The sequence below is a fragment of the Aotus nancymaae genome, unplaced genomic scaffold, assembly GCF_030222135.1.
Source record: "Aotus nancymaae isolate 86718 unplaced genomic scaffold, 86718_ANA_hifiasm-v0.15.2.pri h1tg000072l, whole genome shotgun sequence".
NCBI classification, from domain to species: Eukaryota; Metazoa; Chordata; class Mammalia; order Primates; family Aotidae; genus Aotus; species Aotus nancymaae.
The window spans coordinates 12,620,140-12,741,887 of NW_026988487.1; the positions used below are offsets into that span (position 1 = coordinate 12,620,140).

Below are 121,748 nucleotides of genomic sequence, written 5' to 3' on the forward strand. Positions count from 1 at the left end.
ACATCGGTTGGGCCAGGCGCGCTCCCGGCTCCAGCCCCGACCGCCCCACGCGCTCTCCCTCCCGTCCCCGGCGCAGGCGCAGGCGCAGGCACAGGCACCCGCGTCGCCGCCGCCGCCGCCGCCGCCGCCGCCCGCCGGTCCTTCCCTTCGGCGGCGGTGGGGGAAGGAGGAGTCATCCAGTTTAACCCTGGGCTCCCCGAACTCTCTTTAATTTGCTAAATTTGCAGCTTGCTAATTCTTCCTCCTTTCTCTTTCCTTCCTTCTTCTGGCTCACTCTCTGCCCCGATAGCAAGGTCTGGTTTATATTCAATGCAAATTGGAGCGAACCCTACCCTTCACCTCTCTCCCGCCACCCCCCTATCCTTCTACACTGCTTTCCATCGAACTCTGCAAATTTTGCAATAGGGGGAGGGATTTTTAAAATTGCCTTTGCAAAGTTCGGCTGTCTGGGTTGGCGAGTGGGGGAGGGAGGGAATGGGGAGTAGGCCACGCCCCCATCGTCCTTTGCAAATAAAAATCTTGGGGGGGGAGGAGCAGGAAGTGGCGGTGCGAGGGCTGCTGCACAGTGAGCAGAGCCGCGGTCCGGACGGCAGCGTGTTCCCCGAGCTCTCCGCCTCCCCCCGCCCGCCAGCCGAGGCAGCTTGAACCCAGCTCGCGGCCCCAGCAGCAGCGCCGAGAGCAGACCCAGTAGCAGCGCCATGGCCGGGTGGAATGCCTACATCGACAACCTCATGGCGGACGGGACCTGTCAGGACGCGGCCATCGTGGGCTACAAGGACTCGCCCTCCGTCTGGGCCGCCGTCCCTGGGAAAACCTTCGTCAACATCACGGTACTGAGGCCTGCGCGGTCCAAGGCACTGGTCGGGCTTGGACCCTAAGGGAGGGACTTGGATGGGGGCGGCCGCGGTGTACGGCGCGCAGCGAGAGGCCCTGACTAGGTGCTTGCCCTGGAAGCGACGCGAATGGCGGCTGCACGTGAGCGGGTCTCTCGGTTGCCCCTAAGTCCTACGCCCCAGGCGGCGGCGCCCATCCCGCCGGGTACCCTGCTTTCCGCGACGGGGCGTTACATCCGGGGCACAGGGCGGGGAGGGGCGCGGCGCCCGGTGCGGCGGCCCACTTCCGCCTCTCCCAGGGTGGGGCGGGCACGCGCCTCAATTTTAACTGGGGATTGGGATCTAGAGAGGCTCCGGGGACCCTCGGCCCCCCAGTTCCTCTTCCGGCCGCCCGCTCGCGCCTCTACCATTGTTCCCCCTGTTGCGGGAGGGAGCCCCAGGCGCGTGGTGTTGGTCCCCTGCCCATCCTCTGTGGGCTCGCAGCCCCTCCCAGCTCCGTTAGAGAGGGCGAGGCCACCACACGCCCCCCCAGCTCAGCACGTTGGACTCAACATTCCTGCGAGGCCAATCCCGGAAGTCCCCTCGCCCTCTCTTCCCGCCATCCGGCGGGGCCTGGAGCAGGGGAACTTTGTGAGAAGTTGTGAGACTGCATAAGCGAAAGAATATGGCTTGACTACCGCTGCTCCCACCACCATCTCCCCTGTCCACACTGCCCGGAAGTGGGGAGGGGGAGCGGAAGTTCAAAAGGGGGGAAGGGGGTTTCCGGGCGGGAGGGGACCGGATGTGGGGGCTTGGGGTGAAAGGGGGAGGGGGAGAAAGGTTCCTGGGGTACCTAGACCCGAGAGGTGGCCTGCTGGGTCTGGCCTCTATCCACCTTTAAAAGTTTTCCAACTTTCCCGGAAAGTCCCCAGGGGTCTGCTTCCTCATCTCAGAGCAGAGATACCTGGAGCTAAACTCTAGGTTACTTGGAGACCCAGGCGTCCGGGCCCTAACAGCGCCTGCAGAACCTTTGACCAAATAAGGGCAAAGTTGCTTCTCTTGCCTTGCCCGCCCCCCTCCCCTCCCCTCTCAGCTTCTGCTTTTCCTGAAGGAGAGTTCTGAGCATCCAAAGGCTCCTCACTTTTCTCACTGACTTTTGGCCCCTTTTATTTCCTGGATTTACTTTCCCTATTAACACCGAGATCTAAATCTCGGTATGTCATCCTTTCCTCCCTGGTCCCATGTTCCAGGTTTGAGAATCATGATGTTTTTCTGGACTAATGTCCCACAGTCCTAAGAGTTTCTCCCATTTCATTGATGTGTACTGAGCACATAACCTACACTTCTCCTGGGGTAGGGGGGATTCTCACTCTCAGAAGTGGAAGACAGATGGGTCTTTGGAGAACAAGGTGGGAATCTTAGTGCACTGACTAACCTGATGAGTGCTTGGTTCCTCTTCCAGCCAGCTGAGGTTGGTGTCCTGGTTGGCAAAGACCGGTCAAGTTTTTACGTGAATGGGCTGACGCTTGGGGGCCAGAAATGTTCGGTTATCCGGGACTCACTGCTGCAGGATGGGGAATTTAGCATGGATCTTCGTACCAAGAGCACCGGTGGAGCCCCCACCTTCAATGTCACTGTCACCAAGACTGACAAGAGTGAGTTCCTGAGTCTTACCCTTCCTGTACTTCAAAGATCTCTAATGTACTGCCTTCCGGTAATCGTTAGGGTGCTTTTTTGTGTGATTCCCCAATATGACGGGAGTCAGACGAGTGTTCTGCTCCCTGTCTGCTGGATGCTGGAACATGGGATAGTCCCTCCAGTACTGTCTCAGTTCCTCATGTAATTCGACGTTGTTGAACTGCCATTACCTCTTAAATTCCTTCCTGCTTTGAGCTCAGATTAGAAACTGTTTTCTAGGAGTATATGTAGATTGTTGGGGTCCTAAGTCATCATTTGGCTCATATCTTGATCTCTTTTGTTAGAACCTGGAGGTGGCATGCCCATCCACAGCCATTTCTAGGCTGAACCATCTATCAGCCTTTGACCCCTAAATTTTAGTTTGTTCCTTTCCAGCATTTAAGCTTGATTTTCCCCTTTTGAAAAGCCTTATTGTTTCAGGGTGACTGACAGCCTGCCTGTGTGTGTGTGGTGTGTGTGTGTGTGTGGTGGGGGGGTGGTTTGGGAGAGATGAGGTTGGGTTACAGCCCCCAGGGCTGGACAGCTGCTGAACAGCTGGCAGGGGGTGGAATTGTGACACCTGGGTCCCAGCCTCCTTTCTCTTTCCTCCTCCTCCAGCGCTAGTCCTGCTGATGGGCAAAGAAGGTGTCCACGGTGGTTTGATCAACAAGAAATGTTATGAAATGGCCTCCCACCTTCGACGTGCCCAGTACTGACCTCGTCTGTCCCTTCCCCTTCACTGCTCCCCACAGCTTTGCACCCTTTTCCTCCCCATACACACATACACCATTTTATTTTTTGGGCCATTACCCCACACCCCTTATTGCTGCCAAAACCACATGGGCTGGGGGCCAGGGCTGGATGGACAGACACCTCCCCCTACCCATACCCCTCCTGTGTGTGGTTGGAAAACTTTTTTGTTTTTTGGGTTTTTTTTTTTTCTGAATAAAAAAGATTCTACTAACAAGGTGCTGTGTGATTTGAGCTTGGGTGTCAGAATGGGAAAGGCACTGTGACTTGCCTCCTTTAAAAGTGGCTTGGGAGCAGGAAGGTTGAAGCACTACAAGCTACAGCGATTTAAGCTTCTGGCCAGGTGGCCCTGCCCCTCCACAGTGGCATTTCCAGGCCTAAGTCCTCAGTGTGCTCTTCGAATTGGTGGATAATGGAATAGGGCCATCTGGATCAGAGAATGGGTCCAGGCCTGCAGGCAAGGCAGGGCCAGTTGAGTCATCCTTGTGGGTGGGGCTCCCCTTCTGAGTCATAGCAAATTCGTGCTGGGGCTGTCCCCATGACGATAGGTTAGTGTCTCCCAGCATTCCCTTGCTCCTTAAGGCTAAAGGATGATTACCCCAAAGAGTTAAGTTCACTGGTGTGAGAATGATCTCACCCTTCCTTAGTCCACAAAAACAATTTTATTAACCCAAGAAGTGAAGACCCAGTCCCTTTGCTTGTCCCAGACCACCCGAAGGCCCCTCAAAAGGATAGGTCTGGGTAAGGGAGAAGCTTGGGATGGAAATGTCACCTATCCCTCAACTTTGAAGACTGGAGGGAAGAAAATGTCTGTGCAAATAGGTCACCACTGTGTGTGGTGGGGAGGACGGTTACTAGACCAGGATAACAGGTGAAGAGGAGGGAGGAGAGGATGGGGGATCTGTTGAAGGCCCAGGAAAAACAAGGGGAGCTGGGGCTAAGGAACCAAAGGAACTGGGAAGAGAGGGGCTGGAACCCAGAAGTGGGGTCCTTTCTGAGGCAGGGTGGTCCCTTGGCTCCGCTTCTTCATCACCCTCCTCTTGCCCCTGAGTTTCTTCCTCTTGCTCTTCATCCCCAGGACCCCGATGAACAGGCTGCTTGCAGATGGGGCAGGTCTTCCGGGTCTGAGTGAGCCAGGGGTCGACGCAGCGGCTGTGGTAGGCTGCAGAGAGGAACAAAGTGAAACGCCTAGAGGCTGCCAGTGGCATAGGGGCATGTGCAGACAGTGAGGGCCTCACCATGAGCACAAGGGAGTATCCGCAGCTTGTCCCCATCCTCATATTCGTCCAGGCATATGGCACAGACATCATACTGGTCTCCTGGGACAGGAAGAAAGAAATCAAGTCCTTCACTGAGCCATCATGAACCAGGGCCCTTAATTCATTAAGGCTTTTAAAGCCTTGCAAAAATTTTCCCTTGCCTACAAAGCCAGTGAAAAAGCTGACAGGTGGACAGGATAAGGTCAGGGCAGAACATGGAAGGATTTGGGGCTAGAAGGGACAAACTAAGACAAGCAGAGGTAAGAAGGGAAGTGGGTTTTTGGGGAGGTGTGAGGGTGGAGAGAGGGAGTGAAAGGAACGGAAATGGGCAGGGCTTCTGCCATAGCCTTATATGGGCACTGGAGGCCCCAGGGCCTAAAGCCCCAGCCCCTTGGTACCTGTTTCTTCCTTTCTAACAGAATCCTCCCCATTTCTCCCATTTTTCTGCTCTCTCTACATCCCTTATAAGCAAAGTCTGTCCCTCTATTGTTTCCTCCAATTATTTCACTTAATCATCTTTGCTTGCCATCTCTTCTATTCCATCTCCTCTCCCATCTTCATTGTGAGTAAAAAGAGAAGAAAAGATGGCATCTCAAGCTGAAACCTTCTCACTGCGATCTGTCTTTTTATTATTTTGAGACAGGGACTCCCTCTGTCACCCGGGCTGGAGCACAGTAGGGCAATCTCAGCTCCCTGCAACGTCCACCTTCCTGGTTCAAATGATTCTCCTGTCTCAGCCTCTCAAGTAGCTGGGACTACAAGCATATACCACACCCAGCCAATTTTTGTGTTTTTTATAGAGACATGGGTATTGCCATGTTGCACAGGCTGGCCTGGAACTCCTGGGGTCAAGGGATTCACCCACCTCAACCTCCTAAAGTGCTGGGATTTTTTTGTTTCATCATGTTGCCCAGGCTGGTCTCAAACTCCTGGGCCGAAGCGATCTGCCCACCTCAGCCTCCCAAAGTGCTGGGATTACAGGCACTTAGGATTATGTGAGCCACTGTGCCCGGCCACTGCTATCTTTGTACACCCTATCTTCTGGGCTCAAAGTCCTTCAGAACCAGGTAAACGGTGGGAAAAGCCCTTTTCTCCCCTAAGCCCCTCACCCTTCTGATAGTCATGTGTAGGAATCTGTTTCAGTTGCTCTTTGGTAAGTCGATTCCGCTGGAGCCGTTTCCGGTGCTGGATACAACGAACTATCTGGGGGAAGGGGGAGTGGATAGACAAGGCTTAGGAACAAAACTAGACAATCTAGGACAAACCATTCCCACCTCCCAACTCCAAATCCAGTCTGGCCTCATAGGCCTCAGTGCTTCCCATTGTGTTCCCTTAGCTACTCACCATTACTGCTCCCATGGCCAAAACCAGCAGTCCCACAATCCCTGTGAAAGGGATGAGATAATAGCCCAAGGGGAAGGTATTGTCTGGAACCAGAAGCACACGAGCCCTGGGGAAAGGATGACCAGTCTTAGCAGGGCGAGAAAGGCAAAGGGAGGAAAAAAAAGGGACAAAGTAGCTGGCTCTGTACAAAGCCCATGGGTGGGGAAGGGAATGGGAAGAAAGAAGCAGGGAAGGAAGGACAGGAGGCTGAATGGTTGAGGCAGTGAGGAGGTTCCATGCAGGTTGGCATGGAACTGCTTGCTGAAGGAAGAATGGGAAGGAGGCACATGTCCTACCCCTTCTCGTAGACAAAGAGGGCACGCAGGTACTCGGAGCTTCTCTCCCCAATAAATACAGATGGGATCCAGATCTGCTGCTGGATTTCCTCTGCAGGGATCAAAGTATTACTTCTGGGGACTCAAGCTTCTACTCAATCCTTTGGGAACCCCAGCATCTGGCACTTTGACCCTGCCCCACCTAAAGTATTGGCTTCTTTTCCTGAACCCTTCAGCCTTCCCACAATCTCTGTGTCCTACTGAAAGCCCAGCTGTCTAGATTCCCTCAGCCTTACCACTATTCCACACCATGTTCAGGAGTTCATTGGAATTCACATTGTGTACTACAGCGGCACCATATCCAGCCTTCTGGGCATTTAGGACCTAGGGAGACAAGGCAGAGGACAAGGAGCCATCATGGGCCTTAGCTGTCTCCATTCCTGGTGCCTTTTGTACCCTCAGCTGCCCAGCTCCCACTCCACATTCAGCAACCTTGAGATCAAAGTTGCAGTCGTATCTTCGAAGCAGCGCAATAAAGACTGACCCATTGACCGGGGCTGGGGGTGGTGGGGCAATGGGGCTGCAGGCATTGTCTGGGTGAGCCTCCACAAGGAATCCCTAAGGGATTGAAGCAAACAACAGTTAGATTTCTCCTCCCTAGGTTCTATAGCGCCTACACACCAAACACACCAGCCCCACGTGCTGCACATCCTCTATCCTCCCTTCCGTCTCCTTCCTGGGGGCTAAGCATCCCACCCGTACAATCTTCTCTTAGCCTCCTGAAAAGGCGATGACATAACAACATCCCCTCACCACTCCCATCGTCCTTCTCGCTGTCCAGATGGGCTCATCTGTATACTGCAAACTAATGCAATTATTTTGTCTTCTAATATTTCGATTGTAATTCAATTCTCTAACCACCCATGTCACTTTCTCTCAAGTTGTTTCACAGTCCCCTCTCCAGCACATATTCATACAGAACACACTCCTCCCTTCAATTTTCTTTTTTCTTTTTTTAGATGGCGTTTTGCTCTTGTTGTCCAGGCTAGAGTGCAATGGTGTGATCTTGGCTCACCGCAACTTCCACCTCCTGGGTTCAAGCAATTCTCCTGCCTCAGCCTCTGGAGTAGCTGGGATTACAGGCATGTGCCACCACGCCCGGCTGATTTTGTATTTTTAGTAGAGACAGGGTTTCTCCATGTTGGTCAGGCTGGTCTCGAACTCCTAACCTTAAGTGATCTGCCTGCCTCGGCCTCCCAAAGTGCTGGGATTACAGGTGTGAGCCACCGCACTCGGTTTTGTGTGTGTGTGTATGTGTGTGAGAGAGAGAGACGGAGTCTCGTTCCATCGCCCAGGCTGGGGTGCAGGTGCACTCACTGCAACCACAACCTCCCAGATTCAAGTGATTTTCCTGCCCCAGCCTCTCGAGTAGCTGAGACTACAGGCACATGCCACCACGCCTAGCTAACTTTTGTATTTTGAGTAGAGACAGGGTTTCACCATGTTGGCCAGGCTGGTCTTGAACTGGGATTACAGACATGAGCCACCAAGCCCAGCCTCTTCAATTTTCTAATTAACCATCTCACAAACAACTCGACTGCTATCTATGGCCCAACTGAGTTCTTGCTATGTGGCAGTCTTTGGGATGAAGTATTACAAAAATTGCTTATCGAATTTAATCTTCACAGTAACCCTAGGAAAACTTCCATTATCCCATTTTACAGCAAACCAAATTAAGGCTCAAAGAGAAATTAACTTGCCCAAGATCATACAACCAATAACAAGCTCCTGAGACTCTCCATATAAGAACCTACTGGTCCTGCCTTTGTCTACTTTCAGTCTCTCTGACAAGCTCGGAGTTCCGGGGGTAGAAACTTTGTCTTCTCCCTCTAGAGTCTGGATTTCACACTAGACGTGCTCAGTTCCTAACTTGACTTTCCTACCTCCAGTTTCACCCAGGACAAACCTCCCCAACCCCAGCCCAGGATGGAAGATTTGCTAAATATGAAGGAAAAAAAAAAAAAGAAAATCACCTGGAGTCCCTCCTGGCTCAAGGTAGCCCCAAATAGAGCTGGGAGGTCTGCAAAGTCCATGCTGGCATTATGGTCCGAGGTCTGCGGATAAAAAAGGCCATGTTCCCCCTCACCCTGCAAACCGTCCCTTCAGCGCCCTTTCCCCATCCGTCCCTCGGACTCACCGCTCGAATGAGCCCCCGGATGGGAGCCGCTCCCCACAGCACAGCGGCCACAAGCACAGGAAGCGGGAAGGTTGCAGGGTGCATGGCAGCGGGAGGAGAGAGGCCAAGGAGGCCGCGCGTCCTGAGCAGAAGCGGAGTTCTGCGCCCTCCCTGCCCCTCCTTTAAGATCCCAGGGGTCCAATCACCCCCAGGTCGCACTTCCCAGCTACATGGGGGCGCCGGGGAAAGAACCCCGACTCAAAGAATGAGATATCCAACCAGTTTAGTGGAGCTGGGTAGGAGGCACTAAATGTATCCTTTTCTGGTAAGGGAATAAGACTGGGAAACGGGACGGAGGCTAACACAGCTGACAGAAAAACTTCGGGAAGGGTTGGGGAGCTCAAGAAGGTGGGACTTCCGGCTAGGTGGGCCGGGTTCCCAGCCTCTGGAAAAGGGCTTCCGGTAGAGAAAGTCCAGCCGCTTCCAGCATTGGACGCTTGAGATGAAGGACTTCCGGTCCTAAAAAGCCGGTTAAAAAAGGTTAGCGATGGAGGGAGTGCCTGTGGAGATGGAAGAAGCACCGGTGGCCCAGAAGACGACCTAATCGTTTCCTTGTAAAGATTCCCGGAAACCTGGAGCCGCCTAGTTTACAAACCTCTCCTCCCTCTGGTCGCCGCTGCTCCAAATCTCGCGAGAGTGCTCACCACCTCCCCCGTCCCCTCGTAGCTGACTGCTTGTTGAGTCTACCGCGAGAGCTCTTCTATTCTGTCGCGCCGTACTCACTCGATCTCGCGAGACCTTCAAACAAACTCTTCTGTTTTCCCGCGATTCCAATTCGGTGAAAACTATGCCTTTCCTCTGGCTTCCTAAATCAGCCACACCCCTCCCCGCACGCATCCCTCAAACTCCTCCTTCAGCACCGCCTTACTCCCGGTCGCCTTTGCGCTGCGCGCCTGCGCACGCGCCCGCTTCCAGCGGGTGACTGACCTGAGAGCTGGAGGGGCGTGCGCGCGCCCTCCCCCTGTTGCGCGCGCGGTGTCACCTTGGGCGCGAGCGAGGTCGCGCGCACACGGGACCCGGAGCCGAGGGCCACTGAGTGGCGATGGCGGCGACGGCGAGTCCCGCTGCCGGCGGGATGGACGGGAAGCCCCGTACCTCCCCTAAGTCCGTCAAGTTCCTGTTTGGGGGCCTGGCCGGGTAAGCTCAGGCCCCAGGGATGGGAAAAGAGGACGAAGGGATGGGCGCAAGGAACCGGGCCCGGTTCATCTCTGGGTCTCTTGCAGTGAACTGTGCCGGCACGGGATCAGAGCAATCTCCAGCGTATTGCGAGTTCCCTGTTGGGCTGCCAGGGGCCCGTTGCAGGGCCCCTTCTGGACTGCATGCAGGGTCGTTGCACAACCCCCGCAGGGCTCCCTGAGTTTTCCAGCGCATTGCTAAGCTCTGCCGTGCTACCTGGGGTTCCAGGCCATTAAATGGCTCCTGCAGGACTACCTTGAGTCCTAAGTCTTGGATGGCCCCCTCCTCCGCTCCCTGTGTCGGACTGTGTGCAATCCCAGGCCACTGTTTGACTGTCATGAAGCTGCTTGGAGCAGTTTCATTGCATGGCCCTTAAGGACAACTAGACTTTTCAGACCCGTTGCACTTGGTGTACATTAGACTCTCATACACTGCTCATCAGCATCCTGATTCTTGAATCGTGTGGCAGGCCCTGATCTTTGTAACCTTTTGCTGTCAGGCTCCAGTGGGCATTGGTAGATCTGAAACACCTGGCCCTTCACCTCTGTCTTTCCCCAGGATGGGAGCCACAGTTTTTGTCCAGCCCCTGGACCTGGTGAAGAATCGGATGCAGCTGAGCGGTGAAGGGGCCAAGACTCGAGAGTACAAAACCAGCTTCCATGCCCTCACCAGCATCCTGAAGGCAGAAGGCCTGAGGGGCATTTACACCGGGTAATGGGGCCTCAGGATGGGAAGTAGGCTATGGGTTGGCAGCTCCAGATCTTGGCCTGATGTGCTGACCCCTCTGCTCCTCAGGCTGTCAGCTGGCCTGCTGCGCCAGGCCACCTACACCACCACCCGCCTTGGCATCTATACTGTGCTGTTTGAGCGCTTGACTGGGGCTGATGGTACACCTCCTGGCTTTCTGCTGAAGGCTCTGATTGGTATGACTGCAGGTGCCACTGGTGCCTTTGTGGGAACACCAGCCGAAGTGGCTCTTATCCGCATGACTGCCGATGGCCGGTGAGTTCCAAGTCTGAGCCTAACCCCAGCCCCATTCCCTGGAGTCTAGAGTGAAAGGATCAGTATTTTATGCTAGATCTAGAGGAGAGCATTTACCTGTTCTGGCCTTCCTTTCTTTGCTCCTGTGGGCTATCCTGATCTTGACCTCTTCCTGCCTTCTCACCAGTCTTCCAGCTGACCAGCGCCGTGGCTATAAAAATGTGTTTAATGCCCTGATTCGAATCACCCGGGAAGAGGGAGTCCCCACACTGTGGCGGGTGAGTGAAAGGGCTAGAGACTTGGGGGATGTGAGGTCAGGTTTTAGTGATTTCTGACTCTTCCCCTGCTCCCCTACCTCCAGGGTTGCATCCCTACCATGGCTCGGGCCGTTGTCGTCAATGCTGCCCAGCTCGCCTCCTATTCTCAGTCCAAGCAGTTCTTACTGGACTCAGGTGAGACCCAGAGCTGGGCCCTTAGCTCCCAACCTGGCCTGAGCCACCTCTGAGCTGACTGCCACCCCTGCTTCACCTCCCCCAGGCTACTTCTCTGACAACATCTTGTGCCACTTCTGCGCCAGCATGATCAGTGGTCTTGTCACCACTGCTGCCTCCATGCCTGTGGACATTGCCAAGACCCGGTGAGTGTGCAGGCCTGAGTCTGGAGATGGGTGGGAGGGTTTCCTTTCGGTCTCTCATGCCCTTGTCTCCTCCCCTTCAGGATCCAGAACATGCGGATGATTGATGGGAAGCCAGAATACAAGAATGGGCTGGTGAGGAAGCTATTCTGGGGGACAGGGAGGGGGTGTCAGATGCCCTGGGAAAGCTGCGAAGGCAGCTGGGTAAGGGGAATGGGGCCCTAGAGTCCAGGTCCTAGCCCCAGCACCCTGCCTGTCTGTGTGTCTAGGATGTACTATTCAAGGTTGTCCGCTACGAGGGCTTCTTCAGCCTGTGGAAGGGCTTCACACCATACTATGCCCGCCTGGGCCCCCACACCGTCCTCACCTTCATCTTCTTGGAGCAGATGAACAAGGCCTACAAGCGTCTCTTCCTCAGTGGCTGAAGCGGCAAGGGGCACCCACTCATCTGTTGCGCCTACAGCCACTGCGCCCTGGGGACCTGGGCTCTGCTGCCCTGGACCCCTGTATTTATTTCCCCTCCACAGTGTGGTTTTTTTCTTCTGTGGTAAAGGACTTGGTCTATTCTACCCCCTGCTCTAGCTTGCCCTGCTCGTCCTGATCCTGTGACTTCTCTGTCCCTGGCTATTCTTGCGGGGAGCTGGAAAACTTCTTCAGGATTTCTGTCCTCCCCTTGGATGTTAGTTTCAGGGCATACAGGACAGCAGAAAGATCCTCCTTCTCAGTGGAGAAATCAAGGCAGAGCTGAGGGGACAGGGAAGAGCAGAAGCTATCAGGATGGCGAAAGGGGCTACAGGGGGAGATGTGGCCCTTCCTCCCCTTCATTGAGGACTTAATAAATTGGATTGATGACACCAGCCCCAAATCTGGAGAGTCTGAGGGGTGACTAGGAGAGGGGAGGAGACTGGACAAAGAAGCTGGTGCCCCTGGAGAATAGGAACTGGAGGTTTTTTTTTTTTAAATGACTCGGTTCCAATGAAGGAACTGGAGTTTTTAAGAAAAATTAAAGAAAAAGCACCTGCAGGTTTTGTGCAGGTGCTGTGTAAATCTGTCGTGCTACAGCAGCTGACAGGGCCAGGAAAACTCAAATCCCAGGCCCGGTGTGTTGCCTCTAGCCACTTGCCCAAGAATGCCACAGATGCACAGATCATCTCACATAATCCTCAGGAAAAGCCCCTGGGTCTAATGACTGCTTCTGCAGCCTAAAGAGGGAGGAAATAAAGAGACTCTGAGAGAAGTCTCAGAGAGGAGACCATTGCGGGCTGGAGCCAGTAGGGGTGGAGGGCCAGGGCTTATGAGGGTGGGAACTGGAAGCTTGAGGAAAGGGGGATACTGGCCAGAGACCAGATCCGGGTCCTTGGGTGGGGAGAGTGAGAACCTTATCCGTTTCTTTAGAAGCTAGAGATGTGTGGTTCCCAGGCCCAGCCCTCAAAGAGCCTTAAAACCTCTTGGGGGCATAAAAGAGCTTGGGAAGGTCAAATTGAGGAGTGCTGGCCAGGCCAGGGGACAGGCAGGCAGCAGGTGGGAGCTGTCCCTTTGGCAGAGCCTCATCAGCAGAAGAGGTGGAGCTCAGCATCCTGGCTCTCCTGTTGCTGCTTCTGTGTACACTATGTCCTGGGCCTTGGTGGCTATTGTGAGACACCTGAAGCCTAGACCTTGTACTTAAGGAGTTCCTGATCCAGAAGACAAGATTATGCAGGAGCAGATTGGGAAACGGAGTGTAGCAATAGTGGTGCAGGGTAACCAGGAGCACCTGCCCTCACCTGGGAGAAGTGACTCACACATTGAGTGGTTAGACTGGCTGGGGATGGGGCAAGGACAGCACACCTGGCTGGACTGAGGGTAAAGGCTTAGAGTAAAACACTCGGGGAGCAGGTGATCTATAGGTTTGTGATATTTGGAGCACAGGCTGTGTGGTATCTGCCTTCAGAGATGGCGCTGGGCTGTCAGGTTGTGTCAGCGCGTGGCGCTCTCTGACTGCCAAGCTCAGGAGTTGGTCCTCTACCTGGGAAGAGATGCAGTCAGACTTCACATCCTTCCAGGACCATTGGAGAGGGATGGGGGTCTCCATGGTCCCATTCTCTGGGCCCCCAAGCCCTGGATTGGGCTGGAGACAAGGCAAGAGAGGAAGCCACACCAATGTGTTTAGGGAATGCAGGATCTCTGAGAAGAGAAATAGGGTTCCATTTGCCTGTGTCCCAGCCTGAGAGTAGGAAACCCAAGACCGTTCAGTCACACCAAGATGGTGCATGCTGCAGGGTCCACCCCTTGCTGTCCTGCTGACCTGGGCAGTGAGGAGAGCCGCACTTCTGAGGCTGCAGGTGCAAGCAGGAACTCACTTTTGCTCCAGTATTGCAGGCTACTGGCAGATAGGTCTCAGCAGTTGCTACTAAACTTCAGGGAGACAAATTTTGAGCTGGATCTGATGCCTGGGGTGGCCTGGTGGGTGACCACCCCTGGAGGAGAGAAGAAGGCAGCCCAGGTAGGGGAAGTGTAGGCTATAACTGGAAGTCTATTTAATGAGTAGTTGTGACCAGGGTAGGGGCAGTTGGGACCTTGTGAATTCTCATGACAGGTGTCCCAGACATTTCACCAAAAGAAACCAAGTTGTTTTGAGACAGGGTCTCACTCTGTCACCCAGGCTGGAGTACAGTGACAAAATCACAGCTCACTGCAGCCTCCATCTCCCAGGCTCAGGTGATCCTCCCACTTCAGTCTCCCAGGTACCTGGGACCTCAGGTGCAAGCCGCCAGACCTGGCTAATGTTTCGTATTTTTTATAGAGGTGGGATTTTGCCATGTTGCCAAGCCTGGTCTTGAACTCCTGGGCTCAAGCAATCCACCCGTCTCTGCCTGCCAGAGTGCTGGAATTACAGGTGTGAGCCCCTGCACCCAGCCAGAAACTAAGTTTTTGTTTTGTTTTGTTTTGTTTTGAGACAGAATCTCACTCTGTTGCTCAGGCTGGAGTCCAGTGGTGCGATCTCTGCTCACTGCAACCTTCACCTTCCAGGTTCAAGCGATTCTCCTGCCCCAGCCTCCCGAGTAGCTGGGATCACAGGCATGCACCACCACACCCAGCTAATTTTTGTGTTTTTAGTAGAGAGAGGGTTTTACCATATTTGCCAGACTGGTCTCCAACTACTGACCTCAGGTGATTCACCTGCTTTGGATTCCCAAAGTACTGGGATTACAGGCATGTGAGCCACCACACCTGTTTTGTTTTATATATAACATTTTGTTATATATATATATATGTTTTGTTATACATATATTTATTATTTTGTTTTATTTTTTGTTTTTTTGAGATGGAGTCTTGCTCTGTCACCAGGCTGGAGTGGAGTGGCACCATCTTGGTTCACCACAACCTCCGACACCCTGGTTCAAGTGATTCTTCTGCCTCAACCTCCCAAATAGCTGGGATTACAGGCACACGCCACTACACCCAGCTAATTTTTGTATTTTTAGTAGAGACGGGGTTTCACCATATTGACCAGGATGTTCTCCATCTCCTGACCTCGTGATCGGCCCACCTTGGCCTCCCAAAGTGCTGGGATTACAGATGTAAGCCATCATTTCTGACTCTAAAATTATTTTTTATTATACAGATAATATACAATAATGGTAGAAAACTAGAAAATGCTAAACAGGGAAAAAGAAAATATTTGTAACATCCAGACACAATCAGTGCTCACATCCTGATAAACCACTTTCCAGATCTGTGCATAGATGCCCCATGCAGCATAGGGAGCTTTGTTCTGTGACCCACCCAACTCCATGTCACTATCCCTCCTGCTTTACTAGGACTGAATTTGTGTACCTGTGGTGTGAAGAGAGGGCTTCTGATACAGGAAAAGGAATTAAGACCTCCCCATGACCCCATGTTTCTTACTCACCCAACCCCAGCCAGATCCCAATAGGAGAGCCCATAGGAGCCTCTCCCAAGGTCCCCAAACTTCCCACCCTCAGAGGCTGTGACCAGAGTACCTAATGCTCACTGTGCCCAGCAGGTCCTGACCACGACCCTGACTCAGAGCTGAGGGCCTTCTTCCTGCCACTAGAGGCCCCATTCGCCCATTAGGCCGTACCCACAGGAAGAGGCTGGAGCGGAAAGTGGGGAGCGCTCCTTGAAGGAAGAGCAGCCAGGCCCGGGGCACTGTCACTTGCCTTCCTCTCTGCAGCTCCAGATGTGTGGTTTGCGTGGCTGTGGTCAGAGCAACACCCTCGCTGGAGTCCAGGGCCTGTGGTTTCACATGCCCAACCCAGGTCAGCAGCAGGATGAGGACCACACAGGCCAAGAACAGCCAGAGGAGACCCAAGACATAGAAGCCCAGTGGGAGGAGGCAGCAAAAGTCGGGGTGGAGAAAAGGGTCATTTCTAGAGCTGTCAAAATGCCCTTGGGCCACCCCACGGACCTTTGGTTGCTTCTCAAATTCAGGGATGTTTTTTTTGGTGGATTCTAAGAGTGAGATGGGTTTTGTGGTAGTTAAGAATATGATGGTTTTTGGGGTGGTCAGTGTTGTGGATTTTGGAGTGGTCAGGCTTGAGATGCGCTCTGGGGTGATCAGGATTGTGGCAGGCTCTAGGGTGTTCAGGCTTGTGGCAGGCCCTAGGGTGGTCGGGCTTGTGGCGGGCCCTGGGGTGGTCGGGCTTGAGGCGGGCCCTGGGGTGGTCGGGCTTGAGGCGGGCCCTGGGGTGGCCGGGCTTGAGGCGGGCCCTGGGGTGGCCGGGCTTGAGGCGGGCCCTGGGGTGGTCGGGCTTGTGGTGGGCTCTGGGGTGGTCGGGCTTGTGGTGGGCTCTGGGGTGGTCGGGCTTGAGGTGGGCTCTGGGGTGGTTGTACTTGTGGTGGGTTCAGTAATGGATTTTGGAGTTTTGGAGAATGTGGTGAAATCTAGGGTCCATCTAGGTGGGAATGTAGTCTGCTTCTTAGTGGATTCTTGGGTTGGATGCAAGGAGGTCATCTGACTGTCTAGAGAAGCAGTAGACCATGAGTAGAATAGACCCCTGTGGGTTGTATGGGCTTTGGTGGGGAACTTGACCACAGTCCTTGTGGCACGCACCTTATCATTCTCAGTGTCCTCTTCCGTGTAGTCATCATATAGGTCTTCGTCATCTCCATCACCAAGGGTGGGGCATTCCTTCCCTGGGTATCTGTAGATGGAAATCTTATCTGAATTGTCACACTGCACACTGGTCACGTTGGAGGTCATGGCCTTGACGTCCATACCTTGCTTCCATACGTAGACATTTTCAGCATTGTCCTGAAGCCAGCGACGAAAATAGAGGATCTCACAGTTACATAACCAGGGGTTCCCATGGAGAAAGGCAAAAGGCAGGAGGTGGTCCCCAAAAAAGCCCTTTGGTATTGTGCGCAGCAAGTTCTCTTGAAGGAGAAGGGTGTCGAGATTCTCCAGCCCATTCAGGAGCCCAGGGGGCAGCTCAGTCAAGTTGTTGTTAGCCAGACTGAGTTTCTCCAGCTTGGGTGTGGGCATCAGGAGCCCTGCGGGCAGAGTCTTCAGCTCATTGCCTTTCAGGTAGAGCTCTTGGAGGTGGCCAAGACCACGGAAGGCACTAGGAGATAGCGAGGTCAGCTGGTTGAAGGAGACATCCAGGATAGTGAGAGCAGGCAATGCCTGTCCTAGGAAGGGCAGGCTTTGCAATTTATTGTGGGATAGATCTAGGGTCCCCAGCAATGGCAGCGTCCCATCAACCTGGAGCTTGGTCAGCTCACACTGATCTAGGTACAGCTGAGTGAGGTGAGTGAAAGGCACCAGGGATGCCATGGAGAAGCTATACAAGAGGTTCTCACTCAAGTGGAGGATGGTTGCGTCTCTCGGCAGGTCTGAAGGCAGCACTCTCAGATTCCTCTTGTCACAGTTCACTTCTAGGTGGCTGGCCACTTTGGACACCTCACAGGTGGGGTGGGGGTGTAAGGGGCTTGGCAGCAAGAGCAGCAAGAGGAGGAGAGGCATGGGGACCTGTGGGCAAGGGGGCCTTGAGTGGACCCCTCCAGCCCCTGGAAGCATTCCCCCAGGTCCCAGGTCCCTTCCCCCTGCAGCTTTGCTTCCTGAAACAGCTTCCACACCTCCCATCCTCCCCACTCCCCTCTCCCACCCTTGCCAGCAGAGCCTAAACTACTAGCTCCACCCCAGACCCTTCTCCTGCCCCAGCTCCAACCCCGGCTTACAGGCAGGCAGAAAGACCTCCGAAGGCACACAGAGCGTCTTCTAGGGTGTCACTCGACTCAGTCCTTCTCTCTTCTAGCCCCTCAGAAGACTAAGCCAGTGTCAAGGAAGGGGATAGGGGTGAGGAAGAAATGCAGACCTGATAGGGCTTCCAGTGACCTGGAATTCCTCAGACACAAGCCCTTATCACCTCACTCCACAGCTTTCCCCCAAGCCCTCTTTGTGGTTCTCTCTTCCGCTTTCCTTTTACACAGGGGAGATGGGGGTGGACTCCTCCAAACACAGCCTTCCACCATCTTTTAAAAACCTCTCCAGGGCCAGGCACAGTGGCTCACACCTGTAATCCCAGCACTTTGGGAGGCCAAAGTGGGCAGATCACAAGGTCAGGAGTTCGAGACCACCCTGACCAACATGGAGAAACCCCGTATCTACTAAAAATACAAAATTAGCTGGGCGTGGTGGCGCATGCCTGTAATCCCAGCTACTCGGGAGTCTGAGGCAGAAAAATCGCTTGAACCTGGGAGATGGAGGTTGCAGTGAGCTGAGATGGCACCGTTGCACTCCAGCCTGGGCTGGAGCAAAACTTCATCTCAAAAGAAAACAAAAACAAAAACCTCTCCAGATGCCACCTTCTCTTCCTCTTCACAGTTGCATTCTGAGAGTTGCCTACTTTTAATTCTCTCCCACCTCACTCCTCTCTGCCTTCTCACCCCAGTTTACGCTGCTTTCTTCCCATTGTTACTCCATTGACTTGGTTCTTACCAAAGTCTTTAATGTCCTCTCTTCTCTACAACCACTGTGATCTTTTTTTAAATTTTTTTTTAAGATGGAGTTTCACTCTTGTTACCCAGGCTGGAGCACAATGGTGCGATCTCGGCTCACCGCAACCTCCGCCTCCTGGGTTCAAGCAATTCTCCTGCTCAGCCTCCCGAGTAGCTGGCACTACAGGTGTGTGCCAGTATGCCCAGCTAAGTTTTGTATTTTTAGTAGAGATGGGGTTTCATCATGTTGACCAGGATGGTCTCAATCTCTTGACCTCGTGATCCACCCGCCTCAGCCTCCCAAAGTGCTGGGATTATAGGTATGATCCACCGTGCCCGGCCTTTTTTTTTTTTTTTTTTTTTTTTTTTAATTGAGATGGAGTCTTGCTCTGTTGCCCAGGCTGGAGTGCAGTGATGTGATCTTGGCTCACTGCAACTTCCACCTCCTGAGTTCAAGTGATTCTCCTGCCTCAGCCTCCTGAGTAGCTGGAACCTGCCACCATGCCTGGCTAATTTTTTTTGTATTTTTAGTAGAGACAGAGTTTCAACATGTTGGCCAGGCTGGTCTCAAACTCCTGAGCTCAGGTGATCCTCCCACCTCGACCTCCCAAAGTGCTGGGATTACAGGGGTGAGCCACTGCGCCTGGGCTTCTCCACTGTAATCTTACTTGATTTCGCAGCCTGCATACTCATGGCCCCTTGCCCCTTGGGATTCTCCCTTTGGCCTTTGTGACACATAATTTTTGTGACCCTATAATTTTCTTGGTTTTCTTCTTACCAGTTTGGTCGGGCCTTCATAGATTCCCCTGCCCCTGGAGTTTGTGCTTATGCTCTCTTCTTTCCTTTTTTTTTTTTTTTGAGACTGAGTCTGTCGCCCAGGCTGGAGTGCAGTGGCACAATCTCAGCTTACTGCAACCTCTGCCTCCTGGGTTTAAGTGATTCTCCTGCCTCAGCCTCCCGAGTAGATGGGATTACAAGTGTGCACCACTGCATCCGGTTAATTTTTGCATTTTTAGTAGAGATGGGCTTACACCATCTCTACTAAAGGCTCTCTTCTTCTTCTTTTTTTTTTTTTCCCCTTGGAGTCTTTCTCTGTCGCCCAGGCTGGAGTGCAATGGTGCAGTCTTGGCTCACTGAAACCTCCACTTCCCGGGTTCAAGCGATTCTCCTGCCTCATTCTCCCAAGTAGCTGGAATTATAGGCTTATGCCACCATGCCCAGCTAATTTTGTATTTTTAGTCAAGACGGGGTTTCACCACATTGGCCAGGCTGGTCTTGAACTCCTGACATCGTGATCCGCTTGCCTCGGCCTCCCAAAGTGCTGGGATTACAGGCGTGAGTCAGTGAGTCATCTTGCCTAGCCTTCTTCTTTTTTTTTTTTTGAGACGGAGTTTTCCTCTTTTTTTTTTTTTTGAGACGGAGTTTCGCTCTTGTTACCCAGGCTGGAGTGCAATGGCGCGATCTCGGCTCACCGCAACCTCCGCTTCCTGGGTTCAGGCAATTCTCCTGCCTCAGCCTCCTGAGTAGCTGGGATTACAGGCACGCACCACCGTGCCCAGCTAATTTTTTGTATGTTTAGTAGAGACGGGGTTTCACCATGTTGACCAGGATAGTCTCGATCTCTTGACCTCGTGATCCACCCACCTCGGCCTCCCAAAGTGCTGGGATTACAGGCGTGAGCCACCACGCCTGGCCGGAGTTTTCCTCTTGTTGCTCAGGCTGGAGTGCAGTGGAGCAATACCAGCTCACTGCAACGTCCACCTTCCAGGTTCAACTGATTCTATATTTTAGTAGAGATGGGTTTTGCCATGTTGACCAGGCTGGTCTACAACTCCTGACCTCAGGTGATCCACCTGCCTTGGCCTCCCAAAGTGCTGGGATTACAGGCATGAGTCACTGTGCCTGGCCTTCTCTTCTTTTCTTATGCTATGCAACCACCTGAGATTATCCTCATCTATTCCCTTGCCTTCAACCACAACCTACAACCTAATGACTCTCAACTCTGTGTCTCTAGTCCAGAGCCTTCACCTGAGACCCAAACACATATGTCCAGCTGCCTTCTGGATGTCCCTACTTGGATGTCCCGCAGACACCAAAACAGTATGTTCAAAACTGAACTCATGATCTCTCCCCAAATGGCTTTTCCTCCTGTGTCGCTCAACCTAGCGAATGGCACCATCACCCACTCATTTACCTAACCAATCAGTACAAACAAAATCCCTAATAGTCATCTCTAACATCTCCCCTCTTTCATCCCCATCACCAAGTCCTGCTGATTTTATCTTCAGTCTCTCTCAAAGCTACTCAAATTTGCACCATCCTACCATCATTCCTAGTCCAGGGCACCACCACCTCCTCCTCCTCCTCCTCCTCCCTTCTCCACCTCCTCTTTCTTCTCTTCTTCTCCTTCCTTCTCGTTCTCCTTTTCCTTCTCTTCTTCTTTCTTCTTTTTTCTTCTTCTTCCTTTTTGAGACAAGGCCTTGTTTTGTCTCCCAGGCTGGAGTGCAGTGATGCAATCCTGGGTCACTGCAATGACAAACTCTTGGATCCAAGGATCCTCCCACTTCAGCCTCCCACGGAGTTGTGACTACAGGCATACATCACCATACCCAGCTGATTCTTAAATTTTTTTCTAGAGACAGAGTCTCATTTTGTTGCCTAGGCTGGTCTCAAACTCCTGGGCTCAAGTGATCCTCCCACCTGGGCCTCCCAAAGTGTTGGGAGTACAGGTGTGAGCCACCATGCCTCGCCCAGGGCATCATCTTCTCGCTACTGCATCCCTGCAACAGCATCCTCACTAGTCTCCCAACTTTCTGATTCCCCTTCTTTTTATTCTCCACTGGAGTGGTCTTTCAGAACTGCACATCTGCTCATATCCTTCCACTCCTTGAAATTCACCAATGGGCTGGGCACAGTGGCTCATGCCTGTAATCCTAGCCATTTGGGAGGCCCAGGTGGGTGGATCACCTTAGGTCAGGAGTTCGAGACCAGCTTGGCCAACATGGCAAAACCCCATCTTTACTAAATATACAAAAAGTGAGCGGGGCATGGTGACAGGTAGCTATAATCCCAGTCACTGGGAGGCTGAAGCAGGAGAATCACTTGAACCCCAGGGGCGTTGGTTGCAGTGAGGTGAGAGAGTTCCACCTCACTCCAGCCTTGGTGAAAGAGTGAAATTCTGTCTTGAAAGAAAGGAAGGAAGGCAAGGGGAGGGGAGGGGAGGGGGGTAGGGGGAGGGGAGGGAAGAGAAGGGATCACTAGTGGCTCCTTATAGATCTCAGGAGGAAAGAAAGCAAGAGAGAAAAGGAAGGAAGGAAGAAAATAAATTAATTCACCAATGGCTCCTTCTAGATCTGAGGAGGAAGTCTAAAGTCCCCAGCATGGCCTGGAGGGTCCTGGGAGATCTCACCTTTGCCTGCCTGTCCAGCCCCATCTTTTACCACTCTACCCTTACTCTTGATCATTCTCTCCTGTGCCTGAACTTTTTCTTCAACCCTTATCCCCTTCTGCCTAACTCTTACTTATTTGGTAAGTTCCAGCTCAGATTTTTTCCTCTGGAAAGCCTTTTCTGATTTCTCGAGACCAGGTTAAATGTCTATTACAGAAAGTCAGAAACCATGCCATGTCTGTTGGTCCACTGCCCCTTTTAATTTATTTATTTATTTATTTATTTATTATTTATTTTTTGAGATGGAGTCTTGCTCTTGTTGCCCAGGCTGGAGTGCAATGGCATTATCTTGGCTCACTGCAACCTCTACCTCCTAGGTTCAAGTGATTCTCCTGCCTCAGTCTCCTGAGTAGCTGGGATTACAGGCGCATGCCACCATACCCAGCTAATTATTGCATTTTTAGTAGAGACGGCATTTCACTATGTTGGCCAGGCTGGTCTGGAACTCCTGACCTCAGGTGATCTACCTGCCTCAGCCTCCCAAAGTGTTGGGATTACAGGCATAAGCCACCGTGCCCAGCTGGTCCACTACCCCTTCTATGATGAGAATGTGCCCCTGCACTGTTCTGCAGAAGGGGTACCATGCAGCCATCTGAGCCTGCCCTGATCTGCTTCTAGCTGATGACTGGACAAGGGATAGACACTTAAGCCAGATGCAGTTAATCTATAGATTTGCCATTTAAATAATTTGCCAGCTGCGAGGTTATTGGAAAATGTCGAGAAAACAATGCAGTATATAGAAAGTGAGGTGGAAGGTTGCCTAGAGAGAAGCTATGAAATTGAGTAAGGACCCCGAGCCCTGAGGCTGTTATTTTTTTGTTTTTTATTTTTTTGACACTCACTTAGGCTGGAGTGCAGTGGCACGGTCTCAGCTCACTGCAACCTGTTCAAGCGATTCTTCTGCCTCAGCCTCCCAAGTAGCTGGGATTATAAGTGCGTGCCACTAAGCCCAGATAATTTTTGTGTTTTTAGTAGAGACAGGGTTTTGTCATGTTGGCCAGGCTCATCTTGAACTCCTGGCCTCAAGTGATCCGCCCACCTTGGCCTCCCAAAGTGCTGGGATGACAGATGTGAGCCACTGTGCCCAGCCTGCTGTTGATTTTTGACAGCATTTTACTCTATCAGAATGTTTAGTTGTAAGCAACACAAAATGGTATGCCTAATTTAGGCTGCAAAGGAATTTATTAAAAATGCATTCGTGGAGCACATTTTCTCAGGACCTCCTGGGACTGTGTCAAAAACTTCCCAGTGAGGCCTGAACAATCAGACATGGAGCTATGCAGCCAGGAACAGCACCCAGAACCAGGCTGCAGAACCAGTCTGGTGAGCAAAATTCTGCTCCTGCTGCAAGACCAGGTTACAGAAGCATGTAGAGCTCAAGCTGCTGAGTCAGAAACAGTGTTATCACAACGGCACCTGCTGCAGACAAAATCCTACCCCATCCCTATTCCTTTGTGATACTGGCTCCTAATTCAAAGTCTGGGCCAGGTGTGGTGGCTCACACCTGTAATCCCAGCACTTTGGGAAGCTGAGGCAGGTGGATCACCCGAAGTCAGGAGTTTGAGACCCACCTGGCCAACATGGTGAAACCCTGTCTCTACTAACAATAACAATTAGCTGGGTGTGGTGGTGCACACCTGTAATCCCAGCTATTTGGGAGGCTAAGTCAGGAGAATCGCTTGAACCTGGGAGACGGAGGTTGTAATGAGCAGAGATCACGCCATTGCACTCCAGCCTGAGTGACAGAGTGAGACTCTGCCTCAAAAAAACAAAACAAAACAAAGTCTGGGTGAGTCTGATTGGGTATTCGCCTGTGGCCCAGCCGCAAGGGAATCTGGGAAAGCAAGCATCTGGCATTTTCAGCTAGGAAAGCTGAAGCATATTCTGTTTCTTCAAAGATTCTGATTTTCCAAACATAGATTCACATGCTTTGGCACCTACTAATGTGAACCTATGTTTTACTTTTAATGTCCTGAATTTTTTTTTTTTTTTTTTTTTTTTTTTTTGAGTCTTCTGGCTCTGTTGCCCAGGCTCTGCCTCCTGGGCTCAAGCAATCCTCCCACCTCAGCCTCCCAAGAAGCTAGGACTATAGGCTCATGCCATCATGCCTGGCTAATTTTTGTACTTTTTTATAGAGACGGGGTTTAGCTATGGCTGGTTGTGAACTTTGAGTTCAAGCCATCTGCCTGCCTCAGCCTCCCAAAGTGTTAAGATTACAGGTGTGAGCTGTCATGTCAGGCCCTGAATTATATTAATACATTTTCAAATTTTGTATATTTGAGTCCTTGGAATTAACCCTACTTGGTCAATATAATTCTGAGTTGATTTGCTCACTTTTTTTTTTTTTTTTGAGATAGAGTTTTGCTCTTGTTGCCCAGGCTGGAGTGCAGTGGCATGATCTCGGCTCACTGCAATCTTCACCTTCCAGGTTCAAGTAGTTTTTTTTTTGAGACAGAGTCTTGCTTTGTCGCCAGGCGCCAGGCTGGAGTACAGTGGCGCAATCTCGGATCACTGCAATCTCCACCTCCTTGGTTCAAGCAATTCTCCTGCCTCAGCCTCCCTAGTTCAAGTGGTTCTTCTACATCACCCTCCTGAGTAGCTGGGACTACAGGCATGTGCCACCATGCCCAGCTAATTTTTGTATTTTTAGTAGAGATAGGTTTCACCATGTTGGCCAGGATGGTTTTGATCTCTTGACGTTGTGATCCACCCGCCTTGGCCTCCCAAAGTGCTGGTATTACAGGCATGAGCCACTGTGCCTGCCTGCTTACATTTTATTTAGAACTTTTGCATCTGGCTGGGTACAGTGGCTCACGCCTATAATCCCAGCACTTTGGGAGGCCAAGGCAGGTGGATCACTTGAGGTTGGGAGTTCGAGACCAGCCTCACCAACGAGGAAAAGCCCCATCTCTACTAAAAGTACAAAAATTAGCCAGGTGTGGTGGCTCATGCCTGTAATCCCAGCTGCTCGGGAGGCTCTTCAGGAGAATTGCTTGAATTTGGAAGGCCAAGATTGCAGTGAGCCGAGATCACACTATTGTACTCCAGTCTGCGCAACAAGAGTGAAACTCAATCTCAAAAAAAAAATGAACTTTTGCATTTAAGTTAGAAAATAGGAGTGGCTTGTAGATTTCTTTTGGGGATCTTTGTTTGTTTGTCTGTTTTTTTCGTTTTATGATCAGGGTTATGCTAGCCTTGTAAAATAAATTGGAAAACTATATTCTCTGGAACAATTATAGATCATGGGATTTTCTGTTCTATGTAGATTGGTGAAATTCATCTATAAACCTATCTGGATGTGGTGCCATTTTGGAGATAGCTTTTTGTGTTTTTTGTTGGTTTGGTTTGGTTTGATTTGAGACAGGGTCTCACTTTGTCACCCAGGCTGGAGTACAGTGGTGCCATCATGGCTCACTGCAGCCTCAACCTCCCAGGCTCAAGTGGCCTTCCCACCTCAGCCTCCTGAATAGCTGGGACCACAGGTGTGTGCCACCATGTCCAGCTATTTTTTAAATATTTTGTAGAGATAGGGTCTCACTATGTTACCTAGGCTGGTTTCAAACTCCTGAGCTCGAGCAGTCCTCCTGTCTCCACCTCCCAGGCGCTCCAAGGCTGAGGTAGGAGTATTGCTTGAGCCTGGGAGGTCGAGGATGAAATGAGCCATGATTGCACCACTGCAGTCGAACCTGGGTGACAGAATGAGACCCTGTCTCTAAATTAAATAAATAAATAAATAAATTCCTTAATATTCTTCCTGTTATTGAAACCACCTTTGCAAAATTACAACTGAGACAGTGAAAGAGATCTACTCTAACCAACTCCATCTTTCTTTGAACCTTTAAGCTGTGCTTGTTCCTTCCTGGGCGTAGCCTGAACTAACTTTGAGAGGAACTTAGTTTATAGTTTACAGTTTGCTTGTTTATTTACTGCTTCTTGCGGAGCAGGGCTAACTCATAGGCAGTGTGCCTAGAGTCAGCCTATTTATTTATTTTTTTGAGACACAGTCTTACTCTTGTCCCTCAGGCGGAGTGCAGTGGTGTGATCTCGGCTCACTGCAACCTCCGCCTCCCAGTTTCAAGGGATTCTCCTGCCTCAGCCTTCAGAGTAGCTGAGGTTACAAGCATCCACCACCACGTCTGGCTAATTTTTTTGTATTTTTAGTAGAGATGGGGTTTCACCATGTTGGTCAGGCTGGTCTGGAACTTCTGACCTCAGGTGATCCCCTCACCTCAAAAAAAAAAGAAAAGAAAGAAAGAAATGATGGTTCAGGAGTCATGTAGCTGGAGGCTACAAGATTCCGACCCTCCCTACACTCCTCCTAAGATCAGTGCTTGAGATATTGTGCAGACCCTGCACTTGATGGATCAGCTGGCACCACCCAGATCAATAAACTGGCTCATCTGATCCTGTGGTCCCCACCCAGGAACTGACTGAGGGCAAGAAGACAGCTTGAACTTCTCATATTTTAATCTCTGACCTGATCAATTAGTACTCTCGGCTCACTGGCTGCCCCCCATCACCCACCAAGTTGTTATTTATTTTATTTTTTGAGGTAGAGTCTCACTCTGTCATCCAGGCTGGAGTGCAGTGGCACCATCTCATCACACTGCGACCTCTGCCTCCCGGGTTCAATCGATTCTCCTGTCTCAGCCTCCTGAGTAGCTGGGACCACAGGCACCCGCCACCAAGCCCAGCTAATTTTTGAATTTTTGTAGAGACGGGGTTTCACCATGTTGGCTAGGCTGGTGTTGAACTGGCCTCAGGTGATCCGCCTTCCTTGGCCTCCCAAAGTGCTGGAATTACAGGTATGAGCCACTGTGCCTGGCCCCTAATCCAGTTCTCTAGTATAGTTATTTTCTTTTCTTCTCTCTCTCTCTCTTTCTCTTTCTCTCTTTCTTTCTTCTTTTTCTTTTTTTTTTTTTAACTTTTAAAATTTTTTTACAGAGTCTCACTCTGTTACCAGTGGCATGATCGTGGCTCACTGCAACCTCCACCTCCCAGGCTCAAATGATCCTCCCACCTTGGCCTTCCTAGTATCTGGGACTATAGGCTTGTGCCAATATGCCAAGCTAATTTTTTCTTTCTTTTTTTTTTTTTTCCTGAGACAGAGTTTTGCTCTTGTTACCCAGGCTGGAGTGCAATGGCGTGATCTCGGCTCACCGCAACCTCCGCCTCCTGGGTTCAGGCAATTCTCCTGCCTCAGCCTCCTGAGTAGCTGGGATTACAGGCACACGCCACCATGCCCAGCTAATTTTTTTTTTGTATTTTTAGTAGAGACAGGGTTTCACCATGTTGACCAGGATGGTCTTGATCTCTTGACCTCGTGATCCACCCGCCTCGGCCTCCCAAAGTGCTGGGATTACAGGCGTGAGCCACCGCGCCCGGCTTGTTTTTGTTTTTTATAGAGATGAAGTTTGCCATGTTGCACAAGCTGATCTTGAACTCCTGACCTCAAGTGATCCACGTGCCTCCGTCTCCCAAAGTGCTGGGATTACAGGTGAGTGAGCCTATGTGCCTGTAGCTTGTCTCTAAAGAATTTGTGTAGAAGACATTAGTTGGAGGTCTATAAAAAATCCATTTAACTTTTACTTCTTTTTTTCTTTTGAGAAACTACTCTTACCTCATCCTTAGAATTTTTGGTGTCATTGACTCTCTCTCAGCTGTGAGAGTGGACCTAAGCCACTCAACAGACTCCCACTTCTTTGACACAGTTTAAGGACCCATCAAGTACCCTGACATAAGTTGATTAGGGTGTTCATGGTCATAGTGATTGGCCCAGGGATAGAAATGGGAAGTTAGTTGGTCCTTTCTTTATTATTATTATTATTATTTTGAGATGGAGTTTCGCTCCTGTTGCTCAGGCTAGAGTGCAGTGGCACAATCTTGGCTCACTACAACCTCTGCCTCCCAGGTTCAAGCGATTCTCCTGCCTCAGCCTTCCAAGTGGCTGGGACTACAGGTGTGTACCACCATGCCCAAATAATTTTTGCCTTTTTTTAGTAGAGATGGAATTTCACCATGTTGGCCAGGATGGTCTCGATCTGTTGACCTCGTGATCCGCCCACCTAGACCTCCCAAAGTGCTGGGATTATAAGCATGAGCCACTGCACCTGGCCAAACATTACATTTTTAAGACATATTCATATTGATGTACCCATAGCTATGGTTCATTCATTCTCAATGCTGTATTGTATTCAATGAGTAAAAGGCATTTTTCCTTTCTGCTGTTTATGATCATTGCTTTGTTTCCACTTTTTTCCCCCATTATAAATAATAGCTGGGCATGGTGGCTCACACTTGCAATCCCAGCACTTTGGGAGGCTGAGGCAGAAGGATTGCCTGAGTTCAGAGGTTCAAGACTAGCCTGGGCAACATAGTGAGACCTCATCTCAGCTAAAAATGAAAACAAAAATAAATCAGCCAGGTATGATGACAGGTGCCTTTGGTCCCACCTACTTGGTGGGAGGCTGAGGTGGGAGGATCATTTGATCCCCGGAGGTTGAGGGTGCAGTGAGCCATGATCACACCACAGCATTCCCATCTGGGTGACAGAACAAGACCCTGTGTCAAAAAAAAGAAAAGAAAGTTTATTAAAAAATCCTGTTATGAAAAGTCTTCCACATGTATCCTAGGGCACACCTGCAAGAATTTCTTTAGGACAATGGATGCCCATGTCCACCCCTGGCCCCCAGACAGGTAAATCAGAAATTGAGTGTGGGAAGCCAGGTGCAGTGGCTCATGCCTATAATCCCAGCACTTAAGCAGGCCAAGGCAGGCAGATCAGTTGAGGCCAGGAGTTCAAGACCAGACTGGCCAACATGGTGAAACTCTGTCTCTACTAAAAATACAAAGATTAGCTGGGTGTGGTCATGGGCGCCTGTAATCCCAGCTACTGGGAGGCTGAAGTGGGAGGATCACTTGAGCCGGGGAGGTGGAGGTTGCAGTGAGCTGAGATTGCACCACTGCACTCCAGCTTAGGCGACAGAGCAAGACCCTGCCTCAAAATAAATAAATAAACAAATATAAATAAATATGAATTGATAAAGTAAAATAAGAAATTGGGGGGGAGGGTAAGTCCCAAACATTAGCATTTTTGTTAAGATTTTATTTTTATATAATTTAAGACAGAAAAAAAATACAAGAATAGTACAAAGAACTGCATGCCCTTTTCCCAGATTCACCATGTGTTAACATTTAGTCTCATTTGCTTGATCATTCTGTCTCTTAAGTTTTTTTTTTTGGAACCATTTGAGAATAAGTTGGAGACATTATGTTTCTTCACCACTAAATATTTCAGTATGTGTTTCCTAAAACAGACATTTCCTTATATACTACAGTACCGTTGTTGATTTTAGGAAATTTAATATTGATACAATACTAATAATATCCAGTCCACAGTCCATATTCCCATTTGGCCAATTGTCCTAAAATGTTCTTTATAGTTATTATTATTATTATTTCCTGTCCAGGATCCAATCCAGGACCATATCACTTTAATTTGCTTTAGTTCCTTAACCTGTCTTTCTTTTTCATAAGTTTGACATTTTTGAAAATTATAGTCCAGTAATTATGTGGCATTTCCCTCAATTTATCAGACATTTTCACAAGACTGTGTTGGATTATGTTTTTCTGGCAGGAATATTACACAAGTGATGTTGTATCTCTCTTGGTGCATCATATCAGGAAACACATTATATCAATTTCACCCTTACTGGGCATGTTAACTTTGATCCCTTGGTTAAGGCGGAATCCATCATATTTCCCCACTGTGGAGATTCAGTTTTTTACTTTGTAACTAAAAAGCACTTTTGTGGAGAGATACTTTGATACTATGTAAATACCCTGTTCCTTCTCAAACTCTGGCCTATAACCTGCAGCATCCACTGATGATTCTTGTGGGAATTAATTACTCTCATGATGGTTGGAAAATGGACTAATTTTCCTTTTTTTAAAAAAAGTGATTTAGCCGACTAAACCATGGCACACTGTCTTTGGCACACCCTGTTCTTTGAAAAGCAGCAAAAAATAAAAATTAAAAACATAGGCTAGGCTCAGTGGCTCACGCTTGTAATCCCAGCACTTTGGGAGGCTGAGGCTTGAGGCCAGGAGTTCATGACAAGTCTGGGCAACATGGCAAAATCTCGTCTCTACAAAAAAAGTATTAAAAAGAAATTAGCCTGATGTGGTGATGTATGCCTGTAATCCCAGCTATTCAGGAGGCTGAGACACAAGAATCCCTTGAACCTGGGAGGCAGAGGTTGCAGTGAGCAGAGATTGCATATTTGCACTCCAGCCTGGATGATAGAGCAAGATTCTGTCTAAATAAGTAAATAAAAATACAAAAATTAAGCCTGGCGTGGTGGCTCACGCCTGTAATCCTAGCACTTTGGGAGGCAGAGGAGGGTGGATCACCTGAGGTCAGGAGTTTGAGACCAGCCTGGCCAACAAAGGGGGTGAAAACCTGTCTCTACTAAAAATCCAAAGATTAGCCGGGCATGGTGGCACATACCTGTAGTCCCACGTACTCCCGAGGCTGAGGCAGGAGAATCACTTGAACCCAAGAGGCAGAGAGTGCAGTGAGCTGAGATTGTGCAACTGCACTCCAGCCTGGATGACAAAGCAAGACTCTGTCTTATCTCAAAAATAAAAATAAAAAATAAATAAAAATAAAAATAGTGATTTAAAGGCCAGCAGCAATGGCTAATGCCTATAATCCCAGCACTTTGGGAGGCTGAGGTGGGAGGATTGCTTGAGTCCAGGAGTTTAAGATCAGCCTGGGCAACACAGTGAGACTCCAGCTCTACAAAAAATTTTAAAATTAGCTGGGTGTAATGGTGTGGACCTGTAGTCCCAGCTATTCGGGAGGCTGAAGTGGGAGAATTGCTTCAGCCTGGGAGGTCAAGGCTGCAGTGAGCTGTAAGGGCGGCACTGCAGCCTTGGCAACACTGTGAAACCCTGTCTCAAAAATTAATAAATAGGCCGGGCGCGGTGGCTCACGCCTGTAATCCCAGCACTTTGGGAGGCCGAGGCGAGTGGATCACGAGGTCAGGAGATCAAGACCATCCTGGCCAACATGGTGAAACCTCGTCTCTACTAAAAAAATACAAAAATTAGCTGGGCATGGTGGCGCGCACCTGTAGTCCCAGCTACTGGGGTGGCTGAGGCAGGAGAATTGCTTGAACCCTGGAGGCGGAGATTGCAGTGAGCCAAGGTCGTGCCACTGCACTCCAGCCTGGCGCCTGAGCAAGACTGTCGAAAAAAAAAATTAATAAATAAATGAATAAATACATGCATAAATAAATAAGTGATTTAAGTTTATTCCTTTTTCTTTGTAACCAAAAGAGTCTATCTAAAACAAAACAAAAGTTAGAATCAGAAGTGGGGTTCTGTGGAATTGATCCTGAGTCCGATAAGGCTCCTGAACAGTTGAAATAGAATGTTTCTATCCAAGGTTGGCATCACTAATTAATCTGTCACCAGGGGTATCTTGGACTTTAAACATAGGTCCTGTCAGCAGGGATTTGGTTGATTGGTGACTCCAGCTTTCTGGATCAATTCCAGGAGAGAAATTGTACTTTGAGCTTTCTAGACTGGATTAGTTACTGTATTATAAATTCCTAGGGCACCTTGCCAAAGCTGTTCTGCTGCTTTGTTTTAATATCTGTCTGTCCTTCTGGATGGCAATCTTGGGAACAGCAGGCACTCAGAAGCATAGCCCATGTTCTAAGAGGCAGAAGCTGCTGCTCCATGGTTTGGGAGAGGATAGAAAACATTAAATAAAGAAACTCCTTGGACTTTTCTCTATGTCTCATGTCTCACTTTTATAAGCTTTCTCTGATGTCTTTTTTTTTCTTTCTTTTTTTTTTTTTTTGAGTTGGAGTCTTGCTCTATCGCCCAGATTGAAGTCCAGTGGCTCAATCTCAGCTCATGGTAACCTCCGTCTTTTGGGTTCAAGCAATTCTCATGCCTTAGCCTCCCAAGTAGCTGGGATTACAGGTGTGCGCCACCACACCCAGCTAATTTTTGTATATTTTTAGTAGAGATGGGTTTTTACTATGTTGGCCAGGCTGGTCTGGAACTCCTGACTTCAAGTGATCTGCCCGCCTCTGCCTCCTAAAGTGCTGGGATTACAGTCATGAACCACTGTGCCCAACCTAAAAAATCTTTTAACATTAAAATCAATATTTTTTTTTTAATTGTAGAGATCAGGGTCTCACTACATTCCAGACTGGTCTAGAACTCATGAGTTCAAGCAATTCTCCAGCCTTGGCCTCCCAAAATGCTGGGATTATAGATGTGAGCCACCTAGCCCAGATTCCACTTTCTTTTTAAAAACAGACTTCCATTTACTTTTAGTATTTTTTTTTTTTTTTTGAGACAGAGTTTCGCTCCTGTTGCCCAGGCTGGAGTGCAATGGTATAATCTCAGCTCACTGAAACCTCTGCCTCCTGGGTTCAAGTGATTCTCCTGCCTCAGCCTCCCAAGTAGCTGGGACTACAGGAATATACCACCATGCCTGGCTAATTTTTTGTATTTAGGAGAGACAGAGTTTCACCATGTTGGCCAGGCTGGTCTCGAACTCCTGACCTCAGGTGATCCACTTTCCTCAGCCTCCCAAAGTACTGGGATTACAGGTGTAAGCCACTGCACCTGGCCTACTTTTAGTATTAATAGTATAAATAAGTTTTGGTAGTAAGAATATTAAAAGTCAAACCAAGCCGGGCGCAGTGGCTCACGCCTGTAATCCCAGCACTTTGGGAGGCCAAGACGGGTGGATCACGAGGTCAGGAGATCGAGACCATCCTGGTCAACATGGTGAAACCCCGTCTCTACTAAAAATACAAAAAATTAGCTGGGCATGGTGGCGCGTGCCTGTAATCCCAGCTACTCAGGAGACTGAGGCAGGAGAATTGCCTGAACCCAGGAGGCGGAGGTTGCGGTGAGCCGAGATCACGCCATTGCACTCCAGCCTGGGTAACGCCTTCTCAAAAAGAAAAAAAAAAAAAAAGTCAAACCAGCCATGGTGGTGTGAGGCTGTAGTTGATGCTACTCAGGAGGCCAAGGCTGGAGGATCATTTGATCTCAGGAGTTTGAGACCAGCCTGGGCAACATAGCATAGCGAGCCCTGTCTTGATGAAAAAGTTAAAAAATTAGCCAAGTGTGTGCCTGTGATCCCAGCTATTCAGGAGGCTGAGGCAGGATGATCGTTGAGCCCAGGAGGTCGAGGCTGCAAGGAGCCAAGATTGCACCACTGTGCTCCAACCTGGGTGACAGGTATAGTTACTTTTTTTTTAGACGAAGTCTCGCTCTGTCCCCAGACTGGTGTGCAGTGGTGTGATCTCAGTTCACTGAAACCTCTGCCTCCCAGGTTTAAGTGATTCTCCTGCCTCAGCCTCCCAAGTAGCTAGGACTACAGTTTGAGATGGAGTTTCACTCTGTCGCCCAGGCTGGAGTGCAGTACCGCGATCTCGGCTCACTGCAACCTCCGCCACCCAGGTTTAAGCAGTTCTCCTGCCTTAGCCTCCTGAGTAGCTGGGACTACAGGCGCCCACCACCATGCCCGGCTAATTTTATATTTTTAGTAGATATCAGGCTTCACCTTGTTGGCCAGGCTGGTCTCGAACTTCTGACTTCAGGTGATCTACCCACCTTGGCCTTGGCTTGGCTTCATTTTATATTTGAATATATATATACATATATATATATTTGGAGACAGAGTCTCACTCTGTCACCCAGGCTAGAGTGCAGTGGTACAATCTCAGCTCACTGCAACCTCCACCTCCTTGGTTCAAGTGATTCTCCTGCCTCAGCCTCCAGAATATCTGGAATTACAGACAGGTACTACCACGTCCAGCTCATCTTTTAGATTTTTAGTAGAGATGGGGTTTTGCTATGTTAGTCAGGCTGGTCTTGAACTCCTGACCTCAAGTGATCCACCCACCTCGGCCTCTCAAAGTGCTGGGATTACAGGCATGAGCCACTGCACTCAGCCTTAGATTCAAACATTCGATCCACCTAGTGGAAGCAAAGAAATGAGGGTTTGGTTGTTATTCTGGTGATGAGTTTTCCAACTGTCCCAACAGCATTGATTTGATTAGCTTTATTTTCTATATTAATGTAATGTTTTATTTCCATTGTATAGTCGAGTCTCATATATTGGAACAAATACTATTTTATCCATTGATATAAATAGGTAGTTTTCAGAAAAAAAAAAAAAGAAAAGAAATACATATGGATGACTAGTACATCTGCTCTAAAAAAAAAAAATGCCTAACCACTCTAATCAAGACATGTAAATCAAAATAAGGAGATAGCAGGCCAGGCGCAGTGACTCACGCCTGTAATCCTTGCACTTTGGGAGGCTGAGGCAGGTGGATCACTTGTGGCCAGGAGTTTGAGACCAGCCTGACCAACATGATGAAACCCCATCTCTACTAAAAATACAAAAAAATTAGCTGGACGTGGTAGCCCGAGCCTGTAATCCCAGCTACTCAAAAGGCTGAGGCAGGAGTATCATTTGAACTGGGGAGGCGGATGTTGCAGTGAGCCAAGTTTGCACCATTGCACTCCAGCCTGGGCAACAAGAGCACAAGAGCGAAACACTGTCACACACACACACACAAATATTAAAAAGATAGGAGTTTTCATCTATCATTTAGCAAAAATTAAAGTTTGTAGGCTGGGCCATGTGGCTCACAGCTGTAATCCCAGCACTTTGGGAGGCTGAGGCGGGTGGATCACCTGAGGTTGGGAGTTTGAGATCAGCCTGACCAACATGGAGAAACCTCATCTCTCCTAAAAATACAAAATTAGCCAGGAGTGGTGGCGCATGCCTGTAATCCCAGATACTTGGGAGACTGAGGCAGTAGAATCGCTTGAACCTGGGAGACGGAGGTTGTGGTGCGCTGAGCTCACGACATTACACTCCAGCCTGGGCAACAAGTGAAACTCTGAAAAAAAAAAAATACATGTGCCATGCTTGAGTCCAGAAGTTCAAGACCAGCCTGGGCAACAAAGTAAGACCCCATCTCTACACAAAGTGAAAAAATTAGCTGGGCGTGGTGGCATGCAAGTGTAATCTCAGCACGTTGTGTTGTGTGTGTGTGTGTGTGTGTGTGTGTTTGAGACGGAGTCTTGCTCTGTTGCCCAGGCTGGAGTGCAGTGGTGTGATCTCAGTTTACTGCAACCTCCGCCTCCCAGGTTTAAGCGATTCTCCTGCCTCAGCCTCCTGAGTAGCTGGGACTACAGGGACGTGCCACCACGCCCAGGTAATTTTTGTATTTTTAGTAGAGACTGGGTTTCACCATGTTGGTCAGGCTAGTCTCGAACTCCTGAGCTCATGATCCACAAGCCTCGGCCTCCCAAAGTGCTGGGGTTACAGGTATAAGCCACCCCACCCTCCCTGAAAATCCTCATATATTAAGCCAAGAAAAGGGGGATTTATTGGAAAGAGGCTGAGATACCTCATTCAATCAAAGGATGTATGGGCAGCCAGCCTATAGCAGCTCAGCTGGGCCTCAGGTATTCCTGGGATGGGGCTGGAATGCTAAGGCTCATTCTTCTCTCTACTTGTCTGTGTCTCAGCTGCATTCTCTCTCACTCCATGTAAAAGACGAGGAATGAACTTGGCAGCCTCATGCATCTAAGTTTCATAGCTTGTGGCAGCAGAGACAGAATGCCTTCCTGAGTTCCTGTTTGAAAACATTCCCAGGAAAGGGACTTTCTTTGGCCTGGCTTGGGTCAGGTGTCCTCCTGAGACCAGTCCATTCTGGCCAGGGGTGGGTTTTCTCCATTCCAGGCAGATCCTCTGGGCTCACAGTATTGGAGGACAGTTCTCAGAAGAAAGGAGGGTGCTGGAAGATAAAACACATATGACTTCATGTATTTCCCTCATACAGGCTCGAGTCTGTCATCCCAGCATTTTGGGAGGCCAAGGCAGGTGGATCACTTGAGGTCAGGAGTTTGAGACCAACCTGGCCAACATGGTGAAACCCTGTCTCTACTAAAAATACCAAAAACCTGAGTGTGGTGGTGCATCCCTGTAGTCCCAGCTACTTGGGAGGCTGAGGCAGGAGAATTGCTTGAACCTGGAGGCAGAGGTTGCAGTGAGCCAAGATTGCACCACTGCACCCCAGCCTGGGCAACAGAGTGAGACTGACTCCGTCTTAAAAGAAAAAAAAAGAAATCCGGGTCTACTACACCTCCCTGCTTTGGTTCAGCCAAGCCTAATTCTGTTCACAAATCAAGAGTGGGTCTTTGTATGGAATGGAGAGGGGGCCCTCCTCAGGCCAGGCTGGGGATATTTGCACTGTGAGGGCACTGGAGGCAGAGAAGCTGAGGCCTGGCAGCCTGGCTGCTGGGGCAGCTGCAGCTGTTCTACGCTGCTAGCCAGAAGCCAGTAGGCGAAGGGAGTGGCTTCCTGTTGAGCTGAGTTCTTTGGGTCTAACTCAGAAGTCAAACATCCTGGGGTGTGTGTGTGTGTGTGTGTGTGTGTGTGTGTGTGTGTGCAGGGGAAATTGTCAGGCAGCCCACTCAGGTTCTGGGGAAAATACAGCCCTGGCTAGCAGGCCTGTGCCTGACTCTACTAACTCGGCAGGAAGTCTCAGCCCCCCAGGCAGTCCTCAGTGTGAGCAAACCAAACCCAGACAAAGACAGTGGCTGAGCGCTGCTCCTAGCACTGGTGGGAGTGCACTGCTGTGACATGGGAAGTGGCAAGAGCCCCTTACAGAAACTCCCGCAGCATGAGGAGCAAGGCAGCAGGTGGATGCCCATGGGATCTGCTGGTCACTCCCAGATTGCAGCTCCAGCCCTGGTGCTCTCCGGTGAGTGCAGACCATGCCTGGGGCCCATGGCCCATGCTTCCATATATGGGTGCAGCCATCCAGGGATGACGATTTCTACTCACTCTAACCCCCCACCCACAAACACCTCAGCTATGCAGATTGTCGGTTCAAATGTAGTTTTGCCCACTATTTCATTTTATTATTGATTTATTTTTTAATTATTATTATTTTGAGATGGAGTCTTGCTCTGTGGCCCAGGCTGGAATGCAGTGTCACAATCTTGGCTCACTGCAACCTCCACCTCCCGGGTTCAAGTGATTCTCCTGCCTCAGCCTCCCAAGTAGCTGGGATTACAGTCATGCACCACCATGCCTGGCTAATTTTTGTGTTTTTATTTATTTATTTATTTTAAGACAGGGTTTCAGCATATTGGCCAGGCTGGTCTCAAACTCCTGACCTCAGGTTATTCACCTGCCTCAGCCTCCCAAAGTGCTGGGATTACAGGTGTGAGCCACCACACCTGGCTAATTTTTGTATTTTCAATAGAGACCATGTCGGCCAGGCTGGTCTCAAACTCCTGATCTCAAGTGATCCACCCACCTCAGCCTCCGAAAGTGCTGGGATTATAGGCTTCAGCCACTGTACCCAGCCCACTGTTGCATTTTCTTTCTTTTCTTTTCTTTTTTTTTTTTTAAAGACGGGGTTTCACCATGTAGGTCAGGCTGGTCTTGAACTCCCGACCTCAGGTGATCCACCCACCTTGGCCTCCAAAGTGCTTGGATTACAGGTGTGAGCCACCACACCCGGCCTCCACTGTTGCATTTTCTATGTTGTGGGTGTGTGTGTGATGTATTGTTTATACATGATGTAGTCATGGTGCTTGAGTTGAGGATTTAGCCTATCATTTGGAGAATGGATGGAAATCACACCTGGGTGGGACTATTTAGAACAGAGGACACTGGACTCTGAGCTGAGACTGTTTTTTTGAAGGGCCCCTGCCATAATCACTGTTTTTTAAATCCCCTCATTTATCCTTTGAGTTACAAACAATCCAATTATATTCTATTTTAACATGTACAATGAAGTTATTATTGACTATAGTTACTCTGCTGTGCTATCAAACGGTAGGTCTTATTCTATTTTTTTTGGTACCCATTAACTATCCCCCCTACCACCCTACCCCCCACTACCCTTCCCAGCTTCTGGTAACCATTCTTCCACACTGTGTGTCCATGAAGTCAACCATTTTGATTTTTAGCTTCCACAAATAAGTGAGAACATGCTTTGATTGTCTTTCTGTGCCTGGCTTATTTCACTTAATATAATGATCTCCAGTTCCATTCATGTTGTTCCAAATGACAGGATCTTATCTTTTTTTTTTTTTTTTGAAACACAGTCTCGCTCTGTCACCAGGCTGGAGTGCAGTGGCATGATCTTGGCTCACTGCAACCTCTGCCTTCTGGGTTCAAGCAATTCTCCTGCCTCGGCCTCCCAGATAGCTGAGATTACAGGCATGCACCACCGTGCCAAGCTAATTTTTGTATTTTTAGTAGAGATGGGGTTTCACCATGTTGGCCAAGATGGTCTCGAACTCCTGACCTTGTGATACACCTGCCTCAGTGTCCCAAAGTGCTGGATTACATGCTGAGCCACCGTGCCCAGCCAGATCTCATTCTTTTTTATGGCTAAATAGTACACCATTGTGTATATGTACCACATTTTCTTTATTCATTCACCTGTTTTTCTGTTGTGTTTTTGATGGAATTTTGACTCCTGTTTACCAGGCTAGGGTGCAGTGGCGTGATCTTGGCTTACCATTTATATGTTTTTTCAAATTTTATTTATTTATTAACAGATGGGATCTCACTATATTGCCCAGGCTGGTCTTGAACTCCCAGCTTCAAGCGATCCTCCTGCCTTGGCCTCCCAAAGTGCTGGCATTATAGGCCTGAGGCACTGCACCCTGCCTGTCCATTCATCTGTTGATGAACACTTAGGTTGCTTCCAAATCTTAGCGATTGTAGTGCTGCTAGTTCTCAGCTAGTTCTAGTGCTGCAACAAACAGAGGAGTGCAGATATCTCTTCAATATACTGATTTCCCTTCTTTTTTTTTTCTTTTTTTGAGATAGAGTTTCACTCTCGTTGCCCAGGCTGGAATGCAATGGAGCTATCTCAGCTCACTGCAACCTCAACCTCTCAGGTTCAAGCAATTCTCTTGCCTCAGCCTCCCAAGTAGCTGGGATTACAGGCATGTGCCACCACACCTGGCTAATTTTGTATAGATAGGTTTTCACCATGTTGGCCAGGCTGGTCTTGAACTCCTGACTTCAGGTGATCTACCTGCCTCAGCCTCCCAAAGTGCTGGGATTACAGGCATGAGCCACTGTGGCCAGCCTGATTTCCCTTCTTTTGGGGCATGTACCCAGCAGTAGGATTGCTGGATCCTTGGTAGCTCAATTTTTAGTTTTTTTGAGGAACCTCCAGCCCGTTCTCCATAGTGGCTGTGTTAATTTACATTTCTACCAACAGTGTGTGAGCTTCACTTTTCTCCACATCCTCACAAGCATTTATTGCCTGTCTTTTGGATATAAGCCATTTTAACTAGGATGAGATGATATCTATCTCGTAGTTTTGATTTGCATTTCTCTGGTGACCAATGGTGCTGAGCACATTTTCTTATGCCTGTTTGCCATTTGTATGTCTTCTTTTGAGAAATGTCTATTCAAATCTTCTGCCCTCTTTTTGATCAGATTATTAGATTTTTTTCCTCATAATCACTTTCAGAAGCAAGATTTCAAGTTTCAATCCTGCTAGAGAGTATAGAGTGAATTTATATCAATTGTATTGATTTATCTATATCTCTTCTTCTTTTTTTTTTGAGACTGAGTCTTGCTCTGTCACCAAGCTGGAGTATAGCAGCAGGATCTCTCCTCACTTCAACCTCTGCCTCTGGGGTTCAAGCATTCTCCTGCCTCAGCCTTCTGAGTAGCTGGGACTACAGGCACACACCACCACGCCCCACTAATTTTTGTATTTTTAGTAGAGACGGGGTTTCACCATGTTGGCCAGGATGGTCCTGATCTCTTGACCTCATGATCCACCCGCCTTGGCCTCCCAAAGTGCTGGGATTACAGGTGTGAGCCACCATGCCCAGCCTGATTTATCTATATTTCACATATTTGTATATATTTCAGTTCTGGCAGTGAAAATGGGATCATGATGGGCCGTTTTGGGAGCTAAACATTTAGGAAGTGGGCTGGGTTGGGAGAGGGTGAAAGGCACTGGACATGTGGTGTCGTAGGGCCTGCCACACCCACCATCCATCCTAAACAGGACAGTCTGAGGCCAGCCTCATAACCTTTTCTCCGTGTATGCACCCCAAGCTTTCCTAGCATCGGGCAGTAGCAACCAGAGCAAAAGTGCATTGGCTGCCTCTGCAGAGAGAAGTCAAGAAGTTGGTCTGGGGCCAAGACCATGGTGAAAAGACACACAAGCGATGAGAAAACAGAAACTACACAGTAGAAAGGGGACAGGCCGGGCCGGGCGTGGTAGCTCATGCCTATAATCCCAGCACTTTGGGAGGCCGAGGTGGGCGGATCACGAGGTTAGGAGTTCTAGACCAGCCTGGCCAACATGGAGAAACCCCATCTCTACTAAATATACAAAAATCAGCCGGGTGTGTTAGTGGGCACCTGTAGTCCCAGCTACTCAGGAGGCTGAGGCAGGAGAATCATTTGAACCCGGGAGGCAGAGGTTGCAGTGAGTTGAGATCATGCCACTGCATTCCAGCCTGGCGACAGAGCGAGACTCTGTCTCAAAATAAATAAATAAATAAATAAAATTTAAAAATTAGCTGGGTGTGGTGGCAGGTGCCTGTAGTCTCAGCAAGACTCCATCTGAAAAAAAAAAAGAAAGAAAGGGGACACGCAAAGTAGAGGGAATGGGCAGTGCTGAGAAGGCGAGAGGAGCACAGAGCAGACAGAGCAGCAGAGACAGAGAGATGGCAGGGCAGGCCCTAGAGCTGCCTTGGCCTCTGACTCTGGTCCAGCGAGTTGTAGTCCATGTGCGAAACTGCAGGAATCCTAGGGGAAACTTCATTTTTGTGTGTGTGTTTTGAGATGGAGTCTCGCTCTGTCACCCAGGCTGGAGTGCAGTGCAGAGCTTATAGCTTGCAGTGAATAGCAAGAACAAAGTACTCAGACAGTTCCAGCTGAGCGAGGCTGGGGTAGCTCTTCCGAGAGAGTCCGCCCCAGCATCCGTCCACCAAGTATTTATTGAAAGGGCTTGTATTAACTACAAACAAACATCCACTAGATGGTCATTTGAGACAGATTACTGAGTAACATCCATTTGCCTGATAGCATTAGGCACCAGACCTTGCGGGTTGGCATCAAGCCTAAGGAAAAAGGACAGAATGCCGTTGGCAATCAGGACAAGTTTTAAAAATTATTCAAGCTTGAGCAAGTGTTAAATGAAACTGTTAAGACTTCGAGCATTCTGATGAAAAAAGGCATGATCAACTTGAGCTCAAGAAAATGCAGGAAAGTCTGCAAGTCACATTTGTGGCTGTACCAGAGCTTCAGCTCAAGCTTTTCCTTCTGACAAGGGACCAGGTAACCTAGAATGAGAGCAAATGTGGACGATATAAAGATGGTGATGACAGGCACAGAGGAGCTCTTGCGCTGTAAGAAACAAAGCTGGTAGAGATGCATTAGTAATGCCCTTCACATGTGCAATATCTAAATGAGTAATGCCATACACTGCATAAGCAGAATCCCTACGTTTATGTCTTGGTGAGGAAAAGTTTGTAAAGCCAATATTAGGGCACCTAACTCCACCTGTTGTGTAGTTTTAAAATGTTCCTGGATTTTGTATTGCCAGTTTTGCATAGCATCTTGCCACACTGTAGCTGCTCTTCCTTGTTTTTTTTGAACATTTTAAAGACAGTAGTGGCATGAAACAAAAGCTTAGAGACAACAATAGACACAAATTTAACAGGCACAGTTTGTAAAAAGTTTAGAAGCTTAGAGGCTGGTAAATAGAAGCTGATATTACCAATAGAGTCAGCCATTGCTACTTGCCAATCAAGATTACAAGCTAAGAGTATGAAACTCTTCCTTGCATAACGGTAGGAAAAGAACAGCATGGTCATATTCTGACAACTGGACGCAACGTCGGCACCCCTTTATGAGAAGAGAAGCTATTAAATTTGTGGTCTTTTGTATATGTTTAGAAGGATTCTGAGACAGTACATAACACATAAAATACAGAAATGGCAAAGATAAAGCCTACCTGTTAAACTAAGGCATGGAAGGGCTGAAAATTTTAAGCAATTTTTACCATATTTCCTGGCCTTAGAAAGTCAATAAAATGTAACTGCAAGTCGCCAGGATAATAAACCTGCGTTGAGCTAGCTTAACTGTGTAAAAGAAAAAAGAAAAAAAAATCCAAAAAACTTTAAAAAATGTCCTTAGGTGCTGGCCATTCTCCTGCATTAGCCTTTAGCTGGAATGTTTTAGAAATGAGCTTGGGAAAGCAAGGCTGTGGCCAATTTCTTCCCATCTACTCCGGGCTCCTTAGGCAGCCTTTTATTTTAACAGCCTGCCACCTGTGGCTGCCCTTACCCTGAGAGGAAGGAAGGAAGACTACATGTGGCAGCAAGAGGCCAGAAAATGACCAGGTGGGAAAGCACGTGTATATAAGCGTGGAGACTGGCGGCAAGAGGGTAACAGGCTGTGAGAAGGCTACTCCCCTCATCCTCCAGACCACCTACGCTCAGGTAAGGTACTAAAAACATACTGGGCTTTTTATTATTTTTACTACCCCCAAGCAGAGAGGCTCAGGGGAGGAGCAGACATGCAGCACAGGGTCTGCTTCGAAATTTCCCAGCCACGGTGTTTCTAAAGGTTTTATAAAAAAGTGAAACAAGCATTCCTTACCACTGCATCTATCTTCTGAAGACGACAGCAGCTGGCAGGGCTCGTCCACTTCAGCCTAGTTAGCATTTAACATATGGCTACAGGAGAGCGCCCTCATTAGCAGGCTTTTCCCCCGGAGCTCTGTACTCTAGGCTGCTCCACACCCCTCTGCCCACCCTAGGCTAATAAGGTCAGGGTGCACATGGACTGTTTCTTAGCCCTTTTCCTAAGGGCCAGGGAAGACAAGGAATTGCTTGGCAGCTGAGACATGCGGGGGTGGCAGGGATGAGCAGAAGTAGTAGCGGCAGCACAGCAAGCGGCAGGCCACTTTCTGGGCACAGTTACTAAGGCAGGTGACCATGGTGAGGAGGATTCTTAGGACCAGGCTGGAGCTGCCTGCAGCCATCCAGGGACTTGATCTGTACCTCTTGGCCTCCCCTCCTTCACAAACCCAGAAAGGGGCAACTTGCCCAGACTGCCAGTGACTAAATGGGCACTCCATGGCATCTTAGCAACTCAGGCCTCTGTGAGCAGCAAGAAATCCAGAGCTTTCTGGTAGAAAACCCAGGAGGCAGCATGCAACTTTCCCTTATGCTCCAGGGAAAGGCCGATGCTGGAAGTAAGAGGTGAGAACTTGCATATTAGGGAGACGGTTGTAATCGGCCACTTTCCTTCCTCCTGGAGACACCCCTCCAGCAGGGAAGTTTGTGGAGACGTGGCCACTCGATCATATAGACGTTCGCTGACGGTGGGGAGGGGGGTCTTATCCAAGAACCGTTCCTTGGGCAGTCTCCAATCTCCTGAAGCGGGATGGGAGGCCCTGTTGCCTGAATAGGGCCAATGAATGTAGGTCCTTTTAAGGGTGGAAGAAAAGGGTCTAGTTCATCCTCTTCCTCACTAGAAAAAAATCTCTTCCTTAGTCCCCGTAGAAGGGAATGAAGGAGGGAGAGGGGTCTCCTTGTTATTCTGGTTCCTGCTTTTCCTTCTCCTTTAAATCTCCTGAATTCCCTCCAGGTGGAGAAGATGGGTGGTCTGATTCACTGCAACGTGGAGGATAAAGAGCATACAAGGCAGAGCGTACCAGTGCCCAGGTGGTCAAAATGGTAACATTAGTAAAATGACCTTGCCCATATTCTCTTTTCAGGCAGGGACCTGCCTGCTCCCATAACTCTAAATCTAAGGTTTCTTGATGAGGAAACCAAGGGCATTCCTGCCGAATTAAGAGCATAAGCTCGTGTAGAGCTCCAGGCTCTACAGTGCACTGGACAGCCTTAAGTCGCTGTTGCACTGTTTTAAAAAATACTTTCTGCTCTTTGGTCATTTCTTGACCCATGATAACCTAGCCCCTGATATCTTATGTGTGTGTCCCATCCTCCTGATGGGAGGAATCCCTTACCGGGATTCTCAAAAAATTGATGAGCTTTTCACCTTAATGCGTAAATTCTAGGCGATCACATTGGGGGCACCAGTTGCAGAGCTTATAGCTTGCAGTGAATGCAGAGAATGAAGTACAGTTCCAACCGAGCGGGGCTAGAGGGTAGCTCTTCTGAGAGTCCGCCCCAGCATCCGTCCACCAAGTATTTATTGAAAGGGCTTGTATGAACTACAGACATTCACTAGAAGGCCATTTGAGGTGGGTTACTGAGGCACCTGTGACTTTGTACACACTCAAACCGCATTCTCAGGAGGCTGTTTTCAGTGTTTATTACACCACACACTCTACTTCCTGTCCTGTTTTCAGGGTCAAGGAGCTTCATTCCCATGTACAAATAACATACCACTGCATCAGTATTTTTCCATACTCCGACCTCAAATGTCACGTACATAAGCTCGAATATTTTGCCATGTGCCTCCCCCTCGCAGCCGCACATGCAGTGGCTGATCTCTGCTCACTGCAACCTCCATCTCCTGGGTTCCAGTGATTCTCCTGCTTCAGCCACCCGAGTAGCTGGGATTACAGGCACCCGCCACCACACCCAGCTAATTTTGTGTTTTTAGTAGAGATGGTGTTTCACCATGTTGGCCAGGCTGGCCTCAAACTCCTGACCTCAGGTGATCCACCTGCCTTGGCCTCCCAAAGTGCTGGGGTTACAGGCATGAGCCATCACACCTGGCCAGAAAGTTCATTTTTTTGAGATAGGGTCTCACTTGTTACCCAGGCTGGAGTGTAGTGGTTTGATCATAGCTCACTGTACCCTTGATCTCTTAGGCTCAAGCAATCCTCCCACCTCTGCCTCCCAAGTAGCTGGGACTACAGGCATGCACCACCACACCTGGATAACTTTTTTTTGTTTATTTTTGTAGAGATGGGGATCTCACTGTGTTGCCCAGGCTGGTCTTGAACTCCTGGGCTCAAGTGATCCTCCAGCCTTGGCCTCCCAAAGAGTTAGGATTACAAGAATGAGCCACTGTGCCTGGCTGAAACCTTGCTTTTCTTTCTTTTTCTTTTTTTTTTTTTTTGAGATGGAGTCTAGCTCTGTCACTCAGGCTGAAGTGTAATGGCGCAATCTCAGCTCACTGCAACCTCCACCTCCTGGGTTCAAGGGGTTCTTCTGCCTCAGCCTCCCGAGTAGCTGGTATTACAGGCATCCGCCACCACACCCAGCTAATTGTTGTATTTTTAGTAGAGACGGGGTTTCACCATGTTGTCCAGGCTGGTCTCAAACTCTTGACCTCAGGTGACCCACTCACCTCGGCCTCCCAAAGTGCTGGGATTACAGGCATGAGACACCGTGCCTGGCCTGAAACCTTGCTTTTCTGACAGATTTGATTCACCCTACCTATAGTTTCCATAGTACCTTTTTTTTTTTAAAAAAAAAATGCTTTTCACAGTCTAGTGCCACTGGCTGTTGATAGGTCTCTGTCATTAGATGGTAACTTCTTGAAGCTTGTTTTATTCATCTCAATAACCATAGCACCTGGCCCTGTAAGGGGAAACTTTGTTAAGTGTCCATTAATGTTTGAATATTTGCATTTATCACAACTCTTGTCCCAAGCCCTGATCCAGCAGCTCTGGAATAAGCAGCAGCACAGATTTGAGAGTTAGTCCATGTGGCCGGGCATGGTGGCTCACGCCTCTAATCCCAGCACTTTAGGAGGCCAAGGTGGGTGGATCACGAAGTCAGGACATTGAGACCATCCTGGTTAACATGGTGAAATCCTGCCTCTACTAAAAATAAAAAAAATTAGATGGGCATGGTGGCAGGCACCTGTAGTCCTAGCTACTTGAGAGGCTGAGGCAGGAGAATCACTTGAACCTGGGAGGTGGAGGTTGCAGTGAGCTGGGATTGTGCCTCTGCACTCCAGCCGGAGCAACAGAATGAGACTTATTCTCAGGGAAGAGAAAAAAAAAAAAAAAGCTAGTCCATGTACCAGCCACATGCAAAGAGGTGAGTTGGGTCAAAGAAACCCAGAAAGGGAGTCTGGAAGGAAAATCTGGGGTGATAAGGCAACAGTGGAAAGAGAGGCTTCACGCATGTGTGGGAAATGGACAAGGAGCCCCATGGACACTCAGGTCTTTGGTGTGTCCTTGCTGGTAACATGGAGGCGATTATGACATACCTCATAGGTGGGGAAAGGAGACCCAAAAGTGATGATGTGAAAGTGTTTTGTGAAGTGTAAAATAAACACAGGTGTATGTGGTCAGTAGAGTTGATTGATACATCTCATGCGTTATTGCCAGTCTCCTTATGTGACCCTGGACCTTGACCTTAGAGTCCTTTTTCATGTATTCAGGACAGTGATCACTGCTTTGCTGGACTGCTGTGAGGAAGTGAGGTGTACGGCAGAAAATGTGCTTAGGCCAGCCCCTCCTACCTCATGAGGAACACCTGGATAGTTTTCTAAAAATTTTCTAAAAATACAGATTTCTATCACCCTATTCCCAAAATCAGAATTCTCTGGGAATGGAGCCAGCCTAGGAATCTGCATTTAAAACAAGCACTCCTCCAGGTGATTAGAATGGTTCAAGAAGGTGACTTTAAGAAACTGAGGCCAGGTGAGGTGGCTTATGCTTGTAATCCCAGTACTTTGGGAGGCCGAGGCGGACTGATCATTTGGTGGGGAGTTGGAGACCAGCCTGACCAACATAGTGAAACCCCATTTCTACTAAAAAATACAAAAAACAGGTTGGGCGTGGTGGCAGACGCCTGTAATTCCAGCTACTTGGGAGGCTGAGGCAGAAGAATCGCTGGAACCTAGGAGGCGGAGTTTGCAGTGAGCAGAGATTGCGCCATTGCATTCCAGGCCAGGCAACAGTGCGAGACTCCCTCTCAAAAACAAAACAAAAAAAAATAGGCCAGGTGCAGTGGCTCATGCCTGCAATCCTAACCCTTTGGAAAGCTGAGGCAGGAGGATTGCTCTAGCCCAGGAGTTCGAGAGGCTGCAGTGAGCTATGATGGTGCCACTGCACTCCAGTCTGGATGATAGAGAGAGATCCTGTTCCCCCCCACCCCCATAAAAGGAACATCGAAAGGATCAGTTAAGATGTTATCAGGTGTGTGTGTGTTTAGGAGAGTAGGATGGGGAAGACGGTACTATCATCTCTGACCACAAGGGGGCAGCAGGGAGAGACAAGGAGAAACAGAAGTCTGGCTGGTGCTCACGTCCAAAGGGGCTGGGAAGGGCAAACCTGGCGATCAGGTTGTGGAAGGAGGTGGGCCCTATATTATCACATGATCTCCTTTGTCAGGTGGAATCTCTGTTACCGCAGGGCTGATCTCCTGTGACCACCTGTCTATCAGGTTTTTATGGAGACTGGTTTTTGCCACTCAGTCGGCAGGAAAGGCATTAGTGTGAGCTTGGCCTGGCTGTGGGTGGCGATAGTGTGTGTTCCACGTGGGTGGGAATGGGAGGCAAGGGGTATGTCACATCCCCAGATGTGTTCATTAGGCAGGGTCACCTACACAGGGCAGCTTACTCAAAGGACACCAGTGCCTGTTGAAAGCAGCGTCCCTTGCCCCTTGCTACTAGGGTTGTGGTTGTAGGTACCTCTCAGGAGAGGCTTACTTCTGCAGCTGGGGAGCTGGCCAAAGACCAGGCAAAGGATGCTGGGCTGGGCCTGGCCCGGCTGTTGGTGTGGGGGGTGGGGACCGGGGCTGGAAATACAGGATGGGGCAGCTGCCTCTGGAAGGAGCCAAAATGTCCCCAGCTGTAGCAGGGGTGAGTAGAGGATTAGGCAACAGTCCCCTAATACAGCCCGGAACTAACACCCTCCTCCCCCTCACACAGGCACCCTGGCCTGCCTCCTCCAAGCCTTCCAGAGCTCAGAATAACCCTGAGAACCAGGCAGCAGGATGGCAGGGCCTCTGCTTGGGGTCCTGCTCCTCTTGGGGCTTCTCGGTATGGACTGTGGCCGGGGGAGGCAATTGGACACATACAGATACTGACATAAAGGGACTGGGAAGGCAAAGACAGAGACCAAGATGGAGACTGAGACACAATATTTGGTCCCCAGGCACAGTATAATTGGTTTAGGAGACAGATACCGATAATACACAGCTGCAGAGACCTGTGAGGACCCAGAGGAGGCAGAGAGGAGAGGTGCTCCAGCCTCTTCATTGCCAATGACCTTTTCTTCTTGACCCCATCACAGGCAGGGGTGTGGGGAAGAACGAGGAGCTGCGTCTTTATCACCATCTCTTCGACAACTATGACCCAGGAAGCCGGCCAGCACGGGGGCCTGAGGATACTGTCACCATCAGCCTCAAGGTCACCCTGACGAATCTCATCTCACTGGTAAGATATCCCCACCCTCGCTTCAAGCCTAAAATTCCACTTCTGGCCCCAGCCGCTGAGCTGTCCTAAAGCTCACATCTGGCCCTGAAATCTCACTTCAATCATCCCCATCTCCCATCTGCAGAATGAAAAAGAGGAGACTCTCACCACCAGCGTCTGGATTGGAATCGTGAGTCAAATCTGGGGGGAAGTGTGAGGTCTTGTCCAGGGGACCCCTTTTCTTCCGATCCCTCCAGGCAGCGCCAGCTGGGAGATGCAGGGCACACGTCCTTCCGTCCCCCAACTCCTTAGGATTGGCAGGATTACCGACTCAACTACAGCAAGGATGACTTTGGGGGCATAGAAACCCTGAGAGTCCCTTCAGAACTCGTATGGCTGCCAGAGATTGTGCTGGAGAACAAGTGAGGAGCGGGCCAGACGCCAGGCTGGAGGGAAGCCGGCCTGGGGTGCGGGCTGGACTTGGCTGGGGAAGGGGATACTCCGAGGGGATGCGGATCTGTGCAAAAAGCTGTTTCGCCGAGCCCACAGTATTGACGGCCAGTTCGGCGTGGCCTACGACTCCAATGTGCTGATCTACGAGGGCGGCTCCGTGACGTGGTTGCCTCCGGCCATCTACCGCAGCGTCTGCGCCGTGGAGGTCACCTACTTCCCCTTCGACTGGCAGAACTGCTCACTCATTTTCCGGTGGGAAGAGTTACTCCGAGGCTCGGAAGATCATGGGAGGGACATGTGGGGGCGGGGCCAGCCGGGAAGCGCCGCCCTTGGGGCGGGGCCTCATGCTGGAGGTGGAGCCAGGCATCAGCAGCGGGAGGGACGCTCCAGCGAGGCCCGAGGTCCAGGTGGGAACAGGGGTGCGCGGGCTGGGCCTGGGTGAAGGGGTGGAGCCTCGCGGCCCTGCAAGATCACAGCTTCCAAGGCTGGGCCTGGGGCCAGGGCCCAGGTCAGAGCTTGTGGGGTGGGCGCTCGGCCTTGGCTCCACAGCTCCCAGACGTACAATGCCAAAGAGGTGGAGTTAACCTTTGCTGTAGATGACGATGGTGAGACCATCAACAAGATCGACATCGACACTGAGGCCTATACTGGTGAATCCCCGGCCTGCTCAGAAAAACCTGCTTCTAGACAGGGTCCAGAGAGGGGACTTCCAGAGTGGGGTTGCCCCTGACCAACAACACTGGAGGATGGCTTCCGCAACCGGGTTTAGCTTGCCCCTGTCCTGAAATCATTTTTATTATTTACTTATTTATTTATTTTTAAAGACGTAGTTTCGCTCTTGTTGCCCAGGCTGGAGTGTAGTGGCATGATCTCAGCTCACTGAAACCTCCGCTTCCCAGGTTCAAGCGACTCTCCAACCTCAGCCTCCCGAGTAGCTGAGATTATAGCTGCATGCCACCATGCCCAGCTAATTTTTGTATTTTTAGTAGAGATGGGGTTCGAACTCCTGACCTCAGGAGACCCACCACCTCGGCTTCCCAAAGTGCTGGGATTACAGGCGTGAAACACCGGGCCTGGCCTCTGAAATCATTTTCCACAGTTACTCTAGTCCTGCCTTCTCGCTTTCTATACCCTCACCGACAATGCCCCTTTCCGCCCGAATTGCCCCCATCCTGACGGCCCATGACCCTGGTGCAGACAGCCGCAGCCGCCGCCTCGGCCCGCTGTCGGCTTTGCGGGCACCCGGCTCCGGCTGATCGCGACCCCGTCCCACAGAAAACGGTGAGTGGGCCATCGACTTCTGCCCGGGGGTGATCCGCCGCCACGACGTTGACGCCACCGACGGCCCAGGGGAGACTGACGTCATCTACTCGCTTATCATCCGACGGAAGCCGCTCTTCTACGTCATTAACATCATCGTGCCCTGCGTGCTCATCTCGGGCCTGGTGCTGCTTGCCTACTTCCTGCCTGCGCAGGGTAAGCAGTAGCCCCGAACTCACACCCAAACCCGGGCTAGCTCCCGGAGGCGGGGCCCGCTCTCACTGGCGATCCCTCCAGCCGGCGGCCAGAAATGCACGGTTTCCATCAATGTCCTGCTTGCCCAGACCGTCTTCTTGTTCCTCATTGCCCAGAAAATCCCAGAGACTTCTCTGAGCGTGCCGCTGCTGGGCAGGTGAGGGCTGAGCGGGTCCGGGTGGTGCCCCACTCAGGGGCGTGGCCAGTCTGAAGGGCGGGGCCGAGGGCCGGCTGGGTGGGGCGTGGCAAAACCCTGAGACCCCAGGAGAAGCTCTGGCTGTCTCGCCCCTCCTGAGCTTTATTTGGACGCGGGATGGGGCTGGGGCTGGGACTGGGATGGATTCTCTGGTTCGCCGTCCTCCGCACTGCTGCTGGCCATCACCTGGAGGTCTCCTGAGTATCTCTGTAGGGAGATGGTCCGGCTTAGTGCCTTCCCAGCCCCGCCGCCTCTGGCCCCCCAACTCACCCTGCATCCCGAGCGCACCGGTTCCCTGGGGATTCCGAGGCCCAGCTGCTGTTGCCACCGTCGCAGGAATGAGGCGGACCCCTCCAGACCTCGTCCACATGGGCATAACCATGCTCCCTGGATGAGGTGCCGTGTGTTGGCGCCCACTGCAGCCCCAGCTTGCCGAGCCCCCTGCCCAGCGGTCTGGGCTACTTGGGCCAGTGCTGCACTCGGATCCCCGACGTCTAGGGCTGAGCCCGCGCTGCTGTCGCCGCCTTCTAGTCGCCGCGCCTCCTGCTGCAGCCACAGGGCTGAGATCTGCATTGGGGGCCCAGAGGTTAGCGGGAAGGCAGAGGTCCTTGCTGCGGCTGCCCGATCGCTGCGATCCTCAGTCCCCCAGACCCCACCTCTAACAAGGTGGCGCCGAAGCTGACGAGGCTGGCCGCGGCTTCTCTTAACACCAGCCCCAGGGTGGGCTTCGGGGCAGGTGATATCTCCTGTAACTTTGGCTCCCGTGGCTCCAGGGACTTCAGCGCTCTGAACCTCTGCTCCAGATACTCATGGGCTGCGGCCACGGAGAGTTCCAGGGAAGACAGAAGCGGGGGCTGGAGGGCCACCTGGAGGAGGAACAGGGCAGTGGAGTCGCAGGGCAGGGATCACGGGGGCTAGCGGGAGAACTACCCATTGGTTTTCGAGGTGCCGCCCTCGGCGGGTGTAGCCTTATCTCGGTGGAGCTGTGGAAGTGGTAGACCCACATGAGGGTGTCCAGGGAGCTGGGGGTCCCCTTCGTGGCCACCGCAGGTGGTAGGAAGGGAGAAGGTCTGGTCGTCGCGTCTGTAGTTGCTGAGGGGGCGCAACTGGAGGGCATAACCACCTCGTGGGGGGAGAAGTGTTTGTGAGGTCAGAGGGCGTGTGGCGCCTTCCGTAGCTGGGAGGGGGAATGGTGACATCACTCATTCCGGTCTCCTCAGGTTCCTTATTTTCGTCATGGTTGTTGCCACACTCATTGTCATGAATTGCGTCATCGTGCTCAACGTGTCCCTGAGGACGCCCACCACCCACGCCATGTCTATGCGTCTGCGCCATGTAAGCGTGGGGGTGGGGTGTGGCCTGGGGTGTGGGCGGGCTTAGCCTCGCCCCCTTAGCCCCGCCCCCCGCCCCAGGTTCTACTGGAGCTGCTGCCGCACCTGCTGGGGTCCCCGCCGCCGCCGCCCTCCGAGGCCCCCCGGGATGCCTCGCCCCCAAGGCGGGCATCGTCGGTTGGCTTATTGCTCCGCGCAGAGGAGCTGATACTGAAAAAGCCGCGGAGCGAGCTTGTGTTTGAGGGACAGAGGCACCGGCACGGGACCTGGACAGGTAAGCACAGTGGCCTGGCGGGCCGCGGGGGGCGCCTGCCGCAGAGGAGTCTCCTAACGGCCCACCCTGGTGTTTTCCCTGCCAGCTGCCTTCTGCCAGAACCTGGGCGCCGCCGCCCCCGAGGTCCGCTGCTGTGTGGATGCTGTGAACTTCGTGGCTGAGAGCACGAGACACCAAGAGGCCACCAGTGAGGTGGGACGGGAGCCAGAGGCCGGTGGTGCACGGCGGATCTCTCGTGCCTCTGGCTCCTGCAGCTCCCTCTTTACTGTGCTGACCCTTCCCCAGGAAGTGTCCGACTGGGTGCGCATGGGGAATGCCCTTGACAACATCTGCTTCTGGGCCGCTCTGGTGCTCTTCAGCGTGGGCTCCAGCCTCATCTTCCTCGGAGCCTACTTCAACCAAGTGCCTGATCTCCCCTACCCGCCGTGTATCCAGCCTTAGCGCACACTGACTTCAACTTCCCACCTAACTCTAGCAGGAAATTAATTTTGAAAAAAATCAATTTCAAAATCACCACAGCATTATGATCCCTTCCCACTGCTGCTGTGTGTCCATTCCTTGGCATGTGTAGATCTGGCTCCAGTCCAGGGGTTGGCAAGAGAGAGTAACGGTTCATGCAGGCTCTCGGGTTCCAGTCTTCACTGCTCTTCATTCAGCCTTGCTGACCTCCCAGCCTTTCTCAGGGGCAGCCCCTACGGACGTTGGAGGCTGCCAGCTTTTGCGCTATCTTTGTTCAGCTCAGCCAAACAGGAGACCCCTTTGCAGGACTTGCACACAGGGAGGCTGGAGCCGGGCAACCCTCTCCTTCCTGGCCCAGCCCAGCTCTGCTGGCGCGTGGGAACCAAACACCCTCAGTGCTGGTGGCCCTTAGGCTCACAGGTTTAGGGCGGAGGCTGCCCTGGCCCTCCCGCAGTCAGTCATTTTTTCTAGGTTTTCTTGGCCCAGCACTGCTCGTGCTACCCCCTTGAGACAGACTCACTAATGGCAGATCTCGGCCCACCCTGTCCCTTTCTTCCCCACCCTGGAGGCTCTCTGCCTAGCATCCAGGACGGTGAGAGAAAGCAAAAATGGGGCCTGAATGGTGGGAGCTGGTTGAATTGTCTTTATTAACAAACAGGATATCCAAGGCCACTACATTGAGGAGGGGTGGGGGGGGAGGGGGGGGAGGGAGGAGGAGGGTTACTTGCTGCTCACACTATATACAGATGCAAGCAAGGGGCATGGAGAGTGAGGGCTCCCTGCTCCCTCCCTCCACCAGGGAAGGGCATGGGCTAGAAGAGATGAGGGTTAGGAGGGGGGAACATTTTGGCTGGCAGGGTCCCCCCTCCATTCCCTGGAGTCTGGGGGGAGGGGAATCATTAAAGTGCTTTCAGAAAATGAAGAAATGGTCCCTGCCCCTGGAGTGGCTGGTGACCCCCAAAAAAATCTAGGGCCCAGTGACCCCCCCCAGGGTCTGGTACATTCAAGGGGGGAGCCGGCTCCCCTGACGTGCAAATAAAGGGGTCCAGGGCCCTGCCCAGTCAGCAGCAGTGGGGTAAGGGGTTCAAGCCCCAAGCACTCTCCTCTTAAATGGAGAAAAGGGGGGAGGGGCCGGGCCCACTCAATTCCTGGTAAGGGGTAGCTGTGTCTCTCCCCAGAAGATGGGGACAGGCACAGTTTTGGGACGAGGACATGTTGGGGAAGAGGATGGTCACGTGATTACAAAGCATCAGGGATCAGAGGTCACGTTCCCAGCAGGCTCCAGTGAATCAAACCAGTAAAAGCAAAAGCCCAGGGAGAGGAAAGAGGAGCGGCCCAGGAAGCCTGGCTGCAGGGGGAGCTGGGTCCAGTGTTGCACAGCCCCAGCCTAGGGCCCCATCACCAGTTCATGATGCAGTTACGGTTCAGAGTCATGAAGTAAACTTGGCTGCTGCCCCCAGAGCGGACTGAGGCAAAAAACACCTGGTGGGGGCAGGAGGAGAAGTCACCAAGTGTTGGGGGTCCCAACTGGGAGAGGGGAAGAAGGGGGGGCAGAAGAGGTGAGAGGGAGAGAGGCTGCAGATAAGAGTGCCCTCTCCTGGAGGAACGGGTCAGATGTTATGGGGCAGGATGCACCACCCACCCCCTGGGCGCCAGCTGTAAAGTCCTCAGGAGCTGCAGAGAGCCCAGGACTGTGGGAGGGAGTGATTGCTCTCCTCCAAGCTCCCAGAGAGGTCTGCTTGCAGGAAGATACCACCACCATCCTCTCCCCCAGAACTCTGCCCAGGGGCCAAAGGGCTTTCAGAGGGAAAGGGCCTCTCACCTTGTCATTCCGCTCACACAGGAACTTAAGCCTCTGGGCTCGTTTGTGCATGAAGACCCCGTCCAGGTGCCCTGTCTCCACAGAGCGGATCTCAATGGCTTTCTCACCCCAGCCCATTATCTGGTTGGAGCAGATGTAGGCTGTGGGGAACACAAGTGAGGGGTTGAGCAGGGACCACTCCAGGGGCATGTGGCTCAGGGGCAGGGCTCACTCACCCACAGAGGTGGGCATCTCTCCCCACTGCAGCACCACATCCTTGATGATCCGCCCGTATGTGTTGACGTAGACACCCTCGTCCTCGTAGCACAGCAGCATCTCCATGCCGTCGGTGTTGGGGAGGAAGATGATGGCATGGGGTGTGATCTGACTCTGGATCTGGGGAGGAGGAGGTGGGCTGGAGTCTCATGGCTGGCGCCTGGACTGGGCCATCCCACTCCCTAGCAGCCCCGCCAAGCTCACATGCACAGGGATGTAGATGTCATAGCTGTTCCCCGAGTCGACATCCACGGCATGGAAGCCAGCACTGGAGCCGTAGATGACCTTGAGCCGCTGCCCCTCCTCCACTGTCAGGTCGACCAGCAGAGGGCGGTGAGGGAGGTCGGCAAAGGACTGCGGGCAATCGGAGGAGAGGAGGGCTCAGGGGCACAGGGAGAGGCACTGGGACTGGGGATGGGGTTGGGGGCTGAGGCTGGGATTACCTTGAAGGCCATGAATTTGTGGTAGGGTTTAGGGGCCCAGGCATACACCTCCACGGAGCTCTTGAGGGCGATGACCAGGAACTTAATCCGCTCATATTTCACTGGGGGCAGGAGAAAAAAAGAGATGCTAAGACTTCTCTTCTTGGGCCTGGGGCACCTCCCTGTGTCTGTCACTAGATTGCCCCACCCAGGCCCCAAGTCCCTGGCTGCCAGGTTTTCTCAGCCATTTGACCCAGGCCCATTTCTCTATCTTTATGACAAGTGTTCGCTGGCCACTCTGTTGTGGCATCCTCACCAACACGGTAGTGGCCGCAGCCCTCCATGTCCCCCACAGTGGTCCAGCCCTGCTTCTTCTCCACTTCTGGGTCGTTGTGCAGAATCTTGTTCCGGAGCCAGGACAGGTAATACACCCGCAGTTTGTTCCTTTTCCCTGAGGGACGGACGGACATACACACATCCCCATTCTCAGCTGAGGCCCGGCTGCCACCGCCCCACCCTCCTCTGTCTGCATACCACAAGGGGTGAGGAAGTGTGGCCCCACCTTCCAGCACCTGGACCAAGGCTGCCCTCCTCCCAGGCAGAAGAAGGTGACAGTGCCAAGGAGCTCAGCCCCTCCTCCCTCCCCCACTGGCCAGCCCTGTACCTGAGATGGTGATGAGCAGGTTGAGCCCCTCCAGCACATCCATTTGCTGGAAGCGTCGCCGCCCAATGAGTCCGTACACCTTGCCCTGTCCGCTTCGGTCCAGCAACATCAGCCCATTCTCCGTGCCCACCAGCAGGTTGACCCCTGCAATAGGAGCCCTTGGCAGGTCAGAGGCTTGGCCAGGCCCTCATCTAACCAGGAGCATGGAAGCCACGCCAGACCCCTCTTAGCTACCCTTGGCCTGGCTTACCCCAAAGGGCTGCACAGAGAATCTCGGAGTTGAATCGCTTCTTGTACTTCCGGATCTCAGGGGTCTCACTGTGGGCCCGGGTGTTGGTGGGATTCACGTTGACCACAGAACCCTTCCTCACGTCGTACTGCAGCTGGTCAAGCCGAGTGCCCTCTCCACCCACTAGGGCTGCCAGAAGGAGGAGGCGGAAGGAGGAGCTGCAGCTTCTCACCCTAGCTCTTTTTCCCTCCATCCCCTCTATCAGGTCTTGGCACCTCGTAATACGCATAAAAGAGAGAGAATGGGAAGATGGGGAGGTGCATAGGAGGGGGGGATAGAGCATGGGCCTTGGAGTCAAAAGCCCTGTCTCAGGTCCCAGTTCTATCCCTCATTAACTTTGAGCCTTTGCCCAGGTCCCTTGGCTATTCTAGGCATTTCCTCTCCTGTGGAGGGGTCACAAAAGCCTTTCCTTGCCTCTGTGTCTGGGCAGGAGCTAGGGCTCAAGGGAGAGGTCCTGTGCCTATGCTTTATGAGGCTGTGTCTCAAGACCACCTCTGCTCCCCCCACGTGGCCCCTGGACCCCATTCTCACCTGTGACGGGGATGGTGTCCCCACTGCCTCCAGGCTGGTAGATCCCAAGATCCACAAACATTGTGAATGAGCTCTTGCCAGGTGCCTTTACCAGCCCACGAGACTGGTACTGTGGTGGGGGGGGCAGCAGTCAGGCAAACAAGTGAAGTCCAGCTTTGGCCCTGCCCCTGCTGCTGTTCCCAGGCCCCAGCTCCCCAACTGGCACCCCGGCTGGCCAGTTCCCAGTGCTCCACCCCATCCTCCCCGAGACCCGGATCTCCTGCCCACCACCAGGGGTCTTCTCTCCGACGGACCTGCTTCAAGCCCACTTACATCAGTGCTCCCATCCTTCGAGGGTGGGCTTTGGCCTTTGCTGTTCTCGGTGGGGGAGTGGCTGGGCTGGACCACATCAGGCAGGTTTGTGTACCCGTTGCTGTCAGCATGCAGGAGGCTCCGCTCCTCTTCAGGGGTCTACAGGACAGAGAGCAGGGTTGGCACGGGGCTGAGGATGACACACAGGTACAGGGCAGGGGAGCGGAGGCTCACTCACACGCTGGACCACCATGGTGCCACCCCCGTACGGGGGCTGGGTCCCGGTGATCTCCTCGACGTCGTGGACCACCATGGTGCTGATGCTGTCTGTATCCCCATCGCTGCTGTGAGAAAAGAAGGTGGGGCTTCTCTAGGTCCTGCCCACCATGGAAGTGCCAAAGGCAGCAGATGGCAGCCAGAGCCCAGGCTTTTTCTCTATTCAAAACAGCCTGCTCCACTGTGAGGTGCTTCCCTGCAGGGCACGCAGGGCAGGCTAGCACAGGGGCAGATAGGCACCTGAAGAGGCCACCCCACAACACACATGACAGTGGGAGAGAGAAGGAACCTGCACCCTCAGCCCACTCTCTAGAAAAGGGAGTCACTCTCCCTCAGACGTGCCCCAAAGTCCCACCTCTCCCTGCACCACTTCCCGCCCTCCCTGTGGCTTGGAGCAGGAGGGCCCCATGTCTGATGCCGTACCGGCCCCCAGGGGTGTCTCTGCTCCCCTCTGATGGCTCGCCTTCGCCCTCCTCCTCATCCTCCTCGCTGCTCTCCACCTCCTCGCTGGATGATGAGTAGTCCATGGCTTTCTTGGGAGGCCGAGGGGCCTCGTCCAGGGTCCGTTCTTTCAGCAACACAAAGTCCTGCAGGGAGGAGCCACATGAGGGGCAGGGAGAAGGTGGGCCTGGGTGGAGGTAGACAAAGGGTGCTAGGAGACCCTTGCAGGGCCATAGGAGGGGCTCCCACAAGCAGGCCCATCTCACTAACCTCACCAATCGCTCGCTTATAGCTCTGGGAGGGGCCACAAGGGAAGAAGGGCAGCCAGGAGAAAGGTTAGGAGAGAGGTTAGAAAAGGTTAGTACCGTGAGAAGCACCAGGCCCTCCATCCCCACAGCCCTTCTCAGTAGGTCAGTGGAGACGCCACCCCTGACGCCATCCTGCTGCTAAGCCCCAAAGCGGGATGAGGCAGGCCATGCCTGCACCAGGTGACTCACTGCGGGTCGGCCTGGCCGAGAGCGGTGGTCATCAGGCTTGGCTTTATTCCCAGGGGAGAGCACTGGGGAGCTGTCCAGTTTGGAGGAGGCTGGACACAGCAGGGTGGAAGAAGAAAGGTCATGAATACCTGGACAAGGGATGGCCTCAAGCCCACACCTGGGCTAACCCCTCGGCCCTGAGCCCCAGAACTCAGCCCCAAGTTCCATACCCACCCAGGTCCTCCCTGTCCCTGTGGGTGTCCCAGTCCAAAGCCACCACAGGCAGAGTCCATCCTGATAAGACTCCAGGCCCAGGGCAGGCTGCCTGGCCCTGGCTAACGTACCTCCCACACGGTTCCGCTCCAGTGAGCCAGCCTGGGGGAGGTGCCCGTGAGAGGCTGGGAGGACGCTGTCTGAGCGTTCCCAGCCAGGGTCGCTCCTCCTGAGGTCAGGGTTACTGTTGGGGGAGCAGAGTCAGGGTCAGGGAGGCAGGGTGCTCCCCTCTCTGGGGTGCTGAGCTGCACTGCAGAGGGAGCCATCACCAGGGTAGCAGGTGGCAGAAGTGAGAGGTGGGAGTGAGTCGGGGGACAACTCCATTACCTAGAGGCGTTGGGCGGGCCAGGGGGCTGAGCAGGGGGCCCTGGAGGCTTGGGGGTGCCCCGCTCTGCCCGCCTTTGCAGATAGATTTGCCAGGCGGAGTTGCTGCGAGGTCTGTGAAGGGAGCACAGGGGCGACGAGGGGGCGGAGGGGGCTGAGGTGATGGGGCTGGGGCTTGCCCACCCCTAGGCGGTTAGGCTGGTAAAGTCCCTGTGCCCCCTACTCCCTAGGCTGCCCTCAGATCTCACCCAGGCGCTGCCTTACCCAGGCATTACCTGGCACGGACTGCCTGGGCTGGCCGGGAGCCTCCAGCCCCACTGGTGTTAAGGGCAGTGGCGATAGATGAGGTCCTCTGAGGCACCTGTGGAGAGAAGGCCGAGTGCTGCGAGCTGGCGCTGCAACGGGCACTTCAGACATTCAAGCCTCACCTCTGGAAGGTGTGCTTCCCCGCTCTTATGGGTGAGAAAACTGACGCTCAGGGACGCTAACGAGTACATCCAAGGTGATGAAGCTGGGAGATGGTGGAGCTGCGGTTCTGACTTGGAATCATCTGCTCCTTAGTGCTTCCTACACACCCCAGGTGTTTCTCTATTCCCACACTCCCCACAGGGATCGATGCCACACAGCCACGTGCCTCCTCTGTTGCGTGGCTGACTCCCGCAGGGTGGCGCCTAAGCGTCCTCTCCCTCCCCACCCTGTACTCCTCCTCTGTGTGGCCTACCCCACTCCCCTCCTCCTTTCCTGACCAGTCCTCTGCTTTGCCCTGGTCCCACAGGGCTGTCCTTACCTTGGGTGGGGTCTCATTATCTGGGCGGACCCAGGCTGGGGGGTTCGGGCTGGGGCCAGGTCCTTCAGAGGTGGGGTCTGAATTCTGGCGGATGACAGCTCCTCGGGCACTGGGTGTGGCAGTGGGTGCGGGGATGGCAGGGTCGGGGTCATGGGAGGCTGGGAAGGCAGCCAGGTTTCGGGTGGGCTGGTCCTGCAGGGACTGGGATCGGGGTACAGGTGCTGCATATGGCTTCAGTGGGACCCGGTGTGCCACCAGGCTCTGCAGGGAGAGACCAGGGAGGGTGGGCTGCCTGCTCCAGGGCACGTCCCCACCTGCAAATTGGAGTCTAGGTGGGAAGGGACTTTAGTTATCCCTTCCTCCATTGAAGGACAGGGGGTTCCTAGAGCCTGAGGACAGCTACGTCAGGACAAACACAGGCAGCAAGAAGCAAGTAAGTGTCTCTGCCCACACATCCTGTGCTCTGTAGTCCTGGCTCAGAGTTGAGCGGGTGTGGGTACCTGTGCTCTGAGCACAGCTCCCTGTGTCTGCGTTAAGACAGGCGCGGAGACTCACCTTGTGTGGTCCCTCCTGGGGCTCCACTGGCCTCTGCATAGGAGGAGTCTGGGAAAGGGGTCCTGGGGGTCCCGGGGAGGCCTGGGGGATCGGGGGCTCAGGCCCTGTGCTGCTTGGCTTGCTCTTGGCCAAGGGAGAGTTCTGCTGCTTGTTCATCCTCGTTCTTTCTTCTACCTGTGATGTGAAGGGATGTCAAGCAGGCCAGCTCTTGCCTCCCTGTTCTGAAAATGTAGGGTCCCACCTGCCCTAACCACTCCCACCCCATGCTCTGTGCTGTGTGCTCTTTTCCCTTGCTCGGTGCCTGCTACTGTAAACAACCACTTCTTGTGGCTCTCCAGGCCTCAGGCGGTGGGCCTGCAGTCTCAGGAGGCAAAGAGGCAGTGAGTACCTCTCGGGCCCAGGCTGGTTTGTCAGTGGGATTCATGGCCCGACCATATTGGTACAGGGGCTTCCTGTCCCCGGGCAGGATCTGCTGCTGCTGTTTCTGAAGCTGCTGCTGCTGCTGCTGCTGCTGCAGGGATTTGAGGTAGGCATGCTCCTGCTGCAGCTGCCTCTGCAGACGCTCTGACTGCCGCTGCTCCTCAAGCTGCTTCCTCTTGTATTCCTGGGCCCAAGGGTAGGGAGAGAGGGCTCAGGAGGGTGTGGCCCTGGGAGTTAGAGCAGGCATGCCCTCTCTTTTCTCCAACTGCCTAGAGAGGAGATGTTTTCCCTTGATGTCTTGGGTGAATCCCTTCCCTTGAAGTGTTCCCATCCCGTTCCAGCAAAGAAGCTCTGAAAAGCATCTTCCCAGAGGACGCTGAGGGACCCGTTACCAGCAGCAGGGCCTGTTCCTGGAGCAGCTGTTGCTGAAGGATCTCGAGCTGTCGCTGCTCCTCCTCTAGCCTGTGACGAATATATTCCTGGGGGGCGGGGCGTGGGGTGGGGGGCAGAGGGCAGGGAAGGAGGAAGAGGCAGAGGAGGGCAGCAGCAGCCAGTTGGAGGAAGAGGAAGGAACGGGGGGAGGATGAGGAGGTGCAGGGGAAGAGTAAGAGAGAGGTAGGGGAGGGGATGGGATGAGCCCCAAGGGGGCCATGCGGCACAGATGGGGAAGAAGAGGGCACAGGGAATGAGGGGGGATGAGGGAAGGGCCGGGAAGAGTCAGGGTTGGGGTAAAGAGATGGGAATGAGGCACGGAGACAGGAGGAGGGAGGGGGCCAGGGTTGGGGTTGAAGGGTGGGAGAAAACAGAGAGAAAGAGTGAAGCTAGAAAAGATAGGAGGAATCTGGGGGTGGGGGAGAGAAGGGGAAGGGCACGGGGAGCAGGGGCGGCAGGCAGCAGGAGCGGGAGGGCAAGGGTGCGAGTGCGGCGCTGTACCTGCTCGCGCTCCGCCTGCCGCCGCTCCTCCTCCCGCCGCAGAACCTGCATGTCCTCTAGCCGCCGCTGCTCCTTCTCCTGCAGCTTCCGCTGCTCCCGCTCCCGCCGCTGTTGCTGTGGGGAGAGCGAGGTGGGCTTAAGGACCATACCGCACACCGAGGCAGCACTGCCTCTCCATGGACAAGGACGGGAGCTCTTCTTGCTCACCAGGGTGGGTGGTGAGAGAGACCGGTTGTTTCTGCAAATATACCCAAAGGCCCACAGGGCTGGGCTCGGGAAACAGCCGGTAGCTGTGATGGGAGAGGCTGTGAAACTCATGCTACCTGTGGAGTGGGCTTAGCTGGACAACACCTTCCTCTACCCACATCCCCACCAAACAACAAACAAAACCGGGAGTCAAAACAAGCCTCCCCAATACTCCTAGCCTAAAATCCACCTTTGCCTGGAAGTTCAGAGAGTGGGTCGTAATGATAGCCTTTGGCCACAAGAGGGCACCAGATGCCCGTGCACAAAAAGCACAGAAATGAGGGACCTGGCCCACTCCTTGACAAGTGCGGATGCCCAGGGGGTACTGTACTTTCATTTCTGATCACAAAGTCTACCAACAACAACAACAACAACAAAAGCATAAGCCCTAAGGGGCCCTCACACTTGAGCGAACGTTTGCCTATTTATGCAATGAAGTTGCTGGCCTTCTTGTCCCCCAGGCTGGAGTGTAATGGCACGATCTTAGCTCACTGCAACCTCTGCCTCCCAAGATCAAGCGATTCTCCTGCCTTAGCCTCCCAAGTAGCTGGCATTACAGGCACCTGCCACCACACCCAGCTAATTTTTGTATATATATATATATTTTTTGAGACAGAGTTTCACTCTTGTTACCCAGGCTGGAGTGCAATGGCGCGATCTCAGCTCACCGCAACCTCCACCTCCTGGGTTCAGGCAATTCTCCTGCCTCAGCCTCCTGAGTAGCTGGGATTACAGGCACGCGCACCATGCCCAGCTAATTTTTTTTGTATTTTTAATAGAGATGGGGTTTCACCATGTTGGCCAGGCTGGTATCAAACTCCTGACCTCAGGTGATCTGCCCACCTCAGCCTCCCAAAGTGCTGGGATTATAGGCGTGAGCCACTGCGCCTGGCCTATATTTTAAAAACTGCAGAAGGCTCTTTTGTAGCAGGTTTTTTTTTGCAAATTATCTTTTGCTCAACAATGAGAGGGCCTTCTTTGGGGGTAGCAGGTAGACAGTGTGGAAACTGTGGGTTATTGCCTACTATTTAGACACATTTTTTTGTTAATTCTAGCTCATCATGAACTTTGAAATCATGTAATTTTTTCAACAGAAATGCCATTCATTTAAGGCATTAAGGCATTTTGAAACCTGTTCTCCCTGAGGCCCTAATGGACCCCGGGGCAGGTCAGCAGGAGGCCATGCCAGGCCTGGGCCGGGTTTTTCTTAAAAAGCCCACCTCGGCCAGGCGCGGTGGCTCACACCTGTAATCCCAGCACTTTGGGAGGCCGAGGCGGGTGGATCACGAGGTCATGAGATCAAGACCATCCTGGTCAACATGGTGAAACCCCGTCTCTACTAAAAATACAAAAAAATTAGCTGGGCATGGTGGCGTGTGCCTGTAGCCCCAGCTACTCAGGAGGCTGAGGCAGGAGAATTGCCTGAACCCAGGAGGCGGAGGTTGCGGTGAGCCGAGAAAAAAAAAAGAAAGAAAAACAAAGCCCACCTCCTCGACACGGCGCCGCTCCTCCTTCTGCTCCTCTATGCGCCGCTGCCGTTGGTGCAGCAGGTGTTTGATGTGTGCCTCGGGGTCTCGCTGTTGCTGCTGCTGCAGCTGCTGCTGCTGTTTTAAAGCCTCCGAGTTGCTCTTATTTTCCTGCTGGAGCCGGAGAAATTCCCGACGTAGAGTCGACTCCCCAGGCACGTTCATGATGGAGCTGGGCAGGGGTGGTACAAAGCAGCACTGGGGTCAGAACCCTGCTCGTTCCCACTCTCAACCCCATGGACCTGCCTGAGTGGGTGCTTTAACTGGATCAAAGCCTCTGCCTCTGTCCACTTCCAGGTGGCCAGGAGATTTACCGTCCCCTTCTGCACGTCTTCAGCCCTGTCCTCTTTTACTATGACTGCTGCACCCCACCTTCACCCCTGAATTGCTCTCTTCCCAGCTCTTGCTCAGTCATTTGTTCCATTTCTTAGCACTTGGAAATTTGGTTTCTATGAGTCTCTACCTCTCTGGTGCCCACCAGCCCCAGGCTGAGAGTCCCCAAAGCCAAGCATCACTGTAGTGCCCCCACTCAGCAATGACCCCCCTTCCCTCTCCGCCTGCCAGGCCCACCTTGGCTCTCCTTCCTCTCCATGGCTGTCGTCTTCCTCCTCACTGCCGCTGTACTCATATTCTGTCTCCTCTGCAGGGGGAGATCACCGCTGTTAACTCACCCAGTTCCGCAGACCCTGCTGTGGGCTAGGGAAACTTCAGGTGGGGATAACCATAAGGTCTGTCTCAGTGGGCAAGCATGAGGGGCCCCACCCACTTCCTTGGAGCAATGGGGGACTCAGATGTGGGCCTGGATGGGGACTGGGCCTGGGTCCCAGGGCAGCTGAGGTGTAGCAGAGCCTGTGCTTGTGCTCACACACGCATGTGCTCAGGGTGTTTTTGTAAGGATGTGAAAGGCCAGTCCTCCTTTGAAAGGCTGACTCAGATTGTGTGAGAAAGGAGGGAAAACCCCTCTGGGGTTGAAAGTTTGAGAAAGATCTCCTTGGATAGGGAGAGTTGCAGCCAAGGAGGGGAGCAGGAAGGGGAGACAGGAGGGGGAAGGGCTGGTAGAGAGGAGCCATGCTGTAGTGTCCCCGAGGACCTGCGACCTCCAGCCTGCCCACTGACCTTTCTCACCCCGCTTCTTCCGGGATCGGTCAATGTGGTCCTTAAGCTGGATGCGGACCTGCCGCTCCGTGGGCTGGTCCCGGATGAAGGGAAACTTCAGTAGCTGCTCCGTTGGGGGACGGCTCAGGTAAGTCTTGATGAGACATGTGTCAATGAAGTCAATGAACTTCTTAGACCTGGAAACAGTGGTGGCTCACACTGGGAAGGTCCCCTCAAAAGGGATGGGTGCAGGAGGAAGAGGCGGATCACTCATCCACAAGCCACCATGATGTGCCTCCTGTCTTCCAACACCAGTCACCGCCCTCTGCCCCCCAAAATCTCTTCTCTGGTGAAATCCAAGGCTGAGCACAGAGGGCATGAAGGTGGGGATGGCCTTGTCCAGGGACCTTCCTTCCCAGAGACCACACTCACACCTACCACTTCTTGGACTTGAGCCTGGGTGGTGGGTTCCGAGGAATGAGGAAGAGGGCTCGCATGGGGTGCATGTCACACAGAGCTGGACACAGAAGAGACGCCCTCAGTCCCTTTCACTGCACTGGGAGCTACAGGACCCTTCCTCGGCAGGGTCCCATGACCCACCTCCTCCCTACAGCCATTCTCTGGGCTCTTCCTTTCCCTCCCCTCCTACTCCCGGCAGACTCAGCACTTACGGGGGGCTCCCTCTGCCATCTCAATGGCTGTGATTCCTAGAGACCAAATGTCACTCTGTAGATGGGAGAGAAGGAACAAGTGAATATTCCCGACAACTCTCCCCGCAACCTCTCTTCATCTACCATGCCAGCCTCTGTAGGACCCTTCCTGGGCCACACCCCTTCCTGCCCTCCCACCCATCCCATCTCCCCACCCACACTTGCCTTGCCATAAGATGCTCCCCAGCCCCTCACTGCTAACATCGTCAGACCTTCCTTTTTCCCCAGCCTGCGCAGAACCCATGGTCTCCATATTGCTTCCTGCCCTTGGCAGCCCCCATGCTCCCAACTTTCCACTGCATACCCTGTAATCGTAGGTGGCATCGGGATTCTCATCACAGGCGATGACCTCTGGGGCCATCCAATAGGGAGTCCCAATGAAAGTGTTCCGTCTGCCCACAGTACGGTCCAGCTGAGCACTCACCCCAAAATCCACTGTGAAGACGCAGAAGGAAGGGTCAGCAAGGGGAGTCACCTCTGCTCCCTTGCCTCACGTCCCTGAATACACGCACATGACTTGCCTTACATCCCAGCACCCTCCTCTATCCCACCAACATCCTTAAGAGCCTGATTCTATCTTCCTACATCTTAGAGAAAAACCCAGGTAAAAGGATCATGGGACAGCATACCAGGCAGGAGGGGTCATTTCCCCAGAGCAACCTGCTGAACACCTGGCCCATAATAGGTGACAGGTGAAGAGCTTCCTGAGGGATTTTCAGCAGGAGGCAGGGCATTCCAGGAGGAGATGGGGAAGGGAAGGGAGTTGGGCCTGAGCCACCAGAGGAGAAAAGGGGCCCCTCATTCTCTGTTCTGGAGGTGAAAGGGCCCCCGTCAGCCTCAGCAGGAGCCGGCGCACCTAGCTTGACCTCAGCATTCTCTGTCAGCAGCACATTCTGCCCCTTGATGTCTCGATGTATCACCTTGTGGGCATGGAGATGGGCCAGACCCTGGGATAGGAGAGCAGGGAAAATTAGCCATGGTGTTGGATGCGGTGTGAAATAGTAAGTGGGGAGTGAGTTGACAGGGAGCAATCAGTCTAGACAGGGCTGGGCTGAAGGAGCAGACCCTCTCCACCAGGAGCCCAAGCAGGCTGAGCTGTCCTGGAGAGCTTCCTCAGAGTGGTGGCTCCAGGTGAATTCCCTGAAGTTGCAGGTTTACAAGTGGAGAAGTGGCAGAGCTTGGAACAGAGGAGACTGTCTCCTCCAACAGCCTGACACTTCCCAAGGTTGGGGCCCTACCTCCACATCCAACCCCCATCAGGCTTGATGCTCCCTAAAGAGGGCAGTTATGTCCCCTCTCAAGCAGGGAGGATCTTTGCTCATGGAGAAGCTCCAGCCAGGACAGTAGAGAAGAAGGAAAGGGGGACCTTGAGCTCACCCTGAGAATCTCCCTGCAGATGTAGGCGATGCAGTCCTCCTTCAGGGCATTTCCTTTCGTGTTCTTTACCAGGTCAGTCACTGAACCAGCACCACAGAACTCCATCACCAGCTAGGATCCCAGGAAGGTACCGAAAGGAAAAGTATCAATCAGACAAGCCCCCCTCAACCCCCTACTAGATTCCTGGAGGAGGACCAAAGGCCTTGGAGCTAGAACTAGTATGAGCCGGAGAGCAAGGGCCACAGAAGCCTCACAAAGGCCACAGGACTTCCTGATGTCAAGAGAGAGTGGAAAATAGCTGGTTGTAGTGGCTCACGCCTGTAATCGCAGCACTTTGGGAGGCTGAGGCAGGCAGATCACCTGAGGTCAGGAGTTCAAGACCAGCCTGGCCAACATGGAGAAACCCCATCTCTACTAAAAATATAAAAATTAGCCAGGTGTGGTGGTGGGTGACTGTAATCCCAGCTACTTGGGAGGCTGAGGCAGGAGAATCACTTAAACCTGGGAGGTGGAGGTTGCAGTGAACCAAGATCGTGCCATTGCACTCCAGCCTGGGCAACAAGAGTGAAACTCCATCTCAAAAAAAAAAAAAAAAAAAAAAAAGAACTACTGCTTTGGATCAGAGGTCAGCAAACTATGGCCAGCCCAAGGCCTGCTTCTATATGATCAGGAAGTCAAGATTGGTTTTTAATTTTTTTTTTTTTATTTTTTTTTTAGACAGGGTCTTACTCTATTGCCCAGGCTGTAGTGTAATGGCACAATCTCAGCTCACTGCAACCTCTGTCTCCTGGGTTCAAGCAATTCTCCTGCCTCAGCCTCCCTAGTAGCTAGGATTACAGGTGCCTGCCATTGCACCTGGCTAATTTTTGTATTTTTGGTAGAGATGGGGTTTTGTCACGTTGGCCAGGCTGGACTCTAACTCCTGACTTCAGGGGATCCACCCACCTTGGCCTCCCAAAGTGCTAGGATTACAGGCTTGAGCCACTGCATCCGGCGTGGGTTTTACATTTTTAAATTGCTGCGGAAAAAGCAAAAAAGGGAATCATATTCTATTTGAGTACCTCAGTAAAGGTGTTTGGGGGTAGAGCCAAGCTCATTCGTTTACATACTGCTATTGCTGCTTTCATGGCACAACACAATTGAGCAGCTGTGACAGCAAATAGGACCCACAAAGCCTAAAATATTTACTATCTGGCCCTTCACAGAAAAAGTTTGCCAGTTCCTGACTTAGAAGCAAAAAAGAGGCTATGAATCAGTGATTGTCCAGGTCTGCAAGAGACGAAAAGAGTGTGTTGGGTCTACCTAGACAGCTGCAAGAGGGAACTTGGGAAGACCCTGAGAGAAACTCCTCCAGCACAGAGAGTAACAAGGCCAGGAGATGAGGAGAGCTCTGGGTCTGTACCGCCCAGGGACAGCAGCTGAAACCCAGAGGCAGAGCCATATGGGAAGATGGCACCAACCAGTCTTCCTGGGAATCAGCATGCTTATCCAAGTTTTCACTAAAAGTTACATCCAATGCATGGAAAAGGTTAGATGGTCATGTATATTTGCATATGCAATACAAGTAATTTGCATGTACCTACCCCTTGGAGAGCAGAGCACAGTGAGAGGAGGGGAGGACCGGTGCAGAAGGGGGCACCCGGCTACTAATGCCTCTAGTCTGCCACAATCTCCACCATCCACACCTGGCAGGTAGACCTACCCATTACCTTTCTCCCTTTCTTTGGGTTCATGAGTGTGTGTGTGTTCCCAAAAAGCCAAAGGGCCTTGGAGGCCAAGATCATGGTTCATGCTCATCTATACAGAGTATACAGAATTGCTTAATAAGTGCTTATTGTCTGAATGACTGCTGAGAGGGGAGACCTGGCGTTAGTGCCAAACTCCCAACAGCCATTGCCACACTCCCTGCTGAGCTCCATCTTCAGGGGCTGGGCTCAGTACCACAAAAGGTGAGGCTGGGGGAATCTGTCAGCACCAGTGCCCAGGCTAGGGAGGGGAGTGACTCTCAGCAACGTTCTGGGCCAGGCAGGAGGAATTTGGGGAAGGCCCCAAGCAACACAGCAGGCTATGGTTTAAATGGTCACCCAGAAGGGCTGGGCACACTGTAGCGTCTGGGGTGCTGGGAAAGGTCTGGGCCCTGTCATCTCTCACAAATATTTTGGTTCTGTTGCTTTCCCAGGAGCTGTGCTCAAAGGCAAGAAAACTGGTAGCCTCCCCACGGTCTCTCTAGCCTTTGCCAGGATTATATTTATTTATTAAGAGCCTATAACACAGTGTGAGATACTGGTTAGGGCAAGGGTTGGGGCAAATGCCAGGATCCATGCCACCAAAATATTCAAAGGATGAGATGCTGCAATTCATGGGGGCTGGAGTGCAGGGCTATCCGTGAGGCATGAGGCCTCTCTGGTTCCAGGGACGGGGAGCTGGCAAGGAGAGATGCAGGGCACTGATACTGAGTCTACTGAGTCCAAGTGAACAGCCTGGAGACAGGGAGTGCGGAGAGGGCAGGCAGGGGGGCACTTCTCACCCAGAGCTGGTCGTCGTTTCCTGGGGGGCTCTTCTTGATGAAGGCTCCATAGTAGGTGGCAATGTTGCGGTGGTGAGAGTATTTTTTCAGCATGTTGATCTCCTGTTTGATCTCTTCCTCTTCGTCCTAGGCAAATGGGAGGAACTGAGCCTTGAGATCTCCCCCCACACTCCCTTCCTGATGGTCTGACCCTCCCACTGCCCAGCCCCACTCCCTACCTCCGTGACATCCATGACCTTGATGGCAGCCAGCTGCCCAGTCTTGACATGCCGACCCTGAAGAACAGAAGGATCTGAGTCTATGCTCAGAAAGCAACCAAGAGGGCTTGACTCTGGGAGACACAGCCACATCTTTTGACTGTTTTCCATATTAAAAAGTGCCCCTCAGCCAGGTGTGGTGGCTCATGCCTGTAATCCCAGCCCTTTGGGAGGCTGAGGCAGGCAGATCACTTGAGACCAGGAGTTTGAGACCAGCCTGGCCAACATGGAGAATAGAGGAAGACTGTCTCAAAAAAAAAAAAAAAAAAAAAAAAAAGAAAAGAAAAGAAAAAGAAACAAAGTACCCCTCATTGTGGCTACACACAATGTGTATTGGCTGGTCATGGGAGTGGACAGAGGAGAGAGCTCCTGAGCCATCATGGCTAACAGAAAAACTACCTAGAATGGACTTCCAAGTTATAGGCTCAATAAAGGCAAAGGGTCTCCTCCCATAAAAAACTCAAGACAGATGAGTGAGAAACACTTATGTTCTGTTCTAGTCTCTCTGGCTTGGATTTTCTACAGTTTGAAAGTTAGAGCAAGGAGTAAAAGATACTTCTACATCCTAATGGAGGATGGACGGAGTAGGAGAAGGAGGCTAGGGAGGGAAGGGTTGGCCTCACCCTCTTCTAAGCAAGACAAAATGCTGAGGTGTTTCCTGATTCACCAACTCTGGACAGGAGGCCTCTCCCAGAATCAATTTCACCCACAAAGCCTTTTATTCTTGTTGATAGGGATAGAACAGAGCTGAGGAGCTGAGATTTTAGGGAACTCGGAGAAACAGAGGGGCCAGCTGACATGTGCTAATGCTCCCGTCACCAGTCCTTTTTTTGAGCCTAGTCCAGACTTTGGCTCCAAAAAAAAAAAAGAAAGAAACTTCCTTTTTTTTTTTTTTTTGAGCCAAAGTCTCACTCTGTCACACAGGCTGGTGTGGTCTTGGCTCTGCAACCTCTGCCTCCCATGTTCAAGTGGGAGTGGTTCACTGCCTCAGCCTCCCAAGTAGCTGGGAGTACAAGTGCGTGCCACCACACCCACCTAATTTTTTCTATTTTTACTAGAGACAGGGTTTCACTATGTTGGCTAGGCTGGTCTCAAACGCCTGACCTCGTGATCCACCTGCCTCGGCCTCCCAAAATGCTGAGCCACTGCATCCAGCCAAAACTTCCTCTTCTTGAGTGTGTCCCAGCCATTGCCCTCTTCCCCAGCCATCCTTCTGAAATTCCTAGCAGGAACATCTAAGCCTTGGAGAGGAAAGCCCAAAGGCTTCCTGGGGAAGAGCAGGGTGAGGAAACGTGGCCCCTTAGGGGGATGAACTGGCTTTGCCAGCCTATGGGTTATTTTTATCCTCAGCCATTCAAGACCCCAAGCCCAGAGAAGCAGGAACACACAGCACCACTATTCCCATGGCAACAACGAGGCAAGAGATTGGGGGTGGGGTGCCTGTTTCCCCAAAGCTTGCAAAAGAAAGAGCATAAGAGAAAGGCAGGTGGTCTCATGACACAAGAAACACAGGGCTAGAGATGCAGAAGAGACCTGTGACAATATCAAGCACTCTGTCTGGAGATGAAAAAGCAAGCCATGAGTCCCGGGGGGCCTCCAATCAGAGGCAGCAATCACCGTGAACATTCTCACTCCCTGCTGCAGCTGCTTCCCCCATCCAAGTGTGAGCAATGGTCAGGCCACACAAGAGGACTGGGCTGGCCAACCCAAAAGTTACCATCGGTGGCTAAGAACAGGCCACTTCTGTGGGGGACAGAGGCAGCTCGAAAGCAGAAAGCCTGAGCTCTGGCTCCAGCTCTGCAGTAGGCCAGCTGCGGGAGCACAGAGGGCACTCCCCTCTGCAGAAGGCCACCCATTAGGTCCCACTACCTCTAAGGCCTGGCCTCTTTGTGGTCCGGGGAGGGGCCAAACCCACACCTCTGGCCTTGGCTGTCTCTCTGAATCCCAAGGCCGCATGCCCCTCTGCCTGCTCTCCCTGCTGCAGGCTGCCCTGCCTGGCTGCTGGCCTGTTCTTGCCATGTCTGGGACTGGTTCTGCACTCAGGCAGAGAGAGGCAGCAACAGCGTGGCCTCCAAGGTGCTCTTTCCTTTACTTTTCCAGGGCCCCAGCCTCTGGCATCTCCTATAGCCCGCCTCAGACCTCCAGACCTGGAACCTACTTCCTCCACTCCTCCCAAGAGTGCCCTGCAGATGTGCAGATGTGGAGGTCACACTTCTACACCATGCATCTCACCTTGTACACCTGTCCGTAGGTTCCATTGCCGACCACCTCCACAAGCTCAAAGATCCCAGCAGGGTCCTAGGAGCAGGGGACAGGAGGGAGATAGAAGAATATTGTGTCAGGACTTCAGAAAAGGATTACAGAGCTAGAGGGGAGAAAAGTGGTATCCAGTCAAGATATGAGAGTGAACACTAGCGTATCAGGAAGGTCGTGCAGCGGGAACCCTGGTAGCTGGCTGCCCTTTTCCTGGATTGGTTCAGAGTGAATGTTCTATGGGAAAAGTTGGAAGAAGTGAGAGAACGTGGAAGTCAGAGTCCAGATGGCTTTTCAAAGACATGTTCCCAATTTCAAACTCACCGAGAAACTATCTGTATCCTCACCTGCAAAATGAGGGTGCCTGAGTACCTACCTACCTCTGGGGTTGGTACTCACATTTCAAGTGACAGAATGCCCATAAAATGCTTAAAATGCTTCTGGCACGAGTGTGTGCTCAATAAAAGTTAATGATCATTATTATCTTATTTCTTAAAAGCGGGGACGAGCAAAGCTAGCAGGGAGCAGGAATTTGAGGGCCACCATCCTTCTGTCCTTTCCTCTTCCCAGTCCTCAGGAGACTGAGGGCTTCCAGGCCAGGGTTTGAGACAATTAGGGGCAGAAGGGACCTGGAGGGAGGGAGAGAGCAGGTGATGTTGAGAAAGGGCCTCTGAGAAGGCAGAACTTTCAGTTCCTACTTTTCTGAGCCAAGAAGTGCCAGGAGGAGAGGGCCCGAAAGGCTCGAACAAAGCCTCTAAAGAGGCTCATCCTCCCACTGGGCCAAGGGCAGGCAGGCCTGGCCTCAGCAACACAGCTGTGTCAGGAAGCCACCCGCACCCTCCTAGCAGAACTTTTTTTTTGAGAGAGAGAAGTTGGGAGGTGCTGCTGCAAACTGAAGAGAGACATAGTCCAGTACTGTCCACACTCATGCAGCTCCTGCAGAATCATGGTTCTTTTTTTTGAGACCTGGTCTCACTCTGTCACCCAGGCTGGATAAAGTGGTACAATCATAGCTGACTGCAACCTCAGTCTCCTGGGCTCAAGCAATCCTCCTACCTCAGCCTCCTAAATAGCTGGGACCATAGGCATATACCACCACTCCTGGCTATTTTTTTTTTTAAGTAGAGACAGGGTCTCACTATATTGCCCAGGCTGTTCTCAAACTTCTGAGTTTCAGCAATCCTCATGCCTTGGCCTCCCAGTGTTGGGATTACAGGTGTGAGCCACTGCACCCGCCTCTGAACTGACAGTTCTGGTGTTTCACAGGGCAGGCCCCTCCCCACCACAGCTGGGACCGAGCAGAGGCAGAAAGTGAGGATGGAACTTAGGAATAAACTCTCCAGGCAACACATGGGCCTCTGTGCTGATAATCCTAAAAGCATATGATCTAAAACTTTCTCTTTGATTTTGAAAACTAATATAGGGCTTCCAGGAGAAAAAATAATAATCCCACAACCAAGCCAATAAAAGCTCTTCATCCACTGAAGTAATAAGCATATGAAAGACGACTTGGGCATGTTGAAGACCAGACAGATACGAGCCCAAGGCTTTTCAAGAATGTCCTCATTGTACAGTCTTCCTCCACTTTCCCAAAGAGGAGCTGGAGAGGAGAGGTCCCCCTGGCTCCCTGTATGTGCCCTATTAGAGCATGTAACACAAGGCATTGTGATTGTACATTTACTTGTCTAATTCACTGGAGAAAGGGATGGAGCCCTCCTTGCTCACCATATAATGTCTAGTACCTCGCTGAGGCCTGGCACACAACAGCCTGAGAAAACACCCCCAACCTGCTTGGGAGGAAGTCTTGACAGAGTTGAAGGGAGATTCCTTCTCTGTGCTCTGAAGGGGACTGGGCTGACCAGACCAAGAACTCTGTTGGTCTACATTCAATTTTTTGGCTTCAGCTAAAGTTACTTAAAAAAAAAAAAAAAAAAAAATTGGCTGGGAGAGGTGGCTCATGCCTGTAATCCCAGCACTTTGGAAGGCTAAGACAGGTGGATCACGAGGTCAGCAGATTCAGACCATCCTGGCTAACAAGGCAAAACCCCATCTCTACTAAAAATACAAAAAATTAGCTATGCGTGGTGGCAGGCAGTTGTAGTTCCAGGTACTCAGGAGGCTGAGCAGGAGAATCGCTTGAACCCAGGAGGCAGAGGTTGCAGTGAGCTGAGATCGCACCACTGCACTCCAGCCTGGGCGAAGACCAAGACTCCATCTAAAAAAAAAAAAAAAAGTCTTAATAAGTTTATTTATTTTTGAAACAGAGTTTTGCTCTTATTGCTCAAACTGGAGTGCAATAGCACGATCTTGGCTCACTGCAACCTCCGCCTCCTGGGTTGAAGCGATTCTCCTACCTCAGCCTCCCAAGTAGCTGGGATTACAGACATGTGCCACCATACCCAGCTAATTTTTAGTAGAGATAGGGTTTCACCATGTTGGTCAAGCTGATCTTGAACTCCTGACCTCAGGTGATCCACCCACTTTGGCCTCCCAAGGTGCTGGGATTACAGGTGTGAGCCACTGCACTCAGCCTAATATTTTTTTTTTTTATAATTAGATCTTGCACTGTTGCCCAGGCGGGAGTGCAGTGGCATAATCATAGCTCACTGCAGCCTTGAACTCCTGGGCGCAAGCAGTCCTCCCACCGCAGCCTCCTAACACATTAATATTATAGGCATGACCCACCATGCACAGCTAAAAAACATATTTAATAGGTGTAAAACAGTAGGATCCACAGGAAAGAGAGGCATTGTCACTGCAGTGCAGGGGGCTAACCAGAGGTCTGACCCAGAGAGCTGCAAGGAACCTGTAAAAAGTCATCTCATCCATCTTCAGTTCTAGATTAGAGGCTCAAAGACAGTAGAATTCCCTACAGAGCTGCCCAAGAGAAGCACTCATCCATTCTGGGGCCTCTGAACTCACTGCTGGGAAGTCCTTTCTTGAATCAAACTGTAGTTCTTTCTGAAATGGAGACAGGAATAAGGACTTATGGTCATGATTTTCTGAACACTCCTAATCGAAGAGGGAAAATAGTGTGGGTCTGTTAAAGCCATAATGATCTGCCACCATCAACTTAAATCACTACAAGTACATTTTAATTTTGTAACCTTGACTCCCAATCTGTCTCCTTCCCCTATGTTTGGGAGGCACTGAGGGATGAAGAATATTTGAGGTCAGACATACTGGGTTTAGATATTGACATTTAATGGGTTTCAAGTCAGTTTCCTGAAAACTCCTACTTGAAAGTGTGATTCAGAGAATCAAGCTGGGGTCCCGCATGTGGCACCCTGGTTGTGGTCTCACACCCTCTCCCCACCCAGATGCTTCAATAGCAGAACAGCTTTCCCACCACAATCCAGCCTCTGCCTAATCATCCTCCTCCTCCCTTTCCTATATCACAGCCACCCTGTCCTTTCTCCCTTCAAAATGTGCCTGGCTTGTCTCTTCCTCTCAGTTCCTGAAGCCACCACCTCACACCAATCCCTTATGTCCTCCCTCCCGGAACTCTTGCCTCCCCACGTCTTCCTTATGCTACCACTGATTTAACTCTGCTACAATGGCGCTTTCTTGATTTTATTCTTCTGCCCAGACCTGGGAGCAGGGCTCCCCACTGCTTAGAGAAGAGTCCCAACACCTCAGCCTGATATTTATCGATGCCGTTATTATCCAACCACTACATGTCTTCTGAATGAGTGCCTCCATTTGCCCCGCACTGGGCTAATCCCTAAGCAGGGAAAACCTGTAAAGCAATAGTATCTCATTTCATTCATCAATTACATATTTATTGAACACAAACAATGTAACAACTCCCGAATTAGACACAAAGGGGAGCTCACCAATAGATGAGAAATACAAAACCTTATAATTTTATAGATTGGCCATGTACTCGAATACAAAAATGTGGCAATCTGTGATTATATATCGTAACACCAGCTGAAAGCACAAAAGCCGCTGAGCTGCCGCCTGGTGTGGCGGAAAGAGCACAGGAGAGGGGCTTTCTAGTGAGAACTCTGGCATTTCTTGTATGTCTCTGTGCAAGTATTTCACTGTTTGAGACCTCATTTCTCTCCCACAAGTTAAGACGAGGTTGGATTGTGTAAAAAGTCCACTTTATGGTTGGGCGTGATGGCTTATGCCTGTAATCTCAGCACTTTGGGAGGCTGAGGAGGGTGGATCACCTGAGGTCAGGAGTTTGAGACCAGCCTGGCCAACACTGTGAAACCCCATCTCTACATAAATACAAAAACCAGCTGGGCATGGTGGTTCGCATCTGTAATCCCAGCTACTCAGGAGGCTGAGGCAGAAGAATTGCTTGAATTCAGAAGGCAAGGTTGCAGTGAGCTGAGATCACTGCACTCCAGCCTGGGTGAAACAGTGAGACTCCTTCTCTAAAAAAAAAAAAGAGAAAAAAGTAAAAAACGGTGGAGAAGACCATGCTGTGCTGTGGGACAGCAGTTTGGGTTTGAATGTTGGATTTTAGATGTTAAAGGATACATACATAGGAGTACGTTCCATTGAGCAGTTAGAAACAAGGATATGTGCCAGGCGCGGTGGCTCACACCTATAATCCCAGCACTTTGGTAGGCCGGGGTGGGTGGATCACGAGGTCAGGAGTTCAAGACCAGCCTGACCAATATGGTGAAACCCCGTTTCTAATAAAAATACAAAAAACTAGCCAGGTGTGGTGGCACGTGCCTGTAATCCCAGCTACTTGGGAGGCTGAGGCAGCAGAATCGCTTGAACCTGGGAAGCTCGGAGGTTGCAGTGAGCCAAGATCATGCCATTGCACTCCAGCCTGGGTTACAGAGCAAGACTCTGTCTCAAAAAAAAAAAAAAAAAGAGAAAAAGAAACAAGGATTTGTAAATAAAATTTATAGACATTTCAGAGTGTGACAGTTAGAGATAACAGACAATGTATCCAGGGAGAGTGTGGATGGCCGTGGGTAACACATGAGAGCAGCAGAACAGACACCAGAAGAGGAGATGGTCATGGGGGCTGTAGGAAGGACAGGGGAGTGATGGCTTTGAATGGTGTGGAGCAGCCTGAGGGCACTGAAAAAAATCCCACTGACCTCAGCACCTAGGAAACCATTGAGAACTGGGGTTGTGTGAGCAGAGGGCAGACAGCGAGGGCTGGAGGAGACAGGGGTGTGCTGAGGAAGTCAGGGCTATGGGGCAGCACCCTTTCTGGAGAAGTCTAACCTTGAAAGGAAGGGGGAAAATCAGATGACAGCTAGAGCCAGCAGCAGTCAGACAACAGGGTTTTCAAAATAGGGAAGATCGTTCATGATTATAGAGGGGAAGAACCCAAGAAGGGTGGATGTTTGAGGAATTGATTTTTTTTTCTTTTCTCTGTCACCCAGGCTGGAGTGCAGTGGTGTGATCTCGGCTCACTGCAACCTCATCACCCTCTGATTTTCCTGCCTCAGCCTCCCAAGTAGCTGGGACTACAGGCACATGCCACCATACCTGGCTAACTTTTTGTAGAGATGGGGTTTCACTGTGCTAGTCAGGATGGTCTTGATCTCCTGACCTTGTGATCCACTTGCCTCAGCCCCTCAAAGTGCTGGGATTACAGGTGTGAGCCACTGTGCCTGGACAAGTTATTTATTTTTTATTTTTAATAAAGATGGGGTTCCATGATGGCCAGGCTGGTCTTGAACTCCTGACCTCAGGTGATCCACCCACCTCGGCCTCCCAAAGTGCTAGGATTACAGGTGTGAGATACTGTGCCTGGCGAGTTGATTTTTCAGTAATGTGTATGTGTATATATGATTTTTTTTTTTTTTTTTGAGATGGAGTTTTGCTCTTATTGGCCAGGCTGGAGTGCAATGGCATGATCTTGGCTCACCACAACCTCTGCTTCCCGGGTTCAAGCGATTCTCCTGCCTCAGTACCCCAAGTAGCTGAGATTACAGGCCACCACGCCTGGCTAATTTTGTATTTTTAGTAGAGACAGGGTTTCTATGTTGGGCAGACTGGTCTCAAACTTCTGACCTCAGGTGATCCGCCCGCCTTGGCCTCCCAAAGTGTTAGTATTATAGGTGTGAGCCTATGATGTATATTTTTATTCCATAGTATGAAAACTGTTTCTTCCCTAACTACTGTAGCTCGCCACAAGCTATCCCACCCATGAATTTCAACTTTGATTTTATTTATTGATTTCATCCCTACCATGAGTGTATGTTTCTGAAGAATAGATATATTCTTTAAAATAATCTAAGAAGACAAGGGTATCTACTCTTGCCACTTCTACTCAACATTATTTTTACATGTGACATCCAAAGCACGAAGGAAAAAAAAAAAAAAAAAAAAAGGAAAACCTGATGTAACCAGGTTTAACCAGGGCAATTAGACAAGAAAATGATATAAAAGATATCTGGATTGGAAAGGAAGACCTTCTATCTCTATGTACAGATAACATTATCTTGTATATAGAAAATCCACTACAAATCTTTTCTTATTTTTATTTTTTGAAACAGAGTCTTGCTCTGTCACCCAGAATGGAGTGCAATGGTGTGATCTTGGCTCCCTGCAACCTCCGCCTCCCTGGTTCAAGTGATTCTCCCGCCTCAGCCTCCCGAGTAGCTGGGATTACAGGCACCCACCACCATGCCCAGCTAATTCTTGTATTTTTAGTAGAGATGGGGTTTCACCATGTTGGCCAGGCTGGTCTCGAACTCCTGACCTCAGGTTATCCACCTGCCTGGGCCTCCCAGAGTGCTGTGATTACAGCCATGAGCCACTGCACCTGGCCTATAAACCTATTAAAACCAGTGAGTTCAGTGAGTTTGAGAATACGACATCAATATTTTAAAAAATCAACTATATTTCTATACACTACAATGAATAATCCAAAATGGAATAAAACAATTCCATTTACAATAGCATCAAAAATAATAAGTTGGTTGGGCACAGTGGCTCACATCTGTAATCCCAGCACTTTGGGAGCTAAGGCAGGCGGATCACAAGGTCAGGAGTTCAACACCAGCCTGGCCAACATGGTGAAACCCTGTCTCTACTAAAAATACAAAAGATTAGCTGGGCATGGTAGTGGATGCCTGTAATCCCAGCTACTTGGGAGGCTGAGGCAGGAGAATTATGTGAACCCAGAAGGCAGAGGTTGCAATGAGCAGAGATCGCACCACTGCACTCTAGCCTGGGTGAGAGAGCAAGAGTCTATCTCGGAAAAAACAATAAGAAGTTTGCATTATTTCAACTTTTGTACACCAAAATCTACAAAGTGAAGTTGAAAGAAATTAAAGATCTATGTAAATGGAAAGCTATCCCATGTTCACAGATCAGAAGACTTAATACTGTTAAAGTCTACAGATTCAGACAGATGCAGTGGCTCACGCCTGTAATCCCAGCACTTTGGGAGATCAAGGCCAACAGATCAATTGAGGTCAGGAGTTTGAGACTAGCCTGACCATCATGGTGAAACCCTGTCTCTACCAAAAAATACAAAACTTAGCCAGGCATGGTGGTGTGTGCCTGTAGTCCCACCCACTCAGGAGGCTGAGGTGGGAGAATCACTTGAGCCTGGGAGGTGGACTGCAGAGAGCTGACACAGTGCTACTGCACTCCAGCCTGGGCAATAGAGCAAGACTGTCCTTAAAAAAAAAAAAAAAAAGTCTATAGATTCAGAACACTTCTATCATAATCTCAGCTGACTTTTTTGCAGAAATTGACAAGCCTATCCTAAAAATCATACGGAAATGCAAGGGACCCAGAAGAGACAAGCAATCTTGGAAATGAAGAACAAAGTTGGAGAACTCATATTTCCCAATTTGAAAACTTTTACAATGCTACAGTAACCAAGACAGTGTAATAATGGAATAATAATAGACATATGGATTAAAGAAACAGAATTAAGAATCCAAAAATAGGGCTGGGTACGGTAGCTCACACTTGTAACCTCAGCACTTTGGGAGGCCAAGGCCGGTGGATCACATGAACTCAGGAGTTCGAGACCAGCCTGGCCAACATGGTGAAACTTCATCTCTACTAAAAATAAAAAAAATTAGCCAGGCGTGGTGGTGGGCACCTGTAACCCCAACTACTCGGGAGGCTAAGGTGAGAGAATCGCTTGAACTAGGGAGGCAGAGGTTGAAGTGAGCCGAGATTGTGATATTGCGCTCCAGCCTGGGCAACAGAGAAAGACTCTGTCTGGAAAAAAAAAAAAAAAGAATTCAAAAATTATCTCTTAGATTTATGGTCAATTGATGTCAAGACCATTCAGTAGTCTTTTCAACAAATGGTGCTGGAACAACTGGATATTCACATGAAAAATAATGAAATTGTTTCCCTACTTTATATCATATACAAAAACTAACTCAAAATGAATTGTAGGCTTTAAAATGTAAGAGTTAACCCATAAATATGTTAAAAGAAAATACAGGAGTAAATCTTCATGACCTTGGATCAGATAACGGTTTCTTATATACGACATCCAAAGCACAAGAAGAAAAAAAAAAAGGAAAAAAAGGTAAATTGCACTTCATCAAAATTTAAAACTTTTTTGAGACAGAGTCTTGCTCTGTAGCTCAAGCTGGAATGCAGTGGCATGATCTTGGCTTACTGCAACCTCCGCCTCCTGGGTTCAAGCGATTCTCCTGCCTCAGCCTCCTCAGTAGCTGGGATTACAGGTATGCACCACCACACCTGACTGATTTTTCTATTTTTAGTAGAGATGGGGTTTCACCATGTTGGTCAGGCTGGTCTTGAACTCCTGATCTTGTGATCCACCCACCTCGGCCTCCCAAAGTGCTGGGATTATAGGTGTGAACCACTGTGCCCAGCCAAGTTTTATATTTTTATGGAGACGGGGTTTCATCATGTGGCCCAGGCTGGTCTTAAACTACTGAGCTAAAGCAATCCACCTGCCTTGGCTTCCCAAACTGCTGGGATTACACATGTGAGGTACCACGCCTGACTCTGCCCATCTTTTTTTTTTTCTTTCTTTTTTTTTTTTTTTTTTGAGGCGGAGTTTCGCTCGTTACCCAGGCTGGAGTGCAATGGCGCGATCTCGGCTCACCGCAACCTCCGCCTCCTGGGTTCAGGCAATTCTCCTGCCTCAGCCTCCTGAGTAGCTGGGATTACAGGCACGCGCCACCATGCCCAGCTAATTTTTTGTATTAGTAGAGACGGGGTTTCACCATGTTGACCAGGACGGTCTCGATCTCTTGACCTCGTGATCCACCCGTCTCGGCCTCCCAAAGTGCTGGGATTACAGGCTTGAGCCACCGCGCCCGGCCTCTTTCTTTTTTTTTTTAATGTAGTCTCACTCTGTTGCCCAGGCTGGAGTGCAGTGGTGCGATCTCAGCTTACTGTAACCTCCACCTCCTGGGATCAAGCAATTCTCTTGCCTCTGCTTCCCAAATAGCTGGGATTACAGGTGCCTGCCACCACACTTGGCTAATTTTTTGTATTTTTAGTAGAGACAGGGTTTCACCATGTTGGTCAGACTGGTCTCAAACTCCTGACCTCAACTGGTCTGCCTGCCTCGGCCTCCCAAAGTGCTGGGATTATAGGAGTGAGCCACCACACCTGGCCTAACCATCCTTTTGATTGTAGTCATCCTAGTAGGTGTGAAGTGGTATCTCATTGTGGTTTTGATTTGTATTTCCCTTGGAAGGCTGAGGCAGAAGGATCCTATAAGCCCAGGAGTTTGAGGCTGCAGTGAGCTATGATCATACCACTGCACTCCAGCCTGGGCAACAGAGTGAGATCACCTTTCACCTCCCTACCCCATCTAGAAAAGGATGGACAGTCAAAAGTGTTGATGAGGGCATGGAGAAACTGAAACTGTCATACACTGCTGGTGGCAATGTAAAATGGTACAGCCACTTTGGAAAATAGTTTGGCAGTTCCTCAAATGTTAAACAGTGAGTTATCATATGACCCAGCAATTCCACATCTGGGTAGATACTCAAAATTGAAAACATATATCCACATAAAAATATGTAGATGGATGACCACAGCAGGATTATTAGTAACCAAAAAGTAGAAACAACCCAAATATCCATCAACCAAAGAATAAATGAGTTATAATATATCTACACAATAGAAGAGTATTGGCAATAAAAAGAAATGAAGATGAGGTATAGTGGCTCATGCCTATAACCCCAGTACTTTGGGAGGCTGAGGCAAGAGGATCACTTGAGACCAAATGGTTTGAGATTGCTTGGCAGGTCTGAGACCAGCCCTTGGCAAGATAATAAGACCCCATCTCTACAAAAAATTTTTAAAAATTAGCCAGGCATGATGGCATGCACCTGTAGTCCCAGCTACTTGGGAGGCTGAGGTGGAAGGATCCCTTGAGCCCAGGAGCTGAAGGCAGTAGTGACCTATGATAGCACCACTGCACCCCAGCCTGGGTGACAGAGTGAGACCCTGTCTCTAAAAAAAAATGAAAACATTGGGAGGCCGAGGTGGGTGGATCACGAGGTCAAGAGATCGAGACCATCCTGGTCAACATGGTAAAACCCCGTCTCTACTAATACAAAAAATTAGCTGGGCATGGTGGCGCGTGCCTGTAATCCCAGCTACTCAGGAGGCTGAGGCAGGAGAATTGCCTGAACCCAGGAGGCGGAGGTTGCAGTGAGCCGAGATTGCGCCATTGCGCTCCAGCCTGGGTAACAAGAGCAAAACTCCGTCTAAAAAAAAAAAAAAAAAAAAAGAAAACAACAACAAAAGGAATAAATTACTGCTAGATGTTGCAACATGGATGAACCTTGAAAACATGCTTAATGAAAGAAGCTAGTCACAAAAGGCTACATATTATGTGGCTACATTTACATTTGTGTGTAATGTCCACAATAGGCAAATCCAAAGAGATGAAAAGTAGATTAGTGGTTGCCAGAGGCTGGAGGGAAGGAGAAAATGGGTAATGACTGCTAACAGGTACTGGATTTGATTTGGGGATAATGAAAAGATTCTGAAATTAGATAGTGATGATGGTTGCACAAGTAGGTGAATATACCAAAAACCACTTTAAGATATTTCAAATTTTTGTTTGCTAGTTTGTTTTTTGAGACAGGGTCTCACTTTGTTGCTGAGGCTGGAGTACAGTGGTGTGATCTCAGCTCACTGCAACCTTTGCCTCCTGAGCTAAGTGATCCTCCTGCCTCAACCTCCCAAGTAGCTGCGACTATAGGCGCACACCATCACACCTGGCTTTTATATTTTTTGTAGAAATGGGGTTTCACCATGTTGCCCAAGCTGGTCTCGAACTCCTAAGTTCAAGTGATCTGCCCGCCTTGGCCTCCCAAAGTGCTGGCATTACAGGCATGAGCCACTGCATCTCGCCTAAAATATTTTAAAAGAATAAATTGTATGGTATGTAAATTATATCTCAATAAACCTATTTAAAAATAATAACCCTTCAATATCACTAATAATAAGAGAAATGCAAATCAAAACCCAATGAGATAGCATCTCACCCCAGTTAAAGTGCTATTATCAAAAGACATAAAGGTTGGGCATGGTGGCTCACACCTGTAATCCCAACACTTTGGGAAGCTGAGGTGGAAGGATCACTTGAGCCCAGGAGTTCAAAACATGCCTGGGCAACACAGCAAAACACTCCTCTACAAAAAAATTAAAAAGTCTCCAAAAAAACCAAAAAATCACACCACTGCACTCCAGCCTGGGCAATAGACTGAGACTCCATCTCAAAAAAATAAATAAAAATAAAAATTAAAAAAAATATAAATACTTTTAAAAAGACAAAAAAAAAAAAAAAAAGGGAGGGGATGCTGGCAAAGATTCGGAAAAAGGGGAAATTTTCTGTCACCCAGGCTGGAGTGCAATGGCACGATCTCGGCTCACTGCAACCTCTGCCTCCCAGGTTCAAGTAATTCCTGCCTCAGCCTTCCAAGTAGCTGGGATTACAGGTGCCCACCACCACGCCCAGCTAATTTTTGTACTTTTAGTAGAGACGGGGTTTCACCATCTTGGCCAGGCTGGTCTTGAACTGCTGACCTCGTAATCCACCCACCTCAGCCTCCCTAAGTGCTGGGATTACAGGCGTGAGCCACTGTGCCCAGCCAGAAAAAGGGGAACTCTTACACACTGTTGGTAGAAATGTAAATTAGTATAGCCTCTATGGACAACAGTGTGGAGGTTCCTCAAAAAACTGAAAATAGAACTATCATATGATCAGGCAATACCACTGCTGGCTATATATCCAAAAGAGAAAAAATCGTCAGGTACAGTGCTCACGCCTGTAAACTGAGCACTCTGGGAGGCCGAGGCAGGAGGATCGCTTGAGCCCAGGAGTGAGAGACCATCCTGAGCAACATGGCGAGACACCGCCTCTACAAAAAATACAAAAAATTAGCCGCGCCGGGCGCGGTGGCTCACGTCTGTAATCCCAGCACTTTGGGAGGCCGAGGCAGGTGGATCCTGAGGTCAAGAGATGGAGACCATCCTGGTCAACATGGTGAAACCCCGTCTCTACTAAAAATACAAAAAAATTAGCTGGGCACGGTGGCGCGTGCCTGTAATCCCGGCTACTCAGGAGGCTGAGGCAGGAGAATTGCCTGAACCCAGGAGGCGGAGGTTGCGGTGAGCCGAGATCGCGCCATTGCACTCCAGCCTGGGTAACAAGAGCGAAACTGTTTCAAAAAAAAAAAAAAAAAATTAGCCGGATGTGGTGGTATGCACCTGTAGTCTCAACTGCTTGGGAGGCTGGGACAGGAGAATTGCTTGAGCCCGGGAAGTAGAAGTTACAGTGAGCTGAGATTGTTGTCATTGCACTCCAGTCTGGGTGACGGGAGTGAAACCCTGTCTGAAAAATAAATAAATATTTAAAATTTAAAAATTAGCCAAGTGTGGCAGCGTGCACCTGTGGTACCAGCTACTTGGGAGGCTGAGGTGGGAGGAATGCTTGAGCCCAGGAGCTCAAGGCTGCAGTAAGCCATGAGCATACTTCTGCACTCCAACCTGGGCAACAGAGTGAGACCCTGCCTCAAAAAAAAAACAAGAAACCAGTACATGGAAGAGACATCTACACTCCTATATTTATTATAGTACTAGTCATAATACTCAAATACAGAGTTAATCTGTTTATCAAATAAATGCATACATAAAATATTGTACATCTACACCATGGAATATTATTCAGCCATAAAAATTAATTATATCTGTTCATCTGCAGCAACACGGATGAGCCCAGAGGATATTATGTTAAGTGAAATAAGCCAGGCACAGAAGGACAAAATTACATGTACTCTTTCATATGTGGGGGCTAGAAAGCTGGTCTCGAGGAAGTGGAGAGTAGAGTGGGGGTTGCCAGAAGCTGTGAAGGGCAGTGGGGATGAACAGAGGCTGGTTAATGGGTTCAGAAATACAGCTGGGTAGAAGGAACACTAGAAGGTTCTAGCATTTGACAGCACAGTAGGGTAACTACAGTTATCAATACTTCATAGTAATTTTAAGAAGAGCTAGAAGAGGCCAGGCGTGGTGGCTCACGCCTGTAATCCCAGCACTTTGGGAGGCCAAGGCAGGCGAATCATGAGGTCAGGAGTTCAAGACCAGCCTGATCAACATGGTGAAACTCCATCTCTACTAAAAATACAAAAATTAGCTGGGCATGGTGGCAGACACCTGTAATCCCTGGTACTTGGGAGGCTGAGGCAGGAGAATCACTTGAACCTGGGAGGCAGAGGTTGCAGTAAGCCAAGACCATGCCCTGCACTCTAGCCTGGGCGACAGAGTGAGACTCTGTCTCACAAAAAAAAAAAAGGAGGGCCAGGCATGGTGGTTCATGCCTGCAATCTAGCACTTTGGGAGGCTGAGGCAGGCAGATCACCTGAGGTCAGGCGTTTGAGACCAGCCTGGCCAACTGGGTGAAACCCTGTCTCTACTACAAATACAAAAATTAGCCGGGAGTGGTGGTGCGTACCTGTAGTCCCAGGTAATCGAGAGGCTGAGGCAGAAGAATCGCTTGAACCTGGAAAGTGGAGGTTACAGTGAGCCAAGATCACGCCATGGCACTCCAGCCTGAGTAACAGAGCAAGACTTTGTCTTTTAAAAAAAAAAAAAAAGAGCTAGAAGATTTGGAACGTTTGAAACAAAATGAAATTAGTAAAATTCTAAGTAAAATGAAGTTAAGTGTTTGAGGTAATGGATATCCAAATCATGCTGATTTAATCATTATACACAGTATGCATGTATCAAAAGATCACATGTATCTCATCAATATGTATAATTATGTATCAATTACTTTTTTTTTTTTTAGACAGAGTCTCACTCTGTCACCCAGGCTGGAGTGTAACGGCACTATCTTGGCTCACTGCCACCTCTGCCTCCCAGGTTCAAGCAATTCTCCTGCCTCAGCCTTGTGAGTAGCTACGATTACCAGCCTCACAAGTAGCTGTGACCACCATACCCGGCTAATTTTTGTATTTTTAGTAGAGACGGGATTTCACCATGTTGGCCAGATTGGTCTCAAACTCCTAACCTCAGGTGATCTGCCCACCTTGGGCTCCCAAAGTGCTGGGATTATAGGCATTGAGCCACTGTGCCTGGCCAATTAAAAACAATTTTAAATTATTATTCTTTTTTACAGATTGGGGTCTCACTATGTTGCCCAGGCTGGTCTTAAACTCCTGGGCTCAAGTGATCCTCATGCCTCAGCCTCTCAAAGTGTTAGGATTACAAGCGTGAGCCACTGCACCTGACCATGTATCTATTTTTTTCAATGCATTTAAAAAAATCCTAAGAGGCAGGGCATGGTGGCTCAAACCCGTAACCCTGAGATTACAGGCTTAAGCCACTCAGAAGGCTGAGACAGGAGGATCACTTGAGCCCAGGAGGTTGAGCCTATGGCGAGATGTGGTCATGTCACTCCACTCCAGCTTGGGTGACAGAGAAAGGCCCTGGCTCAAAAAAAAAAAAAAATCCTAAGAGCACCCACTATAGCGTTCAGTTTATTATTGTTACTATTATCTTGAGACAGAGTCTCACTCTATTGCCCAGGCTGGAATGCAGTGGCATGATCATGACTCACTGAAACCTTGACCTCCCGGGCTCAAATGATCCTCCCACCACAGCCTCCTGAGTAGTTCGGACCACAGGTATGCACCACAATGCCCTGATAATTTTTAATTTTTTTTTTTTTGTAGATATGGAGTCCCATTATGTGGACAAGGTTGGTCTCAAACTCCTGGGCTCAAGTGATCCACCTGCCTTGGCCTCCCAAAGGCTGGGATTACAGGCGTGTGCCACCATGCCTGGACAATAAGTTATTACTGATTAACGACAGTTTCTATTCTAAGAAAGCTACCCTACTAAATTGCCTGGGCATGGTAGCTCACACCTGTAACACTAGCACTTTGGGAGGCCGAGGCAGGCAGATCATCTGAGGTCGAGAGTTCAAGACCAGCCTCACCAACATTGTGAAACTCCGTCTCTCTTTTTTTTTCTTTTTGAGACAGTCTTGCTCTGTTGCCCAGGCTGGAGTGTAATGGCGCGATCTTGGCTAACTGTAACCTCTGCCTCAGGTTCAAGAGATTCTCCTTGCCTCAGCCTCCTGAGTAGCTGGGATTACAGGTGCCCACCACCATGCCTGCCTAATTTTTGTATTTTCGGTAAAGACGAAGTTTCACCATGTTGGCCATGCTGGTCTCGAATTCCTGACCTCAGGTGATCTGCCTGCCTTGGCCTCCCATTGTGCTGGGATTACAGGTGTGAGCCACTGTGCCCAACCTGTCTCTATTAAAAATACACAAATTAGTCAGGTGTGGTGGCTCACGCCTGTAATACCAGACTCAGGAGTCTGAGGTGGGTGGATCACAAGGTCAGGAGTTCAAGACCAGCCTAGCCAAAACAGTGAAACTCCATCTCTACTAAAACAAAAAATTAGTTGGGCATGGTGGCGGGCGCCTGTAATTCCAGCTACTCGGGAGGCTGAGGCAGGAGAATTGCTTGAATCTGGGAGGTGGAGGTTGCAGTGAGCTGAGATCGCGCCATTACACTCCAGCCTGGGCAACCAGAGTGAAACTCCGTCTCGAAAAAATAAAAAATAAATAAATATCCCAAGACAAACACAGTAGACAAAATATAATAACTCATATGACTAAAAGTTAGGAAATTTGTTAATTTTTTTTTGTTTTTTGAGACATAGTCTTGCTCTTGTCACATAGGCTGGAGTGCAGTGGTGTGATCTCAGCTCACTGCAACCTCTGCCTCCCTGGTTCAAATGAGTCTCCTGCCTCAGCCTCCCAAGTAGATGGGATTACGGGCATGTACCACCACACCCAGCTAACTTTTGCATTTTTAGTTGAGACGGGGTTTTGCCATGTTGGCCAGGCTGATCCTGAACTCCTGACCTCGGGCGATCTGCCCACCTTGGCCTCCCAAAGTGCAGAGATTACAGGCATGAGTCACTGCTCCTGATCTAGTTTTTTTTTTTTTTTTAATTGAGATAGTGTTGCTCTGTCACCTAGGCTGGAGTGCAGTGGCAGAATCATGGCTCATAGCAGTCTCAAACTCCTGTGCTCAAGCAATCCTACTTCAGCTCCCAAGTAGCTGGGACTGCGGTCATGTGCCAATGTACCATCATGCCTAGCTACTTTTTTTTCTTTTGTGGAATCAGGGTCTCGCTATGTTGCCCACAATTTGGTTTCTTATTCTTGGCTTTGCTGCTAATAGGCTGTGTATTTAAGGGCCAGTCGCTTAACTACTCTAAGTTCCCTTTCAGTAAGATAAGAAAACTTTCTATGATTCCAAATGCTCAGGTCCACACTCCATGAGGCTGCCAACCTAATGACTATTCCTTCCTACTGTGTACCAGAAACTGTGCTAGGCTGGGGAACAGAATAGTGTACTCACTATTTCTTCCTACTGGTATTTACATTCTGAAGAGAGAGGCAGACATTAACAACCTCAACAATTAACTACATAACTATAGCTGTGGTATGTCTGTTTTCTTTCTTTCTTTTGTTGCATCTCAGATGACACAACCCAATGTATTGTTTTTTGAGACAGGGTCTCACTCTGTCACCTAGGCTGGAGTGCAATGGCACAATCATGGCTCACTGTAGCCTCGAACTCCTGGGCTCAAGTGATCCTCCAGCCCCAGCCTACAGAGTAGCTATGACTACAAGCGCACACACCACTCTGTCTGGTTACTGGCTGTTTTTTTGGTAGAAATGGGTCTCCCTATGTTGATCAGGCTGGTCTCGAACTTCTGGGCTCAAGCGATCCTCCCGCCTCAGTCTCCCAAAGTGCTGAGATTACAGGTGTGAACCACCATGCCTGGCCTATTTAAATGTTTTTTTTTTTCATAGATCACAATTTCATTATTTTTTTCTATGTAGCTGTTCCACATAAGCAAATTTGTCCTTTTGAGAAAAAGGGGAGGAAAAAAAAAATCCTTGAAACTTTCCCCCTCTAGTCCAACATCTGATTATTTAAATATATATCTCATTTAAAATGGAAAAGATAAAAACGTAAAGATAAAAATAAAAAAGTATGGAGTGACACTCCTCCTGCCACTGCCAAATGTGTCTCTTGGACCAAAAAGGAGGAAGGAAGAGTTTCAGTCGCAGAAAGAGCTCTCGTCTGTCTTATGTGCTGTAAAGCACAGGGCGCCAAGAGAGTACACCTGACCGATCCTGGGGAGACGGGAAAAGATTCTTTTGAAGAAGACATATTCCAGCTGCAGTGATCTAACCACCTTCCCAATACCCTCCTCTGAACAATGAGCGCTGTAATCTGCTGCATCCTTCTGGCCCTGATCTTTACCACTTTAGGAGATTATCCATATTGGCCATCTCAGAGATCACTCTCATTGTCCACTCTCTTCATAGGCCTTTTTTTTTTTTTATTACTTTTTTGAGATGAGTTTCACTCTTGTTGCTCAGGCTGGAGTGCAGTGGTGCGATCTCAGCTCACTGCAACCTCCACCTTCAGGGTTCAAGCGATTCTCCTGACTCAGCCTCCTGAGTAGCTAGAATTACAAGCACCCGCCACCACATCCAGCTAAAGGTTCTTGCATTTTTAGTAGAGAAGGGATTTCACCATGTTGGCTAGGCTTGACTCGAACTCCTGACCTCAGGTGATCCACTCACTTGCCTTGGCCTCCCGAAGTGCTGGAATTATAGGCGTGAGTCACTGCACCTGGCCTACATACTGACTAATTTAATCCTCACATAACTCCCTGAGGTAGATATTGTTATTATTCTCACTTTACAGAGGAGAAAACAGGCTCATCAAAGGTAAAGAACCTGCCAAAGTCAAACAGCTATTTCAGTGGCAGAGCCAGGATTTGAATGCATGTAGCCGGTTCCTGAGTCTATGCTGGATCTATCCCTTTATTTGACTTAGCTAGAGCAGATTCCTTACAACTAAACAAGCCAGATCACAACATCTCTATGAAACCTTTCACAGGACTAAGTCTCATCTCCCCGAGTAGAACAGTTCATTAAGGGCAGGAGCCGTTTCTTGGTGGTACTTGGGTATTACATAGAATGAGTTACACAGCCTCACACTAAGATGGGTGTCTGAATGAAAACAGCAGTATTTTATCTGTGCAGCTGTGAATCTATAACATATAGAAAACGACTTCTGTTGCATAGTGAGCATGTGGGGTAACAGTCTGCAGTTGCTTTCTTTCATTCACTAGAGCTTCTATTACTAAGCATGTCATATATCCTCACATTTTACATATATTAAAATTGTATAAAATCTTTGGTTGGGCCTGGCATGGTAGTTCATGCCTGTAATCCCAGCACTTTGGGAGGCCAAGGCGAGTGGATTACCTGACATCAGGAGTTTGAGACCAGCCCTGTCTCTACTAAAAATACAAAAATTAGCTGGGTGTGGTGGCATGTGCCTGTAGTCCTAGCTACTCAGGAAGCTGAGGCAGGAGAATTGCTTGAAACCGGGAGGAGGAGGTTGCAGTCAGCTGGATCGTGCCACTGCACACCAGCTTGGGGGAGGGAGTGAGACTCTGTCTCAAAAAAAAAAAAATCTTTGGTTGATGGAGAGGCTCTGGAAGGTACCATAAAAGTGTTGGACTCAATTATTGAAGGGTGTGGCTCTGAGATAACAGACAGAGTCCCTCAGGTGGGTTGAAACAGTCAGAGAAATGTCACCTGGCATTGTGCCCTGCGTTGTTTACAATGTATAATTACACTTATTTCTTTGCTCAGATATGAAGAGCCAACAGTGATGTTAGCGCAAACACTCTTGGTAGATGTCTCATCACATTGCATACAATGCAAGGGACTGGTCCCCCACCGAGGCTGGCCCTAAGCAGCGTGTCCTCCGTGACACTGTACTCATCCTCTCTGACACTGCACTCGCCTCACCAGGGAGCTGCCTGTTGTTTGTTACTGTTCCCCTCACAGCTCCAGGTATGTTTCTGAGTATATACGAGGTCACCAAATGCTCATTGATTTAATGATTAAATGCCAGACAGAGCAAGACAGAGCTGGGTATGCTCAAGGAAAGCATTTCAGAAGAAGCTGAGGATCAAGAGCTGGAAGGAGAGAAGAGACACAAAGCTGGTGGCCTGAGGCAGGCAAGGGGAAGGGCACGAGCTGTCCCCTCAGACTCTGCTCCTCTGCCTTAAATCCCCCTTTAATTATTTCAAGTGTATTAGGTTCCCCAGTTTCAAAAGCTTCCTGATGGTGCTGTCTAAGGCCTCAGCATCTCCCCAGCACATGGCGTGCACTGTTGCTGAACAGTTACCGGGCACAGCACCCTGGTCCTTCCACCTACACCATGGACTATGCTCCCTAGAACTGACCAGGGGAGAACCAGGCACACACCAGCCTTGAGCTCTTGCTTCTTTGTTCTGCTGACCCTTGAGGGGCTCCCTGGACTCCTCCCACAGATACTACCTGGAGAAAAAACTAGGGGCAAATGTGAGCCTGCTCACTGTGCTGTCTGGCTGGGGCCCAGCGTCAATGGACATTTTCTTTTCCTTTCCCTGAAACCAAAAAGTCATTTTAGTGTAGTAGTAGGACAGACTGAGATTAGATTAGAAACAAAGGGTTTGATTATTTCCCAAGAGAAATGCAAAAGAGTTTATGCATAAACCATTTCCAGCAGTCTGTCCAGAAGGCTGTGATACTAACGGAAGTTCAGGGCCTAGGGAACACAAGCCAAAGCTGTGGGGCAAGGAAAAGGAGAGGAGAAAACCTCCATGAGTCCCTCACAAACAGCACGTAGAAATCCAGAAATGCAGGAGAGGCCTGCAGTCATGGTGGAATCCAGGATGAAAGAGGTAGATGACAGAATGAGCGAAAGGAGACAAGCACAGGAGGCTTTGGGTCACATTTCTTGGAAGTGGCCTGGAGCTGGCAGATTAGAACTCTGGCTGCCAGCCCTCATTCCACTAACAATAGCTCCTCTAACAATATGCCCCTTCTCTTTGTACTCAGCTCCAAAGTGGGAAAATAATTCCTGCAGTGTTGGCTTTGCATGTGGATGAAACCCCTTGAGGGGTAAAGTTTTATTTATTTATTTATTTTTTTTTTTTCCTTGAGACGAAGTCTCTGTTGCCAGGCTGGAGTGTAGTGGCGTGATCTCAGCTCATTGCAACCTCGCTATCCTGGGTTCAAGTGATTCTCCTGCCTCAGCCTCCAGAGTAGCTGGGACTATAGATGAACCCTACCACGCCCAGCTAACTTTTGTATTTTTTAGTTAGAGATGGAGTTTCACCATGTTGGCCAGGATGGTCTCAATCTTTTGACCTTGTGATCCACCCACCATGGCCTCCCAAATTGCTGGGATTACAGGCATGAGCCACGATGCCTGGCCTTTTTTTTTTTTTTTTTTTTTTTTTTTTTTTGAGACAGAGTTTCGCTCTTGTCGCCCAGGCTAAAGTGCAATGGCTCAATCTTGGCTCACTGCAACCTCTGTCTCCCAGGTTCAAGCAATGCTCCTGCCTCAGCTTCCCGAGGAGCTGGGATTACAGGTATGCACCATCACACCCAGCTAATTTTTCTAATTTTAGTAGAGAAGAGGTTTCGCCATGTTGGCCAGGCTCGTCTTGAACTCCTTACCTCAGGTGATCTGCCTGCCTCAGCCTCCCAAAGTGCTGGGATTACATAGCCAGCATCTTTATTAAGTGCCTGTCAAAGAATGTTCCTCATTTATAAGTACCGCTGGCTCTACCTTCTCGGTGCTCAGACACCAACACAGAGAGAAGAGAATTAACATCCTGAGGAGTCCCATATGCGAAAATATAAAGGGTAAGCTTGTGAGGAAACTGCAGGGGAAGCAGGTAGGTTAGGAAACTGTATACCCACTTTTCTGCTGACCGATGAGTCTTAAAATTCTTGAATTTCAGTGCTGAAAAGGTCCATTAAACATTCCAGGAAATTCTAGGGGGCTTCCAGAATGGTAGAAGAACTGGAACATAAAGTCTGGGGAAGGGATGGAAGTCCTTGGGAAAGAAGCACTAAGCGGCCCAGTGGAAACAAGGAAGGACTGGTCTCTCCTGTGCTTTGAGCCAGCAATGATTATTCATTTAGATATGCCCTGGCAGGTCCTGCTGCTGCAGCCAGTGCCATTCCCAGACCCAGGCAAAGTGCCATCCCACCCCTGACAGGAAACAGCACCAGGAGGTGGGGTTTCCCTGGGTGCCCGGTGTCAGGGGGAATCCAGGGTGTTCGGAGGACGAGGCGGAGTCAGCTAGCTGTGAGGCTGGGGGAGGAGAAGACCTCTCTGGTCCAGGAGAGACCCCTCCTTTCCTAGCTCCCCATACTTCCAAAAAGGCAGGCTTCCTCCTATTACTAACCATATCAGGACTACACAGAGAAAATTATGATAGAGAAAAACAGATGGGGAAAGGGGGAGAAGAGAACTTCAGAGGACATTAGGGAAAGAGAATGGGAACTTGTGGTCTAAAGAGGGAACCAACTCTGACCAACATGGTGAAAACCATCTCTATTACAAATACAAAAAGTAGCCAGACATGGTAGCAAATGCCTGTAATCCCAGCTACTCAGGAGGCTGAGGTATGAGAATCACTTGAGCCTGGGAGGCAGAGGTTGCAGTGACCGAGACCATGCCATTGCACTCTGGCCTGGGTGACAGAGCAAGACCTTGTCTTAAAAATTTTTTTTTAAATTAAAAAATAAAGAGGAAACCAACAAGAGCTGGCAGAATTAAGTCCCAAACCAAATAACTCACTTGCCTTGGAAAAGCAGGGCTGCCAGGGCCTTGGAGCCTCTGTTTATGGGGTATCAGTTCAGAGGAGAGTGAGCCTGAGCTGGCCTGGGAGGCCCTCCCTCCCTTCCTCCCAGATGAAAACAATAGGCCTGTTTTCCTGAGCTCTTCCTGTAATCCAGAAGGCCCACACAGAGAGAGGAAGACGGGGGAAAAGGCAGTGGCTATACCCAGTGGGGGAGGCGGTATTTAGCCTCCCAAAAATTTATTAGCTCCCTTAAAGACACCCCAAAACACCAACAATCTAAGTGTTAAAATAGTGACTGCTATGCAAGTGGAGCTTTAACACCTATCCCTTAGCCCTAGTACCACCAGATTACTAATCCTAAACCCCATCTATAGGAGATATTCTGAAGCCACTGCTAGGAAGGGGAGGGGATAAGGGTCTGAGAGACAAGGGGCAGTTGGGGTTTCCCCAACAATTCAAGTCCCACAAAGATACAGTACTGGCAGAGATTTGGAAGGAGGGGCAAGTATTCTGACAGAAGGGTGGTGTCTTAGACATTCTTCAATTAGATATGAGTAACTAAAGGATGTGTGTGTGCATGCACAAAAAAAAAAAATACAGGAGAGTATGCGTGTGTATGAAAGAACATCTTGGCTGGGCACAGTGGTTCATGCCTGTAATCTCAGTACTTTGGGAGGCCAGGGCAGGCAGATTGCCTGAACTCAGGAGTTCAAGATCACCCTGGGCAACATGGTGAAACTCCACCTCTACTAAAATTAAAAAAAATTAGCTGGGCATGGTCGTGCATGCCTGTAGTTCCAGCTACTCAGGAGGCTGAGGCACGAGAATTGCTTGAGCCTCGGAGGCGGAGGTTGAAGTGAGCTGAGATCACACCACTGCACTCCAGCTTGGGCTACAGAGTGAGACTCCTCTCAAAAAAAAAAAAAAAGACAGCATCTTTGCTGCCGCTGGTCCACTGTCTTTGTGCTCGCCCTCTGCCGTGCCCATCCTTGTCCCTCTCCCCACTAGCAGACATGTCCAACAATAGCCCCGAGTATGCTTTGGTTTTTACCATCTTGGGTGCTATGGCCACCACCGTCTTCAGTGGACTGGGCGCTGCCTATGGCATGGCCAAGAACAGCACCAGTATCGTGACCATGTCCGTCATGTGGCCAGAGCGGATCATGAAGTCCATCATCCCAGTGGTCCTGACTGGTATCATTACCATTATGGCCTAGTGGTGGCTGCCCACTCCCTGAATGACATCAGACTCTATAGCAGTTTCCTCCAGCTGGGCACAGGCCTGAGTGGCCTGGCTGCTGGCTTTGCCATCGTCATCACGGGGGACACTGGTATGTGGGGCACTGGCCAGCAGCCCTATTTGTGGGCATGGTACTGATCCTCATCTTGGCCAAGGTGCTCATCCTCTACACAAATCAGCCCCTCTCAAAACCCACCAGTCACAGAACACGATGTAAAGGCCACCCCTCCTCATTCCGGAATAAACAGCCTGACACACATGTGCCGGGCAGCTGCCCCCTCAGTAGTTGGTCTTGTAAGTGTACGGTGTTCCTGCACTCGTCATTTGTTGGCCAGGCCTTGCCCCCTCCCACCCCATGCTGTGGACATCTGAGCCTCCTCATCACCCATCCAGGTCCCCGACCAGTGAGGACTCAGGCCCTTGGACACCCCACCTGTCTCCACTGAATGTTCTATGTATAAGGATGAATTGGAGTTGTCATTTCCTCTTCACTGGATATTTATAAAGATTTGACCTGTCCATACCCCTGTGGAGCAGCCCTCATTGCCCAACTGTCTACTAACCTTCAGGGAGAGTGTCACGGCACGCAGGTTCCCACTGCTGAGCCTCCTTGGATGGAACCACCCTCTCCAGCCCAGGCTGCCAGGTCTTGTGCCAGAGCTGTGGCTCATAAAGTTCTCAGATGTCGGGGGGTAGCAGGGGAAGAGAGTATGAGTATGTAAGAGAGAGAAAATGGGAGTGGTTATGTGAGCTGAGGACAGGGAAGTGGCAGGAAAAGTCTGATAAGATCACCTCCTCCTTCCTATTCAAGCAGAGATACCAGACACAGCCCCTCAAGGACCCAAAGAGTAAGCAGAGAGCCAGATCCTGCCTTTCTTAATGGGAGGTGGCCCTCCCAGGCCTGAAGAAGTCTCCATTTACCCCAGAGCCAAATAGGAAGCAGGTAGGTAGCATCATCCTCACTTATACCCAAGGTGCTTGGGGTAAATGGCAGACCCAAAGTCAAAGCATGAGACAGATGAAACGTTCCTTTGGCAAGAGAAGAAAAGGGGATCACCAGAACCTCTTCACTGAGCCAATGAAAGGAAGAGAGAAGGCAGGCAGTGGCGCAATCTAGGCTCACTGCAATCTCTGTCTTCTGGGTTCAAGCAATTCTCCTGCTTCAGTCTCTCAAGTAGCTAGGACTACAGGCATGCGTCACCATGCCCAGCTAATTTTTTTCTATCTTTAGTCGAGATGGGGTTTCACCATGTTGGCCAGGATGGTCTCGATCTCCTGACATGATCCGACCGCCTCGGCCTCCCAAAGTGCTGGGATTACAGGTGTAAGCCATCGCGCCCAGACCCTCATCAATTTCTTACTGTCCGTGACATACCATCATTGACTTTTTTTTTTTTTTTTTGAGACAGAGTCTTGCTTTTGTCGCCCAGACTGGTGTGCAATGATGCAATCTCGGCTCACTGCAACGTCTATCTCCCAGGTTCAAGTGATTCCCCTGCCTTAGTCTACTGAATAGCTGGGATTATAGGCACCCACCATCACGTCTGGGTAATTTTTTTTATTTTTAGTAGAGACGGCGTTTCACCATCTTGGTCAGGCTGATCTGAGTCAAACTCCTGACCTCAGTTGATCCACCCACCTTGGCCTTTCAAAGTGCTGGGATTACAGGCATAAGCCACCACGCCTGGCATATTTTTTTTTTTTGAGACAGAAGTGTGGTGGCACAATCTCAGCTCACTGCAACCTCCCCCTATAGGTTCAAGTGATTCTCCTGCCTCAGCCTCCTAATAATAGCTGGAACTATAGACATGTGCCATCATGCCCAGCTAATTTTCTGTATTTTTAGTAGAGACGGGGCTTCACCATGTTGGCCACGCTGGTCTCGAATTCCTGACTTCAAGTGATCCACCTACTTCAGCCTCCCAAAGTGCTGGGATTATAGGCGGGAGCCACTGTGCCCAGCCTGGATTCTTTTTAATGAAGACTTCAAAAAAATTCCCTTTCTCAGTTTGTGTTACTCTCTGAAACAGATTCCACTCTGCTAACCCTGCCTCTCACACTGTGGAACTCAAGCAGATCTTTTTATTCTGATTCCACAATGTGAAGTACTCGTCCTCTGTTTATCGATGACTATCCGTGTTTTGAAGTGTTTTTATGGGAATGAAGCACAGAAGGGGAGGAAATCAGGTCAGTTCTAGAAGCAGCAGGAAGGCCAAGAAACCAGGAAAAATATTTATGTGATGGGAGGAGGGGTAGTTTATAAATCACTCATGGATCTCTAGGCCAGAGGGGCATGTGAGACACACACATGCACACACACTGACTTGCAGGTACACGCAGAGGCAAAAACAAGTTAGGACATGACACATACATGAACACAGATACCATTCCCAGCAGAAACCAGTCAGAGCAGAGGGGCCCTGCCTGGAGCAAGGAGACTGGAACGAATTCCCTTCCTCCCACAGGCTGCTTTCCATGCCTCCATGTCTAGGTTACCCACAGATCTGGCTGCCTCAGACAGGCCCTTGGGCTGGTAGCTGGACCTAGCCTGGAGGTCTTCACAGATGGAGGCCTATAGGAGGTGGCAGCTGCCACCTGGAGGGGGCTGCATAAGAGTGGGCAGTGCAGAGGAGAGAAAGCCAGGTGGTGGGGGAGGGAGGGAGGGAAAAGAGGGGACCAGATTCAAGCAGCCTTGCGCTGGTTCTAAAATGGCCACAGAAAGGCAAGGGACAGATGGTTCCTTTCTGATGCTGAACCGGGGAAGTGGGAAAAGGGAAAAGGAAAAAATAAACACCATCACAGTCAGAAATTTAAAAATAAACTGAAAAACCTAAAAAATAAACAGCTTGCTTCTGAGGTTCCGTCTGCTTCCAGAACCTTCTAAGGGAAAATAGAGAACTGCAGGTCTGGGAGGGCCATCCGAGCCTCGGGTGTGAAGACAGCTGGATGTCATTTTAGCCATCCCCTGTCCCCAGCTGGAGGATCTTGCAAGGTCTTCTGGACAGCTGCAGTGGTATCTCATCTTTCCCTCCCCAGCACTTCTTCCCAAGTGTCACAGTAGGTAAGCAAGGCCATGGCTTTTCAAACGTGACACGATGTCAGAGCAGTTTGAATCTGCCTCCTTCCCAAGAGTCAGTTCCTGTCCGAGATGGGCAGAATCAAGTTGATCCTCTCACAATTGCTGCCCCTCCTGCCACCACCCGACTGCCCAGACTTGATAGTCCACAGGGCGCTTTCACAGTCATGATTGCATCTGCACTGAAACCTGGAGGGAAGCTGGGCAGGAATGATTACCCTATTGCACAGATGAGAAAGCCAGGGCTCTAACAAGTGAAATGTTTGTCAAGGTGAAGCAAGAGCTCAAGGCTGTGCAGCCTTCTGATGGCACCACCAACACACTGCCCCCAACCTGCATCCCAGGCTTTGTCCGATAGATTCCACCTCCTTCTGTGGGCCAAACAGATTCTTCCTCAGGCTCACATATGACTGCTGTACAGCTGAATATTCCAGGTATGGTTTACCTGGAGCCTTGCCAATTCTCATGTTGGTGCCTTTTGGTTCTTGCTGGTGTAGGGATGAGGCAGAGGGCCAGGCGTACTGCACTAACTAGTGGCCTTCTCTCTGTTCTTTCTCACTCCTGGGTCTCTGCACATGCTGGTCACTCTCGCAAGCTCATCACTTTCCTCCTCTTTACCTGGATGCCTCATGCCCACGCCTCCCAACCTCAACTTAGACAATGTCATCTCCAGGAAGAGCCCCTGACGAGCCTCTCTTCCCACAATACCCTGTCCTGACCCCTTCACGACACCAATTCCTTTTTTGTGATTGATTCTCTTGTTGTCTGTCTTCTCTGCTAGACTAAGTTCTTGGAGGTCAGGGCTGCCCTCAATACCTATCTGCAGAATAAATGAATAAATAAAAGAAAGTTGGTATTATCTAGAAAAACATCTCTCTTTCCTTAATGCAGCAGTTTCTAACACTAGTTTTGGATTATCTCCATCCTTCCAAAATAATGCTTGAATAGTCACTTAAGTGGAATGCATAAGAGCAGCTACTAAAAGTGAATATTCTTATTGTCATATGAATCAGCACCTCATAATTTATATGCTTGGTAAATTGTTTTACCAGAGAGTGAACTTTCTTTTTTTCTCTCTTTTCTTTTTTTTTTTTTTGAGAAGGAGTTTTGCTTTTATTGCCCAGGCTGGAATGCAGTGGTGCAACCTTGGCTCACCACAACCTCCGCCTCCCAGGTTCATGCAATTCTCCTGTCTCAGCCTCCCAAGTAGCTGGGATTACAGGCATGCACCACCATACCCAGCTAATTTTGCATTTTTAGTAGAGACAGAGTTTCTCCATGTTGGTCAGGCTGGTCTCAAACTCCTGACCTCAAGTGATCTGCCCGCCTCGGCCTCCCGAAGTGCTGAGATTACAGGCATGAGCCACCACGCCCGGCTAGAGTGGACTGTCTTAAGGCAGGGAATTCCTATATGGTTGGCAAAAACCAAAAGGGAACACTAATAATGGCCCAAAGAGGTCGGGAGACAACAGGGTGAGAAAAGAAGGTAAGGCTTCCCAGAAGAGAAAAGAGCTCAGCACAGTGGACAGGAGAAGGAAACGGGCAGAGGCTGGGCTGCGTGAGAAAGACCAAAGCAGTCCCCAACGCAGGGGGCGGACAGCGAGCAGGAAGGCTCTAAGATGGGTAACTCGAGACAGGCTTTCTTAGCTGAGACAGACAAGAAGACAGGAGCGGGGTGAGATGAAATGATAGGGAATGCTTAGTGTTTACTACACTAAGAATCAGAAGGCCTGGGCACTGGTTCTGACTCTTCTGTATAATTTAGGCAAATCTGCAAATCACTTAGCCTCTCCGAGGCTCTTTTCCTTATCTACCCAGGCCCATTTCACAAGAATTCACCAACGTAAAAACATTTTAGAATCCATAAAGTGCTACAAATTTGCATAGAGTCATTATGAAGAAATTGGCTCCCACAGAGCAAGGCAAAACTGTGGCAAAAAGTGATTTACTAAGACTGGGATTTGGCGTTACTGGGATTTAGGGTGAAGAGTGGCAGCTCAGGAGAAGAAACAAGATAAAAAGTAGAATTGAGAGGAAGGTAGGTGAGAGAGAAGGGAGGAAAAACAGACCTGTGGCCTTAGAGGCAGACTGATAGAGGCAGAGAGCAAGGACAGTCCCTGGGAAGCGGACACCAGAGAGAGCAAGGAAGGGCACAGCATGGCAGTGGGAGGGGGCAGAAAGGAGATGCCAGGCCCGTTCAGGCTGGCAGATACCAAGCTAACGGAGGAAGACAACACTAGTAATCAAGGGTTGGATAATAATAAGGCTTCTTGCTGCTGGTTTTCAATTGCAGCACAAACAAATCATTATACCTCATTGCCAGCCTCCTTCTGTGGGAGTCAGGTGTCCACAAATCCAAGGGAAGAGACTAGGGAAAGAAGCTTCATGACCAAGAAAACTTGTGACTTGTGCCCATATGGTTTTGAATTCCAGAAGACCAATGAGAGAAAACTTAGGAAGGAAAGCTCTGAAAGACAAGGGGACAGGAAAAGAGACCCTGGGAGGAGGGGAAGAGGGTGTGAAGCTGAGTCAGCTGGAGGAAGAACAGGTAGAGGGTGGGGCCAGCGGGAAGGGGATGAAGGACTGTCTGAATCACACTCTTAGAAAGGAAGAACAGGGTTACTCTCCAAAGGGTGGAGACCAGATATTCTCTGGCCCCACCAAGGACCAACCCAGAATAAATCACAGCTGAAGAGATGTAGGTGAGACAGAAGGGGAACTTCCTGACCAGCAGGATGGAGCAAACATGTTCACTCGACTTTTCACCAGGCCTGTCTCTCCTCTTTATCCTAAGAAACCTTCCCGGACACCTTTCATGCCAACTCTAAAGGCTGGTGAGCCAGCTCATGCATTCATTCAACAAATACTGACTGTCTGCTATGTACAGGCATTGCTAGATACTAGAATGTGGCACTGAGCAAAACAGAAATTGTCCCTTCCTTCATGGAGCTTGTGGTCTAGTCAAGGAAGCAGACATTAAAGACATAATGACATGACACCTGTGACAACTCTGATGAAAAAGCACAGAGTGCTATCAGAAAGATTCAAGGAGGCTGCAGTGAGCCACGCTTGCACCACTGTACTCCAGCCTGGATGACAGAGTGAGAGACACTGTCTCAAAAAAAAAAAAAAAAAGAAGAAAATAAAGATTAAAGGTAGGTCATGATGGGGAAGGGATCCAGGAAAGGCCTGCTAAGGAAGTGATATTTAAGCTGAGACCACAGGGACAAGCAAGAGTTAACCAAGTGGCCAGGCATGGTGGCTCATGCCTGTAATCCCTGCACTTTGGGAGGCCAAGGTCGGTGAATTACCTGAGGTAGGGAGTTCAAGACCAGCCTGACCAACATGGAGAAACCCCATCTCTACTAAAAACACAAAAATTAGCTGGGTGTGTTGGCACATGCCTATAGTCCCAGCTACTCGGGAGGCTGAGGTAGGAGAATTGCTTGAACTTGGGAGGCGGAGGTTGCAGTGGGCTGAGATTGCACCACTGCACTGTAGGCTGGGCAACAAGAGCAAAATTCTGTCTCAAAAAAAAAAAAAGAGTTAACCAAGGGAGGAGCAGGGGTGGGGAGCACACAAAGGCCCAAGGCAGGAATCTGGAATCTCCAGGCAGGCAGAATAAGGAGCCAAGCATCCCGAGTCACCCAGCCCTGAATCTGTATCTTTCAATAAAGCTCTTTATACATTTTTGTGTGAATGTCTCGTCTCTCACATCCCAACAAAGCTGTGTATCCCCAAGGGTGAGGCATATGTTTGCCCTTCAGGCCAAATGCTTTCTCTGGGTGGGTCCAGAGCTTTTTTACACAAAACAGCATGCAGGGGCAGAGTGACTACCCAGTGACTGACGGAATTCCTGACTCAGGGGTCAGGACAAACAGGAGTTTCATGTTCAGTTTTAAGATTCTGAAGTTACTCATTCTTGCAGTGATGCTGGAAGACTTTCCTGAGATAGTAGGAGGCTCTAGGACTGGGAAAGGGAAGCCAGGCCCACAGAATTCCAGGTCTATATCTGGGGCTCAGTGACTCACTCGCACCCATTAAGATTAAAATTTCTGGGCAAGGTGGCTCACGCCTGTAATCCCAGCACTCTGGGAGCCTGGGGCGGGCGAATCATGAGGTCAGGAGATGGAGACCATCCTGGCTAACATGGTGAAACCCCATCTCTACTAAAAATACAAAAAATTAGCAAGCTGTGGTGGCACGTGCTTGTAGTCCTAGCTACTTGGGAGGCAAGGCAGGAGAATCGCTTGAACCTGGGAGACAGAGGTTGCGATGAGCCGAGATCATATCACTGAACTCCAGCCTGAGAGACAAAGCAAGACTCCATCTAAATAAAGAAATAAAAGAAATGGAACCAAAACTAGAACCAGGTTGCCCAGTTCCTAATGTCATGTTCATTCCATGGATCATGTTGCCTCAAAGGCAAAGTTGAACGCCCATTGTGTCAGCAGGCTTCCCACTGACAGCTCTTTAGAGATGGGCAATTTGGGCTACCTGAGGAGGTTATGAGGCCAGAACAGGAGATCCGGGCAGTAGCAGGTACATTCATTGTTAACTTGTGAAACACACCTAATCTGCAAAAACTACACTTTGGACCCCACACTGATCAATCTCACATGAGATCTTTGTTTCTGGTGGGGACTGGGTCATGCAGCAGAGTGATGAAGCATGAGTATGAAAGTCAGCTCTAACTAGCTTTGAGATCTTGGCCTACTGCTGGCACCTTCTGAAATATAAGATGGGGCTGAGCATGGTGGCTCACGCTTGTCATCCTAGCCCTTTGTGGGGCAGAGGTGGGAGGATCATTTGAGGCCAGGAGTTCAAGGCTGCAGTGAGTTATGATCATGCCACTGCATTCCAGCCTGGGCAACAGAGCAAGACCCTGTCTCAAAAAAAGTACTAATAAGATGGCCCAGAGATGCTCTACTTTAAAGACAAACACTTAAATCACTTGTTACTTTTATTAGCAATGGTGATGAGAACAACATCCAGGCAGACTGTAGGATAACACCTAAGGATGTCACTGTTTCTAGGAGTTATCAATTGGAACATTCCTTCATTCAAACTTTGAGCATTAGGGTGGGGCAGACTGAGACTCAGTCCAAGGAAAACAATTGACTGCCATTCAGACCTGGCTCTGTCTAACACAAAAGTAGGCTTTAGACTGCAGTAAGAGGAACTGTGGTGAGAAGGGCCACTTGGTATTGGGCAGTTCTTGGAAGGTATTATCAAATGCATGTAACCTCCTCTAAGGTTGTACACAGAGACAGAGAAAAAAGACCTCATGAGTCCTCAAGTCTTCCCTCAATCCTTGCAATCTGACACTATTGTGAGGAAATGCAGAGGTCTCTTGCGCTGCAGGCTTTTTCCTGGTAATGAGGACACAATCCGCAATAGTATACCCTAAGATACCACCCCAGCCTATGAGCCTGAGGCCCCTGTGGCCTGTATTTTGACCTCTAAGACAGGGGGCTCTCCTGCCCTCCTCTCTTCCTGGGTCACTGTAAGAACAAGCATGTCTCTCCTCCCTTTTTCCACTGTCCCCATGAAGGGTAACGAAAAACTGTAAACAGCAAGGATGAGGGAAAGTGAGGAGGCCAGGGAGACCACCACATTGGTCATCTCTGTTCTAAAATATCCAACTCAGCCAGGTGTGGTGGCTCACACCTGCAATCCCAGCACTTTGGGAGGCCGAGGCAGGTGGATAACTTGAGGTCAGGAGTTTGAGACCAGCCTGGTCACCATGGTAAAACTCTTGTCTCTACTAAAAATACAAAAATTAGCTGGGCATGGTAGCACTCGCCTGTAGTCCCAGCTATTATACTTGGGAGGCTGAGGCAGGAGAATCACTTGAACCTGGGGGTGGAGGCTGCAGTGAGCTGAGATCATGCCACCACACTCCAGCCAGGGTGACAGAGTGAGACTTTGTCTCAAAAAAGAAAAAAATCTGGCTGGGTGCAGTGGCTCACACTTGTAATCCTTGTAATCCCAGCACTTTGGGAGGCTGAAGTTGGTGGATCACCTGAGATCGGGAGTTCGAGACCAGCATGACCAACACAGAGAAACTCCATTCTCTACTAAAAATACACAATTAGCCAGGCATGGTGGCACATGCCTGTAATCCCAGCTACTCGGGAGGCAGAGGCAGAGGTTTATGGTGAGCTGAGATCGTGCCACTGCACTCCAGCCTGGGCAACAAAAGTGAAACTCCGTCTAAAAAAAAAAAAAGATCCAACTCAATTCCAGGTCATGATATGAACACCAGAGGAATACAGAGCCTGACCTGGCTCTCAACTGTCCAGGCCTGGAGGTCCAGGAGGGTTGACCTCCCCTTTAACACATGTACTCCTCACATACTAATGCAGAAATACTGTTAAATTCTATTATCTTCATCCCCTAAATGACCTTATTTCCAGCTTCCTCTAGCACCTACCCACCAGACCCCCAGGATGAGATGAAGTCAGAGGCTGAAAACAAGCAAGATGACAAACATGAGCACAGCAGAACAGAACGCAAGTCATGGCTGGGGGATGGCAAAGGAACTGAATACGGAACAGAAACCCTTAACTTCTCTTGCTACTGCCCAATCCTCTTGTGATTCCAGGCAGTCATTTCATTTAAAATCCCTTTCAGAAGCCTGTCATCATGCATTAGAGCTGGGAGGGGGTTGTGTTCTGGATTGGCTGATGATACACAGACCTCTGAAACATGCACCTAGCCTGACTCAACAAATACTAAGTATCTGCTACATCAGACCCTCTGCTCAACTCTGCACACACAAAAGACGATGAGCAGCAGAATGGTGGTTGCCAGGGGCTGGAAGGTAGAGGGTTCAAAGAGTTAGTATTTAATGGGTATAGACTTTCATTTGGGGGAGATGATGAAGTTCTGGAGCTGGATGGTGGTTACAGTTGCACAAAAATGAGAATGTACTTAATGCCACAGAACCGCACACCTAAAAATAGTTATTATGGTAAGTCTTATATACTTAATCACATTAAAAACACACACAGCCGGGCACGGTGGCTCACGCCTATAATCCCAGCACTTTGGGAGGCTGAGGCGGGTGGATCATGAGGTCAAGAGATCGAGACCATCCTGGCCAACATGGTGAAACCCTGTCTCTACTAAAAACACAAAAATTAGCCGGGCATGTTGGTGAACGCCTGTAGTCCCAGCTACTCGGGAGGCTGAGGCAGGAGAATCGCTTGAACCCGGGAAGTGGAGGTTGCAGTGAGCCAAAATTTCACCACTGCACTGCAGCCTGGAGACAGAGTGAGACTCTGTCTCAAAAGAAAACAAATCACACACACACACACACACACACATATTTTTAAAGGGTAGGGGGAAATGAGACAGCCCTCCTCTCCTTTCTCTGAAGAACAGGCTCTCTTCTGAATTATTCAATTCTCTTTCCTCCACACCAAATATTCTGAATTCTTCTGCATGTCCTTCTCTTCCTGTCATCACAGTGATCTGCCCAGCAGTCCTACATTTAGAAATCTCTATGAGTTCTGGGTGCGAGCCCCATGGAGCTCTGTATTCCCAATATGTGCTCTCCAGTGCCAACCCACCAGCAGTTCAGCTCGGGCTGAAGTCACTTACTCTCCCCACCCCAAAAAGACCAAGGAATACGAATAAAAGCTGTTCTTTATTAAGACACAGATCTAGAGGCCATGTGCTCCTAGAAGGCAGTAACTATCTCTCATTCTCCAACCCATGCAACAGGCCATATTCCAAAAGTCTCCAAAAACTGTACCAAGAATCATTATGGATAATGCTATAGTCCTCAGTAAGCCCACAAAAATAGCACATATTTACAATTAAAATAGGCAGGCTGGGCACGGGCTCACACCTGTAATCCCAGCGCTTTGAGAGGCCAAGGCAGGTGGATCATCTGAGGTCAGGAGTTCGAGACCAGTCTGACCAGTATGGTGAAACCCCACGTCTACTAAAAATACAAAAATTAGCCGGGTGTTGTGGTGCATGCTTATAGTCCCACCTACTTGGGAGGCTGAGACAGGAAGATCCCTTAAATCTGGAGGTGGAGGTTGCAGTGAGCCGAGATCGCGCCACTGCACTCCAGCCTGGGCAACAGAGTGAGACTTCGTCTAAACACAAAAACAAACCAAAAAACAGGCAGAAGACAATACTAGTTGCACATAGTCTAGAGTGCCAGGGACACACTGCCCTCCTGTCCTCCCTCAGTGCCCACTCACACATATGCCCTGTCACCTGGGAGTGGCCTCACTCCAATAGCATGGCAGGCCAGGTTTTGAAGTCAGACTTGAGACCGAATGTGAGCTCTGCTACTTACTGGCTGTCCAGTCTCAGACAAGTTACTTAACTTCCAAGTTAATTTCTGTAAGCTTTGGTTTCTTCCTCTTGCAAATGAGGATAATATCCTCCACCTCAAAGGGTTATTGAGAGGGACAATGAGATTACAGAAGGAAAGAAGCCCCTGTATAGTAAGTGTTCATGACTGTTCTTATTCCAACCCCAAACACCCCCTTCTGAAATGAATCTGCATCATAATATAAATGACTTGTATCAGAGTAATCTTTGTTCCAAACAGAAGACAGACAGAAAAAGAAAGCCTTACTAGAATCAACCAACTTCTTTTTGTTTTTGAGACAGAGTCTCATTCTGTCGTCCAGGCTGGAGTGCAGTGATGCTATCTTGGCCTGGCCCACTGCAACCTCCACCCTTGGATTCAAGTGATTCTCCTGCCTCAGCCTCCCAAGTAGCTGGAATTACAGGTGCCTGCCACCACGCCCGGCTAACTTTTGTATTTTTAGTAGAGATGGGGTTTCGCTATCTTGGCCAGGCTAGTCTCAAACTCCTGACCTCAAGTCATCTGCCTGCCTCGGCCTTCCAAAGTGCTGGGATTACAGGCGTGAGCCACCATGCCCGGCCCCAACCAGCTTCTGATCCACATCCTGTCTGTTCCCGTTACCCTGCTCCGACACGTGGGGCTCAGGTAGTTCCCACTGTGAGGAATGACCTTGTTAAGGTTAGGCGGCCTCTCTCTAGCTCCTTCAAACCTTAGCTACACAAGGCCAGGAGCCGATCAAGTTCAGCTCTTCTGACTCGGATTGGGAAACAGCGAGACGTGGAACAGCTCATCCCACGCAGCTGTGCTGCTTCCCAGCTACTCACCCACCATCAAAGGATACACTAGGGCAAGGCATCTTCTACTCTCTCTGGTCACCCCCCGACCCCTGAGATGTGAGTAATGACATTCACTCACCACACCTCTGCCTTCAAAAAGACAAGTGTGGGATGAAAAGACCCCAGAGAAGAGACGATGTGCTGACCCCTCTCTCAGAGGCTGCACCTGACCATCTTTGCCTCACACTGCTTAGGCTTTGGGGCAGGCACTCTGTACACCAGTTTTCTTGAAGACTCTTACCTGAGTCACTTAGAATTAAAGACTAAGTATTGCAAGCTTCAGCCACTTTCTTATAAATATGCCTTGAAAGAAGGAGTGGGTGGGTGGTGAAAAGAGAACATGAAAATCTTCCTTACAGTCTGGCTGCGAGCCTACCCATTTTACCTCCAGAGGTATGCTGGCAGACAAATAAAAGCTGCTAGATATGTGCCATGCATAAGGGTAATTTGGAGCCCACATTCCTCTCTCTACCCAGAAAGAAGTACACAGGGACTTAGGAACTACTTCCTACTTCATAGAAGAAACATGTCCAGTCCTTCTCTGGGTCGCTCCTGTGTCCATAACAAGTTCATGAGAGGTACTACTAGTGGCAATCTGGGAGGAAAAACAGTTCTTCGATGCATTGTCCCAGATTTTGCAGGATGGTTAACATCCCTGATCCCCATGTGCTAAATGCCGTTAGTGCTCCCGAAACATCATGACAATTAATCCTCCCTCCTCAACATTTCTTAACACCCCCTGGAGGCCAGCAGTGCCCTGGCTGAGAGTCACTGAGTCAGCACCTGTATCGATTTGCATCCCACGGTGCCCGGCATATACCAGGCACCCTGTACTGCTTGTAGATTGAATCTAGTAGGAAAGGACCAGTCACACACATACCTAGATCCATGTCTCTTACCAAGTAATTTCTGAACCTCTACTGTGTGCTCAGCATTTTTGGGTATGTGTGAGATGGAGTCTTGCTCTGTCACCCAGGCTGGAGTGCAGAGGCGCAATCTTGGCTCACTGCAACCTCCGCCTCCCGGGTTCAAGTTTCTCCTGCCTCAGCCTCCTGAGTAGCTGGGATTATAGGCATGTACCACCAAGCCCAGCTAATTTTTGTATTTCTAGTAGAGACAGGGCTTTACCATGTTGGTCAGGCTGGTCTTGAACTCCTGAGCTCGTGATCTACCCACCTCAGCCTCCCAAAGTGCTGGGATTACAGGCGTGAGCCACTGCCTGGTTCCTGCTCAGCATTTTTACAGAGATCAAGAGGAAATATGAATCGCAGTCTCTATACATAACAAGACCATAAGACATTATTCAATATAAGGCGATATATAAGCAAAAGTTAAATCGTAAGGTCTGTGAGAAAGTAGATGACGTGAGCAATAAAGACTGGCATAATCAGAGGAGGCTTTGTGGGGAAAAAACAGAAGTTGAGGTGGCTCTTGAAGGAGGTAGAATTTTCTTCATTCAGCCCTACTCATCCTCAGTCTGTCCCTGCCAGGACCGCTGTTCATGGAAAACTCCTCTAAACCTGTGGTTCCAGGAGCAATTCGGCAACCAGAGCCCTTCAAATCCCATCCCCAGGTGGCTCCAGGAACAAGAGGGTGTGAGAAATTTCCCATTCTTTGTCAGAAGACCAGCGAATATCAGGGCTGCTTTCAGAAGGCCTGCTCATCCCTAAGGCAAGGCGGAGGTGCCCAAGACAGAACCAAAAGGCATTTGGTGCTATGTGTACATATTGAGTCACAGGCTCTAAGTGGTGAGGTTCCCAGTTGTAACTAGACACTCCCCACTTCGGAGGCCTGTCCCCTGTGGCCCTGGAATTCTCCTGCTGTGGATGAACCTGAGGTCTCAGCTATCTTCTCTGTCAAAGGTCTTCTTGCCTCCTCTCTCGCCAACCATCAGCATTTTTCCTAGGCAGCTTGCCCCCATTTCCTCCATTCATCTCTCTCCAGCCGCCCAGGCTCCTCCCACAGGCTGTGCCACCAAACTCTCCTCACAGCCCACCCCACTGCCTTCTATGCTGCCATCCTCCTGACATTCAAGCGGCTCCCAGAGTCTGGCTCCTCCAGGAAGCCCAAGACTTGTGGCTTCCCCAACCGTGTTTCCTTTCAAACACACAAAATCAGTAACACTCCCCCTCCACACCCCACTCATCCTTTACTTGTATACAACGTAAATCGAGAGTCTTGTCTATTTCTATACACTATCTATCTAATGTTAGAAAGAATCCCACTTCCCACAGACCACAGGAGCTAAGCTGAGGGCTGGGCCTACTTGTTCTCATTTCTGTGGGACTTACCTACCTTCCAAACCCTAGGCACCACTTAGGCTAATAACATCTAGGGATACACCTTCCTCTCATATACCCCACTTTGGGGAGCCACATCTAAGTCCAGAGACCCAGGACCCAGAGTCCCTCCCCGAGTAAGTAAAAATGAGGATTACATTAGTCATAAGATCTTTCCATATACATGCTCTTAACTTTTGAGACAGACAAATAAACCTTTTATTCCCCTCCCACAGGAAGATTCAGAAGAAATCCTTTTGGAAGTAAGCCTGGAGCTTCCACCCCATCCTCAGGCTTCTGGCCCTTGATTGACCAAATGCTTTACCCTAAGAATGGCCCCATTCCAGGGTCTCCCAGTTCTCTACATCACCAAACTCTACCTGCTACTTCAACTCTATCTAATCTTTCTGCAGCAAAGCCAGTTTGGCTTTCTGACGTGATTTACATCTCTCTCAATCAACCACATATTTTTGTCTTATAAAAATTTTGTCTTGTAAAAACAATTTTTTTTCTATGACACAGTCCTCAGGAGATCCTGAGAACATATGAGAACATATGCTCAAAACAACTACTGTTATATATGCTCATGGCGTGTTAAAGTTTTCTGCTACAGTCTTTACCATGGCTTGCAATTACACACACACACACACACATAATATATGATACTTGATTAATGTCTCTCCCTACTACTAGACTGTAGGAGAACCATATCAGTCTTGTTCACCACTGTGTCCTCTGTGCCTACTTCTAGATCTTTCCTCAAACAGAACATAAAATCCTACCCACATTTAGCACGTACAACCTCAGGCTATCTAGCCACTGGACAAAATCTCCAGGGTCTACCTTGGGTCACTACAATTCCATCCCTCTTTTCTTTCCTCCCTCCACTATCCCACCCTTAGTAAGAACAAAAAGCCTCAAAAACCTTTTTCAATTACCCCTAAAAGAGCTTCCTATATAGATAAGGGAAGGCCAGACTCAAGTCAAAGACTGGCTGCTTGGGAAGAGAATGGTGAAAGAACTGGAGAGAGAGCAGAGAACGGCCGTGAGCTGTGGAGAGGATCAAAGTTTTCTACCAAGTCATGTTTTTGTATCTTACTATATTCTATGTGAATTCAAGAAATGCTTTGAGAGTTGACTTATGAACCTGATCACTTTCTGTTCTATGTCTTCAATCCAGGAAAGAGAAGATTGAGACAGATAGTAGCAAAAAGTAGGTGTTGAAGGGAATGGGGCTGAATAGCAGGTTTCAAGATGACTGCCCACTGACCACAGAAAATGAGTGTAATTCATGGAAATCAGATTTAACAAAAATGTCCCAACCTTGAAGGTTGTAAGATATTAAGGAAAACAGTAACAGTTAAGAAAAAGAGAGCCTAGGCTTAGAAAGGCATTGCTTGGGTGGAAGTTCCCAGAGATCTGGTCAAATAGCTTAGTAGAGGACTGAGTACTTTATTACATCCTTCACATAGTATCTGGAACCTGATTCTCAATACAGTAGACTACCAATGCATGGTGACTGACTGGTTCAGGAAAGGAGATTATTGATAACTTTCTCTGATTCAACTTCGTCTGGAGACAGAAAGATTAGACAGGCAGACTCTCACATGCATCTGGAGATGCCCTCCAGTCCAGAATTGTTTTATGTTTCTGGGTTGAGAGGTTACTGCATTCCTTATTTACAGACCTATGCCAGAACACAAGCTTGTCAAGAGCAGTTGCACACTTCCTGCCAACTTGTCCCCTAAATGACAAACAAAGATGCTTTACATATGCAACTGTGTGTTACCCTGTCTTAGGCACACAGTTCAATGCTGAAAGGAATGAAGGCCAGATTTTAAGTCAGGATTCTACACACTACAGTTTTAACTGAGCTCCTGGGGCAATCATGAGAGGGTGGACCAGCTGGCTCCCTTGTTGATCTTACTGTTATCTTACCTGTCAAATCTCCCCTCTGTGTATATCACTAAGGACTAGGACAATCTGTCCTATCCCATAGCATTAAGGGTGGTGGTGTCTCTCCCTCTGTTTAGGGAATAACTGATCACCTAGTTTCGGCAAAGTTCTCGGTAATCTTCCTTCTGTCATTTGCCAAAGCAGCATTTCACTTCACTCTAAATGCCTCGAGCTCTCCATACAAACCCATCCCCCTTTTGCAATTTTCTAGGGAAAAAAGTCACTATTGAATGTCCTTACTTCTGCAGCAGGAGGTCACTCTTCCCATTCTCCTGCCTAAGGCATCTGTCATCAACATTTGGACAGCTAGCACATCAGAACACAGTGGCAGTCCCACATTGCTCAGCAGCCCAGAAATACATGCCCAGAACTGCCAGCTTTCCAAGTGGTGCTGGCTCCACAGCCGCATGAAGAGAGGAGGAAGTAGAAGACACTTCTCCAAAGAACAGACACAACAACACAAAATCATTTGAAAAAGAACATCTCTGTCAGCAGCTACCACCTAGCAACAAGTCCTTCTTGAATGTGCTTCATGATATTATTTCAGTACAGCAACAGTAAGCACAGCTCCAGAGTTTCAAGGACACTGCAGTCTAAAACTTTGAGCTGGACAGTAAAAAGAAGCTATTTGATTTATGAAGTGGGTCACTGCAACCTCCGCCTCCCAGGTTCAAGTGATTCTCCAGACTCAGCCTCCTGAGTAACTGGAATTACAGGCATGTGCCACCAAGCCTGGCTAATTTTTTTGTATTTTGTTTTTAGTAGAGATGGGGTTTCACCATGTTGGCCAAGTTGGTCTCAAACTCTGGACCTCAGATGATCCACCTGCCTCAGCCTGGGATTACAGGCGTGAGCCACTGTACCCGGCCACTGAACTGACATTTTAGTGGGACTGACAGAAATATATATGTCAGCTGGTGATAAATACTATGAGGAAAGATAAAGCAGACTAAGGGAATGCTATAAAAAATTCTATATAAAAATAAAGCAGAGGAGGGAGTGCTATTTTAGATAAAGTTGTCCTGGAAGGCTTCTCTGATTGCCATTTGATAAAAATAACTACAAAAAGGACTATCACATATATGATCACTATGTGCTGGGAACTGTACTAAGTAGTTAATGTGCATTTAATCCTCAGCAACTCTGCATTCAGTACTATTACCATGCCCACGGTACAGGACAGAATGAAGCTTAGAGAGGGTAAGGCTCTTAGCAGAATCTGCAGTAAGGGGAGCAGGGCCAGGGTTACATAGTAAGCGAGGAAGCCAGGACTTGAACTCAGGACTGCAACTCCAAACCCGATGCTTTTCCTCCCCGTGCAGGGCAACCAGGCTGATGGAGAAAAGGAGTCTCAAAGAGGTCAAGTGTGGCTGTGGTTACAAAGTAGCAGGTCCATCTGGCCTCCCCACACATGGCTAAGAGATTAACACAATTCAATCTTCCCTAATATCAGGCGATTACTCTCATCACCAGCTGAAAACCAAGCCTTATCTTGAAACGAGGAGAAACACACCTTGGGCCCTTTAAGATCAGCAAATAAATACTGAGTATGTTCCTCTCCCATCCCTCTCCCTGAACCCCCAACACAACATGGTGTAGTAAAGAGAGACACCATTTCTCACTGGAAAACAGACAGGAATAGAACAAGAGATGACTTAGCTGGCTGGCTGCTCGACAGTGCCACAGCTCTCTGAGGTGGATTGAGGGGGGGCGGGGACAGGCACTGAGAAAAGGTCACCAGCAAGAAGGCAGGCCCTCCCTCTCTAGCCCCATTTCAAAGGAAGTACAGCTCTCCCTCAAGCCCTTGCATTTTGGGGTGGAAAGTGGGGAAGCAGATGCTTTCTCAAGCAGCATAAGGCAGGCCAGACATAAGCACTGGGAGCAGGTCACCAGGTCTCTTGAGGGGAGGGAGAGGAGAATAAGGCTGCAGGCAACTGAGGAAAGCTAACATTGCTTTAAGCTGAGAAGTCCAGAAGGGAAATACCACATCTAAGGTCAGAGGGTATTTGTGGAATTGCTGGAAATCCCGGGTTGAGGGTCAAAGCCAAACCACCATAAGAGGCTAGAGAAACCCAAGCAGAGTCCCACAAAGTTCAAAGCAAAGGTTGTGGTTTGGACCCACCCTTTTTTTTTTTTTTTTTTTGAGACAAGGACTCGCTGTGTCACCCAGGCTGGAGTGCAGCGGTGCAATCTCAGCTCATTGCAACTCCATCTCCCAGGTTCAAGCAATTCTCCTGCTTCAGCATCCCGAGTAGCTCGGATCAAAGGCATGTACCACCACGCCCAGCTAATCTTTGTATTTTTAGTAGGGACGGATGGGGTTTCACCGTGTTGGCCAGGCTGGTCTCGAACTCTTGACCTCAGGTGATGCCCACCCCTTGGCCTCCCAAAGTGCTGGGATTACAGGTGCGAGCTACCTTGCTTGGGCTGACCCACCCATTTTTTTTTTTATTGTATTTCAGTCACCCCAGCCACAGGAACCTGTAGCCACAGTTAATCAATAACCAAGGTAGGAAGGAAAGGTGGAAGTTCATCCCAGAATGGAGCATATTAACGGACTTTTACTCAGAATCTAGATTTCCATCTTATATCCCAACTAACTAGGACATCCCAGTTTAAACCCTGGCTAAGCTGACCTTAAGAATCTCCCTCCTAAAGCCTTCAGACCCTCTCCCCATCAAAACACACACACGTGCCTGTGCACACAAAGAAATTCAACATTCATCCTCTCTCCCCAGCAATTTATCACCTTATCTCCATCAGGTCTCATAGCCCAACATTGCACCAAACAAATTATGACCTGAATGGCAAGGAAAAATTGTGTCACCTAGAGAAACCCAATTAACAACATGACTCTGCTCTCTTCAGTTCTCCTCTCCCCTCCAGCCATATCCGGGGCACCTGTGTGGCTGACCGCTTTTTCCCACTCTGGCGGTGTTCTCTGGCTGGCTCAAAAGCCAGAAGACAATCCGAGCAGGGGCTTCTAGAGAAGTAAACCTAGAGATGGGAAATCCTGCTCTCCCCACATCTTGGCCTGGTGAGAGCGCTGGAAGGGCATAGGATCAAAACACCACATGGCTGCTAGTCTGGAGTGTTCACCTTGAAATCACTAAGTTGCCCCTTAAGCCAAAGCTCCCTGCTGAAGAAAAACATAAATGCTACAGAAAGCTCCTACAGCAGAGTGTGTAAGTGCCCCACAAGGGACAATACACGGGTATTTCCAAGAAATTCCTGCTGCAGTTGCTTCCTCTCAACCCCTTTCCTAATTAGCCCCTACCCTGAGAGGTCTCCATTGCTTCCAGCCCTCAGCTAACATAAATACCCACTGCTTTTCCAAACCTTCCGCCTGACCACATGCAGCATGTGTCGTGTGTGTGTGTGTGTGTGTGTGTGTGTGTGTGTGTGTAAACATCCTCTTCCCAGCCCGTGCTACAGTTTCCAAAGAGAAGAAATGCCTCCCCTCCTCCCCGAGTGCTCCTGGCCCCGCTACGCTGCAGAGTTGGTCATGTAATATTCAGGGACCCTGAGACCGGAAATGCCTGGTTCTGAACTGCTGCACTTGAAATAGGAGAAGGGATAGGGAAAAATGAACGTGGGATTGAGGGTGACGGTAGGAGGGGTGGGGTGGGGTGGCTGAAATTCCGACCAGGGAAAGGATGCAAGGGTGGGCGAGAAAGAGAAAGAGGGATGAGAGGAAGGCTGTCGAGACAGTTGCAAAGTCAAAATTCCAAGAGCCGAGGAAGAGGAGGGGAAGAAGATAGAAGTAAGGGCAAGGGTGGAAAGAGGGCCGAGAGGAGGTGAGGAGCCAAAATAAAGATTCTGCAGGTGATGGGAGAGGCTAAGTTTAGGGGAAACCAGAGGGTCCCGAACCCCAAAGTAAAGGTAGGGTGGCAGGGAAGTGTGGGGGCGGGGCACCACAGGGTGGGGACCGAACTGGCTCCCAGCATCTACAGCGAGTGGAGAGAGAAGGGAGCAGAGGGCGGGGGCCCAGCCGCGGCGGGAGCCGGGGAAAGGGGCACGGGTCGCCAAGGGGACCCAGGCTGGTGGAGGGGGCGCCCGGGAGCACGTGAGGCGTGCAGCCACCCCGCTCCCTCCACAGCGGCGGGGAGAGGAACCAGGGCGAGGCTAGGGGGCGGCGCGCTCACCCGCAGGGCGGACAGGTCGATGTCGTCCAGGCTGCGGGCGGGGGCTGGGTCACCCATGGCCTCTGCGGGGAACGGGGCACCGGGGCCGCTCACGCTCCGGCTCGGTTATTCCACTGCCTCCGTCGCCGCTTCTCCCCCATCGGAAGACCCCGGGGGCGGACTCCACCGTGCCTCCCCCGGAGACCGGGGAGGGGGAGGGCCGGCGCGAGGACCGACCCACCGACTGACAAGCGCTTTCGCTCCGGAGCCAGCCACCCGAGCCTCCCGTCTCTCCTGCGCAGGCGCGGAGCGGCCGCGCACGGGGAGGCTGGAAGCGGGAGCGTGACGCGAGCGCGCCGGGGCCCCCTCCCCCTAGGCGCCGACACCTGCGCGCAGGCGCAGGAGAGGCGGCGAAAGGCGCGCGCGGGGACGGAGCGACCGCGCAAGCCTGGCGTGAAAGAAGTGGGCGGCGGCCGAGGCGGCCGCGGAGCGCGCCCACCAGCTGGCGCGCGTGCGCACTCGCGTTTCCCCTTCTTTCCCTATTTTTTTTGTCCTTTCTCTCCCTTATTTCCTTCTTAGATCTCCTTTGACGCCTTTCCTTCCCTTTTCCTCCTTCTTTCATGTGCCCAGCTGCCAATCAAGCCACCCACCTCTTCATCTGCGGGGGAAGGGGGCGGTACCCAACCCCCTCTATTACTAGGGTGTTGTTATGGTAACTCCCCACGCGAGGGCTGGGTGGCCTCTAGATAGGACGGGCTGTCCACCCACCCAATTGCTATGGCAACAGTGGAGCCGCTGAGGGAGGGGCCACTCCGTGAGAACTTGGCTGGAGAAACCACGTGGGAGTTGGGGGGCAGAGGAGGGGAACCGGCTGCCTCAGGAATGCCCTTTCCACCCTCACCTAGCAGGTGGGGGAAGCATCGAGGAGCTCTGAGATCTCAGGATAAGGAATCCTACTGCAGACGTGTATCTCTGCACCTCTTTTAACAAAGTGTTCTGCACAAAAGAACTGTTTCGACAATTACTCATTGACTGATCACTGGAGTCGCGCATGGGGGAAGGGGTGGTGAAGAGGAACAGAGGGAATCTGCGTTCAATCCCTTCAAATATTGCTTGGGTCACCTCAGATCTAGTCATGTTGGCACAGCACCTACAGCCATTAGCTTTAGTGGAGGCTGAATAATGCTATCTAAGAACCAAGAGTCATGTTCTGCTACTGACATGCTGTGTGACCTTGAGCAAATTGCTTTGTTTCTCTGACCTTTTCTTTCCCTGTGAAATTGAATGGGGCAGCTGTACGATCCTCAAGATCTCTTCCAGCACCAACACTGTCTCTGAAAGACCCCACCACCAGCCTTAATATAAACATCACTTAAGAGAGTTTAAATTAAAAGTCCTTGGAAAATAGCTGAACACACTTTCTGGACCCTTCTCTTTAGCATTTGGATGCACATCCAGTCAGCCCCCTTCCCCTAACCCCCAGCCCATTTTCCTAGCCATCGCCCTTGTTCAAGCCACTATCCCCATTAATCTCCTATTTGGTTTTCCTGCCTGACTTCTTCAAGTCAATCCTTTCTTCTTCTTTTTTTTGAGGGGATGGAGTCTCGCTCTTTTGCCCAGGCTGGAGTACAATGGCATGATCTCTGTTCACTGCAACCTCAATCTCCTGGGCTCAAACAATCCTCCAGCCTCAGCCTCCCGAGTAGCCGGGACAAGAGGCAGTGCATGCCACTACCCCTGGCTAATTTAGGTATGTTTTGTAGAGACAGGGCTTTGCTATGTCACCCAATCTGGTCTCAAACTCCTGGCTTCAACTTATCTGCCCACCTTGGCCTCTCAAAGTGCTGAGATTACAGGATCCCTTGAGGCCAAGAGTTTGAGACCAGCCTGGCCAACATGGTGGGGATTTTTTTTTTTTTTGAGACAGAGTTTTTGCTCTTGTTGCCCAGGTTGTAGTGCAGTGGCACATCTTGGTGCACGCCACGATGCCCAGCTACTTTTTTGTATTTTTAGTAGAAACCGGGTTTCCTCATGTTGGCCAGGCTGGTCTCGAACTCCTGACTTTAGATGATCCACCACCTTGGCCTACCAAAGTGCAAGGATTACAGGCATGAGCCACTGTGCCTGGCCAAGCCTGTCCAACATGGTAAAACCCTGGCTCTATTAAAAGTACAAAAAATTAGCCAGATGTGCTGGCAGTTGCCTGTAATCCCAGCTACTCAGGAGGCTGAGGCAAGAGAATCACTTGAACCTGGGAGGTGGAGGTTGCAGTGAGCCAAGACTGAACCACTGCACTCCAGCCTGGGCAACAGAGCAAGACTCCATCTCAAATTAAAAAAAAAGAAAAAACAGATTGGCTGTGTACAGTGGCTCACACCTGTAATCCTAGCACTTTGGGAGGTCGAGGCAGGTGGATCACCTGAGGTCGGGAGTTCAAGACTAGCCTGGCCAACATGGTGAAATCCTGTCTCTACTAAAAATACAAAAAATTAGCTGGGTGTGGTGGCGTGTGCCTGTCTGTAATTCCAGCTACTCGGGAGGCTGAATGCGGAAGAATCGCTTGAACCAGGTGAGGTTGCGGTGAGCTGAGATTGTGCCACTGCACTCGAGTGGCAACAGAGCGAGACTCCATCTCACCAAAAAAAAAAAAAAAAAAGTAACTAACAAAGGCATCTGTTGTCTGGGTAGACACTTAGTCGTTCAAGGTCAGGACTATGCAGTAGTAGAAAAAAGGACAGACTTTGGAGTTAGTGCTTTAGGCAAATCACTAACCTCTCTGAGGCTCAACTCTGTCATCTGTAAAATGGACATGATAGTAATAGGGAGGTTAGGATAAAATAATATATGTAAAACACTTAGCATATACTAGGTCCTCAATACATTTACTAATGCCTGAGTTATAGAGGCTACTCTTTCCATTCTGGGTTTAGAGCCAACTCTTCTGATTGTAAGCCCTCTGCTTCCACAACCCACCCCCACCTCACTGTGGTTGGTCTCCATTTAAAAACTCCAGGACTAAAAAGAAGGCAGAGTGTGTGCAGCAGAAGCCCTCTGAACCCCTGGCCCAGCCTAGGGCAACTGCTGCCTCTATCTCACTCCACAGAGAATGAGGTAACGGTCCCTCTCGGGAAAGAGGCAGGCGGTTAGTGCTGACAATGAAGCTAATTAACAGGATACCAATTAGTACCAGGAGACCGCTATCGGAGGGGGAATTCTGGCACAGAAGTAGCTTCTCGTATGGACGGAGGGCTGATCTAACTCAACGGAGAGGATACGGCAGGGCAACATCATCCCCTTTGCATGCTTCAGCCACCCAGCACACACTTCTTCCAAGAAGGCTTCCTAATCTCCTTACTTCACTCCCCTTGGTTTCCTCCTGCGTCTGTGGTCAGTTCTGAGACTGGGGCGTGACGCTGTGGGAATGAAGGGCAAGAGCTAGGACTTGTGCTACATTTTTTTATAATTGAAATATTTTGAAGGCCAGGCGTGGTGACTCATGCCTGTAATCTCAGTACGTTGGGAAGCCAAGGCAGGCAGATCACCTGAGGTCAGGAGTTCAAGACCAGCCTGGCCAACATGGTGAAACCCTGTCTTTTAAAAACATAAAAATAAATAAATAATAATAAATAAATATTTTGAGCCAGGCACAGTGGCTCATGCCTGTAATCCCAGTACTTTTGAAGGCTGAGGTGGGAGGATCACTTGAGCTCAGGAGTTTGAGATCAGCCTGGACAACATGATGAAATCTTGTCTCTATAAAATATACAAAAAAAAATTTAGCCAGGCATGGCAGTGCCTGCCTGTAGTCCCAGCTACTTAGGAGGCTGAGGTGGAAGGATCGATTGAGCCAGGGAGGTCCAGGCTGCAGTGAGCCATAATTATACCACTGTACTGCACTCCAGCCTCAGCAACAGAGTGAGAGCCTGTCTCGAAAATAAATAAATAGATAAGCTGGGCACCATGGCACGCCCCTGTAGTCCCAGCTACTCTGGAGGATGAGGTGGATTGCTTGAACCCAGGAAGTCAAAGCTGCAGTGAGCTGTGATCGTACCACTGCACTCTAGCCTGGGCCACAAAGCAAGACCCTGCATCTAAAAATTAAAAAGGAATAAAAATAAAATATTTCAGACATACAAAAAGTCATGAATATATATATGTGTGTTTACATTTTTTTAATTAAGAATTTTTTTTTGGCTGACTCTAGGCACAATGCCCATGAGTTAGCCCTGCTCTACAAGAAAGCAGTACAAAAGAAGAAAAAGAAGAATTTTTTTTTTTTTTGAGATAGAGTTTTGCTCTTTTTGCCCAGGCTGGAGTGCAATGGCACGATCTCAGCTCACTGCAACCTCCACCTCCCAGGTTCAAGTGATTCTCCTGCCTCAGTCTCCCAGATAGCTGGGATTACAGGCATACGCCACCATGCCTGGCTAATTTTATATTTTTGTAGAGATGAGACATCTCTGTCTTGATCAGGCTGGTCTCGAACTCCTGACCTCAGGTGATCTGCCCACCTCTGCCTCCCAAAGTGCTGGGATTACAGGTGTGAGCCACTGTGCCCAGCCTAATTAAGAAATTTTTAGAGATGGGGGTCTTGTTATGTTGTCCAGGCTGGGCTTGAACTCCTAGTTCTCCGCCTCAGCCTCCTGAGTAGCTGGGATAACAGGCTCTAGCCACCATGTCCAGCTTTTATATACACTCAGTATAAGAAAAGGGCCAGGTGCTGTGGCTCATGCCTGTAATCCCAGCACTTTGGGAGGCTCAGGAGGGTGGATCACCTGAGGTCAGGAGTTTGAGACCAGCCTGACCAATATGGTAAAACCCTGTCTCTACTAAAAATACAAAAATTAGCTAGGTGTGATGGCGTGTGCCTGTAGTCCCAGCTACTCAGGAGGCTGAGACAGGTGAATTGCCTGAACCCAAGAGATGGAGGTTGCAGTGAGCTGAGATTGAGCCACTGCACTCCAGCCTGGGCAACAGAGCAAGATTCTCAAAAAATAAATAAATAAAATAAAATAAAAGGGGCCAGGTGCTGTGACTCATGCCTGTAATCTCAGCACTTTAGGGGGCTGAGGGGGGAAGATCACTTGAGGCCAGGAGTTCAAGACCAACCTGGGCAATATAGCAAGACCCACCTCTTCAAAAAAAAAAAACCCCACCTCTTCAAAAAATAAAACCATGTAGTCCTATCAATTCAGAAGGCTGAGGCAGGAGGATCTCTTGAATCCAGGAGTTCAATGCTGCAGTAAGCTATGATTGTGCCATTGCACTCCAGCCTGGGAGACAGAACAAGACTCTGTCTGCTCTCCCCAACACCTCAAAAAAAGTTACCATTGTTACCAGTGACATTCTCTCTGTATACCTCTCCTGGAAGGTAACAATTCTGAATTTGTTATGTGCAATAAACTTCCATAGACGGTGCCATGTATTCCACCTCCTCCCTCTGGAGCAGGGCGGGCCAGTAGAACTCGGTGCAGTGGAAGTGGTCTATACTTGCACTGTCCAGTATGTTAGTTACTAGTAACAAGTGGCTACTGAGAACTTGAAATGCAGCTAATGCAAGGGACTGATTTTTTTTTTTTTTTTGAGACGAAGTTTTGCCCTGTTACCCAGGCTGGAGTGCAGTGGCACCATCTCGGCTCACTGCAAACTTCACCTCCTGGGTTCAAGCAATTCTTGTGCCTCAATCTCCCAAGTAGCTGGGATTACAGGCACCTGCTACCATGCCCGGGTAATTTTTGTATTTTTAGTAGAAACAGGGTTCACCACGTTGGCCAGGCTGGTCTCTAATTCCTGACCTCAGGTGATCTAACCACCTTGGCCTCCCAAAGTGTTGGGATTACAGGCATGAGCCACTGTGCCTGACCTAAATTTTTAATTCTAATTCACTTAAATTGACATAGGTTGGGTGCTATTTCAATTTAATTGAATTAAATTGAAATTAATTTAATTTAATTTATCCACCTCAGGGTGGATCACCTCAGGTTAAGAGTTAGAGACCAGCCTGGCCAACTAGGCAAAACCCCATCTCTACTGAAAATACAAAAATTAGCTGGGCGTGGTGGTGCGTGCCTGTAGTCCCAACTACTCGGGAGGCTGAGGCAGGAGAATCACTTGAACCCAGGAGGCAGAGGTTACACTGAGCCAAGATTGCACCACTGCACTCCAGCCAGGGTGACAGACTGAGACTCTGTCTTGAAAAAAAAAAAAATAGTAATAATAAAAAATAGTTACATGTGGCTAGTGGCTACTGTACTGGACAGTGAGCCTCCAGAACAGAAGTGCCATAAGGGTGAGGACTTTGTTGTACTCACTTCTGTGAGTCTAGAACAGAGCTGGCAAATAGCAGGAACTCAAAAGATATTTAAGTCAATGACTGAGTCTTGACAGCAAGTTAGCCAGGTAAGTATTATTCCCATTTCCAAGCTGGGACCGCTGAGGCCCAGAGAAGTGATATGACTTGACAAGGTCACCTAGCTTCACATTAAGGAGTCTAGGATTTGGGTCCAGTTCTTCCTGACCTCAATCCTACATCCTAAACCAGGATTAAGCCTCTACCAGGGCTGTTGCTGGAACAAGAGGCAGCCTCTCCAGGTCCTTCTTGGTGCATCTCCTTCACCTGCAGTTGTGACAGCAGCTCCATAGGTCCCCAGGTGCCCTGTTTGGGCCCTGCCCATCCTTCTACCCAGGCAGCACTGTGTCAACAGCTTCTCCTCTAAGGAGCCAGGTGACTGAGCTCCTGAAGGCACAGATAAGTAGAACAGAGGTGGAGACAG

At 50.0% G+C, this 121,748-nt stretch overlaps 7 protein-coding genes across 25 annotated transcripts; 3 read left to right on the forward strand and 4 right to left on the reverse strand.

Moving 5' to 3' along the window:
• The first annotated feature begins 561 nt into the window (after window positions 1-561).
• PFN1 (profilin 1) lies at window positions 562-3,456 on the forward strand. Its single transcript, XM_012460567.3, has 3 exons — window positions 562-830; window positions 2,275-2,467; window positions 3,108-3,456. Exons 1-3 carry the CDS (start codon window positions 699-701, stop codon window positions 3,203-3,205), a joined length of 423 nt encoding a protein of 140 aa, XP_012315990.2. The 5' UTR covers window positions 562-698; the 3' UTR covers window positions 3,206-3,456.
• Window positions 3,457-3,882: 426 nt separating this feature from the next.
• On the reverse strand, window positions 3,883-9,254 carry RNF167 (ring finger protein 167). 4 transcript variants are annotated; one of them, XM_012460562.3, is made up of 10 exons: window positions 9,116-9,253; window positions 8,354-8,851; window positions 8,190-8,270; window positions 6,649-6,774; window positions 6,453-6,540; window positions 6,178-6,268; window positions 5,843-5,948; window positions 5,608-5,701; window positions 4,478-4,558; window positions 3,883-4,401 (listed from the first exon to the last, which is right to left on the reverse strand). In XM_012460562.3, the coding sequence occupies exons 2-10, from the start codon at window positions 8,435-8,437 to the stop codon at window positions 4,094-4,096; spliced, it is 1,059 nt and encodes a 352-aa protein (XP_012315985.1). In that variant the 5' UTR covers window positions 8,438-8,851; window positions 9,116-9,253; the 3' UTR covers window positions 3,883-4,093. The 4 variants fall into 4 exon arrangements, with proteins under 4 accessions (XP_012315985.1, XP_012315986.1, XP_064223675.1 ...); XM_012460563.3 differs by lacking the exon at window positions 9,116-9,253 and adding an exon at window positions 8,988-9,109; XM_064367605.1 differs by lacking the exon at window positions 8,354-8,851 and having other exon boundaries at window positions 9,116-9,254.
• Window positions 9,255-9,405: 151 nt separating this feature from the next.
• SLC25A11 (solute carrier family 25 member 11) lies at window positions 9,406-12,040 on the forward strand. The gene is made up of 8 exons (XM_012460565.2): window positions 9,406-9,529; window positions 10,127-10,279; window positions 10,364-10,570; window positions 10,737-10,827; window positions 10,911-11,001; window positions 11,087-11,186; window positions 11,267-11,318; window positions 11,453-12,040. Exons 1-8 carry the CDS (start codon window positions 9,435-9,437, stop codon window positions 11,606-11,608), a joined length of 945 nt encoding a protein of 314 aa, XP_012315988.1. The 5' UTR covers window positions 9,406-9,434; the 3' UTR covers window positions 11,609-12,040.
• Window positions 12,041-14,754: 2,714 nt separating this feature from the next.
• Window positions 14,755-17,589, reverse strand: GP1BA (glycoprotein Ib platelet subunit alpha). The gene is made up of 2 exons (XM_012460450.2): window positions 17,367-17,589; window positions 14,755-17,157 (listed from the first exon to the last, which is right to left on the reverse strand). Exon 2 carries the CDS (start codon window positions 17,149-17,151, stop codon window positions 15,145-15,147), a length of 2,007 nt encoding a protein of 668 aa, XP_012315873.2. The 5' UTR covers window positions 17,152-17,157; window positions 17,367-17,589; the 3' UTR covers window positions 14,755-15,144.
• An 18,188-nt stretch (window positions 17,590-35,777) lies between these two features.
• On the forward strand, window positions 35,778-52,690 carry CHRNE (cholinergic receptor nicotinic epsilon subunit). The gene is made up of 12 exons (XM_012460569.3): window positions 35,778-36,395; window positions 47,868-48,010; window positions 48,135-48,179; window positions 48,302-48,411; window positions 48,539-48,694; window positions 48,992-49,092; window positions 49,718-49,918; window positions 50,000-50,114; window positions 51,374-51,488; window positions 51,566-51,758; window positions 51,844-51,950; window positions 52,044-52,690. Exons 1-12 carry the CDS (start codon window positions 36,275-36,277, stop codon window positions 52,197-52,199), a joined length of 1,563 nt encoding a protein of 520 aa, XP_012315992.2. The 5' UTR covers window positions 35,778-36,274; the 3' UTR covers window positions 52,200-52,690.
• CUNH17orf107 (chromosome unknown C17orf107 homolog) lies at window positions 50,256-51,459 on the reverse strand. Its single transcript, XM_012460570.3, has 3 exons — window positions 51,129-51,459; window positions 50,810-51,021; window positions 50,256-50,720 (listed from the first exon to the last, which is right to left on the reverse strand). The coding sequence occupies exons 1-3, from the start codon at window positions 51,268-51,270 to the stop codon at window positions 50,256-50,258; spliced, it is 819 nt and encodes a 272-aa protein (XP_012315993.3). The 5' UTR covers window positions 51,271-51,459.
• Window positions 52,691-52,837: 147 nt separating the features above from the next.
• MINK1 (misshapen like kinase 1) lies at window positions 52,838-115,296 on the reverse strand. 16 transcript variants are annotated; one of them, XM_012460574.3, is made up of 34 exons: window positions 114,997-115,191; window positions 70,947-71,012; window positions 68,676-68,732; window positions 68,458-68,583; window positions 65,931-66,041; window positions 65,410-65,500; window positions 64,858-64,988; window positions 64,515-64,569; window positions 64,282-64,360; window positions 63,865-64,040; window positions 63,319-63,388; window positions 62,710-62,920; window positions 60,977-61,090; window positions 60,436-60,522; window positions 60,012-60,227; window positions 59,624-59,797; window positions 59,069-59,329; window positions 58,557-58,642; window positions 58,285-58,395; window positions 58,029-58,141; window positions 57,706-57,794; window positions 57,479-57,502; window positions 57,191-57,354; window positions 56,730-56,835; window positions 56,513-56,650; window positions 56,201-56,309; window positions 55,631-55,798; window positions 55,381-55,524; window positions 55,033-55,167; window positions 54,738-54,838; window positions 54,499-54,648; window positions 54,255-54,414; window positions 54,040-54,179; window positions 52,914-53,699 (listed from the first exon to the last, which is right to left on the reverse strand). In XM_012460574.3, the coding sequence occupies exons 1-34, from the start codon at window positions 115,051-115,053 to the stop codon at window positions 53,616-53,618; spliced, it is 4,104 nt and encodes a 1,367-aa protein (XP_012315997.1). In that variant the 5' UTR covers window positions 115,054-115,191; the 3' UTR covers window positions 52,914-53,615. The 16 variants fall into 16 exon arrangements, with proteins under 16 accessions (XP_021528418.1, XP_021528419.1, XP_021528417.1 ...); XM_021672732.2 differs by lacking the exon at window positions 114,997-115,191 and having other exon boundaries at window positions 63,874-64,040; XM_021672735.2 differs by lacking the exon at window positions 114,997-115,191 and having other exon boundaries at window positions 59,069-59,269.
• Between the last annotated feature and the right edge of the window lie 6,452 nt (window positions 115,297-121,748).

Coding starts and splice junctions, on each gene's coding strand:
- RNF167 (XM_064367605.1), bottom strand. CDS start 9,229: ATGCGTGCGGGGAGGGGTGTGGCTGATTTAGGAAGCCAGAGGAAAGGC. Junction 6,269..6,452: donor GAACATGGTGTGGAATAGTG/GTAAGGCTGAGG, acceptor TGATCCCTGCAG/AGGAAATCCAGCAGCAGATC. Junction 4,402..4,477: donor GATACTCCCTTGTGCTCATG/GTGAGGCCCTCA, acceptor TCCTCTCTGCAG/CCTACCACAGCCGCTGCGTC.
- SLC25A11 (XM_012460565.2), top strand. CDS start 9,435: ATGGCGGCGACGGCGAGTCCCGCTGCCGGCGGGATGGACGGGAAGCCC. Junction 9,530..10,126: donor CTGTTTGGGGGCCTGGCCGG/GTAAGCTCAGGC, acceptor GTCTTTCCCCAG/GATGGGAGCCACAGTTTTTG. Junction 10,828..10,910: donor GAGTCCCCACACTGTGGCGG/GTGAGTGAAAGG, acceptor CCCTACCTCCAG/GGTTGCATCCCTACCATGGC.
- CHRNE (XM_012460569.3), top strand. CDS start 36,275: ATGGGAAGTGGCAAGAGCCCCTTACAGAAACTCCCGCAGCATGAGGAG. Junction 51,489..51,565: donor TGTCTATGCGTCTGCGCCAT/GTAAGCGTGGGG, acceptor CCCCCGCCCCAG/GTTCTACTGGAGCTGCTGCC. Junction 51,759..51,843: donor CCGGCACGGGACCTGGACAG/GTAAGCACAGTG, acceptor TTTCCCTGCCAG/CTGCCTTCTGCCAGAACCTG.
- CUNH17orf107 (XM_012460570.3), bottom strand. CDS start 51,270: ATGCCCTCCAGTTGCGCCCCCTCAGCAACTACAGACGCGACGACCAGA. Junction 51,022..51,128: donor CCACTTCCACAGCTCCACCG/AGATAAGGCTAC, acceptor TGTTCCTCCTCC/AGGTGGCCCTCCAGCCCCCG. Junction 50,721..50,809: donor TCGGCGCCACCTTGTTAGAG/GTGGGGTCTGGG, acceptor CCCCCAATGCAG/ATCTCAGCCCTGTGGCTGCA.
- PFN1 (XM_012460567.3), top strand. CDS start 699: ATGGCCGGGTGGAATGCCTACATCGACAACCTCATGGCGGACGGGACC. Junction 831..2,274: donor AAACCTTCGTCAACATCACG/GTACTGAGGCCT, acceptor TTCCTCTTCCAG/CCAGCTGAGGTTGGTGTCCT. Junction 2,468..3,107: donor TGTCACCAAGACTGACAAGA/GTGAGTTCCTGA, acceptor CTCCTCCTCCAG/CGCTAGTCCTGCTGATGGGC.
- GP1BA (XM_012460450.2), bottom strand. CDS start 17,151: ATGCCTCTCCTCCTCTTGCTGCTCTTGCTGCCAAGCCCCTTACACCCC.
- MINK1 (XM_012460574.3), bottom strand. CDS start 115,053: ATGGGTGACCCAGCCCCCGCCCGCAGCCTGGACGACATCGACCTGTCC. Junction 58,396..58,556: donor GCCCAGGCAGTCCGTGCCAG/GTAATGCCTGGG, acceptor CTCCCTTCACAG/ACCTCGCAGCAACTCCGCCT. Junction 53,700..54,039: donor TGTGTGAGCGGAATGACAAG/GTGAGAGGCCCT, acceptor TGCCCCCACCAG/GTGTTTTTTGCCTCAGTCCG.